At 44.6% G+C, this 144,179-nt stretch overlaps 2 protein-coding genes across 2 annotated transcripts; both read left to right on the forward strand.

Annotated features, from left to right (window-relative positions):
- The first annotated feature begins 25,466 nt into the window (after positions 1-25,466).
- LOC141134388 (uncharacterized) lies at positions 25,467-78,369 on the forward strand. The gene is made up of 5 exons (XM_073623953.1): positions 25,467-27,154; positions 49,225-49,279; positions 58,016-58,218; positions 69,470-70,252; positions 71,497-78,369. Exons 1-5 carry the CDS (start codon positions 25,563-25,565, stop codon positions 72,356-72,358), a joined length of 3,495 nt encoding a protein of 1,164 aa, XP_073480054.1. The 5' UTR covers positions 25,467-25,562; the 3' UTR covers positions 72,359-78,369.
- Positions 78,370-136,507: 58,138 nt separating this feature from the next.
- Positions 136,508-142,872, forward strand: LOC141133789 (E3 ubiquitin/ISG15 ligase TRIM25-like). The gene is made up of 2 exons (XM_073623345.1): positions 136,508-137,282; positions 138,597-142,872. Exons 1-2 carry the CDS (start codon positions 136,585-136,587, stop codon positions 139,465-139,467), a joined length of 1,569 nt encoding a protein of 522 aa, XP_073479446.1. The 5' UTR covers positions 136,508-136,584; the 3' UTR covers positions 139,468-142,872.
- Positions 142,873-144,179: the final 1,307 nt, after the last annotated feature.

Below are 144,179 nucleotides of genomic sequence, written 5' to 3' on the forward strand. Positions count from 1 at the left end.
CGGCCTTGCGGCCGCCTAATTTGCCTGTTCTCAATCACTGAAGCAGATGTCGGCGGCTCTGCCTACCCCCACTGGGACTCTGTGGCTTAGGAGCTGACGGACAAATCAGATACTGCCCGCAGCCTGAGGAATAGCGGCCTCATCACGGAGTGTCCCAGTCCGTGGGGCCTCATGTGTAAGTTTTGCCTAAGGCCTCACAAAGCCTAGAGCCGCCTAGGGGTCTTATACAAACAAGTCAGAGTAGAGTAACTAGAGAGGTACATCATAAAAAAACATCATGGCAGTGACTAAAGAGATTAATGAAGTATCTGGATGGATCTTTTTTGTACAAAAAGAAAACAGTGCCTAGGATTAAAAGATGTAACACAGAGAGTAACAGGGAGAGGGGGTGGGGGTGAAGTGGAAGAAGCAAGTTCTTGTTTCATAGGTAAAGGGAGGGGGTGCCATAGTGTTTGTAGTTGTGGTTGTTTTTTTTTTTTTCACGGTGTTGGTTGAGAAGGTTGAAGATGATGGGTGGAGGCCTTGAGAGTATATTCTTGGGACATGGTCAGTCCAGGTGTCAACTAAAGTTCGCCAGTGGGGGGTTGTTCGTCAGGAGAGACTGTCACCCCTGGGCTTGAGGGGTGAGGACCATAGTATGTGAACGAGTATTGGCCAAAATTGGCTAGGTCTTCTGGCAAAAGTGCTGAGAGCATAAAGGGTTGCCATTTGGAGTAGAATCGGGCTTTAGATCTTTCATGTTTGAAGTCTGTGTTGAAACGGTCTTTGAATAGTAAGAGTAGGAGCTCTCATTTAATTTGGGTAGTTTTAGGGCTGAGAGATGAAGTCCAATTTTTCAAAATGATTCTTTGTGCAACTAGGAGGCAAATCAAAGACCAGTCTTTGTGTGAGGAGTGCTTATTTGAGTTTCCAGAGGTAGTTGGGATTGTGTTTAGGGACCATGGCAGAAGTTGTGGGTCCCAGTAACCGAAGATGAGAAGCAGGGGGTCCCTTGGTAGCTTCAGCAGGGTTACGTCAAAAATGTATGATAAGACCTGATCCCAGAAGGTAGAGATGAATGAGCACACCCAAAAATGGTGAGTTAGGGATGGTCTCGGTTGGTGGCATAGAGGGCATCTGGCATTGTTCTGTTCTTTTTTGGAAAAGAGGAAGGTAATATGGGCTCGATGCACAATCTTCAGTTGAGTTTCTCTCCATATCTCATTTGGGGTTAAGCGTTGTACTTTGTTGAAACCCTGAATTATTTTGTTTATCAGGTCTATATCCAGGAAGTCTTTTCCCCAGTTGGCTACAGATGAGGATGCCAGAGGGGGGGTTGTCTTGCGAAAAAGAGGTTTGTAGATATCCGAGATTTTGTATGATCCTTCTAGAAGTAGCTTGTCTGTGAAGTTAGGTGTGAACCGTTTATAAGCCTCTGTGCATGCGTCTTTTAGGAAGCTGATGCATTGCAGGTAGTGGAAAGTATGAGCTTGGGGGAGTGAGAAGGTTTCAGCAATGGTTGGGAAGGGTAAAGGTCGTCCTGTTTCCATGTCGCATAAAGAGGAGAATTTTGTGAGGCCTTTTTCTTGCCATATAGTGAATGGTTTATGTTCCAGACGAGGGGGGAAACTAGGGTTCCCTTGTATTGGCAGGTGCCTTGATACGAATGGGGAGAGTTTAAGGCTTTTCCTGGTTTCTCTCCAAGCGATAGCAGTGTCTCTCAGTAGGAGGTTGTGTTGGTGAAAAGGTGGGATTGATTTCCACTTGCAGTATAGGAGGGCTACTAAGGAGAACGGGTGGGCCATTGCAGACTCCATGGAGTTGTTGGAATACCGTGAGGATTGTGCTATCCAATCCAGACTAGTTCTCAATAGACACGACAAGTTATATTAACATTTGGGAGACTGATACCCCCTTCGCGTCTGGGAAGATATAGTTTCTTTAAGGCTAAACGTGGTCTTTTGTTTTGCCATAAAAAATTTGAAATTACTGAATTAAGGAGTTTAACATCTTTATGGTGAAGGAGTAGAGGAATAGTTTGCATTGCATATAATAGTCTGGCAAAACTGACCATTTTCACCAAGTGGCATCTTCCCAGGAGCGAGAGAGGTAGATCCATCCAGTTACTTAGTTCCTGTGAGATTTTTGTAATCATAGGAGGGTAATTAAGGTAGTTTCCCAATTTTGATTCCAAGAAAAGTGATGTGGGAGCTAGCGACTGTAAAGATGTGTTGTGCTCGGGGGGGGGGTTGGAAGAGGTTCCTATGGGGAGAATTTCACTTTTGCCGTAGTTAATGCGGAGACCTGAGCAGGTTCTAAAATCGTCAAAAACCTTTTTGATAGTGGACATGTCCAGGAGGGGTTCGCCAAGAATAGAAGGACATCACCCGCAAACAGGGATGTACGCAGGTCATGTTTGCTGATTTTAATTCCATGTAAGGGGGATGATTGAGCGAGGTGTCTGGATAGGGGTTCTAGTGCAATGTTGAATAGGAGCGGGGATAAGGGGCATCCTTGTCGCGTACCCTTGTGGAGGCAGAATTTGTCTGAGAGTAGGCCTCCTGCCACCAGCCTAGCTGCAGGAGCTGTGTACATGGTGCTAATGAGATGGCAGAAAGGACCTGTGAAGCCCATTTTCATCATTGCCATGGAGAGCCATTTGAAACTGACATTATCAAAGGCTTTCTCCGCATCTAACGTAATGATGGCGAAATCTCCGTCTGGATTATTTTTGGTGTGTTCCAAGGCTAGCATAACCTTGCGAATGATTAGTGTGGCTGTCTGCCTTTTACAAAGCCAGATTGGGCTGGATGGATCAGGGAAGGGATGATGGCAGCGAGCCTAGTGGCGATAATTTTGTATAGGATCTTGAGATCCAGGTTTAATAAAGAGATGGATCTGTAGGAGCCTGGGTCTTGGGGGTCTAAAATGGGCTTTGACATGCTCGTCCTGCAACAATAAACTATTTAACCACCATACCCCTAAACCAAACTTAATACTATCCCCCAAAATCAAATCAACATACTGTATACTGCCACATGATCTGAAAAAATTACCTGTACTTAACATCAGCACATTTGAGCGCATCAGAAAACAAACATAAATCGATTCTGGATTTGGTACGCCCACTCTCCGAAAAGAAAAGCGAATTAAGGATCCACCAAACCCAGAACAGCATCATTGAGATGTAAGTCCTGAATTACCCCATTCAGCATGGTACTATTTGCATCCACCTTATGCCCCGTACACACGGTCAGATTTTCCAATGGAAAATGTTCGATGGGAGCTTGTGTGTAGGCTCCATCGGACATTTTCCATCAGAATTTCCGTCACACAAAATTTGAGAACTGGATCTCAAATTTTCAGACAACAAAATCCGTTGTCATAAATTCCGATCGTGTGTACACAATTCCGACGTACAAAGTTCCACACATGCTCGGAATCAAGCAGAAGAGCCGCACTGGCTATTGAACTTCATTTTTCCCGGCTCATCGTACGTGATGTACGTCAACGCGTTCTTGATGTTCGGAGTTTCCCACAAGATTTGTGTGACCGCGTGTATGCAAGACAAGTTTGAGCCAACATCCGTTGGAAAAAATCCATGGATTTTGTTGTCAGAATGTCCGTTCAATGCCAGATCGTGTGTACAGGGCATAAGTCTCAGCTACTCCTTCCCGATGTTTCACAAATCGGATTGTATTAAAATCACCCATGATCTCACTAGGTCTCCTTCCCACCACATGTAACGTCAAAACTTTAAATAACTCAAGACATTCCCGTGTATTCACAGGAGCATATGAATTAAAAACCCTAAGCTTCTGGTTAAAGAAAACTAAATCTGCCATAATTAATCTTCCTGACACTAACACAACATGTGACATAATGCAAATATTCCTATTTGCAATGATAATGCCTACCCCAGCATTCCTATTGTCCCCAATTGCCGACCATATGTAATCCACCACCCCCTCCGGAGGCTTGGGCGGTCGATTAAAAATAGTATTCCTGTAGAAAGAAAATCTCTCCTACATTAATCCTCATTGTCTAGCAGGAGACCTAAAACCCCTCACATTGAAGGACACCAGCTTGATGCTCATTCACATGAAGATGTGCATCATTCACCCCTAGTCCTATCACTTAAGCCAGAAAACTGACATACATTTCTCAGGGCCACAACGCTTTCATCATCTGGAAAATCCTGACTAGGAGACATTATGGCCCACTGAAAATTTTCTGGAGTCTCCGGACTTAGCACTGGTAATTCTACCCCCGCTCCCATCTGTCCCAGGACCTCAAAGGGGTTACTTGTTTAGCTGCCTCTACCTTCAATTTCTTAGCCCTTCTCTTCTTAGGGCTCTCCAAAGTGTCCACCTTTGTCTTGGCACCGACAGTCTCCATTTTTTCCACCTCCTCTTCTTGGGTTTCCGGCACCTCTGTTTCCCACTGCAAGGCTGCTGCAAACTCCCCCATAGCCTCCTCCACTGCCCTCTCAACCTCTGCTCCACTCTCTGCTGTTAATGGCTCTGCACTGGTGGGTGGCAATTCCACTCTCTCCTCCACACCCTGGTGTCCACTTTCTTCCTCTTCCACCTTCACCTCCTCCTCCTCTTCCTTTCTTTCAGGAGAGTCAGACAGCACATGTGTGAACACTGCTCGCACACTCTCAGAGGTGCACCTGACAGCTTTGGCATAAGAGACATAGGCCCTTCTTACTTTTGGACAATTCTTCACTGTATGATCACACTGTTCACATATATCACAGGCCCGCTTAACCAAACAAGCCCCAGCCTCATGTCCTTCCTCCCCACAGTTCTGGCAGTGCATTTCCACATCACATTCATCTCTGGTATGCCAAACATATGACATCTCCTGCATTATGTCGGTTGACCAGGGTAGTAGAGAAACCCTCTATTCCTTGCTTGTGAAAAATTAGCTGGTGGGTGGTGCACTCCATCAATCCCTTCAGAATCTACCTTTAGTTTGACAAAAAACTTCAATTCTCCATTAAAGATCCCCAGACGATTAGTCAGTCTGAAGCCTCCCTTCACTGAAGAGCAGTATCTCTTCAAAAAGGCCACTACCAAAGCAATGTCCATGAAGGGGTTGAACAGGTGAACATCCAATGGTTTTCTGAATCCCTTTTCTCTCCATTGAGCTCAGCAAACAAGATTTTGGCTCTTCTCGGGCCAAACACCCACCAAAACTGCAGGCTTTTATATAACCTAACTAGGATTGCTAGCACAGCTAGACCCATACAGTAAAGGACACACCCAGCAGTGTAATTGATTCTGTCTCTTCATGTAGGCCTCAAGTGCTCACTCCTGTTCATCAGGAACACACACTTTTTACAAATGAAAGAATGCATCAGCATATATATCTGTGCAGGGTAAACCTAGAAATGTCAAATGTCCAAGGCTCTGGCCATGATCAGAACAATTAGACCCAGAGAATTAAAAAATCTCCAAATCAATTTTCATTAGGATCCCAAAAGGGGAAACTAAACTATAACTTTATCTCACAAACAGAATTCTTTGATGTGCTCCAAGGCTTCAAGTTAAATGATCACTTCCAGTCTCAGAGGAAATAGATGAGAAATTATGACCCCTGAATCAGAAAAATAATGTAAATATTCCAGTCACTAATTAGGTATTCTAAAGCTTCAGAACAGTTAAAAAGGGTAATTCTGTGAGGATAAGTAAAGTTACCTTAAACCAGAAGTTCCACAACAAATCTCTCCCCTTCCTGTGCCGGACCACAAATGAAGACCAAAACCAGAATGTTTACATACCCCCCTCCACCCTCCTGTTTGCGAGCCAATTTGGCACCAAAACAAGAGGGTGAAGAAGCTTTGACGGGGCTATAGGGCTCTGGCCTCAAATTCAAAATCCTCTTTGCGGCTGCAATTTCTTCTCAATCTCAAGTATTGACTATATGGAATGCTCTGAACTAAGGGCTTAGGATGGGAACTTGTTGCATGTAATATTCTGTTACCGGTAGATGGTTTTCTAAATAATGAAGAGCCCAAAAGATTGTTTTTTATATAGAATAAGGGATCATGTCTCCCTTGTCCAAAAGAAAATAATTGAAACCCCCATTAGCCGACACATGGGACTTTATCATTCATTCCATGTGTCCAAAATTATATTTTTCGCACTTGAACATGTAATCCACCAAAAAGGATTACACGCATTTCTCACATGCACATCAGTCTTATGCCAGAATTGACCACCTTCTGGTCTCAAATACCCTAATTCCCTCGATCAGTAAAGCTGAAATCATAGACACGGTCTGGTCAGATCACTCCATGATGAGCATTGCAATAAACAACCGAACCCCTCAAGCCAAATCTTCTGGTGATAAAAGGAAACGATCCTCCCGGACCCAATTAGAAAAATAGAAATTGAAAAGGCCATTTCTGAATATTTTTTACTGAACGATACCGCTGACGTCTTGTCAGAGACTCTATGGGAAGCACATAAAGCTGCCATTAGAGGCAAAATCATTCAAATAGCATCCCAAATTAAAAAAGCTAAAAAGGTTGACATTGAGAACCTGGAAAAGAACTTCCAGACACTTCGTCTGGAACACAAGAGAGACCCACGCCGCGTTCCCCTGTCCCGCCTTGATTCAGCCCACCTTGAACTTAACCTAGCACTAACAGCTAATGCAGAAAAAAGTATCAGGTGGCAAGGGGCAAAATACTACCATCAGAAGGACAAGCCCGGGTCTCTCTTGGCCTCCAAACTTACACCGCATGCCCCCACATACACCTTCCCCAAAATAAACATAGCTGGCCAACCACCCACGGAAAACCCCCTCAGCATAATGGAAGCTTTACACAAATTCCACGCTGACTTGTATAGAGAACAAAGGGCGAAAAGGATCCCTAAACTACCTAAATTCCTATAAAATCTACCTATACCCACCCTATCGGAGGAACATAGAGACAGACTCCAAGCTCCAGTCACAACAGAGGAAGTTTTAGAGGTGATTAAAAACCTAAAGAAAAACTCGCCCCCGGGTTCAGACGAGTTCTCTATTCCCTACTATAAAGCCTTTGCACATACAATAGCACCATATTTGGCAAAATTTATCAATTCCAAATCCAAAGGAGAACCCCTGGATACACAGCTGAATGCCGCATTCATAACCGTCATCCCAAAACCAGACAAGGACCCTGGTGAAGTAAGTAACTATAGACCCATATCCTTGATCAATAATGATCTAAAAATAATGACTAAAGTCATGGCCGATCCCCTAGCATCCTTTATTGGAACATACATACACAAAGACCAAGTAGGGTTCATCCCCGGAAGACAAGGCCCTGACCAAATCAGAAGAGCAGTGGATGTAGTTTATATCTTACAATCTGGGTGGGATGGCGGCCTTGATCAAGCCAGGATGCTGCTGTCGTTAGACCTGCAAAAGGTGTTCGACTCTGTCTCTTGGTCATACCTGTTTGCCATTCTGGAAATTCGGGGCTTTGGCCCTTGATTTACATGGCTCCTTAAATCTCCTTAAATCTCTTAAATCTCTATACTCCCGAGGCCAAGATCAAATTACAAGGGCTATATTCTGATCCCATCCCATTTTCGTGGTGTAAATCTTCCATACATTATTTCGGAATAAATCTTACCCCCAAATTTGAACAACTATACCAAGCTAATTATCCCCCCATCTACAAAAAAATAGAACCAGATCTCAAACAGTGAACTCCACATCAACTCTCCTGGTTGGGCAGGATTAATTCTATCAAAATGACCCTACTCCCTAGACTCCTATATCTTTTTCGCTCACTTCCAATATGCATTAGAAAGGATCATCTTTCATCATTCCAAAGTAAAGTGGTTAAATTTATCTGGGGTAAATCTGGCCATCACCTTGCGTGGCAAACCCTATATAGACTGAGGAATAAGGGGGATTGGGCCTCCCTAATCTTTTCTGGTACTACCAAGCAGTTGAGCCTCCCTAATATTTTCTGGTACTACCAAGCAGCTAGAATAGCTCAGCTATCCAGGGTTTATTCTAGACTGGCTAGACCAGACTGGGTAGACATGGAGAGGCAGGCTGTCCCATTCTTCACTCTGGACTTTCTCCAATGGTGTTCTCCCAAAGCCAGGCCTCCTATCCTATCACCTTCCCTGTCACATACTTTAGCGATATGGGATAAACTCAGGAATATCCCATCCTTAATATCACCATGCAAACCTTTAGCATACATTTTCCATAACCCGGAATTTCACCCAGGCATGGACATCAGAGCGTTTCGGTGGTGGCTGGATAAGGGGATGTACCGGATCAAGCACTATTTCACTCCCGCAGGACCCATCTCCCTCCCCGATTGCATTAAGACTCTGGACCTTCCCGATTCAGAGAGGTTCAGATTTCAGCAACTGTCACATTACCTACACTCAATCTGGTCTATAATACCTGAGCCTCCCCAATTTACACCCTACGAACAATGGTGCGGACAACTTCTGGAGCAGAGGGGAGGGATTTCCATAATCTATTCGTCACTTGCTCTAAATAACCGGAAATCCCCATATATGCTGGAGTGGGAGGCAGGCACGCAGGAATCTTGGGATCTGGACTCCTGGCACAAAGCCTTTTTCAGATCATTCAAGGGTATCCTCAATATATCACTAGCAGAAGCCAGCCTGAAGGTTATCACCAGATGGTATATGACCCCCCTTAGGCTCTCCACCATGTTTCCTTCAGTTTCCCCCTTATGCTTCCGAGGGTGCCAAATGAGGTGAACCATAATGCACATAAGGTGGGAATGCCCCAAAATCAAAAGCTTCTGGAACAAGATTTTCCAAATAATATCCAAAGTCACAGGACTGGCGATTCCCAAGACTCCCTCAACAGCTCTTCTCAACCGGTTAATTCTCAAGATTCAAAATTCTCTCAAAAACTCATATTCTTTATATTACTAGGCGCCAAACTCACTATAGCTAAAGCTTAGAAGCTTCCTAAAATCTCAATCGTAGCAGCTAAACGCAAAATATCATAGATTATGTCCCAAGAGAAGATGGTGAGCTTCATATTGGAAACCTCAGCCCAGTTCAGGAAGACTTGGCAATCTTGGGCTGACTATATGGGAGTGGGCAACTCCTCGAGCATGTTTCAACCGTAATGATTATCTGTAAGGTCTGAATGACAGATAGCGCACCCCTTTTCTCTTTATCTCTAACTATCTTTTTTCTACCCTACCCTCCTTTCCTTCCCCACACCCACTTTTCATGTTTGGGCTTTGCCCCTATGTAATGGTGTCCTGCAAGTGGACACTCATCTTGTTCTAGTCAATAGAGGGGCATAACCCCATTCATACCATGCAATGACATTAGTGGTACGACACTATTAGGACAACTATGGATGTATATAGATTTTGCAGATTGCACCAAAGTCTGGGGGATCTTCGCTGAAAAATGAGCCGGTGGGTGGGGGTCCGCCCATGCCTTCCCTGCACAGTTAGATCCCTTTTGGGGTGTAGGGAGAGGAGGAAGCAGATCTGTAACCCTAGACCCACTAGGTCCCCGGCTCACGAGTTGCTATTCTACATCAACCCCAGGACATAGCAAAACTAACGTTGGTTAACATGTCTGATCTATAGATCTTCTTCATATGTCATTGTACTGCTGTATACTTCTTTTCTTGCATTGGTATGTCTCGTTTATTCCTTGAAAAACAATAAAAACATTTTAAATAAAAAAAAAAAATCCCAAAATATACTTTGAACTGTATATCTATCAAAAATGTAATCAATGATGAAAAAAAAAACCTTTAAAACCACAACAGAGGAAGGACAAACAAACCTCTAGCCTGGTAGTAGCATATTTGGGATTCAAACAATCGACCACAGTGCTGCTAAGCAGAAGTGCTAACCAGTTAGCCACTGTGCTGCCGCATGGATAGAGGGTGCATCTCTGTGGTGTCAAACAGTCCTAAGTTCCAGGGGTGTATTAGGTTAATCAATACAGATGTCCGGTGGAAGGCCAGAGAACCATTGAATAACCTATTTCTAACCTATTTCTGGCATATTCCATCTGTTTTGAAGGCTGGGTATGGCTGATTACACTCACATTCATGCTGATCCATCTCGAATTGTGTTGATTTTTTCTTGTGAAGCGCACTACCCTCGTAGGAGCTGCTGGGTAGTTTGTTCCTTTTCGCCAGTGTGTTTTATTACCCCCCACTTCCCTGCATTGATGACACCGCAGACAGTCTTGAACAAATAACATGAACTTTATTCTTTCCATTAGTATATGGCAGATAGAATATGAACAAATCCTCCAGAAATATGAGCTGCCTTCTTAACTTGGTTCCTGTAATGGTCTGCAAATCTTCTCCCGCTTGTTTACTACTACTTCCCAACCGCACAACATCTCCAATTTAAGTCCTAGGAACAATACTCTGAATAGAGTTCTTAGACTGTTAGGATTTCTCCCAGGTGATCCTCAGCACCCTCAGTCTTTGGAAATACTATTCTCCTGGGTTTGCACTCACGTGTACATTTGAGCGACCGTCCATCTTTGCCATAAGAGGGTCCTCTCCCAGTTCTTCTTCTGTTGGTAATAGGAGCCTCTCCTTTTAGATGTTGCAGGTTCCCACAGTTATCTCCTCCATCTCTGCTCCTGTTAAGGCAGGTTCCCCTCCCCGGAGGGGAGAGTTCTTAACCACTTGAGCCCCGGACCATTATGCTGCCTAAGGACCAGAGGTCTTTTTCCAATTTGGCACTGCGTCGCTTTAACTGCTAATTGCGCGGTTATGCAATGCTGTACCCAAACGAAATTTGCGTCCTTTTCTTCCCACAAATAGAGCTTTCTTTTGATGGTATTTGATCACTTCTGCAGTTTTTATTTTTTGCGCTATAAACGGAAAAAGACCGAAAATTTTGAAAAAAAATGATATTTTCTACTTTTTGTTATAAAAAAAATCCAATAAACTCAATTTTAGTCATACATTTAGGCCAAAATGTATTCGGCCACATGTCTTTGGTAAAAAAAATGTCAATAAGCGTATATTTATTGGTTTGCGCAAAAGTTATAGCGTCTACAAACTAGGGTACATTTTCTGGAATTTACACAGCTTTTAGTTTATGACTGCCTATGTCATTTCTTGAGGTGCTAAAATGGCAGGGCAGTACAAAACCCCCCCAAATGACCCCATTTTGGAAAGTAGACACCCCAAGGAAATTGCTGATAGGCATGTTGAACCCATTGAATATTTATTTTTTTTGTCCCAAGTGATTGAATAATGACAAAAAAAAAAAAAAAAAAAAATATTTACAAAAAGTTGTCACTAAATGATATATTGCTCACACAGGCCATGGGCCTATGTGGAATTGCACCCCAAAATATATTCAGCTACTTCTCCTGAGTACGGGGATACCACATGTGTGGGACTTTTTGGGAGCCTAGCCGCGAATGGGACAACGAAAACCAATCACCGCCTTCAGGATTTCTAAGGGTGTAACTTTTTGATTTCACTCTTCACTGCCTATCACAGTTTCGGAGGCCATGGAATGCCCAGGTGGCACAACCCCCCCCCAAATGACCCCATTTTGGAAAGTAGACACCCCAAGCTATTTGCTGAGAGGCATATTGAGTCCATGGAATATTTTATATTTTGACACAAGTTGCGGGAAAGTGACACTTTTTTTTTTTTTTTTTTTTTTTTGCACAAAGTTGTCACTAAATGATATATTGCTCACACAGGCCATGGGCCTATGTGGAATTGCACCCCAAAATACATTTAGCTGCTTCTCCTGAGTATGGGGATACCACATGTGTGGGACTTTTTGGGAGCCTAGCCGCGTACGGGGCCCCGAAAACCAATCACCGCCTTCAGCGTTTTTAAGGGCGTGAATTTTTGATTTTACTCTTCACTGCCTAACACCGTTTCGGAGGCCATGGAATGCCCAGGTGGCACAAACCCCCCCCAAATGACCCCATTTTGGAAAGTAGACACCCCAAGCTATTTGCTGAGAGGCATGGTGAGTATTTTGCAGCTCTCATTTGTTTTTGAAAATGAAGAAAGACAAGAAAAAACTTTTTTTTTTTTTCTTTTTTCAAATTTCAAAACTTTGTGACAAAAAGTGAGGTCTGCAAAATACTCACTATACCTCTCAGCAAATAGCTTGGGGTGTCTACTTTCCAAAATGGGGTCATTTGGGGGGGTTTTGTGCCACCTGGGCATTCCATGGCCTCCGAAACTGTGATAGGCAGTGAAGAGTGAAATCAAAAATTCACGCCCCTTAGAAAGCCTGAAGGCGGTGCTTGGTTTTCGGGGTCCCGTACACGGCTAGGCTCCCAAAAAGTCTCACACATATGGTATCCCCGTACTCAGGAGAAGCAGCAGAATGTATTTTGGGGTGTAATTTCACATATTCCCATGGCATGTTTGAGCAATATATCATTTAGTGACAACTTTGTGCAAAAAAAAAAAAAAAAAAAAAAAATTTGTCTCTTTCCCGCAACTTGTGTCGCAATATAAAATATTCCATGGACTCGACATGCCTCTCAGCAAATAGCTTGGGGTGTCTACTTTCCAAAATGGGGTCATTTGGGGGGGTTTTGAACTGTCCTGGCATTTTATGCACAACATTTAGAAGCTTATGTCACACATCACCCACTCTTCTAACCACTTGAAGACAAAGCCCTTTCTGACACTTATTTTTTACATGAAAAAGTTTTTTTTTTTTTGCAAGAAAATTACTTTGAACCCCCAAACATTATATATTTTTTTAAAGCAAATGCCCTACAGATTAAAATGGTGGGTGTTTCATTTTTTTTTTTCACACAGTATTTGCGCAGCGATTTTTCAAACGCATTTTTTGGGGAAAAAACACACTTTTTTAAATTTTAATGCACTAAAACACACTATATTGCCCAAATGTTTGATGAAATAAAAAAGATGATCTTAGACCGAGTACATGGATACCAAACATGACATGCTTTACAATTGCGCACAAACGTGCAGTGGCAACAAAATAAATACATTTTTAAAAGCCTTTAAAAGCCTTTACAGGTTACCACTTTAGATCTACAGAGGAGGTCTACTGCAAAAATTACTGCCCTCGATCTGACCTTCGCGGCGATACCTCACATGCATGGTGCAATTGCTGTTTACGTTTGACGACAGACCGCCGCTTGCGTTCGCCTTAGCGCAAGAGCAGGGGGCGACAGGGGTGCTTTTTTTTTTTTTTTTTTTTTTCTTTATTATTTTTTTGCTTTTTTATCTTATTTTTAAACTGTTCCTTTCATTTTTTTTTTTTTTAAATCATTTTTATTGTTATCTCGGGGAATGTAAATATCCCCTATGATAGCAATAGGTAGTGACAGGTACTCTTTTTTGAAAAAATTGGGGTCTATTAGACCCTAGATCTCTCCTCTGCCCTCAAAGCATCTGACCACACCAAGATCGGTGTGATAAAATGCTTCCCCAATTTCCCAATGGCGCTATTTACATCCGGCGAAATCTAAGTCATAAAATGCTCGTAGCTTCCGGTTTCTTAGGCCATAGAGATGTTTGGAGCCACTCTTGTCTCTGATCAGCTCTATGGTCAGCTGGCTGAATCACCGGCTGCATTCTCAGGTTCCCTGTTGAGACAGGAGAGCCAGAGAAAAACACGGAAGACGGTGGGGGGGGGGGGGGGCATTCCCTCCCACGGGTTGTAAAGGCAGTCTAGAGGCTAATTAGCCGCTAGGATTGCTTTTACATGAAAGCCGACCGCTGGCTGAAAAGAATGATACCAAGATGATACCTAAACCTGCAGGCATCATTCTGGTATAACCACTCAAAGTTGTGAATGGCGTACCTGAAGACAAAAAAATGGTTAACAATAAAGCACAGTAAACAATAAAGTATAAATAATTACATACCTGAAAAACAAACATGATAAAACATAATAACAATAACAATAACAATAACAATAAAACACTGCAGAATAGAATACAGTAAAAAAAGAGCAGAACAATAGAGAGAGAGAATAGAGAGAGAGAACAATAAAACGACAACTATTTTTTTTTATTTTATATATATTTTTTTTTTTTTTACACTTTTTTTGTAACTAACTTTTATAACTGTAACCGGTTCCAGGTTCGGGTCTCTCAAAATGCGATGGCATCTTGGGAGACCCTGTGAAAGTGTGCCTAGTCTGTGCAATGCTGTACCCTACGCTAATACTCAACTAGTGTATGGTAGCGTTCAAAACATTCACCAATGCAAAGACCAGGATTGTCAGGACAGAAGGGACAATAATAGCGGGTGTCACGCCTATATCCGCGTTTGCTGCAGACACAACATCTTTTTGGGGGGGGTTCGTTGGGTAGGGGTACTCGGGAGCACATAAAAATGCCTCTCATGCAGCCGACTGCATTTGGTTGGGGATGTGAATGGGGGAAGTACGGGCGCTGCAGAAGTGGTGGGTTCCCAATTAGGATTGGCGAATGCAGCAGGAAGGGCACTATGGGCACGACGGGCCTGTGTTTGTCTTTTTGGTGGCAGCGGGACACTACTTGTGCTTGTCACCTCACCAGCTTGAACTGCACTTATGGGACTCGCCACGTCACCAAGTGTTACTGCAGTGCTGGTTTGACTACGACCGGGGTGTACTAGGCCGCTGGTGCTTGCCAGTTCAATAAAAAGCTTCCAAAAAAACTGTTAGCGATCGCAGGGATCAGGCCTGACTCTGCAAACGCTGCAGTTATGCGTTTAGTGTTTTGTAAGTGACAGTGATCGATCGATACTGCACTTGGGTGGGCTGGACTGGGCCGGGCGGAGGGGCAAAACGCAGGTGCTAGCAGGTATCTGGGTTGATCCCGCTAACACTGCGTTTTTGGGAACCCTAAACTGCTGGGGACGCTAGTATAGATCTGATCTGATCGGATCAGATATTGATCCGTTCAGATACTATACCACTAAAGGAGGCGTATGCTGCGTGCGTGGGTGTTAGTGGTACTGGCGCTAACCTGACGCTGCCTGGGGCCGGTGCTTGCTAGTTCACCAAAATGCTACCAAAAAAACTGTTAGCGATCGCAGGGATCAGGCCTGACTCTGCGAACGCTGCAGTTATGCGTTTAGTGCCTTGTAAGTGTCAGTGATCGATCGATACTGCACTTGGGTGGGATGGGCTGGGCCGGGCGGAGGGGCACAACGCAGGTGCTAGCAGGTATCTGGGCTGATCCCGCTAACACTGCGTTTTTGGGAACCCTAAACTGCTGGGGACGCTAGTATAGATCTGATCGGATCAGATATTGATCCGATCAGATACTATACCACTAAGGGAGGTGTACGGTGCGTGCGTGGGTGTTAGCGGTACTGGCGCTAACCTGACGCTGCCTGGTGCTTGCTTGCCAGTTCACCAAAATGCTACCAAAAAAACTGTTAGCGATCGCAGGGATCAGGCCTGACTCTGTGAACGCTGCAGTTATGCGTTTAGTGTTTTGTAAGTGACAGTGATCGATCGATACTGCACTTGGGTGGGCTGGGCGGAGGGGCAAAACGCAGGTGCTAGCGGGTATCTGGGCTGATCCCGCTAACACTGTGTTTTTGGGAACCCTAAACTGCTGGGGACGCTAGTATAGATCTGATCAGATCAGATATTGATCCGATCAGATACTATACCACTAAGGGAGGCGCATGCTGCGTGCGTGGGTGTTAGCGGTACTGGCGCTAATCTGACGCTGCCTGGGGCGACGCATATCACCGCCGGGCGATCAGGGGGCTAAACCTTTATTAGGTAATAAACGGCGGGTGCCCTGACACTATAAAAAATAAACGAACTAACCTGCGTCACCCGTAACGGTTATACGGTGATCAGTGGTGAAAGGGTTAACTAGGGGGCAATCAAGGGGTTAAAACATTTATTAGGTAGTATATGGGGGTCCCTGTCACTATAAAACGCTGACGGCGAACCTAAATATTTACCTCACTAACTAGCGTCACCAGCGACACTAATACAGCGATCAGAAAAATGATCGCTTAGCAACACTGGTGACAGGGGGTGATCAAGGGGTTAAAACTTTATTAGGGGGGGTTAGGGGGGTACCCTAGACCTAAAGGGGGGTGATACTCACTGTCCCAACACTGTAACTGTCACAAACTGACACTATGCAGTAATCAGAAAAAAAAAAAAAAAAAAAAAACCTGCTGGTGTCAGTTTGTGACAGGGGGGGGGGGGTGATTGGGGGGGGATCGGGGGGCGATCGGGGGGGGGATCGGGGTGTTTTGTATGCCTGGCATGTTCTACTGTGTGTGTGTGTGTTGTGCACTCACATTGATGTCTTCTCCCCTCGGCGCTGGAACGGAAAATACCGAGCCGAGGGGAGATGACATCATTTCCTTTGCTGCTGTTTAGCATACAGCAGCAAAGGAGTGTTCCCATTGGCCGGCGGCGATCGCGAGGGGGGGGCCACGAACGGATGGCCTCCCCCTCATCTCGGATCGCCGGGGAACAGAACGGGACCGCTTCGGGCACCGGGGGGGGGTCCGATCGGACCCCCCACCCGCGAGAGGCAAATCACGTACATGTACGTGATTTTGCCTGCCCGTGCCGCCTTGCCGACGTAAATCGGCGTTAGGCGGTCCTTAAGTGGTTAAGCTGCACCAGCTTCTACATACTGTCTTCCTTTGCTGTTCTCTTCCCATCAGCAAGCCACCTGGGGCATGTGACCCACAGTTTATATAGGCCTGTAAGCCCCTGCCGTACAAATTAATGATAGGCTCAGGGTGACCCATGCAACTAACTACATCCTGTTACAAATCAACCTGTCAGCACCTCTCACTGGTCAAACAAGGTATCACTTTTGACAGAATGCAGGTGGTCACACTCCCAATTCTACTCTGTCATTCCTCCACACCAAATCAAACCCAGCCAGGCTTAAACCAAACAGGGTAATGCCTGGAATTTTCACCTAACTCTAACCCTCACTAACTATCTAGCACACCTAGTAGGTGGGTGCTACACTTGGTATGTGCAAAGCTGGTAGAGACATCCCCAAAAAGACTTGCAGTTGTAAGTGCAGTGAAAGGTGGTTCTACAAAGTATTAACTAATTTTCCTTCCACTTCACAATTATGTGCCACTTTGTGTTGGTCTATCACATAAAATCCCAATAAAATACATTTACGTTTTTGGTTGTAACATGACAAAATGTGGAAAATTTCAAGGGGTATTAATACTTTTTCAAGGCACTGTATGGCTCCTATTGATTTCAGTGGGGTCATGTTTTCTAAGTAGTGATGAGGCAAGCTGACCTGGGTTGCTTTGGCCGGGTTTTGTGAAGTTCAAAGAAGTTTGGAAGCTGAAGCTGAACCTGAACCCCTTGAAATCAATGGGAGATATATCTACCAATTTACAAATGTCAATTTTCTGGGCTAATAGACAAGGGGGTGTCAAAAAATAGCATGGAAGGTGGGCACTGCCTGGAAGAACATTTACCAATGCTAAAAAAAAAACAAATAAAATTCCATTCAGCCAGGGTTAGTGATTTTTCATGAAACATTTAAAATGTCCTATTCCGTTAAATAACCTGCCTGAGGAGGTGGTGGGGGTCCTAATCCTGCCTGTAAAGGGACATCTCCGTGATGTACAGAAATTGCTGCAGCAGCGCTGACATTTACAGATGAAATGCATTTTTAAAATTGCTGTAAAATGACATTTCAATGCCGGCTGTTTTTTCCCCACCAAGGGTCTGCTATTATTTTTGGGGGACCTATAGATAGATATGTGTGTTTTTTTTTTTTAATTAGCTGGTAATGAAATGTCATTTGCTGGCAATTTAAACTATATCTGGTTTCCTTTGTAAATGGAATGTTTGCTGTATCACATCCTACAGGGAGAATGAAAACAAATTATACATACTGTACATACATACATAGCAGACCCTTTGAGTCTGGTATGGATTTTAAGGAGGACTTAATGCAAAAAAAAAAAAATACATGAGGTCCCCCTACAAATTCATACCAGACCCTTAATCCGAGTATGGAGCCTCACTTGGATTAAGGAAAGGGGAGACGAGCGTGCGCCCCTCAACCCTCCTGAACCATACCAGAACACATGCTCTCAACATGGCCTGGGTGCCTTGCCAAGAGGGACCCCTATTTTGGTGAAGCCAAAAGACTTCTACCCCACAACCCTTGTACGGTAGATGTGGGGGTCTGCAGGCTGGGACAGATCTGAATCTGGAAGCCCTCTTAAATAATAGTGGGAATCCCCCCCCCCCCGCCATAAGAATGAGTATGGGGTAAATAATAACATAAAAGTGCTTTGTTAAAAAAATAAAAATCCACAAAAAAGTCCCTAACTGTAAATCCATTGTCAATTACGAGGGCTGTCCAAAAAAAAAAAAAAATGACCCACCCAGCTGACCCTGACCATGGTTCCAATCAAATGGCAGTTCCAAAATCAGCTACATAAGGAAAGTGGTGATATCACTGACCAGTGGCTATATTTGGGCAGTGATGTCACTACTATCCCCATCGCTTTTGCTAAAATTTAACATGACATCAGTAGTTCCTTAAAAACCAATCACAGCAGGAAGCTGTCATATATAGAAGCAGTAGAAATATCACTTTTATATACAGGCATAATCCACTTTTAAGCACACAATAGGACCAGAGCATGTATGTAAAATTAAAATGTGCTTAACTGCTTGCCATCCGCCCACCGTCAAATGACAGCGTGCCAGAACGGCTGCTCTAGCGCACCTGCAGGGGCTCACAGCGCGGCGATTGCGGCCACGCCGTGTTGCTAGGACACAGCGCAACCCCGATCTCTGTAAAGACCCGCGTCCGCAGCTCTTTAACCATGTGATCGGCTGTGTCCAATCACAGCCGGTCACATGTAAACACGGAGATGCCAGTAATCGGCTCTCCTCGCCTCACACTGACAGCGTGTGTGGTGAAGAGAGCTGATCAGTGGCATCTCCACGCAGGGGGACATCTAGGAATGTAATCGGGGCAGTGATCATCAGTGCCCTGATTACAATATAGCAATATAATGTCAGCAATCAGTGCCCACCAGTGGCAGAAATCAGTGCCAACCACTGCCCACAAGTGCAACCAATCAGTACCCATTAGCGATGCCAGTCAGTGCTGGCCATCAGTGTCACCCATCAGTGCCACCCATCAGTGCCCACCAGTGCTGCCTATCAGTGCCCACTAGTGCCGCCTATTAGTGCCCACCAGTGCCACCTAACAGTGCACATCAGTGCCACCTATCAGTGCTCATCAGTGCCACATATCAGTGCCACCTATCAGTGCTCATAAGTGCGGCATATTAGTGCCACCTCATCAATGCCCACCAGTTCAGACTATCAGTGCCCATCACTGCCGCCTCATCAGCGCACATCAGTGAAGGCGAAAAATTACTTAGTTACACAATTTACTTTTTTTCAAAATTTTTGGTCTTTTTTTTTAATAAAAAATAAAAAACCCAGCAGTGATTAAATACCACCAAAAGAAAGCTCTATTTGTGCGAAGAAAATGATAAAAAATTTGTTTGGGTACAGTATAGCACGACCGCGCAATTGTCATTCAAAGTGCGACAGCACTGAAAGCTGAAAAATGGCCTGGGCAGGAAGGGGGTGTAAGTGCCCGGTAGGCAAGTGGTTAAAGTGAAGCAAAACCTTTTTTCACTTCTGAATGCATGTACTGCAATAGTCATTTACAGGCATAACTGATTACCTAGGCAAGCTGGCCGACCACAAAATCAGATACGTTGTAGTCCTGGGTGCCCTCTCGGTGCTCCCCAAGTTTGGTGTCCCTGTCACTTACGGTTCTGGAGCAGGGCCATGTCAAGCTGACCAAGATTTCCCATAGATGCCAATATGTCCGTACTGCGCCAAGCGCACGTAAAGTGAGGGTATGTAAAGTAGGGGAATGCCTGTATGATGTACGGCTTCTGATAAACATGGGGTCAAATGTCCAAACACGCCAAAGTTCTGTCTGAACCTAGGTTTGGACCAAGCAGTTGGCTCCTTAGTGCCAGGCAAGGCCAGGGGCGGATCCAGGGGGGGGGCAACGGGGCAATTGCCCCCTCCGAGAAATGTGGGTGACTGTGAGAGCAGGGTGTGACTGAGAGAGAGAGCCCGCCGGCGGGCGGCTCCGTTAGTGAGAGAGCCGCCGGGCGGCTCCGTGAGAGAAGGAGGAGCCGGGCGGCTCCGTGAGTGAAGAAGGAGCCGGGCGGCTCCGTGAGTGAAGGAGGAGCCGGGCGGCTCCGTGACTGAGAGAGCCGCTGAGCGGCTCCGTGAGTGAAGGAGGAGCCGGGCGGCTCCGTGAGTGAAGGAGGAGCCGGGCGGCTCCGTGACTGAGAGAGCCGCTGAGCGGCTCCGTGAGTGAAGGAGGAGCCGGGCGGCTCTGTGTGTGAAGGAGGAGCCGGGCGGCTCCGTGACTGAGAGAGCCGCTGGGCAGCTCCGTGAGTGAGGGAGCCGCCGGGCGGCTCCATAGGTGAGAAAGAGCCGCCGCTGACTGACATGTGCCGCTCAATGTGTTTGTGGGCGGGCCGCTGCGTGCTGGCCAATCAGGGAGCCGGCGGGCGGGGGAGCAGAGAGATGACATCATCTCTCACCGCCCGGCGCCCGCCCTGCATCCCTGCAGTTCCACTTCCCCTCCTCTATGCAGGCAGCTGCGGCAGCAGAGAGATTACATCATCTCTCTGCTGCCTGTCTCTGGGACACAAGAGACCACCTTAGCAGGTGGCAAGTGACAGGCGACGTGGCAAGTGACAATCCGCAACATGTGGCAGGCGACGTGGCAAGTGACAATCTTCATCTGGTGACAGGCGACGTGGCAAATGACAATCTGCATCTGGTGACAGGTGACGTGGCAAGTGACAATCCGCAACATGTGGCAGGCGACGTGGCAAGTGACAATCCGCAACGTGGCAGGCGACGTGGCAAGTGACAATCTGCATCTGGTGACAGGCGACGTGGCAAGTGACAATCCGCAACATGTGGCAGGCGACGTGGCAAGTGACATGGCAAGTGACAATCCGCAACGTGGCAGGCGACGTGGCAAGTGACATGGCAAGTGACAATCCGCAACGTGGCAGGCGACGACGAAAGTGACATGGCAAGTGACAATCCGCAACGTGGCAGGCGATGTGGCAAGTGACAATCTGCATCTGGTGACAGGCGACGTGGCAAGTGACAATCCGCAACATGTGGCAGGCGACGTGGCAAGTGACAATCTGCATCTAGTGACAGGTAACGTGGCAAGTGACACACTCGGGGCTCCCACTGATTCTGCATTATGGTGAGTTAAACTATTTAATTTTTTATAACAATGTAATTATAGTAATAATGCGCTTCAATCATCCTGACACCATAACAACCATGGTGCCGTGATGATTGAAGCGCCAACACCAGCCATTTCCCCGATAGATGTACCCCAAAAAATATATTTTCTGGCAGTGCCCCTCCCGAGACTAGACTCTGGATCCGCCCCTGGGCAAGGCACATGTGTGAACTCTCCCTGCCATGGCAAACCACAGGTTGGAGTCATTGTCACACACAATCTTTCCTGGCACAAGATGGCGTTAATCACCTCTGGGCCTGCCCCTGAGGAGCCAACGTAAAATCAGGCCCTGTGTGGCTCCTGTCCCCTAGGCATATCAGCTGAAATTATAAAAGACATTATTTTTTTGATTGAATCATTGCCAAGCCTTCTAAATTGCTTTTCAGAGGACACCCACCCAAGGAAGGTATTGAGGAGGAGGAGGAGGAGATGGATGCAAATGCACTGTTACCATCATCAGCTGTAAGGAAGCTGGGTGGCACAGCTATCTCCAATGGTGTTCCCCATCTTACATTTTCCTGGCTGCAAGCATAGTTACCCAGTGAACTGCAAAAAATATAGAGTTCCTGTCCATACTTTCTGGATTACATGTCTGGCCAGGACCTTCCTGCTGACCATGTCGGTCAGTAACATGAAAAAATACCTTTTGTATGATGGTGGATGGCAGAGATGGCCTTATGTGTTTAAAATGTGCCACAGCAGCAAAGCACATGCCACAACTTCAGACTTTGCAAAGAATGCAACAAGAAATGTAAGGGTGCAATTAGGGCGGCTAAGATAGAACACAAAAGACACATAGCGGAGGAGAGCAAAAAAAATCCCAAGAAATTATTTAAGTATATAAACAGTAAAAGAGGTAGGGCAGACCTTATTGGCCCCATAAAGAATGATGACAGGAATCTGGTTACTAAGGATGGAGAGATGGTGAAGGTATTGAATTTATTCTTCTCCTTAGTCTTTACGAGTGAATCGGGGGGCTTCAGTAAGCAAAACTGTTTGTTTATCCTCATGACACATCTCAGGAAGCACCCTCATGGCTAACAGAGGACAGAATTAAAAAATAAACTTAGAAAACTTAACATTAATAAGCCACCGGGACCAGATGGCTTGCACCCGAGGGTCCTTAGGGAACTCAGTCAAGTAATTGCCAGACCATTGTTCCTAATTTTTACTGACAGTCTACTGACTGGAATGGTACCAGCTCATTGGAGAAAAGCCGATGTAGCACCAATATTTAAAAAAGGGTCAAAATACATCCCTGAGAATTACAGACCAATTAGCCTAACATCAATAGTATGCAAGCTCTTGGAGGGGATGATAAGGGACTATATACAAGATTTTAGTCATGAAAACGGTATCATTGGCAGTAATCAGCATGGATTTATGAAGAATCGTTCTTGCCAAACCAACCTATTAACCTTCTATGAGGAGGTGAGTTGCCATCTAGATAAAGGAAGGCCCGTAGACGTGGTGTATCTGGATTTTGCAAAAGCATTTGACACAGTTTTTCATAAACGTTTACTGAAATAAAGTGGGGTGCATTGGCATGGACCATAGGGTGAGGGCATGGATTAAAAACTGGCTACAAGGGTGAGTTCAGACGGTGGTGATAAATGGGGAATACTCTGAATTGTCAGGGTGGGTAATGGGGTCCCCAGAGTTCTGTGCTGGGACCAATCCTATTTAATTTGTTCATAAACGACCTGGAGGATGGGATAAACTGTTCAATCTCTGTATTTGCAGACGATACTAAGCTAAGCAGGACAATAACTTCTCCGCAGGATGTGGAAACCTTGCAAGAAGATCTGAACAAATTAATGGGGTGGGTAACTACATGGCAAATGAGGTTCAATATGGAAAAATGTAAAATAATGCACTTCGGTGGAAAAAATATAAATGCAATCCACTCACTAGGGGGAGAACCTCTGAGGGAATCTAGGATGGAAAAGGACCTGAGGGTCCTAGTAGGTGATAGGCTCAGCAACGGGATGCAATGCCAAGCTGCTGCTAACAAAGCAAACAGAATATTGGCATGAATTAAAAAGGGGATCAACTCCAGAGATAAAACGATAATTCTCCCGCTCTACAAGACTCTGGTCCGGCTGCACCTGGAGTATGCTGTCCAGTTCTTGGATGTACTGGAAATGGAGCGAGTACAGAGAAGAGCAACAAAGCTAAAAAAGGGACTGGAGGATATTAGTATGATGAAAGGTTGCGAGCACTGAACTTATTCTCTCTGGAAAAGAGACGCTTGAGAGGGGATATGATTTCAATCTACAAATATCGTACTGGTGACCCCACAATAGGGATAAAACTTTTTCCCGGAAGGGAGTTTAACAAGACTCGTGGCCACTCATTAAAATGAGAAGAAAAGAGATTTAACCTTCAACCACGTAGAGGGTTCTTTACTGTAAGAGCAGCAAGGATGTGGAATTCCCTTCCACGGGCGGTGGTCTCAGCGGGGAGCATCTATAGTTTGAAGAAACTATTAGATAAGCACCTGAACGACAGCAACATACAGGGATATACAATGTAATACTGACATATAATCACACACATAGGTTGGACGTGATGGACTTGTGTCTTTTTTCAATCTCACCTACTATGTAACTATGTATATAACAAAAGTGGGCCAAATCTAACAACTAGAAAGGTAGAAGCTGTAAAGCCAGCAATTTTGCCAAGCTGCCATTGAGCCTCTGTGCATAGGGATGGCTGGTTTTGTGCTTTTTCTTCTGTTCCATCAGCTGGGGCAAAGAAACTTGCCTACTGAGGCTGAGTGCTAAAGCTTGAGATGGCAGAGAGGGGTTGGCAGCATCAGAACAAAGTTTAAGCCTACACATGCTCCTACTCATTGGAAGAGCCATAAGGCAAACATCTGACAATCCTTGAGGGACTCATCCTTATCGCTGGAGACTGCGGATGGGAAACCTTGTATAGTGGGATAGGAGGTGGAAAGGTATGAGCAAGAAGCAGAAGGAGTGTGGTTTTTCCTGCCAATGGCTGAAATATAGGAGCTGCTTCCAATGACCTGCATGATGAAAAGCAATGTGTCTCTTCATACATGTGGTACCCAAATGACCGACGGTATTCACAAGCTTGATAATCTTTAGGCAGAGGCTGAAAAGTTACTACAGTGCGGTCTACAGCACATGTGTAAAAAAAGTTCCACACCTGGCACCCATGGAACTCTTCTATCTGGTGGAATATGATGGTTGCTCCCTTGACTTTTATGAGACCTGCACTGGATGACATCCTGACACACTGATGTTGTGCCTCTACCTCACTCTCCTCCTCTGCTATATGCAGCACCCAAGGGCAGCCAGAGACAGTGGCGGCCCGTCCATTAGGGGCGCACAGGCGCCGCCCCCATCCATGCGTCCGGCCCCCTGATCTACATGCAGGACGCATGGATTCCAACAGTGGGGGTATTGAAGCAAATGTTTAGAGCCAGAGGCTCTAATAGACTTCAAATGAGGGTGGACGCAGAGCACTGACCCTCTCCCCTATTGTTTGTGGATTGTTTGCCGCCCCCCCAAAAACAAAACCACCAGCCGCCACTGGTCAGGGACCTTATTATCACTTCCCTGCTACTCAATACTGGAGCCAACGTGGCAGTAGGTCTCAGCTGTAGGTCTCAGCTGTAGGTCTCAGCTACGGGAACATGTGTGCCAATTGGTTCTCCCTTCCTTTTGTCACCCCTCTCTATGCTCCCCTTGCTCTCTCTCTCAACCTCAGATACAATTAATTGCCGTGCATCCTCTTGCAGAAAGTGAATGATACAGTGCTTCATTAACTCAACTGATTCCTCTGTGCCAATTGGCAGTCAATGACCCCTGTATCTGTGGATGAGGAGGAAGAACAGGGAGCTTTAGCAGCTACTGATAACTTCAAGCTATTCTATTCCTGGGAGACAGAGAAGGAGGATGATTATGAGTTGGTTAGCCATTCCACCACCTTATCTTTATCTCTCGATAAATAATGGGCTTGTGCCAGGGAAGAAAAGCACATGTACCCTGCCTCTAGATACTGCAGCCCTAATGTGGCCTGTGGATACAAATGCTGGAAGAAAGGCATTACATGCCGGTCCTCAAGTGGTTAAGTAGATTTTTATAACTGTACATGTACACAATCATGGGGCGTGTTTTAATCTGATATCAAATGGTTTATCATTAACAAACTGAGCTCTGAGCTCAGCCTCGCCCGGTGCAGAAAAGATGTGACCGGTTCAACTGCATTTCTAGTTCCAGAGACTTTTATTTCATTTCTCTTCTGCTGTCAGCGATGGCGTCTGGTGATCTGAGAGCTGAGCTGGAATGTTCTGTCTGTCTGAACATTTATACCGATCCTGTAACCCTGAAATGTGGTCACAACTTCTGCCGGGTCTGTATTGATCGTGTGCTGGATACACAGGGGGAGTCTGGAGGATATTCCTGTCCTGAATGTAGAGAGAAGTTTCCAGATCGTCCTGCACTGCACAGGAACATAACACTACGTAACATAGTGGAGACTTTCCTGTCTGCTCAGCCAGATCGGGAGGAGTCCGGGGTCTTCTGTACTTACTGTGTGGACTCTCCTGTACCTGCTGTTAGATCCTGTCTACACTGTGAGGTTTCTCTGTGTGAAAAACACCTGAGAGTCCACAAAAAGTCCCCAGAACACATCTTATGTGACCCCACCTTGTCCATGGAGAGCAGGAAATGCTCTGTCCATAAGGAAGTTTTGAAGTATTACTGCACTGAGGATGAGACCTGTATCTGTGTGACTTGTTCTATGATCGGAGGACATAAAGGACATGAGATGGAGTCACTAGATGAGGCTTCTGAGAAGAAGAAGGAGACACTGAGGAATGTTCTGCAGAAACTTCTGACAAAGAGAGAGGAGACAGAGGAAAGAGTCCAGAGTCTGCGGGAACACAGGAGGAAAGTAGAAGAAGAAGCAGCTGGTGACACCGAGAGAGTCACTGCCCTGTTTAGAGATCTCAGGAGACGTCTGCAAGACCTGGAGAGGAGAGCCCTGAGGGACATCTCCAGGCAGAAAGAGCGGGTCTTCCTCCTGATCCGGGATCTGGAAATAAAGAAGGAGGAACTGTCCAGGAAGATACGTCACATTGAGGAGCTGTGTAACATGACGGATCCACTGACTGTCTTACAGGAATCAGACACAGGTGACTTGTGTGATACTGAGGATGGAGATAATGAGGACAGAGAGAGACATGAGAAACTCCTCCATAATGGAGGGGGTCTGGATGTGGCGGGGGTCCTACACACAGGTTTATCTGATATAATAACAGAGGTAAATGTATACTTCTCTAGACCGGAGTCTGAAGACATATTACTGGATAGAAACACAGCTGGTCATTTTATAAAGATATTAGATGACAGGAAAACTGTATCCGGGTCATATACTAGCCTGGATCACCCAGAGACACCAGGGAGATTTCAGCGTTCCCCTCAGGTGTTGAGCAGTCAGATTTTCTCCTCAGGGAGACATTACTGGGAAGTGGATGTTGGGGGATCAAAGTCCTGGAGAGTCGGGGTATGTTACCCCAGTATAGAGAGGAGAGGATGGGGGGCATGCATAGGAGATAATAACAAGTCATGGGGATTGGACAGAACATACGATAAGTATTCTGTCAGACATGACAACAATGGGATCCCTTTATCTAGAAATCTCTCCAGTAACAAAGTCATGATATATCTGGATTATGAGGCCGGGCGGATCTCCTTTTATGATCTGTGTGACCCGATCCAACACCTCCACACCTTCACCACCACCTTCACTGAGCCCCTCCATGTTGTGTTACGGTTACGGAGAGGTTATATAAAGTTATGCGGGGGGGGATTAGGAGATGTGAGAACTCCACCCACAGTCTAGTGACATCACAGGGATGGGTGATGGGGATTGGTTCATTGATCAGCCAATGCTTGGAGGAAGTGGTGCCTCCTGGGAGAAGTATGAGGGCTGCCATTGTATAGAGGAGCCACCCTAAGATAGGAAGTGTGTCAGAAAATTCACCAAATTCCTTATCTTTATACTTGTTCCGGGTCAGAGACTGAGAGAGTATTGAAGGCAAAGCATCAACATGACAGCCAGGGAACTAGCATTCTCACAAGGAGAGTTTAGCAATGGCAGCCCCCATGATTCTCTCATGACAGGTGCCCTTTAAATGTAATTCATTATCTGAGACAATAATAACTGGCAGGTGTGTCTGGATTCCAGGGACAGTCCCAGGATTTGGAGGTTGGCCCCTGGAAATGTTGTCGATTTTAATATTATCTTGTACAGATCCTGGGATTTAGATTGTTAGATATTTTCTCTCTGAAAATTTTGCTGATTTTAATCATATTTTTATATATTTTTTATTGTGATTTGTATTACAGAGTCAGTTCACCTTCATGGTAATAATAATCGGTGACGGGTATTTTATTCCTCATTTTCCTGTTTCTATCAATGTCAGCAGTTTTCAGTCCTGGTAATACATGTCTCCTTCATACAGGACAGAATTATGGTAAATCTCTGGAAGATGTATGAGGAATAATAACATTGTCTCAATTCCTGTTAAAGCAGAACTCCGAGCTAAATACAAAATTAGATATAAATAGGAACTGTATTACCTGCCAAAGATTTGCATTTCTGTCCATCCAGTCCTGAGATTTACACAGCACAGTCCTGTCCGCCAGCGGTGAGTTCAGTAATACCTACAGGCCTTGTCCATCCCACAGCCTGTGATTGAACAGTGAAAAGAGAAGCAGCAGATTGATGAGCTCATCTCTTCATCACTCTGCTCTCTCCTCCTATCACTGTGTTACTTACACTAAAGCACATCTGATTGTTTCCTTGTTCTTCTTCTCCCTCCCCCAGTCTGAACTCTGCTGTACAGGGACTATGAGAGGCTGATACCAGGTCACATTCAGGTCCTTACACTGCTTGTATTTAGAGAAGACATTTAATGATGTATTCATGTATACAGAGCTGCCTTCATTTCTCTCTTCTATCTGCCCGGAGTTCAGCTTTACATGAGAGAAGTAAACCCCGACATTCTTAGAGAAGACACCCCGACATTCTCCTCCTCATTGCTTTCCTAATCCACTATATTACCAAAAGTATTGGGACGCCTGCCTTTACACGCGCATAAACTTGAATGGCATCGCTATTTTAACCCGTAGGGTTCAATATTGAGTTGGCCCACCCTTTGCAGCTATAACAGCTTCAGCTCTTTTGGGAAGGCCGTCCACAAGGTTTAGGAGTGTGTCTATGGGACTGTTAGACCATTCTTCCAGTGCATTTGTGAGGTCAGGCACTGATCTTGGATGAGAAGGCCTGGCTCGCAGTCTCCGCTCTAATTCATACCAAAGCTGTTCTATCAGGGTTGAGATCAGGACTCTGTGCAGGCCAGTCAAGTTCATCCGCCCCCAAACTCGCTCATCTATGCCTTTATGGGCCTTGCTTTGTGCACTGGTGCGCAGTCATGTGTTAACAGAAAGGGGCCATCCCCAAACTGTCCCCACAAAGTTGGGAGCATGAAATTGTCCAAAATGTCTTGGTATGCTGACGCCTTAAGAGTTCCCTTCACTGGAACTAAGGGGCCAAGCCCAATCCCTGAAAAACAACCCCCCACCATAATCCCCCCCCTCCACCAAAAGATTTGGACCAGTGCACAAAGCAAGGTCCATAAAGACATGGATGAACAAGTTTGGGGTGGAGGAACTTGTCCTGACCTCAACCCGATAGAACACCTTTGGGATGAATTCGAGTGGAGACTGTGAGCCAGGCCTTCTCAACCAACATCAGTGCCTGACCTCACAAATGATCTCCTGGAAGAATGATCAAACATTCCCATAGACACACTCCTAAACCTTGTGGACGGCCTTCTCAGAAGAGTTGAAGCTATCCTAGCAGCAAAGGGCGGAGCCAACTCAATATTGAACCCTACGACTAAGACTGGGATGCCATTAAGTACATGTGTGTGTAAAGGCAGGTGTCACAATACTTTTAGTAATATTGTGTATTTTGTTAGATTTTTTTCTCTGAATGTTTTTTCCTAAAGTCCCCATTTATATATAGAAATGTTCTTTTATCATATAGTGATAGGAAGTGATGAGGATTTAGTGTTATAGGGGAACAGCTGGACTGAGGATCAGTTAGAACTAGTATTGTCCATGTCTAAAGGGGTCCTGGGGAATCTTTATTTCATAGAAAATAATCCAGAGATAGATCTGCAGATCAGGGTCTGGATTGTGCTTGGCAGAAGAGCTGACAATCCACATCAGATCTCCCCCATGATAACCCCAGAGACATCAATCATCTGTTATAGTCATTCTGCTGTCCACCAGAGGACCTGATTAGGAATGTTCATGTTTCTATTGTTCGTGTTCTATTTCTATCACTGGAGTCATGTGATCAGTTCTGGTAATCATTTTTCGGATCTTTTATGACCCAATCATGTCTAGTAATTACAAGTGATTGTAAGGAATCGTATTGTATTGGAAGTGATTTCTTTTTAATAAATAGAGATGAAGCATTTCCTCAGATTGGGTTGTGTTGTGCTCACTATGATATGAGAAGTAGGGATGAGCTGAACACCCCCCTGTTCGGTCCGCAGCAGAACATGCGAACAGGCAAAAAATTTGTTCGAACACGCGAACACCGTTAAAGTCTATGGAACACGAACATGAATAATCAAAAGTGCTAATTTTAAAGGCGTATATGGAAGTTATTGTCATAAAAAGTGTTTGGGGACCCGGGTCCTGCCCCAGGGGACATGTATCAATGCAGAAAAAAGTTTTAAAAACGGACATTTTTTAGGAGCAGTGATTTTAATAATGCTTAAAGTGAAACAATAAAAGTGTAATATTCCTTTAAATTTCGTACCTGGGGGGTGTCTATAGTATGCCTGTAAAGGGGCGCATGTTTCCCATGTTTAGAACAGTCTGACAGCAAAATTACATTTCTAAAGGGAAAAATATTATTTAGAAGTACTCACGGTTATAATGAATTGTCAGTCCCGGCAATACACATAAAAGTTCATTGATAAAAACACATGGGATTCCCCCACAGTCCATTACCAGGCCCTTTGGGTCTGGTATAAATATTAAGGGGAACCCCGAACCAAAATTTAAAAAAAATTGCGCGGGGGTCCCCCCAAATTCCATACCAGGCCCTTCAAGTCTGGTATGGATATTAAGGGGAACTCCGCACCAATTTTTTTTTTAAAAATGGCGTGGGGTCCCTCTCAAATTCCATACCAGACCCTTCAGGTCTGGTATGGATTTTAAGGGGAACCCGACGCCAAAATTTTTTAAAACCTGGCAGGCCACAGGAAAAGAGGGGGGACGAGAGAGCACCCCCCTCCTGAACCATACCAGGCCACATGCCCTCAACATGGGGAGGGTGCTTTGGGGTAGCCCCCCAAAGCACCTTGTCCCCATGTTGATGGGGACAAGGGCCTCATCCCCACAACCCTTGCCTGGTAGTTGTGGGGGTCTGCGGGCAAAGGGCTTATCGGAATATGGAAGCCCCCTTTAACAAGGGGACCCCCAGATTCCGGCCTTCCCCTGTGTGAAATGGTAACGGGATACAAATGTACTCCTACCATTTCACAAAAAAGTGTGAAAATGGTAAAAATGACAAGACACGACTTGGGGACAAGTCCTTTATTAAAAAATAAAAAAATTAAAATGTCCCACGTTGTCTTCTTCTTCTTCTCTTGTCCCCCCAACGGACCGAAAAAGAAAAAAAAAACCCTGCACGCCGACAGCAATCCCCCTCCGTGGGAGGCACCCGCCATAATGACCATCCTCTCAGGTGGCAGTTCTTTTATAACTGAGGGCGGGCCCACACGGTGACCCCGCCCCCCTCTGACACATGAGGACATCCCTATGGCTTCCCCGTAGCGTCAGAGGTGGGAGAACCGGGTGGCCCCGCCCCCTTTGACACTACGGGGAAGCCATAGGGATGTCCCTGTGTGTCAGAGGGGGTGGGATTACCTGGGGAAATCACCGTATGGCCCTGCCCTCAGTTATAAAAGAACTGTCACCTGCGAGGATGCATCATACGGCGGGTGCCTCCCATGGAGGCGGGTCGGTGCAGCCTTTTTTTTTTTTTTTTTAGGTCCATCGCTGAGCAAGAGAAGAAGAAGAAGACTTTGTGGGACAGTTTTATTTTTTAATTTTTTAATAAAGGACTTGTCCCCAAGCCGTGTCATTTTTACCATTTTGACACTTATTTTGTGAAATGGTAGGGGTACATTTGTACCCCCAGCAACAAACAGTAAACCTAGTGCGCAAAAACCACACTCTCTATTGACACGGGAAGCTGCCAACATAGAGGAGTATACTCACAAAACTCAAGGCAAATCTAAAATAATTGAATATGTGGCGCTACCTCATCTAGAATATGATAACAAATAAAAAGGTGTATAAAAAATATTCCAAAATAGAATAAACTAGACAATCTTCAAAATAGCATAAAAACAAGATAAATAACAATGGCAAAAATAAATGTGCAAAACAGATGATGATATATGACGTGACCTCACTAATAAAGGTGCATAAGTGCATAGGATGAACAATATTAAAAATAAAATAAATGACGCTGCCTTATCTAAATAAATAGTGACAGATGATAAAAGGAACAATATTCAATTCATGTGAATATAAGCAACAGTCCTCACTGTGACGTGCAATAATAAAGTGAATAGCAATATCTCACCAATGAAAGTGCAATGTGCATAAATAGCAATGTAGGACAATAAACCAATTATGGCTCCTCCCTGACGCGTTGCATCACACCACACGTGACTTTATCAAAGGGTATAGGAGTCAGGTGTCGAATAGCCAGTATACATAGTGACGAGCGCTGCCAACGCAGCAGCAGATCATTAAGACAATTACATATATATTGCAGACAACCTGAAACATCTCCGAGGAACATACAAATTGTACAAAAATATTAAGGATATTATATACATAATCAGTACCAATTCTAATGTGGATCCATCTCAGAAATACACATGGGAAAAATATTAAAAGAAAAAAAGTTAAAAAAGTTACAATATAAAACTCAGTGACATGCTCCATCTAGTGGTGGATGAATAAAAATACCATCTAATGAAGATTAAAGGGGAGTCAAGGACGCCATCTAATGGTAAAAAAGGAGAAGGTCATCCCAATCTTCATATGATATAGATCAACAAAAACTACTAACTAAACAAAGGGGAAGAACCACAGACGCTATCCAATGATAAGTAAAAGGAAGGTGAGCCTTATCTTAATGCAATTTGAAATATGAATCAACAAAGACTACTAACCAGTAGACTGCATAGACAAATATGCCACTCACATATAACACATATGATATTCACAGCTATAATGATGACCAATAAAAGATATCTAGGTTGATAACACACAAAAAAACAATGTTGAAGATAAAACACTGTTTAAAATTAATAAAAAAGATGGCAGAGATAATGTCCTACTAAATGAGTCTCCTATCCTATCTAAAACAAGACGTGCCTAATGACAAACTAGTGTATGAGGCGTCCTTTACCAAAGAAGTAAGGTAACCACAACCCTACATCTACAATACCATCATAGCTTAAAAATTAGAAATAAAACAATTAAGGTTGAATTCTATTTTGTGTCCTAGTCATAGATCCACCTCGACTCAGTTCGACTAATCTTAATAATTTTGTTATCTCCCCTCCAATGTGGTTTGTATTTTTCTATGCCACATATTTATAATGATGAGGGATCACTGTTATGGTATTTTGCAAAATGTCTGGATAGGCTATGCTTGTCAAAACTTTTTTTGATGTTTTGCACATGTTCCCTCAACCTCTTCCATAGTGCTCTCTTGGTCCTGCCAATACATTGAATTCGGCAGGGACATTCCAATAAATAGACAAGTCCTTCACTACGGCATGATATAAAATCTTCTATTGGATAGCTCTGTAGTGTCACAGTTGAAGTAAAATTCAATTTCTTCTTTTTATTTTCTTTCGTATGTCGACATGCATAGCAATTTTTGCATGGATAGTATCCCTTTCCCTCAAAGAAAGAAAACTTATATCCAAAATATTCTTAGCCATCCGGTCCCTTAAAGTCGGAGCTCTTCTGTACACAAATTTAGGTCTTTCTGGGAGGACATTACTCAAATGTCGATCTGTCCTAATGATGTCCCAATGCTTTTTAAAAATTCTCTCAATTTGTTTATACTGGGCATTAAAATCCATGATGATTAGGGTGCACACGTGTCCCGGATTGCCCGGGACATTCCCGCAATTGGCAGGTCTGTCCCGGGTCCCGGGCACCTTCATTCCGGGACAATACAGTGTCCCGGAATGGAATTGACAGAGCGAGCAAACCCCGCTATAGCGCTGGTGCTCTCTGCCTCCAGCTCCACCTAATACTCTGCTCACTGGTTGCTATAGCCGCCTGAGGTCTGTTCTAAGCTTATATTATGTGTGTATGTAGATAGACAGAAGAGGGACAGGGACAGTTATCAGGAAAAGGGTAAAAAGTGCCCCCCCAGCACGTTTCTGACACCTTTCTAGCACAAGTGTAAGAGGGGGTCTGTACTGTGGGGGGTTCTCTACTTAGTGGGGGGTCTGTACTGTACTACTGTGGGGGGGTCTGTACTTAGTGGGGGGTTCTGTACTTAGGGGGGTCTATACTGATGGAGAAGGGGTCTGTATTTAGTGGGGGGGTCTATACTGAGGGGGAAGTCTGTACTGAGGTGGGGAATCTATACTTGATGGAGGGGGTCTTTACTGAGGGAGGGGGTCTATAGTTAGTGGGGGGGTCCATACTGAGGGAGGGGGCCTATAGTTAGTGGAGGAGGGTCCGTACTGAGGGAGGGGGCCTATACTTAGTGGAGAGGGGGGTCCGTACTAAGGGAGGGGGCCTATAATTAGTGGAGGGGGGTCCGTACTGAGGGAGGGGGTCTATAGTTAGTGGAGGGGGGTCCATACTGAGGGATAGGGTCTATAGTTAGTGGGGGGGTCTGTACTGGGGGAGGGGGGTCTATACTTAGTGGAGAGTGGGGTCCGTACTGAGGGAGGGGGTCTATAGTTAGTGGGGGGTCCGTACAGAGGGAGGGGGCCTATACTTAGTGGAGAGGGGAGTCCGTACTGAGGGAGGGGGTCCGTACTGAGGGAGGGGGCCTATAGTTAGTGGGGGGTCCATACTGAGGGAGGGGGCTTATACTTAGTGGAGAGGGGGCCAGACTGAGGGAGGGGGTCTACAGTTAGTAGAGGGGGGTTTTTACTGAGGGAGGGGGGTCTATACTGAAGGAAGGGGGTATATACTTAGTGGAGAGGGGGGTTCGTACTGAGGGAGGGGGTCTATAGTTAGTGGGGGGTCCATACTGAGGGGGGGTCTATAGTTAGTGGGGGGTCCGTACTAAGGGAGGTGGCCTATACTTAGTGGAGAGGGGGGTCCGTACTGAGGGAGGGGGCGTATAATTAGTGGAGGGGGGTCCGTACTGAGGGAGGGGGTCTATAGTTAGTGGAGGGTCGGTCCGTACTGTGGAAGGGGGTCTATAGTTAGTGGAGGGGTCTGTACTGAGGGAGGGGGCCTATACTTAGTGGAGAGGGGGGTCCGTACTGAGGGAGGGGGTCCGTACTGAGGGAGGGGGCCTATAGTTAGTGGGAGGGTTCCGTACTGAGGGAGGGGGGCTATACTTAGTTGAGAGGGGGCCGGACTGAGGGAGGGGGTCTACAGTTAGTAGAGCGGGGTCCGTACTGAGGGAAGGGGGTCTGTACTAAGGGAGGGGAGTGTATTATTACAATGTAATAATAGAAATACATTTCAAGCAGGGTATTCAAGTGCTAAAACCAGCCATTCACCCGACAAATCACTCGCCGCCGAAATCCCGCCAACCCCGAAACTACATTCAACACAACCCCCCCCCCCCCCCCGTTCCTTGGCAAAATTGTCCCTGAATGACAGTTTGGAAATGTGGTCACCCTAATGATGATAGGTATACTATCTTGATGAACTATATTTTTATTGCTGTCCTGTATTAATACATCTCTATCCAGTGATGCGACATCACATATTTTCTCTTTAATAAACTCTGCCTGGTACCCCTTTTTAACAAATCTCTCTCCAATCATTTTTGCTTGTTCGAGGAACGCTTCTTTTGTAGTGCAATTCCGCCTTAATCTAATCAGTTGACCCTTGGGTATGTTGTCTAACCATAGGGAGTGATGACAGCTGTCAAGGGGTAGGTAACTGTTCCTGTCAACGGTTTTGAAATAAGTCTGAGTCATCACTTTATTTCCTTCTTTTCTTATTTCTAAGTCTAGAAAATTGATTTTCTCATCACTTATTTGCCAAGTGAGTTTTATGTTTTTATTATTGGTATTAAGATTGAAGCAGAAATCCAACAGGCTTTCTCTATTCCCACTCCAAATTACTACAATGTCGTCTATATACCGTTTGAATAGTATCAGCTGATATGGTGTATTATTATAAAGTGCTTCCTCTTCCCATTCTGACATATACAAATTGGCAACACTGGGTGCATTAGGAGTCCTCATAATTGGTTTATTGTCCTACATTGCTATTTATGCACATTGCACTTTCATTGGTGAGATATTGCTATTCACTTTATTATTGCACGTCACAGTGAGGACTGTTGCTTATATTCACATGAATTGAATATTGTTCCTTTTATCATCTGTCACTATTTATTTAGATAAGGCAGCGCCATTTATTTTATTTTTAATATTGTTCATCCTATGCACTTATGCACCTTTATTAGTGAGGTCACGTCATATATCATCATCTGTTTTGCACATTTATTTTTTGCCATTGTTATTTATCTTGTTTTTATGCTATTTTGAAGATTTTCTAGTTCATTTTATTTTGGAATATTTTTTATACACCTTTTTATTTGTTATCATATTCTAGATGAGGTAGCGCCACATATTCATTCATTTTACATTTGTACCCCGTTACCATTTCACACAGGGGGAAGGCCGGGATCTGGGGGTCCCCTTGTTAAAATTCCGATAAGCCCCCTGCCCGCAGACCCCCACAACCACCGGGCAAGAGTTGTGGGGATGAGGCCCTTGTCCCCATCAACATGGGGACATACTCCCCATGTTGAGGGCATGTGGCCCGGTACAGTTCAGGAGGGGGGCCGCACTCTCGTCCCCCTCTTTTCCTGCGGCCTGCCAGGTTGCGTGCTCAGATAAGGGTCTGGTATGGATTTTTGAGGGGACCCCAACGCCATTTTTTTAAAATTTTGGCGTGGGGTTCACCTTAAAATCCATACTAGACCATAAGTGTCTGGTATGGATTTTGAGGGGGACCCCCCACACCATTTTTTTTTAGTTTGGCGCAGGGTTTCCCTTAATATTCATACCAGACCTGAAGGGCCTGGTAATGGACTGTGGGGGAATCCCATGCCATTTTTTTCAATGACTTTTATCTGTATTGCCGAGACCCGACAATTCATTATAGCCGCAAGTAGTTTTAAATTACTTTTTTCCTTTAGAAATGTCATTTTGTGCAGGGACTGTTCTAAGCACGGGAAACATGCGCTACTTTACAGGCATACTATAGACACCCCCCAGGTACGATATTTAAAGGAAAATTACACATTTATTGTTTCACTGTAAGCATTATTAAAATCACTGCTCCCGAAAAAAAACGAACATTTTTAAAACTTTTTTTGCATTGATACACCCGGGTCCCCAAACACTTTTTACGACAATAACTTGCATATTAACCTTTAAAATTAGCACTTTTGATTTCTCCCATAGACATTTAAAGGGTGTTCTGCGGCTTTCGAATTTGCCGCAAACACCCCAAATTGTTCGCTATTCGGCGAACGGGCGAACAGCCAATGTTCGGGTCGAACATGAACATAAAGCTCAACCGTAGTACCATGTGATCACTGAGACCAACAGGGCTGTCTTTATCGTGAGGCAAATGGGGAAGCTGCCCCGGCCCAGTCACTGTTTTCGGGCCCAAAACAGCTGCCCCTGGAGCCCACGCTGCCTGAATATTGGGGGCTGCCCCATGCCCCACGATGCCACTGTCTTCGAGGCAGCAGTAGTCCACAGAGAGCAGGGGAGGGGGTGGGACCGGAGCACTACTGACTTTCAGACCCCGCCCCGATGCAGTCTGTGTGGTCAGGAGAAGGCTGAGGCTGCAGGTGCTGCTAAGAAACGGGTCAAGTTTGGAGTAGGAGCCGCAGCACTGAGATCCCCGCTCTGGGCACTGATGGACACTGATAGGCTGCACTGATGGACACTGATAGGCTGCACTTATGAGGTGGCACTGATGGACACTGATTGTGGACTGATAGGTTGCACTGGTGGGCACTGATTGGCACTGATAGGCTGCACTGATGGGCACTGATGAGGTGGAACTGATGGATACTGATGGGCTGCACTTGTGGGCACTGATAAACACTGATTGGCACTAATAGGCTGCACTTGTGGGAACTGATGAGGCTGCACTGATGGACACTGATAGGCTGCACTGGTGAGCACTGATGAGGTGGCACTGATGGATACTGATGGGCACTGATAGGCTGAATTGATGGACACTGATGGGCTGCACTGATGGGCACTGATGGGGTGGCACATATGGACACTGATGGGCTGCACTGGTGGGCACTGATGGGTACTGATGAGGCTGATCTGATGGACACTGATAGGCTGCACTGGTGGGCACTTATTTACACTGATTGGTACTAATGGGCTGCACTAATGGGACTACACTGATGGGCACTGATGAGCCTGGACTAATGGGCACTGATAGGCTGCACTGATGATGCTGCACTAATGGGCTGCACTGATGAGGCTGCACTAATGGGACTGCACTGATGAGGCTGCACTAATGGGACTGCACTGATGGGCACTGATGAGGCTGGACTAATGGGCACTGATAGGCTGCACTGATGACGCTGCACTAATGGGCACTGATTAGACTGCACTGATGGGCCCTGATGAGGCTGCACTGATGGGCACTGATATGCTGCACAGATAAGCACTGATGAGGCTGCACTGATGGACATTGATAAGACTTCACTGATGAAACTGCACTGATGGGCACTGATGAGGCTGCATTGATGAAATTGCACTGATGAGGCTGCACTGATGAGGCAACACAGATAAGCTACACTGATGGGTCGCACTGATGAGGCTGCACTGATGGGCACTGACATTGATGGGCACTGATATTCTGCACTGATGTACACAGAAATGCTGATGAGGCTGCACTGATCAGTGTAAATGTCCGTCACAGAAAAGCTACTTTTTGGCTTCCCTTTTCTCAAACAGTGACAGCGCTGAGGAAAGGAAATGCCGATAACCAACATATATTTGTTATCAGATGTGATTGGACACAGCTGATCACATAGTAAAGAACCTTCATCATTGGCTCTTTACTGTGATCTGTAATGCCCTGTCTCCAAGGGACACAACTCACCACCGATTGCCGTGCTGCACATCAAGAATGGGAGGATGTCATATGATGTCCTCCAAGAACAAGAGCCATCCCTCCCGCCTGTCATTGTACCGTAGGCTGGGTGGGAACCAATTAAATGTTGCTGATGTACAATAGATCTAAATGTGGGAGCATCCAAATTGCAGGCAAAATATTTCACTGAGAGAAGTGTTCCTCTCTATTGTCATCTCTTAGATGTGGATGTCCAAGTCTTATTTTATCCTAAGGCTTAAAGTGGCTGTAAAGGGTGACAATGTTTTACCTTCATGCATTCAATGTGCACAAGAGCCTCTGTTCTCCCAGGTCTCTCCCTTTGCCATTGGCTGCCACTGCTGTCAATCACAGCCAGTGAGGAGGGAGTGGGGACGGGACTGAGCCATACTCTGTAGGTCCCCTTGGCGGGGGGGCCCGAGAAAATGTTTGCCCAGGGTCCAGTCAATATTAAAGATGGCCCTGGTGACCAATCACAACGATAACACTTGTAAACAAAGGCTGCATGTTATAGCCCAGCCTTTGCTCTGTTTCCTCTCACAACGATTGGCACTCGGCACTATAGGAAACCCTCATTGTGTACAAAAAAATCATCACCAGATTACCAGTTCGGTGTCACTATGGTGACATTGTACTGCTGTGGCTAGAGATATCAGACTGGTTGCTTTGATATCATTGTATGCCAGTACAGTCAGCCAGTGTCTCTGATCACCACACTGTCAGCACACCACACCAGTGCAGCCATCAACGGTATTCCTGATCACCAACACACCAGTCCCAGTGTCACCACACAGTGTAGCCATCAACAGTGTTCCCGATCACCATAACACCAGTCCCAGTGTCATCAGACCAGTGTAGCCATCAACAGTGTTACCATATACCACCACACCAGTACCAGTGTCACCAGACCAGTATAGCCGTCAACAGTGTTACCGTATACCACCACACCAGTACCAGTGTCACCAGACCAGTGCAGCCAGTCACAGTGTCCTTGATCACAGTACACCAGTCCCAGTGTCATCAGACCAGTGCAGCCAGTCACAGTGTCCCTGATCACAGTACACCAGTCCCAGTGTCATCAGACCAGTGTGACCATCAACAGTGTTCCCGATCACCAACACACCAGTCCATAGGTGTGCGCAGCCTATCGCATTAGGGTGTGTACCCCAAAGCGCAAACACATATCTGTGCATGTGTGTATATACAGTATTGTGCATATATTGTGTACAGTTGCAATAAAAAAGTATGTGAACAAGATATAAATAATAGATTATGCGGCGCTTACTAAATAAACCATGAAACAAATAAAAAATATAAAAAATTGTAAGAGACAAAATCAAATGGAGATTCAAGTGGGAGAATCCATAAGGATGATGCGTCCTAACATTTATCTTCCATCAAAAATGTGTAACCAAAGATTATAAAACCAATGTTACATCAATAAATGGAACAAGAATAACCCACTCGGGAACTAACAAATAAAGTCCTTATAAGAGGGTCAATACTGTCTATGAGATAAATAAATCCTTACATCTGATAAGTGAAAGGAATAATATAAATAATCTTCCTAAGGCAGACTGGAAGACTATACCATAATAAGGGCAAAAATAGAAAAGTGCATAATACATGTGCATAATAGAAATGTGTGGAAAAAATTATTAAACACAATGAATAGAAATGGTGAATCGCACTAAAAACGCATGTCACAATAATAAGTGCAAATAAAGTGCTGATGTGCAATCAGTGCAAAAGCAAACTACAGTTGCAGGATAAACAGTAAAAAAAGGTGTACTCCACGTGAACAAATAAGCAAAGATGTGGATTAAGAAATGAAAAAGTAATAAATAACGAATAACATAAATAATGGAATCCGCTGATTTTCAGGACAAAGTGCTTGATGCTAAAAAGTGTAACAAAGAGATAAATAAAAAAATCCCACAAAAAATGAATAAATATAAAAAGTGAAAAAATATTGGTAAAAAGTCCCATAGACGGTGCAATTAAATCGTGACAACCTCAATTCAATATGTGAGAAAACAGTTCATCAACAATTTCCAGTGCCACCTTCAACCAATCTCCAATTGTGGAAAACTGTGGTCCCCCCAGCCTCTCACCTCAAGGCAGAACGAAATAAGCCCTGCTGACAGGTAGAGTGAATCCAATCCGTTCGGCAGCCCCCTCAATTGTACCTCTCCTATGGATCTCCTGCCTTTCCACCAAATTTTTTTCTCTCAGGGCGCCCCAGGTTCTCAGCCAAACAATTGATGAATCATATAAAAAAGGGGAGGAAGGACTCCATGGTGCAGTATTTCAAAGCTAATATGTTTTATAAAAGTAATGCACTTACATTAAAATCATACAAAACGAGCACATCACTGCTAGTGCTTCCCGATCCCGGCCGTGATCGGAAAGCCAAACGTCACCTGCCTCTCTTCTCTGACGCGTTGCGTCACTGATCACGTGACTTTCTCAAAGGGTATAGAGACGGGTGCACGATGGTGACTCATATAGCAGGGCGGTTTCCATAGTAACCCTGCTCCTCATGTATAAAGCAAAAAAATCAAAATAACAACATTCCTTTTCATATAATAAAAGCAAAATCTGTCCTAATAGTATAATAGAATGTTAAAAATAATAAATAAAATCGCATCAGAATGGTATATAATAATGAAATGTAATAGCACCATCTAGTGGGCAATCTAATAAATCCATCTAAACTCAAAAACAATCACATGGAATAACATATGCTCATAACATAAACCTGCCATCTAGTGGACAATTATTTTATTGCTTCAAAACAGTGTAATAAACTAGAATAGAAGGTTCATTTATAAAAAAATACCTGGCTCTAAAAAAAAAAAAAAAAAATCAGACTAAAGCAGCCATATATTACTCTTCAAAAAGAAATGGCTAGCTCAAATTAATTAATAAATAGATACTAAAACTCATCATGATAACAAAATCAAATGTTTAAACTAGAACCAAAACAATTGATTTCATGATGAAAGCACATCATAAAATAAAACCAGCCATCAAATGGATACTTGGAAATTAATGTTTTGCCAGAAGGGTGATGACTAAATCATCTCATTCGTTAACATAGGGGAAGGTGCAAGACAAAGAATACAATCATTAGGAGTAGGGATGAGCTTCGAGCTTCGTGTTCGAGTCAAACCCATTTTCGACTCGAACATCATGTGTTCGGTCGTTTGCCGAATTACGAACGATATGGGCCGTTCGCGCTAAATTCGAGTGGCTCATCACGGCCCATAATTCACTGCGGCATTGCAGTGCATTCCTGGCTGATGATTGGCCAAGCATGCACTATGACCTGCATGCTTGGCCAATCGCAGCGCCATCTGAACAGAGAGCCGTAATTGGCCAAAGCCAAGGAGGCTTTGGCCAATTATGGCTCAGGGGATTTAGTACACGCCCCACACTATATAAGGCCGCCTGCACGGCGGCCCTGTGTAGTGTGTTTTGGCGTTCAGACAGAGATAGAGATAGAAGGAGACAGACAGTGTCATTTGATTTAAGTTAGATAGAGTAGGCAGGCGAGTCAGTTAGCTGCAGTTACAGTGTATATATATGCATCCCAGGTGTTGTATGTATATATATATATATATATATATACCGTATTTACCGGCGTATAACACGCACCCCAAGTTTAGGAGGGAATTTTAAGGAAAAAAACTCTCCAGTGCAGAATTGTCATTGCAGCCTTGCCCCAGTGTCCATTGCAGCCTTGTCAGTGCAGCTTTGCAGCCTTGTTATTGCAGCCATGTCAGTGCAGCCATGTCAGTGCAGCCTTGCCCCAGTGCAGCTTTGCCCCAGTGCAGCTTTGCCCCAGTGCAGCTTTGCCCCAGTGCAGCCTTGCCCCAGTGCAGCCTTATGTGATCGTCGCGATCCCTGCTGACATACAGAGCTGTGTGTAAATTCAAATATGGCGCCGAGACTGCAGGGACTCGGCGGAGCCGAGATACACATACCCGAGAGTCCTCGGCTTTTCTCAGCACCGAGAAAAGCCGAGGACTCTCGGGTATGTGTATCTCGGCTCCGCCGAGTCTCTGCAGTCTCGGCGCCATATTTGAACTTACACACGGCTGTGTATGTTGGCGGCGATCGCGGCAATCGCCGCTATCGCTCCGATCGCTCCGATCACTCAAAATTGGCGGGGATTGGCCTATAACACGCACCCATGATTTTCCCCTGATTTTCAGGGGAAAAAAGTGCGTGTTATATGCCGATAAATATGGTATATATATATACACTGTATTCAGTTTAGCTAGATCCTGTTCTTCTCTTCCTAATATATTGACAGACAGGCAGGTGTTTTTACAGTATTTCTAGTTACTGTACTGTGTACCCTGCACAGTCTCACCTACAGTATAGCTACCTGCAGCCAGGTGCTTGTGTAGGCTCTTTGAAGTATTTCCAGTTACTGTACTGTGTACCCTGCACAGTCTCACCTACAGTATAGCTACCTGCAGCCAGGTGCTTGTGTAGGCTCATTGAAGAATTTCCAGTTACTGTACTGTGTACCCTGCACAGTCTCACCTACAGTATAGCTACCTGCAGCCAGGTGCTTGTGTAGGCTCTTTGAAGTATTTCCAGTTACTGTACTGTGTACCCTGCACAGTCTCACCTACAGTATAGCTACCTGCAGCTAGGTGCTTGTGTAGGCTCATTGAAGAATTTCCAGTTACTGTACTGTGTACCCTGCACAGCCTCACCTACAGTATAGCTACCTGCAGCCAGGTGCTTGTGTAGGCTCTTTGAAGTATTTCTAGTTACTCTACTGTGTACCCTGCACCGTCTCACCTACAGTATAGCTACCTGAAGGCAGGTGCTTGTGTAGGCTCATTGAAGTATTTCCAGTTACTGTACTGTGTACCCTACACAGCCTCATCTACAGTATAGCTACCTGCAGCCAGGTGCTTGTGTAGGCTCTTTGAAGTATTTCTAGTTACTGTACTGTGTACCCTGCACAGTCTCACCTGCAGTATAGCTACCTGCAGCCAGGTGCTTGTGTAGACTCTTTGAAGTATTTCCAGTTACTGTACTGTGTACCCTACACAGCCTCATCTACAGTATAGCTACCTGCAGCCAGGTGCTTGTGTAGGCTCTTTGAAGTATTTCTAGTTACTGTACTGTGTACCCTGCACAGTTTCACCTACAGTATAGCTACCTGAAGACAAGTGCAGGTCTTATCATACTAATAATACTACAGGCAGGCAGTTGATTCTGCTAGCTGCAGTATACTTGGTATATATATACATCCCAGTTTTGTGCAGCTACATCTCACTGCAGGCCAATAGTATGTCTGGAATAGGGATGAGCTTCGAGTTCGAGTCAAACTCATGTTCGACTCGAACATCGGCTGTTCGCCATTTCGCCGAACAGCGAACAATTTGGGGTGTTCGTGGCAAATTCGAATGCCGCAGAACACCCTTTAAAAGTCTATGGGAGAAATCAAAAGTGCTAATTTTAAAGGCTTATATGCATGGTATTGTCATAAAAAGTGTTTGGGGACCTGGGTCCTGCCCCAGGGGACATGTATCAATGCAAAAAAAGTTTTAAAAACGTCCGTTTTTTCGGGAGCATGGATTTTAATAATGCTTAAAGTCAAACAATAAAAGTGTAATATTCCTTTAAATTTCGTGCCTGGGGGGTGTCTATAGTATGCCTGTAAAGGGGCGCATGTTTCCCGTGTTTAGAACAGTCTGACAGCAAAATTACATTTCAAAGGAAAAAAGTCATTTTATAACTACTCGCGGCTATACTGAATTGCCGGCCCGACAATACACATAAAAGTTCAATGATAAAAACGGCATGGGAATTCCCCACAGGGAAACCCCAAACCAAAATTTAAAAAAAAAAAGACGTGGGGGTCCCCCAAAATTCCATACCAGGCCCTTCAGGTCTGGTATGGATATTTTTAAATTTAAGATTTTTATTGTATTTTATGAAGAGAAAAAGAATACAGAAACATCGCCAATTGGGCATACCCTGGCGTCTTAACATATATATAAACGGCAATGAGGGAAAAGCTTATTTAAGTGTAACCTTTATCGATCTATTTCAAGAACAATCGATAAGTATTAAGTAAACGATCATACTACAGAAAACTATGGTAGCATACAGTAATCCTGTAACAATAAGCTAAGTACTGAGGGGGTGGACACTTGTGTGCAACCTAAGTAATGGTATAACAATGTGAACTGTAAAAAGTTTCATAACAAGATGTCCGTGAGACTACAGTAAGGAAAGGAAGCTGGTGTAGAATCCAGCCAAGCTAAGGGTAGAACTGTTACGACAGTGGTGTACTTCTAGAGTCCAAAATCCAAGGATGCCAGTTTCTATTAAAGCGCTTAGTGGACATGTTGGCCTTGGCAAAAGAGAATTCCATCTGGAAGTGCTGGTTAAGTAGGTGGATGGCATCTCTTAGTACAGGTGGGTCGGTTGATTTCCACTTCTTTGCGATTGTCAGTCTTGCAGCAATGAGAATGTGTGCGACCAGTGTTTGCAGATGGGTAGGCATTGTCCTAAGAGTAGGTCAAGCGGGGACAGAGATTGGGATATACCACACAGAGACTCAATTAGGTTATGCACCTTTCTCCAAAAATTTTTGACAAGGTGGCACTCCCACCATATGTGTGAAAGAGATCCAGTATCAGCACATCCCCTCCAGAAATTTGGGGAGGTGTTCGGGTAGATTTTCGCTAGCCTTTCTGGGGTAAAATACCATTTGTGAAAAAGCTTTTGTGTTGCTTTCTAGTGGTTAATGCAATGCGACAGGCGTAAAGGTAATGTGAGGTCCTTCGGCCAGTGTAGTTCTGAAGGCGGTTGGTCTAACAGTGAGGACCAGTACCGTGAGGAAGAAGACAGATGGTTAGTAGTGGGCTTAGTGAGCAGTTTGTACATAAAATAGATTCCTTTGACCTTGGGTGTAGCTATATTGTAGAACTTGAGTATAGGGAGTAAAACACAATCCGAGGTTGACCAGGATATTTTTGATAGGCTAGATCTAATCCTTAGGTAAAGAAAAAACGTGTGTTTGGTTAGTCCATGCTTTTGCATTAACTGCTCAAATGAAAGCAAACCTGATGGTGAGAAGAGTATACCTAGGTAGCGGATGCCGGCTTTTGTCCATTCTGAGAGAGGTAAGTCTGGGGAGATAAGGTGTAGCGCCTCAGTGGGTATTGCTGTCAGAGTGTCCTTTGATATCCCTCCCTTGAGTTGCAGTATTGAGGTCCAAACTCTTGTGGAGGATGTGATGGTATCAAGAGGGTACCTTTTGGGGTGAGGGTTGAGCCACAGTGCGGCTAGAAAATGTTTAGGGTCCGTGGGTAGTAGGTTGGCTTCAATTTGTTTCCAGGTTGTGTGGTGTTTGTCTGACCACCATGTTTTCAGTTGGTCCAGAATAGTTGCTCGTGATATGCTTGGAAATCTGGGGCACCCAGGCCTCCATGTTGAACTGGGGTTGTAAGTATGACTTTTTTTATTCTAGGTCTTTTTTGTTGCCAAATAAAGCCGTTGATGATCCCTTGTATTTTTTTTATCTGATTTTGCGCTAGAGGTAGAGGTAATGTACGAAAAAAATATAGGACATGGGGGAGTAAATACATTTTTGTCTGAGCTATCCTACCAGCCCAGGAGGCTGGAACCTTACCTAGATCTTTTGCTAGTTGTGTAAGCTTGCCCACGAGGTCTTCCAAATTGGTTCTCAATAGCATCCGACTTGGGAAAGTTAGTTGAATACCCAAGTATGGGAGAAAGGAGTTAGGGGCCCAAGCAAAGGGGGAGCTAGCGGTAATGGTATTTAAAGTTTGAGAGTCTAGGCCAAGGTTAAGCATTAGGGATTTACTGTGATTCAGTTTATACATTGATACATGTCAAGGACTCGTTGGACTGCTGGAAGAGACAATAGCGGATTGGTTAGGTCAATGATCACGTCATTCGCGTATAAACCGATTTTGTGATCGGTTTGTCCAATTTTTATACCCGTGATCGAGGGGTCAGATCTAATGATTTGTGCTAAGGGCTCCATTATCATGGCAAAAATTAGAGGGGACAACGGGCACCCCTGTCTCGTGCCATTAGTAATTTGGAATGGGTTGAAAACAACCCCCGACGTCCAAATGCGTGCAGATGGGTGAGTGTATAGGCCTAATATGGCAGAGAGAAAGGTACCCGAAAGTCCAAATTTTTGGCGAATAATCCCTATCGAACGCCCTCTCTGCATCCAAAGATAGGAAGAGAGAAGGCGTTCGAGTGTGCTCTGTCCATTGGATAAGGTCAATAAAACGTCTAGTTCCATCTGAGGCTTGCCTGCCGGACACAAATCCCACTTAATGGTCAGGATGAATAATCTGGGGGATGATGGTGGAGAGGCGTTGTGCCAAGAGTTTGGCATAAATTTTGGTGTCTGTGTTAAGGAGTGATATCGGCCTGTAGTTGGCTGGGTTGTTTGGGGGCTTACCCGGTTTAGGAATGGTAACCACTAAGGCATCGAGGGATTCCTTAGGGATTATGCCTGTGGTAGCAAATTGATTATACATGGCACATAGGTGGGGGACTAAGGGTTGGGCAAATCGTTTATAATATTCATTGGATAGTCCGTCAGGTCCTGGCGCTTTATGTAGAGGTAAGTTGTTTATCACTTTTTGGATTTCGGTCTGTGAAAAAGGAGTCGTTAGGGAGTCAAGTTGTTCAGATAGAGGATAAAAACATTTTTATGTCATGTTGGGTGGGTGCGAGATGGGGATCTGTTTTCGTAAGGTTGTAAAGCTTTGTGTAAAAATTACCAAATTCGTTGGCAATATCTAACGGATTGGTCAAGTGTTTGCCCTGGGGATTTGTGATAAATGCAATTTTTTTATTGGAAAGTTGTTTTTTAAATTGTTTGGCCATAAATGCTCCTGATTTATTGGCCGATGAGTATATCTGAAGTCGTAGTCGCTTGATAAAGTAATCAAAATTTTTGTGGAGATGACCACTGAGTTGGGATCTAAGCTTTTTAAGTTCTGAAGAAATAATATTAGAGGGGGATCTCTTGTTTGTTATTTCAAGAGATCGAATTTGTTTTCATTCCAAACAATAGCACAGTCAGTTACAGAATTTACATTTTGCTGGAAATAATTATCAATCTCAGATTGTATCTGAGACTCAAAGGTGTGGTTGTTATGAAGGGAGGTGTTTAATCTCCAGACCGTATGTCTAGTAGCTTGGGAAGGAGATGCTAGTTTGATCGTGACTGGAGCGTGGTCAGACCACGATATAGTGCCTATGGTGGAGGCAGTTATAGATTGTAGTAGGTGTTTATCTGTTATGAATAGGTCAATTCGGGAAAAAGATTGGTGCGGGGGGCAAAAGTAGGTGTAGTCTCTCTCCTCATCGTGCATGCACCTCCATGAGTCATATAGATCTTCTTTTTTGAGAATATTTGATATTGCTGAGGGCCTACTTCTCGCAGCGTTGGAAGTATCAAGTGTAGGGTCAATTACTTCATTAAAATCAAATCTCCACAAATTATCAAGGGGGAGGATCTGTAAGGAGCTAGTTTGGCAAAGAGATTGGCATAGAATCTTTTTTGGGCTGTATTGGGGGCATAAATGTTAACTATAGTGAGAGGGCGGTTGTCAAACGTGGCTGATAGGATTAAGAATCTGCCATCTTCGTCACTTTCACAATGGTGGAGCTTAAAATCTATTGTTGCGTTTATGGCAATCATTACTCCTCTCTTTTTTTTAGGGGTGCTTGCAAAGAAGCAGTGGGGATATTTTTTGTGATTGCTTTGGGGTTGTTTAAGCTTAGAAAAGTGTGTTTCCTGGGTGCAGAGTACATCTGCACGTTGTTGTAGTGATTCTTTCCATAAGAGGTTGCGCTTAAATGGTGAGTTTAGGCCTTTAACATTGAGGGAGGTAATTGAGAGTGTCATGGTGGTAGAGGACCTGGGCAGAGGGAGAGAGACTTCACCTATTGTTGATGGATGTGAAATACACAAGCAGATGAATAAATGCCGTATATGGTACAGGTATATGACAAAAGCCAGTGAGTTGCTAAATACAAACAAACTAAGATTCTAGGAGAAAAATATAATCAATGCAGATTAATCTGTGCTGTAATCAAGAAAAAAAGAACAAAAAATCAGAAAAAATGTGTGCTTAGCACAACTTTAAACCTGAGGGGTGGTGAGGAGAAGGTACAGATGTGTCGCCCAGGCTGGATATGAGTAGATCTGGGGACCTGGGCTTATACCAAGGTTAGGTCTTTTTGGGAGCTTTATTCGCCATATTTCTGTAGTCAGATGGCTTGTGGGAGGGAGTAGCTTGTTCCGCTTCTCTGGGAGCAATGGGGAATAAACCCCAATTAGTGAGCTTCTTGTAGCTATCTTTCAGAGAGAGAATAGGTACGATCTTTTGTTGGTAAGTAACCAGCAGCTTCATAGGGAAGCCCCATTTGTACGTTATGTTTTTCTGTTGGAGTATGGAAGTCACAGGGGCGAAAGCTCTGCTCATCTCCATTGTGGCCCGGGGACAGGTCAGTGAACAGCTTGATATTAGTGTAAGGGGCTGGCAGGGGTTTCATGGATCTGGCGGCAGAGAGAACTTGTTCCTTAACATGGAAGAAATGTATACGCGCCAAGATATCTCTAGGAATATCATTGGAGAGGTGTGGCGGTTTAGCAATTCTGTGGGCCCGGTCGATTAGGGTGTCGCGGGCGTTAAGGCGTGGGAGTAAGGCAGAGATAAGTTGTTGCAAGTAAGGAGTTATTTCGTTCGGTTTGACCGATTCAGGGATGCCTCAGAATTTGATGTTGTTCTGCCTAAAGCGGTCTTCCAAATCCGCCAATTTCATTTTGATATGGTGAATTTCTTCCGAGTGATGCTCATGAGCATCTAACATTTCGTTGTGCGCCTTAGAATAATCTTGCAGATTTTCTTCCAGAGCGTCTGTACGCTCTTCTAGGCAGTCTATTTTGTCATGCATCTGGGATAATGACATTTGGAGCTCTCTGTGCAAATCCTGCTGCAGTGTAAGAAGCATAGATTTCAGCATAGCTTCAGATACTGTGTTGTCAGTGACAGGTATAGCAGCCAGGGAGGGAATATTTTGGGCTCCGTGTGTCCCTGCAACAACATGGGACCATAGCTGCTTCTTTGCATGTGGCTCTTTATTTGGGGAATGTGCAGGGGAGGTAGCCAGCCTCTTACCTCTGTCTTGCTGAAGTCCTCCTGGGGATTCCTCTGGAGAGGGATGTGTTTCCATACTGTCCCTGTTAGTTGATGTGGCCGTAATTCATTGGAGAGGGAGTGCTGGAGAAGTAGCAGGCAGGCCATCTGGGTTGTTGTTGAAGCGATCGCCGTCGCTTTCATCAGCGCCATCTTGGGCCTTCTGCATGGCGGCGGCCATTGGATAATAGCCGGTGAGACGGCGGGGATTCGGCGGTTTGTAACACTGCATCGATATGCCCTGGAGTCTCCCCAGTCCTTCCCTGCTTCTGTGGTGTGAGCAGCGGGGAGGAAAGTAGCTAAGGGTTGCCGGTATCCAGACCGTGGAGCGGAGCTCTTACTTCAGGCAGCCATCCTGGTCCGCAGCAGGCCACGCCCAGGTCTGGTATGGATATTAAGGGGAACCCCGGCCGAAATTAAAAAAAAAAAATTGGCGTGGGGTCCCCCTCAAAATCTATACCGGACCCTTCAGGTCTGGTATGGATTTTATGGGTAACCCCGCACCAAAATTTAAAAAAAAATGGCGTGGGGTACCCCCACAAAATCCATACCAGACCCTTACCCGAGCACGCAACCTGGCAGGCCGCAGGAAAAGAGGGGGGACGAGAGAGCACCCCCCTCATGAACCGTACCAGGCCACATGCCCTCAACATTGGGAGGGTGCTTTGGGGGTAGCCCCCCAAAACACCTTGTCCCCATGTCGATGGGGACAAGGGCCTGATCCCCACAACGCTTGCCCGGTGGTTGTGGGGGTCTGCGGGCAGGGGGCTTATCGGAATCTGGAAGCCCCCTTTAACAAGGGGACCCCCAGATCCCGGCCCTCCCCCCTGTGTGAAATGGTAAGGGGGTACAAAAGTATCCCTACAATTTCACACAAAAAAAGTCAAAAATGTTAAAAATGACAAGAGACAGTTTTTGACAATTCCTTTATTTAAATGCTTCTTCTTTCTTCTATTTTCTATCTTCTTTCTTCTATCTTCCTTCGGTTTCTTCCTCCATCTTCTTCTTCTTCTGGTTCTTGTAAAAAGGTAAAAAGGGTATTTTTATTTCTAAAACACCAAAAGTATAAAAACGTGATCACAATAAAATCAAGGGCAACATAGAGAAAGGTGTGACGTTTCGACCTAATAGTTTTCTACTGGGGCATAAACAACCCACTCCACACTGCCGATATTTATAACTAAAATAACAAATACAAGACCAATCAAAAGGGAAGAAAAAAACTGACCGAAAGGTTCAGTCTCTGTGGCTGCCGGCCCGCGTGTCAAACAAAGGGATATGACGTTGCGCCAAAAAGACCGCCAAACGTCAGTCCCAAGTCACGTGACAAGTGAGGGAGGCGCCACGTAACCATAGGACGGAGAGATCTCGTGATTAAGGCAAGAACAATCACCGTGATCACGTGGCACGTCCCAGCGCAAGTCCGCACTTCACCCCATGACGTAAATCATGAGTCACTAAAGAAATTAAATGTAACTAACGAAGGGGGACATTGTAATATCTGTGACATTCAAAGCTATACCCCAAATGTAGATATTGAAGCGAAAATACAATAAATAAAAAATACAATAAATAAAAAATTAAAACACCAAAATAAAGGAGAAAAAAACGATTCCATGATCTAGTGATTCACAAAGAGTGGGGGAATAATGAAAACTCACCCAAACTAAGGAGACCCCGAGCATGGAACTGGAAAATTAGCACTCATAAATAATAAAAAACAGTCGGGGGTCAAGCAAGGAAATAAGAGGTGCCTAAAAATGTATAGGCACCATATCCAAATTGTAACCCGGTATAGCTGAAAAATGAAACTAATAAAAGAAACTAATAAAAAGGAAAAATCTCTAAGATTGATTAATAAATGAGTTGAGGTCCCACTCAACGTTCAACCCAAACGGAAAGTAGGACCTCAACTCATATATCCAATACGTTTCGAGGCGAGAAACGCCGCAAAGACGCGACTCGCCCCTCCAATGAGGGACAAATCTATAAATGACCTGAAATAGTGTACCTGAAGGATCTTTATTGTGGTACTGCAAGTAGTGACGTGGTACTGTGTGTTTACTTTTCCCACCTTAAATCCCCGCCACATGTCCGTTGACTCGGATAGAAAAAGTCCTAACCGTACGACCAACATACTGTTTGTGGCAGGGACAGGCGAGCAAATACACAATATATTGGGAGGAGCAGGTGGTAAATTGTTTTATATGATAGTGTATATACGGGAAGTAACCGTAGATTTGAATGTAGTGTTTTTTTGTCTCCCTCCGACATTGTGGAGACACACATTACACTTGCGACATGGGTAATAACCCTTACAGTCCTGAAAAAAAGAAACCTTTTTAGGGGGTCAATAACATTCGGGGCAACTTGCCCCTGAATGGACCGTGCACCCCTGAAGATAACAGCGGCTTGTTCCGGGAGAGAAGGGCCATGCAGTCTGTCATTTAAAAGAACCTTCCAATGTCTTCTAAAGATTTCTCTAATCTGTTTAGATTGGGTAGAATAAGTGGTAATAAAGGACCATCTAAATCTGGAGTCTGAAGTTGCTTTAGGACGCTCTATCAGAGTGGAACTTCTTTCAGTTAGCAAGACCTTATTAATTTTGGTGTCTAGGAGATCTGAGTTATAACCCTTTTCGAGGAATATATTCTTAAGCACCTGGGCCTGGGATAAATAGTCAGAGGTTCTTGTACAATTACGACACAGCCTGTAAAACTGGCTACGGGGAATTGCTTTCAGCCATTGATCTTGGTGGCAACTATCAACCGGAATATATCCATTCCGGTCGGTGGGTTTAAAGTATGTTCTAAACTCCAAATGTTGATCCACCACCAAGATCTTCAGGTCTAAGAAGTGAACCGTAGTGTTACTAGCTTCATAGCTTAAAGAGATCCCTCTGTCATTAAGGTTATGCTGGAGGCAGCATTAAGAAGATCAGATAGACCTATGTAAACGAAATGGGGGAAACTGCTAATAGGCAAATAAACAGCAGCATTAAATGTACGACACCCAGCAGGAGTACACATTTACTAATCTGGGAGATGCAAAAAAATGATGCAAAAAATGATGCAACCAAAACCTATATAATAGCTGATCACATTTGGGCGATTGGCTCCAACTGGGACAAGCATGTGGGGGGGGGTTCCCAATAAAACTGCGCATCATAACTTCATAAAAAATTGCGCATAGGAATAACAAAACAGGGGATAATGCTGAAGGAGGTAAACATATGCTGCACTATGCGTCGTCTGGTTTTCCGCCGCTGACGTCATTCATGAGTGACGTACGTCGCAGAGGAGGTCTTGCCGAGCCCGCCCCTTCCCGTGTTTGGGGCGCAGATACGCCTGGCATGCGCTCCATGCTTTTACATCACTTTGACAATTCGTTTGCGTTATGGAGAACGGTGCACATGCAGCGGCGTGGCTCCCTGTAATTGACAGAGGTTATCAGCAGCCATTGTTGAGAGCAGCATTCATCCCGAATTAATGGAGATCACCTTCACTTACTATATGTACGGTATGCACTGTAGCTGGCAAAGGTCTGGCTATGCCCCTCTAGTGGGCGTTTTTATTATTACCATTATCTATTACTATTAATATTATCACTATTATTTTGGTTATTTTTCAGAGGTAATATTATTATTAACACTACTATGTAGCGCATATTACTTATCTGTTTATTTGTCTATTTACTTATTTGCTGGTCCCCCCACCTGGGTAGGGGCGTAGAAAGGAGGGGCTCTCATGATTGAGCCTGATTGACTGAAGGTGCATGTGGGTTCATTTATAATAAAAGAGGGGAATGCTGAAGAAGGACTCACTGCCATGCTCTGAGGAACAGGGGATGTTCCCTTCGAAACGCGTCAGACAGCAGTGACTCTTGTAAGCTCCTCCGGCACCTCCGGTGTGCTCTGCTGCTCCTTCACTACATGCTGTGATTGAAGATTGTTTTATACTTTTGGGATCTTTTACTACTGGTTGTAAGTAGTTCCTTTTTATCATTATTATAATAAATTTTACCTTAAGGATAATGCACATGGCTGGTGCACCCTTTCTTTCTTTTATCTCATTGTCTGCTAGGATTCCCCATCCTTGAGGGCAGCAAGGCCTGTATTCCAATACCGCTTGTTCAGCTACCCACTTGTGCGAAGGAGCTTTTTTCTTCTTTATTGTCTTTTGGGACCTGATCTTTATCATCCCTAGATCCCATCCTGGACATACTTCAAGTTTCAGGCATCAACTTTGTCATGTCTTCCCCAACACCTTTTTTAGGGATATCCAACATTTGTATTTTATTTATACTCTCAACGCTTTCCTGGAGTAGGTCCTCACCCCCTGCATTTTCTTTTCCTCCTTCTTCCCTCTTTTACTTGACATCTTTCCAGTTAGTGCTTTCTCCTCTCTCCTTTTTTCTCCACCTTTCCTCCTTCTCCCCGTCCCCTTCCTCCTTTTTCCTTCCCCTCAACCGTCCCAAACCTCTTTCTTATTTTAATTTATTTAATAATCAGTACTCAACGCTGTATAGCACTCGTTAGACCTTATTCAGTATACTTATAGTAGGTGAGGTTGAAAAAAGACACAAGTCCATCAAGTCCAACCTATGTGTGTGATTATGTGTCAGTATTACATTACATATCCCTGTATGTTGTGGTCATTCAGGTGATTATCTAATAGTTTCTTGAAGCTATCAATGCTCCCCGCTGAGACCACCGCCTGTGGAAGGGAATTCCACATCCTTGCCGCTCTTACAGTAAAGAACCCTCTACGTAGTTTAAGGTTAAACCTCTTTTCTTCTAATTGTAATGAGTGGCCACGAGTCTTATTAAAGACTCTGCGAAAAAGTTTTATCCCTATTGTGGGGTCACCAGTACAGTATTTGTAAATTGAAATCATATCCCCTCTCAAGCGTCTCTTCTCCAGAGAGAATAAGTTCAGTGCTCGCAACCTTTCCTCATAACTAAGATCCTCCAGACCCTTTATTAGCTTTGTTGCCCTTCTTTGTACTCGCTCCATTTCCAGTATGTCCCTCCTGAGGACTGGTGCCCAGAACTGGACAGCATACTCCAGGTGCGGCCGGACCAGAGTCTTGTAGAGCGGGAGAATTATCATTTTATCTCTGGAGTTGATCCCCATTTTAATGCCAATATTCTGTTTGCTTTATTAGCAGCAGCTTGGCATTGCATGCCATTGCTGAGCCTATCATCTACTAGGACCCCCAGGTCCTTTTCCATCCTAGATTCCCCTAGAGGTTCTCTGTATGCAGCACATTTAGTGTCAGTTCCATTTCAGTATTAGATATTCAGCAAAGTGTTCAGTACATACAGTAAGATATCCCAGCTGCTCCAGCCATTTATATAGACCACACTTCTTATTCTTAGCCTTTGTGTATAAGAACAGCAGGGTTTATTTCTTGATCAATGTCAGACCTAAGAATTTTTATGCAACGTTTTGGCCTGCATCCACTCAGACCAGTTTCTTAGCCAGAGCTCGGGCCCTGGAATCAGCCACACAGCTGCACGGTCCTGTACGCCACCAGGAAGTTATAATAACAGATCTCTGAAAGCAGAATTCATATATTTCACATGGCTCCTTAATTTACTGATATTGTTGTTCTCTAATATAGTGTAACAGAGCTATACTTCTGAGGTCCTGAGTAGTGTTGGTTTGTGATATTGTCAAAGTTGTTGGTGTGCAATATAATATGCCGTATACCTTATAATACTATTGTACTGATTTCCTGAGTAACTTCATGAATAACATGAAAAAGCACTGAATTGTGGTATACTCGGAATACCATAATACAGTTTGTGACAGACTCACCCGGGACAGAGGCTATTGGAGGGGACTGAACGCAAGCCTCTTGCCCACCGATTATGGGCCCTGGCATTTGGGGGAACGGTGCTCTTTGTGAGCTGTATGCCTGGGGATCCTTGAGGTGTTACTTTGGATCCCGGTCCATGTCCCCCAAGACACACAGACTCTGGGAACCCTTTTTATATGCCATATTAGAATAGTGACTGATTCATACCGTTGGGACTCCTACTGTTAAATGCTAATGTCATCAATTCCAGCTACCTGTCTGTTGTCTGCTATAATGTGTATATTGTAAATAAGTCTAGTGTGGCTCTAAGAGTCTTTTCACCCATTGTTGTTTGTGTTAATTAACTCTGTTACTGTGTGAAGCTCGGTGACCACAAGTCTGGACAAAAGGTCATGTCTCAGTCACCTAGGCTGTATAAAGGATTTGATAATTAGCTCATGTTAATTAGGTTAGCTTTTAGTCATCCTGCGGCATAAATTTGTGTGAGATCTCAAATAAAATAGTCCATGTTAGCAACTAAGCAAGTCTCGCCTTGTTTTATGCTTGGGTGCGGTTGGAATATCTGATATCTGTATGCAGACTACAAGGAAGTGGTATACTGACGGAAGTACTCAAGCGTAGTGAGGGACGTTCCATGACACAGTTTATGTAATATCATATATAATAGATATATAATAGAAAACACAGTCTATGGCACAGGTGTCAAACACAAGGCCCGCAGGGAGAATCTGGCCCTCCAGGCCATTTCATGTGGCCCTCACACCTCTCCTGCAGCTGCACGAGAGCTCCAGCCCTCCTCTGGTCCTCCTCCAGACCCCTATTTTCTGCTTTCAAGCAATGCATCCAGCTTCTTCCCAGCAGTAGCATAAGGAAAGGGGGTGCACTGTGATGTTAGGGAGAGTAGGGGACTGCTGCGTGACGTTGATGGTTGCCCCCAGTGCACGGCCGCTATTTAAACCTCACATATCTTCATGCTCACACTATTAATGGCTTCTCTCACTAAGCATTTATTGCTGCACGGTTTTCGGATTTTAAACTATCTACACCTATTTATGCAGGTATCTATGCTACACTACACTCTAGAAACATACCCTAATCACATCTTTATTTTATTTCTACACTTTCCTATTTCTACTCTTTCTACACTTTTTCATTTTTATTTATCTTGTTATCTTTTCACACACTTCAATCTTGGGGAGTTTTTTCTCCAATTTTTCTAGCTGTGGAACTGATTTACCCTATTACCTTACCATTTTTTACGTATTGATTCCTACAGATACCCCTGGCAGTTAGCTACAAGACGATTCATACTAAACACTATATATACCACAGTTAAAAAATTGGCTCATCCTGTCATACAATCACTACTGGTCACTGTTTCTTTGCCGTGCCTTGAGGTTCTCCATCTCAGCTTCCGGGGTTGACGTGCCCTATAATGTCTCTTACCTGGGATACCATTTACATGTATATTTATATATATTTTATACTATAACAAGGTGAGAATGTTTGGGACCCTTTTTTTGTTTCCCTTTCTTATACATTTTTTACAATTGTATATTTTATATTATACTCATTCTGGTAATTGTATTTCATTATAGATACCCCCTAATTCTGCATCTGCTCCTGACGAGTGGTATAACCACGAAACGCGTAGAGCTTTCCTATGATGCGTTGTCACAGTATCTATGTCTAATATTTGTATTATACTTTATTTACTTTTATTAATCAATCTACCCTCGCTTTTATACCCTAATATTGCTTTTGTTACCATTGGGGTTTACATACCCAAGTTAAAACTATGTACACTATTATATCAGCTTTGCATTGATGTGGAATGTCCTGATCTTGTCAATCATTGTTCATTAACATATTATACTGCTATATATTGTTTTCTTGTTAATGAACTTATCGTGTATTACATTGTATTGTCTAGATCCGCTCATTTAGACCCTTAGTGCATTGCTATATGAATTTATTATTTATTACTCCTTGGGTTATGTACAAACCTTGCAATTAATAAACATTGGTATACTGATTGGTTTATACAACGTAGTGGTTGCTTCATTTAAAGTCCCACCATTTAGTTTTCCCTTTTGTTCTGAGTAGGGGACTCAACCTCTGATGGTGGGGTGGCTCTTGACATCTAATGTAAGGGGAGGGGATGTGCTGGTCTATGGTGTATGTGAAATATGATCCTCCAGACCCTGCTTTTTTATCATAGACAAACACTCATGCTGGAACCCTGTGGCAGATCCAGCTGACCAAGCAGTCAGATAGTCGGCTTCTCTTCTCACATTACCCCCTCCTCCTGACCTCAATCCAACTTCACATTCCTCAGCATATAGTTCAGATGAAATCCAATGTTTTTGGAAATGTGAAGGAAGGCACAGAAAAGCACAGAGAGGAAGAGAAGCAGGGATGCAGGTAACAAGCACGCCACACAGGATTTTTTTCGGAGCTCACAGTCACTGTTAATATCCACTCTGCTCGGTTACATATACCTTCCACTGCACTGCTATTCTGGCCATGTTCCTGGACTTATTCCTTGCCGGTCCACAATGTTGCCCTTCCTCTCTAGCCTCTAGATGGTTCCAAGATTTCAGCAGAGGTTTCAGCAGGCAGTGATCCACAGTTGGTCCCCCCTGCACTAGCGTCTGTGCAGGCTGTGCAGTCTATACAATCTGTGTGATCAGCCGTTTCAGTTGTTTCAGGTCAGATCCACTCCAATCCAGGGAGGTTGAAGTAGACTCAGAGAAGCATGATTCAGGTTAGGAAGGCAGGAATAGTACACCAGTGGCGTTTTTCCTCTCAGACTGGGAATGGTGGCACATCACAGCATGCTCTGTTGGAAATGCCCTCTCACATTGCTTCTGTCTCAGGCCACTTCCCCAATTGATGTTTTTTTTAAGTATTTTTCAGAATTTTTCAGTTTGTTTGCGCCCCCCCCAAAAAAATGTTTGAGCACCAGTCGTCATTGCTGATGACACCGAGAGAGTCACTGTCCTGATTAGAGATCTCAGGAGACATCTGGAAGACCCGGAGAAGAGAGTCCTGAGGGAGATCTCCGGGAAGGCAGAGCTGATCTCCTTCTCCATCCGGGATCTGGAAATAAAGAAGGAGGAGCTGTCCAAGAAGATGTGTCACATTGAGGAGCTGTGTAACATGACGGATCCACTGACTGTCTTACAGGAATCAGACACAGGTGACTTGTGTGATACTGAGGATGGAGATAATGAGGACAGAGAGAGACATGAGGAACTCCTCCATGATGGAGGGTGTCTGGATGTGGCGGGGGTCTTACACACAGGTTTATCTGATATAATAACAGATGTAAATGTATACTTCTATATACAGGGAGCTGCAGACATATTACTGGATGGAAACGCAGCTCATAATAAGCTACATACATCAGATGACAAGAAAACTGTATCCAGGTCCGATAGAAACCAGAATTACCCAGAAACACCAGAGAGGTTTCAGCGTTCTCAGGTTGTGAGCAGTCAGAGTTCCTCTTCAGGGAGACATTACTGGGAAGTGGATGTGGGGGGTCAGATAGTCGGGATGTGTTACCCCATATAGGTAGGAGAAGGGGCAGTCAGTGATTGGATGGAATAAAAAGTCCTGGGGATTGGTCAGGACTAGGGATGAGCCGAACACCCCCCTGTTCAGTTCGCACCAGATCATGCGAACCGGCAAAAAATTTGTTCGAACACGCGAACACCGTTAAAGTCTATGGGACACAAATATGAATAATCAAAAGTGCTAATTTTAAAGGCTTATATGCAAGTTATTGTCATAAAAAGTGTTTGGGGACCTGGGTCCTGCCCCAGGGGACATGGATCAATGTAAAAAAAAGTTTTAAAAACGGCCGTTTTTTGGGAGCAGTGATTTTAATAATGCTTAAAGTGAAACTATAAAAGTGTAATATCCCTTTAAATTTTGTACCTGGGGGGGTCTATAGAATGCCTGTAAAGGGGCGCATGTTTCCCATGTTTAGAACAGTCTGACAGCAAAATGACATTTCAAAGGAAAAAAAGTCATTTAAAACTACTCGCGGCTATTAATGCATTGCCGGTCCGACAATACACATAGAAGTTCATTGATAAAAACGGCATGGGAATTCCCCACAGAGGAACCCCAAACCAAAATTTAAATAAAAAATGACGTGGGGGGTCCCCCTAAATTCCATACCAGGCCCTTCAGGTCTGGTATAGATTTTAAGGGGAACCCCACGCCAAAATAAAAAAAAAACGGTGTGGGGTCCCCCCACAAATCTATACCAGACCCTTATCCGAGCACGCAACCTGGCAGGCCGCAGGAAAAGAGGGGGGAACGAGAGAGCGCCCCCCCTCCTGAACCGTACCAGGCCACTTGCCCTCAACATTGGGAGGGGACAAAACATCTTGTCCCCATGTTGATGAGGACAAGGGCCTCATCCCCATAACCCTGGCCGGTAGTTGTGGGAGTCTGCGGGCGGGGGGCTTATCGGAATCTGGAAGCCCCCTTTAACAAGGTAACCCCCAGATCCCGGTCCCCCCTGTGTGAAATGGTAAGGGGGTACAAAAGTACCCCTACCATTTCACTAAAAAACTGTCAAAAATGTTAAAAATGACAAGAGAGTTTTTGACAATTCCTTTATTTAAATGCTTCTTCTTTCTTCTATCTTCCTTCATCTTCTTCTTCTTCTGGTTCTTCTGGTACTTCTGGTTCTTCCTCCGGTGTTCTCATCCAGCATCTCCTCCGCTGCGTCTTCTTCCCTTCTTCTCTTCGGGCCTCTCCACATCCATGGCATGGAGGGAGGCTCCCGCTCTTCTCTTCATCTTCCTCTCTTCATCTTCTTGTCTTCATCTTCTTCTCTTCATCTTCTTTTCGGGCCGCTCCGCATCCATGCTGGCATGGAGGGAGGCTCCCGCTGTGTGACGCTTCTCCTCTTCTGACGGTTCTTAAATAACGGGGGGTGGGGCCACCCGGTGACCCCGCCCCCCTCTGACGCACGGTGACTTGACGGGACTTCCCTGTGGCATCACGGGGTAAGCCAGAGGGAAGTTCCATCATGTCCACGTGCATCAGAGGGGGGCAGGGTCACCGGGTGGCCCTGCCCCCCGTTATTTAAGAACCATCTGAAGAGGAGAAGCATCACACAGCGGGAGTCTGCCTCTATACCAGCGGCCTGAAAAGAAGATGAAGACAAGAAGATGAAGAGAAGAAGATGAAGAGAAGAGCTGGAGCCTCCCTCCATGCCATGGATGTGGAGAGGCCCGAAGAGAAGAAGGGAAGAAGACGCCGCGGAGGAGATGCTGGATGAGAACACCGGAGGAAGAACCAGAAGTACCAGAAGAACCAGAAGAAGAAGAAGGAAGATAGAAGAAAGAAGAAGCATTTAAATAAAGGAATTGTCAAAAACTGTCTCTTGTCATTTTTAACATTTTTGACAGTTTTTTAGTGAAATGGTAGGGGTACAAGTACCCCCTTACCATTTCACACAGGGGGGGCCGGGATCTGGGGGTTATAGTTATATCCCATGACGGCAGGTCGGTGCGGCTTTTTTTTTTTTGGTCCGTTGGCAGAGCAAGAGAAGAAGAAGAATGGACTACGTGGGACATTTTTATTTTTTATATTTTAATTAATTTTATATTTTAAATATTAAATTTTTTCTCCACAGAGGCCATTATCATTGGGGAAAGCAGAGCTGCCACAGCCTGAGCAATAAGGGCTGTGTTGTGGTCCCCTGTGAGCTGTGTTGCAGTGTCAGCTTGTGGGAGGGAGGGGGCCGAGCCGCTGCTTACCTCCATTGCAGGCGCCGTCTCCACAGTAGAAGCCGTGTAGGCCGGAGAGGGGGACTCGATTTGCGGCTGAGCCGTGTGGGCCGTCGCGGCCGCATACGATGGAGAGCCGGTTTTCTCCATGAATCTGTCCATAGTGTGGCTGGGTGCTATGTGGAGGTGCCGCCGGTGAATGTGGCGGGTTTTGCTGGCTTTATAAGCTGATTTATGGGTCTAGCTGCGGGAGCTGACGTGGAGGGCAGCTAGTCCATGCGGCGCCGGAACAGGAAATATTATTTATTATTCATTTGTTCCATTCCATTTGTCATTCGTTATTTTGGATAATTCGTATCTTCAGATAAATTTGTATTCGTTACGTTCACAAACAGCCAAATTTGAAAGAAAATTCCAATATCTATAATTTAATAGTTAGTTGTTATTTTAAATTTCACTGAATTTCTTTTCTTTTTTTCAGATTTTCGAATTTTCGGATTTTTGAATTCTTAATTTTCCGAATTTTCGAATTCCGAGAATTATAAATTCGAAAATTCAGAAATTTGAAAATATGGAAATTCGAAATTTGGAAATTCGGAAATTTGGAAATTCAGAAATTTGAAAATTCTGAAATTCGAAAATCCAAAAATTCGAAATTCAGAAATCTGAAAATTCGAAATTCTGAAATTTGAAAATTCTGAAATTCTGAAATTTGGAAATTAAAAAATTCTGAAATTCTGAAATTTTTGAAAATCCGAATTTTCTGATTTCTGAATTTCGATTTTCAAAATTTAAAAATTTTCAAATTTCCGAAAAAAGCAAAAAAAACAAATGAAATGAAAACAAACACATTTTTTGTCAGTGCACATGTGTACTGGAAATGTTTCTGATTTTAATCATATTTTTATATATTTTTTCTATTGTGATTTGTATTACAGAGTCAGTTCACCTTCATGGTAATAATGATCGGTGACGGGTATTTTATTCCTCATTTTCCTGTTTCTATCAATGTCGGCAGTTTTCAGTCCTGGAAATACACGTCTTCTTCATACAGGACAGAATTCTGGGAAATCTCTGGAAGATATATGAGGAATAATGAGGTTGTCTCACTTCCTGGTAAAGCAGAACTCCGTACTGTATTCATGTATAGAAACCCATCTTCATTCCTCTCTTCTCTCTGCCCGGAGTTCAGCTTTACATTAGAGAAGACACCCCGACATTCTCCTCCTCATTGCTTTCCTAAGATTTTGTTAGATTTTTTCTATGAATGTTTTTTCCTAAAGTCTCCATTTTTTATAGAGAAATGTTTTTTTATCATATAGTGACCTCTCAGCAATGGAATTCTTTGTACTGGAACATGTTCTCGCCTCTGATTGAGGGGGGAACATTGACCCCCAACTTCGCAGATTAAAGACCAAATGTATAGTGACCCTACAAGCCACCGGGTCACCAGGCCTTAATGAATGTGTTAGCTATAAGCCTTTTCTTCATTAACCTGGATGTCATTACAGAGAAAATCATACTTATATGTGACATGTTATGTTAGGTATCCATGTATACATTTCTTACTCTTCCTGCTCCCCCTATTTCATATAGGTATTTACTAGATCTACCGACATATTTTGGAATATATTGTAAAAATTAGAATACAATTGTATGTTTTATATGTACTGTGCATGTACTATTATGTCATTTTGATTATCACCAGGCCATGGGTCTGTGGGATGCTCAGTGCCGGATGTGGTCCATCCTTGAGGAGTGACAGGTTAGCGCGCGAGTGGTCGCTGATGAGATTTTTTTTTTCAGCCTAGGGTTAGTGGACTACAACCACTTATCATGGATGAAATTTGAGTAAGGTAGTAGGTTCGTTTTTCAGAGAGTGTTGGCTTGTCCATGTCTCTCTTTTCATATCTCCCCCCCCTTTTTGCCTTGTTTCTGTTTCTTCCCCCTTTCTTTTTTACCGTTCCTTTGTGTCCTACCACATATAGAGTGACTTTGTCTCCCCCTCACCAGACCCATATCAATCTGGTAAAGATGTGATTTCATCATATAACACCTGATTGTATGCTGTAGCCCTTGGCGGGGCATAGCTATGAATGCCCCCAACATCCCACCACACACTTATGTGGCAGGGTTGTCTGCACAATTATGTACCCCACGTCTGGGATCAGCGGATCCAGACCGACAGTGAGAGGAGGGACAATGTTCTCAGAGCACACCCCGCCATTTTGGACATGCGCGGCTTCTCTTCTTTTCCGCACATGCCCAGAGACGTGGCTGGTGTAGGGAGGAGTCTTGTCTGTGGCAGCCATTTCCTCTGTCCCATATATATGGGGGAAGCAGACGGGACGATCCAAGTGGATATCACAGCTTGTATTTGGATAGAGGGATCTAACTGCAGCCAGGGTCGGCATGGGCACCTGTGGTATTTACACAACTAAGGTGAGACACTATGTTCTCTACACCAGCCTCCCTGGGATCAGACATTAGAGGATCTGTTGGACTTTAGTTCCCTAAACATTTTCCCTCTTATGTCTCTCCCACTTTCCTGTCTCCACCACACTTTTACAATGTGGTGAAGTTATTAACATATATGCCATATACTTATACCCACAGTGGATCTATGGTATACGAGGGTGAGATCATTATATTTAAATACAGTGGGGACGGAAAGTATTCAGACCCCCTTAAATTTTTCACTCTTTGTTATATTGCAGCCATTTGCTAAAATCATTTAAGTTCATTTTTTTCCTCATTAATGTACACACAGCACCCCATATTGACAGAAAAACACAGAATTGTTGACATTTTTGCAGATTTATTAAAATCATCCTTGAGATGGTTCTACACCTTCATTTGAGTCCAGCTGTGTTTGATTATACTGATTGGACTTGATTAGGAAAGCCACACACCTGTCTATATAAGACCTTACAGCTCACAGTGCATGTCAGAGCAAATGAGAATCATGAGGTCAATGGAACTGCCCTGAAGAGCTCAGAGACAGAATTGTGGCAAGGCACAGATCTGGCCAAGGTTACAAAAAAAAATTCTGCTGCACTTAACGTTCCTAAGAGCACAGTGGCCTCCATAATCCTTAGATGGAAGACGTTTGGGACGACCAAAACCCTTCCTAGAGCTGGCCGTCCGGCCAAACTGAGCTATCGGGGGAGAAGAGCCTTGGTGAGAGAGGTAAAGAAGAACCCAAAGATCACTGTGGCTGAGCTCCAGAGATGCAGTCGGGAGATGGGAGAAAGTTGTAGAAATTCAACCATCACTGCAGCCCTCCACCAGTCGGGGCTTTATGGCAGAGTGGCCCAACGGAAGCCTCTGCTCAGTGCAAGACACATGAAAGCCCACATGGAGTTTGCTAAAAAAAACACCTGAAGGATTCCAAGATGGTGAGAAATAAGATTCTCTGGTCTGATGAGACAAAATAGAACTTTTTGGCCTTAATTCTAAGCAGTATGTGTGTAGAAAACCAGGCACTGCTCATCACCTGTCTAATACAGTCCCAACAGTGAAGCATGGTGGTGGCAGCATCATGCTGTGGGGGTGTTTTTCAGCTGCAGGGACAGGACGACTGGTTGCAATTGAGGGCAAGATGAAGGCGGCCAAGTACAGGGATATCCTGGACGAAAACCTTCTCCAGAGTGCTCAGGACCTCAGACTGGGCCAAAGGTTTACCTTCCAACAAGACAATGACCCTAAGCACACAGCTAAAAGAGGAGTGGCTTCACAACACCTCCGTGACTGTTCTTGAATGGCCCAGCCAGAGCCCTGACTTAAACCCAATTGAGTATCTCTGGAGAAACCTAAAAATGGCCGTCCACCAACGTTTACCATCCAACCTGACAGAACTGGAGAGGATCTGCAAGGAGGAATGGCAGAGGATCCCCAAATCCAGGTGTGAAAAACTCGTTGCCTCTTTCCCAAAAAGACTCATGGCTGTATTCTACTAAATACTGAGCAAAGGGTCTGAATACTTAGGACCATGTGATATTTCAGTTTTTCTTTTTTAATAAATCTGCAAAAATGTCAACAATTCTGTGTTTTTCTGTCAATATGGGGTGCTGTGTGTACATTAATGAGGAAAAAAATGATCTTAAATGATTTTAGCAAATGGCTGCAGCAATATAACAAAGAGTGAACCATTTAAGGGGGTCTGAATACTTTCCGTCCCTACTGTGTGTGTGTGTGTATATATATATATATATATATATATATATATATATATATATATATATATACACACAATTTTCTTTGTTTTTGATGTTGATGTACAAACAGTGTTTGAGATCCAAATATGTATGTACATATTTTAATTTATGTCATATTCCTCAGTACCAATAGAAACCCCTAAGGAAGCTATAAGTGAAATGCATAGTGATCCCTTAGTACTTCCACTTTTTGTGGGGCCCTGATATGGAAGACTGGCACTAACCCAAGCTACAAGTTCACCATATCTATGGGCACACCTACAGGTTGCCTGATACATATATAGGATCAACCAACATGGGACAATATCCTATGTATACAATATGTACTTACCTATTTTTGAATCCACTCCATGATTTCAAGTGGTTTTTCTAATGTTGTTATAATAAATTATTCAATTGAGTGCTCTCTCTTTTCCAGTATCATTCCATATTTTCTCTTTAAATTAGAGAAGACACCCCAACATTCTCCTCGTTGCTTTCCTAAGATTTTGTTAGATATTTTCTCTGAATGTTTTCTTCCTAAAGTCTCCATTTATATAGAGAAATGTTCTTTTATCATATAGTGATAGGAAGTGATGAGGGTTTAGTGTTATAGGGGAATGGCTGGACTGAGGAGCTGCTAGAACTAGCATTGTCCATGTCTAAAGGGGTCGCGGAGAATCTTTATTTCATAGAAAAGAATCCAGAAATAGATCTGCAGATCAGGGTCTGGATTGTGCTTGGCAGAAGAGCTGACAATCCACATCAGATTCCTCTATGATAACCCCAGAGACATCTATCATCTGTTATAGTCATCCTGCTATCTGCCGTCCACCAGAGGACCTGACTAGGAATGTTCATATTTCTATTGGTCATGTTCTATTTCTATCACTGCAGTCATGTGAAGTTGATAATAGTTGCTTGTTAAGGAGTGGGGTGGCGTTGCGGCCGCCATGTCCTTAGCAACCATGAATCACCTGCTGTCAGTGGAATTCCCCGCTGACAGCAGAGCATAAACAAATAATTGCTGACATTAAAAAATGTATTTAAAAAAAAAGTGTGGGGGTCCCCCAATCTATACCAGATCCTTATCCGAGCACACAGTATGGCTGGTCAGGAAAGGGGGGGTGAGTGAGTGCCCACAACCTCCTGAACCATACCAGGCTACATTCCCTCAACAAGGGGGGGTGCTTTAGGGCTGGTGGGTTACCTCTAAAGCTTTTTGTCCCCATGCTGATGGGGACAAGGGTCTCTTCCCTACATCCCTGGGCGTTGGTTGTGGGGTTCTGCAGGGGGTGACTTATCAAAATCTGGAAGTCTCCTTTAAAAAGAGGGCCCTCAGATCCCGTTCCCCCATGTGAATGAATATGGAGTACACTGTACCCTTACTCATTCACAAAGATAAATAAAAACAAAGACAGTTTTTGTCTGCTGCTCACTCGTCCCCCCCTTCCTGGCCTGCCAGGCAGCATGCACGGATAAGGATCTGGTATGGGATTTAAGGGGACCCCGCACCGTTTTTTTCAAATTTTGGCATGGGGTTCCCCTCAAAATCCATACCAGACCCAAGGGGCCTGGTATAAATTGGGGGACCCCCACACTGTTTTAAATTTAGTGATGGCATTTGTTTTGTTTACATTCTGCTGTCAGTGGGGAATCCTGCTGACAGCAGGTGAGTCATGGTTGTTAAGGACGCCGTAGCCGGCCGGTCCTTAACAACCAGCTTTGTGAATATCCAAAATGAATGCCGAAGACAAGAAACAAATTCCAAATTTCGTTTTGTATCTTCGGCATTCTTTTTTTTATTCTTTAGCCCTGGTTCACATTGAAAGTAGCAAGGTCAGCGTGATTTCAGGTGCTACTTGGTAGACATCTGTGTGGCTTCATGCACAGATGTCTATTGAAGTTGCACCTGAAATCAGCAAAAGTAGTGCAGGAACTACTTTTTTCAAATCGGTGCGGTGCCGCAAAATTGGTGTTGCACCGTATGGAACAGTGCCATTGCCTCCAATAGGCTGCCACTTGTCATGCGATTTGATCTCTCAAATCGCATGACAAATCGCTCCAATGTGAACCTAGGCTTAATTCTATTCTAAATCAAATCCACAAGTATAAAAAACGAATGCCGAAAATATAAAACGAATTTTGGAATTTGTTTTCTGTCTTCGGCATTTATTTTGTATGTTTGGATTGGCATTAAAATTTTAAATAAAAAAACAAAACAGCGTGGGGTGGGGTGGGGGAATCCATACCAGGCTTTTTGGGTCTGGTGTGGATTTTGAGTGGAACCTTACGCAAATTAAAAAAAAAAATGGCATGGAGTTCCCCCAAAATCCATATCAGACTTATCTGAGCATGCAGCCAGGAAAGGGGTGAGACGAGTGAGCACTCCCCCTCCTGAACCATACCAGGCCACATGACCTCAACATGGGGGATGCTTTCGGGCAGTGGGGGGCTCCCCCATAAAGTACCATGTCCACATGTTGATGGGGACAAGGGCCTCTTCCCCACAACCCTGGCCCAGTGGTTGTAGGGGTCTGCAGGGGTGACTTGGAATCTGGAAGCTCCCTTGATGTACATGAATATGGGGAATTGCATTTTTTTTCCTTTTTTTAATAATGGAGTTGTCAAAAACTGTCTCTTTGTTTTTATTTATTTTTGACACTTTTTTGGTGAATGAGAAGGGGTACAGTATACCCCATATTCATTCACATGGGGGGGCTATATCTGGGGGAATCACAATAGCTGGTTGTTAAGGACAGGCCAGCCGTGGTGTCCCTAACAACCATGACTTACCTCCTGTCAGTCTGAGGGGAACCTCAAACCAAAATATAAAAAAAATACAGAATGGGTCCCCCCAAAATCTGTATCAGACCCTTATCCGAGCATGCAGCCCAGCAGGCAGGGAAAGGTCGGGGATGAGCGAGCGCTCCCCCTCTTAAACCATACCAGGCCAACATGGGGGGGTGCTAGGAACCTGCTGACTTACAGCTCCAATACCCAGATACCCACAAAGGATTAGGGTCACCTGTCATCATTTATTTATCATTGGTGAAAACCCGACATGTCAGAAACCGGGAGGCAAGCGATGTGTGCAGACCTGTTTTGTTTTTTTTGGTCTGCAGCATTCATTGTGATAGACTGGATTTACATTCGGGGGACATTTTTGTTTTTAAATAAAGGTTTTTTTTAAATAAAGGATTTTAAAGAGTCCCTAATCAACATTGGTGCCAATTGGTTGATCCCGCCTTATTTCACCTCCCTCTATGCTCCCATTACTCTTCTCCCCAACCTTGCGGTTCATTAATTGCTGTGCATCCTCATGCAGCAAGTGACTGACACTGTGCTGAAATATCTCAGCTGACTTCTCCATGCCAATTGGTGGGGCAATGACAGGAGTATCTGTGGATGAGGAGGAAGAACAGGGAGCTTTAACAGCCACTGATGACTTCAAGCTATTCTGTTCCTGGAAGACAGAGGAGGATGAAGACTTGATTAGACTCCACGGTCTTCTTTTCAGCTCTGAGTGTATAACAGGCTTGCTGCCAGAAAAATGTGCCCTACCCCTAGGTGCTGCACCCTGATGTGGCCTGTGGATACAAATGCTGGAAGATAAGTATGTCATGCTGGTCCTCAAGTGGTTAAATAGATTTTTTGATGTGTAAATGTACACAGTCATGGGGCGTGTCCTAATCTGACATAGAAAGGTTTCTAAGTCAACAGAAAGCTGAGCTCAGCCTCGCCCTGTGCAGACGAGTTGCAACCAAGTCCAGAGACTTTCAGTTTCATTTCTCTTCTGCTGTCAGCGATGGCGTCTGGTGATCTGAGAGCTGAGCTGGAATGTTCCATCTGTCTGAACATTTATACCGATCCTGTAACCCTGAAATGTGGTCACAACTTCTGCCGGGTCTGTATTGATCGTGTGCTGGATACACAGGAGGGGTCTGGAGGATATTCCTGTCCTGAATGCAGAGAGAAGTTTCCGGATCGCCTTGCACTGCAGAAGAACATGAAACTACGTAACATAGCAGAGACTTTCCTGTCTGCTCAGCCAGATCGGGAGGAGTCCGGGGTCTTCTGTACTCACTGTGTGGACTCTCCTGTACCTGCTGTTAGATCCTGTCTGCTCTGTGAGGTTTATCTGTGTGATAAACACCTGAAAGTCCACAAAAAGTCCCCAGAACACATCTTATGTGACCCCACCTTGTCCATGGAGAGCAGGAAATGCTCCGTCCATAAGAAAATCCTGGAGTATTACTGCACTGAGGATGATACCTGTATCTGTAAGTTTTGTGTGACTGGAGAACATCGGGGACACCAGATGGATATGATGGATGAGGCTTCTGAGAAGAAGAAGGAGACACTGAGGAATGTTCTGGAGGAACTTCTGACAAAGAGAGAGGAGATGGAGGAAAGAGTCCAGAGTCTGCAGGAACACAGGAGGAAAGTAGAAGAAGAAGCAGCTGGTGACACTGAGAGAGTCACTGCCCTGTTTAGAGATCTCAGGTAGACATGTGCACTGACAAAAAATGTGTTTGTTTTTGTTTTCTTTTCATTCTTTTTTTGCTTTTTTCGAAAATTCAGAATTCGCAAATCTGAAAATTAGAATTTTCAAATTTCCAAATTTCGAATTTTCAAATTTCTGAATTTCGAATTTTCAAATTTCCGAATTTTTGAATTTCCGAATTTTCAAATTTCCGAATTTACGGAATTCGAAAATTCGGAAATTCAAAAATTTGAAAACCCGAAAATTCAAAAATCTGAAATAAAAGAAAATCAGTAAAATTTGAAATAATAACTAACTATTAAATTATAGGTATTGGAATTTCCTTTCTAATTTGGCTGTTTGTGAACGAAACAAATAAAAATGTATCTGAAGTTACAAATTATCTGAAATAACGAATGCCGTATCTAAACAAATGGAATGGAACAAATTAATAATAAATAATAATAATAAAAAGGTTTTATTACTATGATTGTTATTTATTATTGTTAGATCATTACATTCCATTCGTTAAGATACAGCATTCGTTATTTCAGATAATTTGTAACTTTGGATAAATTTGTACTCATTACATTCAATAACAGCCATATTTGAAAGGAAATTCCAATACCTATAATATAATATTTATTATTAGTTATTATTTCTGATTTTTGGGTCTTCGAATTTTCAGATTTTCATTCTTTTGAATTTTCAGTTTTTCATTCTTATTTTTGGATTTTCAAATTTCCAAATTTTTTAATTTTCAAATTTATGAATTTTCGAATTTCTGAAATTCTGAATTTCTGAAATTTTGAATTTCCGAACTTTCGTTTTTCCGAAATTTTGAATTTCCGAATTCAAATTTTCGAATTTCCAAATTTGAATTTTCGAATTTCCAAATTTGAATTTTCGAATTTCCGAAATTTAGAATTTCTGAAATTTAGAATTTTTGAATTTCCGAAATATGGAATTTCCGAATTTCTGAATTCCAAATTTTCAAAATTCGGAATTTCCAAAATTTCGAATTTACGAACCTCCGAATTTCCAAAATTTTTAATTTCCGAATTTGAATTTTCGAATTTTGAATTTTCAAATTTCAGAATTTCCAAAATTTCGAAATCCGAATTTCCAAAATTTTGAATCCAAATTTCCGAATTCCGAATTTCGGAAATTTAGAATTTACGAATTTTTGGAAATTCAAAATCCGGTAATTTCGGAATTAATGAATTTGTCAGGAACTAAACGAATTGCACATGTCTAATCTCAGGAGACATCTGGAAGACCTGGAGAAGAGAGTCCTGAGGGACATCTTGAGGAAGGCAGAGCGGATCTCCATCTCCATCCGGGATCTGGAAATAAAGAAGGAGGAGCTGTCCAGGAAGATGCGTCACATTGAGGAGCTGTGTAACATGACGGATCCACTGACTGTCTTACAGGAATCAGACACAGGTGACTTGTGTGATACTGAGGATGGAGATAATGAGGACAGAGAGAGACATGAGGAACTCCTCCATGATGGAGGGGGTCTGGATGTGGCGGGGGTCTTACACACAGGTTTATCTGATATAATAACAGAGGTAAATGTATACCCCTATATACAGGGAGCTGCAGAAATATTACTGGATGGAAACACAGCTCATAATAATCTACAGATATCAGATGACATGAAAACTGTATCCAAGTCAGATATAGAGCAGAATTACCCCAAAACACCAGAGAGATTTCAGTTATATCCTCAGGTGATGAGCAGTTGGAGTTTCTCCTCAGGGAGACATTACTGGGAAGTGGATGTCGGGGGATCAGATGTATGGATAGTCGGGATGTGTTACCCCAGTATAGAGAGGAGAGGGGGGGAGTCATTGATTGGAAGGAATAAGAAGTCCTGGGGATTGGGCAGATATTATAATCAGTATAGGGTGAGACATGACAGTAAAGAGATCCTCTTACCCACCAATCTCTCCAGTAACAGAGTCAGGATATATCTGGATTATGAGGCCGGGCGGATCTCCTTTTATGATCTATGTGACCCGATCCGACATCTCCACACCTTCACCACCACCTTCACTGAGCCCCTCCATGCTGGGATAGGTGTATATAAAGGTTGTATAAAGATATGTAGGGGGAGGTGAGAGATGTGAGAACATTTTTATTATTAATTTTATTTTTTATTAGTAATGGCGGCGATGTGCGATTTTTATCGGGACTGCGGCATTGCGGTGTACAGATCGGACACTTTCGACACTATTTTGGGACCATTGGCATTTATACAGCGATCGGTGCTATAAAAATGCACGCCCGCCCGCTAGCCTCCGATGACGCAGCAACGTACGGGTACATAGTTTTGCGCACCCGTGCCACTTTACCGACGTATATCGGCGTGAGCCGGTCGGCAAGTGGTAAAATTGTGTGTGCCCCTGAAATTACAACAAACTTTGGTGTGCCATATTTTCATAGACAACACTTTACAAGCCCCCTACAGGTCATCAGTTTAGAGATAACTGTGAGTAACGGGCTGAGAATTTCTTCTCTCACTCCAGTGTGTGTGATGATATGTAATGTGTAGTGCAAGCAATGGCCTTGTGTGTAGGTGTCCCTGAAACATGCATTTACATTCATATATGTATTGGGGGGGCACTCAAAATTTTTGGGGTAGGGGTGACTTTAGGTGCAATTTAGGTGTAATATCTTCACTCCCAACTGTCCCTGATTTGGAGCAAATTCCCTCTGTCCCTCATTACTCCTCATTTGTCCCTCATTTTGGTCTATATAGATGTATAAAATACACTTTTTATCTTTCAAAATTGTTTCCCACTTTCATCCAATTTCTAAATTGCTACATTTGTAAATGTTAAAAGCCAATATAAAGGAATAGTAGTGGTAAAAAAATGCTTTGTGGATTTAATTAACTTTTTTTTTGGTTATTTCTCCTTTAACGGGGTGTGGCAGGGGGCGTGTCCTATGCCTACATACATATGCTAGTAGGTGTCCCTCATTCCCATCTCAAAATGTTGGGCGGTATAGTAATATTTTTACATTTCTGTTTTACTAAACTTTTTTTCATCACGTGATGCTTTTTTAGGTAACTGGTTGTCTTTAACCACTTGTCGACCACCCACTGTCATTATACGTTGCAATGCGATTATGCGTGAATTACCGTAGCTGTACGGCAGGCATTTTAGGGGTACAGGGAGCGCACGCCCGCCGCATCACTAAGGAGCCGATGCGCATGCCCGGCAGCCGCGATGTCCACCGGGCACCCACAATCGCACCTGACAAAGCCAGAACGGGGAATTGTGTGTGTAAACACACAGATCCATGTCCTGTCAGGGGTGAGGAGACAGATCTTGTGTTCCTAATGCTTAGAAACACCAATCTCTCTTCTCCCCCAGTCAGTCCCATCCCCCCACAGTAAGAAACACCTCCCAGGTAACACATTTAACCCCTTGATCGCCCCCTAGTGTTAACCCCTTCCCTGCCAGTGACATTTATACAGTAATCAGTGCATTTTTATAGCTCTGATCATTGTATAAATATCAATTGTCTCAAAATAGTATCAAAAGTGTCCGAACTGTCCGCCGCAATGTCGCAGTCCCGCTAAAAATCGCAGATCACCGCCATTACTAGTAAAAAAATAAATAAAAATGCCATAAACCTATCCCTTATTTTGTAGATGTGATAACTTTTGCGCAAACTAATCAATATATGCTTGTTGAGATTTTTTATTATTTTTTTACCAAAAATATGTAGAAGATATATATCGGCCTAAACTGATGGAGAAATATTTAAAAAAAAAATGGAATAGCAAAAAGTTAAAAAAATGTTTTTTCTTCAAAATTGTCGTTCTTCTTTTGTTTATAGCGCAAAAAATAAAAAATGCAGAGGTTGCTACAGATGGTCTTGGCTCTATACTCTTCCCCGAGGGCCAGGATCAGGGTTAACGGGGAGTTGTCGGACGCCTTCTCTGTATCCAATGGTACCAGACAGGGCTGCCCCCTATCACCACTAATATTCATATTAACCATGGAACCAATGCTCCGCAGACTGAGGGACAACCCTGCCATTAAAGGGGTGGACGTTCTACATAATCAGTATAAGCTAGCAGCTTATGCTGATGACATTTTGCTTTTCCTGACAGACCCCATTACGACCATACCAAACTTATTAACGGACTTTACACTCTTCAAAAACCTATCCAACCTTCAAATCAACTTTGAAAAATCGAAGGCCCTTAATATCACCCTACCAATCACTACAGTGGCCATATGCAAACATAACTTCCCATTTAGTTGGCAAAATTCCGACATTTCCTACCTCGGTATCAAACTTACCACAAACCTATCTGACCTATATGCAAAAAACTTTCTACCTTTGATCATGTCCATCCAAGCGGATCTCCAGAAGTGGCACCTGGGCTCCTTTTCTTGGTTAGGCAGGATCGCTATACTAAAAATGAACATCCTGCCCAGAATACTCTACCTCCTCCAAGCTATACCAATTAAACTCCCAACGTCCTTTTTCCTTTCCTACAAACGTATTTGTAGGAACTTCATCTGGGCAACTAAAGCCCCACGACCTAGCTGGGTCAGACTAACTCTCCCCAAACAACATGGAGGATTGGGCCTTCCAGATGTTCAAAAGTATCATTGGGCCTGCCATTTAACCAGAGTGGTTGATTGGCACATCCACCACACCTCTAAAGACTGGATTGCGCTGGAAGACTCCCTGACCAGCGTCCCAATTGCTAATTCTCCCTGGATTACTCACAGACTCATCCCTTGCGACTTCTCATCACACCCCCTCATTGGTGCCACACTATCCATTTTCAAAATGGCATGCAAATTGCTCAATACCTCGCCCTCCCCTGGCCCTATGACACCACTCGACAACAACCCTAGCTTCCCCCCTGGCTTGATATTGAAAGACAAGACGCTTGCTGCACATACCACGCAGGCTAGGGCACATCAATTCTTTAGGAACGGATCGCTCCTTTCCCAACCACTACTAGCTGTAAACCTACCCAATCATGAGATACCATTCTACAAATACCTACAACTCAGACATTTTCTACAAGACGCACAACACATGTCCCATTGGCATAGAGATCACACACCGTTTGAACTCCTCTGTCTCAGCACTGAACCCCAGAACCACTTAATCTTCACGCTTTACTCCCTACTTTTCTCGGGCCATCAGATTAAACAGGACAAACTGGTACTTCAGTGGGAAAATGAACTATCTATAGATCTCTCACCCATTGAATGGGATCAAATTTTCACCCTCATGCACAAAGGTTCCATTAATGTATCCACACAGGAAAATAGATACAAACTATTCTCCAGATGGTACAGGACGCCTGAGAAGGTTCACCACTTCCACCCCACCATTCCCCCAACCTGCTGGAGATGTGGTGCGGCCAGAGGCACTCTACTGCACATATGGTGGGAATGCAGCCTGATCCAACCATTTTGGCAAGAAATAAATCAGCTGATTACACAAATTACTACGTTCCAAATGACACCCTCCCCAGCACTCTACTTACTTCACCATACCCATGCCCCCCTGCATTCCTACAAAAAATCCCTCACTTTACATCTCATCAACGCAGCCAACCTATGCATCCCTGCCCTTTGGAGGAGCACCACCCCCCCTACAGTCCAAGACTGGATCCGTAGGGTAGACCGAATAGCTGACATGGAAAATCTCATTTCACAATCCTCAGATCACCCTACCAAATTTTATGTCACCTGGGCAAGTTGGCTACAATATAGACAAACCCAAACACGGACACCACCACCTCAAATTCTTCCGGGATCCTCTTGAAGTTCATCAGCTCCCCTCCATTTATGTCACATACATTATACCGCCGCCACTCCTCACCCACCTTTCCCACTCGAGCTTCTATAGGCAGTGCTATCCCCACACTGTTTTCCGTCTAGATGAGCTTTATACTACCAATAATAAATTGTCCCTTTTCTTCTTTACCATAGAGGTAAAGGTACATACCTGTACTGTTATGTACTCTCCAGATCACATTACAATTCCATCCTCCAGAATCCCTACCGGGACCTTACACAACCCCCAACCACACCACTGACTTTAGCTTCACCTACTTGCTTCTTGAACCTCCCGGTCCATTCACAGCGTAGTTCCCTTTGGGGGTGAATGATGCCGGGAGTATCACCTGGTGGGGTGTACACGACACTTCCCATAGATATATCCCGGTCTATGCATTACTTACTGCATATCTCAGCAGAAAATGATGAATATATTGTATATCTGTTGACATTACAGTTAGGCCTCTTTCCACTTTCCATAGGCTATCTAATAGCCACTGGTCATCGCGCCTACATTGCAAATGCCACAGGTCTAGTGCATGTTCCATGTTTCAACATTCAAATGTTTTTTTAGGTTGCCCCGCCTGACTTAAGATGATCATTACATTCTCAATGGGCGGAAAACCTATACTGTTACATTATAATTGCATATTACCTATATGTAACCGTGTTACTGAAATGCATGTTGTACTCTTGCTGTTCAACCATAAAATTCAATAAAACCTTTTCTGAGAAAAAAAAATGCAGAGGTGATCATATACCACCAATAGAAAGCTGTATTTGTGGGGGAAAAAAAGCACATAAATTTTGTTTGGGTACAACGTCGCACGAACTCCTCAATTGTCAACTAAAACGACGCAGTGCCGTATTGCAAAAAAATGGCCTGGTCAGGAAGGGGGTAAATCCTTCCGGGGCTGAAGTGGTTAATGAGACATCAGGAGTGTAAAAGACCCCTGATGTCCCACCAGTTCCATATTGAAGCTAATGGAGCACAGATCACAGTCTCCGGCCATACCGGCTGGTGAAAGTGCAAGCAATACCCAGAAGTGACATTTCATACATCACTTCAGGGTCATTAGCCGGAAGCGGAGATCAGAGAATGGACATTTTCTGATCTCCATTCCCCCTACTTGATGGCCCCACCATGCCGGTCACAGGTCCACCAAGGAGCCCAGGAAATGGGCGGGAGCACACCCAGGGAGGACCGCACTTTGTGGATGTGTGGAAGTGATTGTTGTGCAGCCATCTGATTGCTTCCATATGACAGCTGTACTATGTATGGTGGTTGCAATAGTAAAATAATTACATATAATAAATGTCATTCATAAACTGCCAGGTGTGTCTGGATTCCAGGGAAAGTCCTGGGATTTGGAGGTTTGTCCCTGGAAATGTTGCAGATTTAATATATTTTTTATATCATTTCTCTATTATGATTTGTATTACAGAGTCAGTTCTCCTTCATGGTAATAATAATAGGTGACGGGTATTTTATTAAGCAAAATATATAGTGTAGTGCAGCCAAAAACTCATAAATCAAGTCCAAACATTGACAAAATTCCACCGTAGTACAACTTTCAGTGACAGTTCATTGATATCCGGTGACTTCAGACTAGAGCTGGAATGCCTGATATATTTTGTTTATTACCTACTGTATGATGTGGAAATATTGAGCTTCATATTTATATCAAGGGGCTTCAAGGGAACCATTGTGAGGACTTTCTAATTAAATGACCTTGCCCCATTTGATGTATATGTGTATATATATATATATATATATATATATATATATATATATATATAGAGGGTTGCTTACCCAACAACCATAAACATGGTAGACAGAGGCACCGAAGAGAGTCTAATGGTTATGTGAGAAGCATGATGGCCAACTAGGCTTCAGGTACAGCCTATCAGAATTTGATGCAACTCTGAACCAATGAAAGTAGTCCATTTGTGTAATTGGTGGGGATGGGTAGAGAGGGAACATAAAAATCAAAGCTCCCATTGATGCACCCTCTCTTATCCTCATGGTCTCGACAAGCATGGTCACGTAAGATCTGTCTGTGTAACGTATCCATGTTATCTTATTTCTCTTTTCTTTTTTCTAACTTTTTCTGTCCTAGCATTTGCCTTAATAAATTGATAGCATTTATATGTTCATTGTAACAATATATCCTTTTTGTATCAATTATCTTTGTCCACTGGCAACACTGTATTTGTAACATCACTACATTATATCCATTATATTTGGCAATATCTGATTATTCTAACGTTTCTTTTTTGTATAAATAAATTTGATTGTTATTCTTTTTGCACAGTTATCATTCATTATTAATTCTATCTGTAATAGCTGCAACCACATTGGTTGATTCTTATATAGACAAAAGGTTTTAATCACTTATTTTATGTATTATTAAGCGTATAAGTTATGTAGGTAGAAATCGTCATCACACCTATTGAGAGTCACGTGTGGATAAACTCTAAGTGGTGTGGGCAGCAATCACGTCAAGCCTATTAGTAGGCTAATTACATTGATTATTTTATTTTCACAATCACATTGTTTATTGCGCTGTTTATATATATATTTTCACAATTACAGTTATTTTATTCCATCTTTTTCTGTTTCTATCAATGCTGGCAGCTTTCAGTCCTGGAAATTAGTGGTGGCTGGGCTCAAAATTTTTTGGGGGGGCGCAAAAATTTTTTGAAAAAAAAAATCAAACGCTGCCAGTGTGCCCATTAAACACTGCCACTGTGCCCATCAAATGATGCCAGTGTGCCCATCAAACGCTGCCACTGTGCCCATCAAATGCTGCCAGTGTGCCCTTGAATGCCGCCAGTGTGACCCCCGCCCGCTCGCCGTCTGTCAAGCACTTACCCTGTCTTGGTGGGGTAGCGGGTGACTGTGACAAGCAGGGTCCTTCATGCGTCTCCTGCCGTCTTCATCTCCTATGCTCTCCTCCTGATAGGCGTGCAATAGCAGCACCTGTCATTTCAGCCAATCAGGTGACAGGTAACAGACCCAAGCACCTGATTGGCGCAGAGGCAGTTCAGTGTTAGGAAAGCGAATATTCATTCACGAGTGTAGATCAAAGAGTTTGCCAAACTCCAACACAGGATGGAGCTGTGGGAGTTTAAAGTAGCGCAGTGCCATGTCCTAAACGTCAATAGTTAAATAGAAAAATGGAAAAATTGACTCTCCAGGCACCAATTATAAAAAAATATATAAACTTTATTAAACACATAATACAAGAAAAACATTTAAAATATTGCAAATAGAATGCAAACAATAGCTAAACCTCTCCAATATGAATCATATGAATCAAAACCATATCAATACATATGTGTATCCCTGTATTGAATTATGACATGCAAGAAAGCTCTACATGTTTTGCGATAGATCACTTCTTCAGGAGCTTGTTAAATATTCTAAAGGAGAGAAAAAAGGCAATCAATAACATTGATAATCTTGGTATAAAGTCTCGAGAGTTTGCAGGGAATACCAAAAAGGCGATCAATGGAAGGCTGAAACCTGGGCATGCAAGAAGTGCAGCGGATTACATGTGGGGACGTGCCTAGTAGAATAGTCTAATGCCGCGTACAGATGATTGGAAGGAATCATATTGTATTGGAAGTGATTTCTTTATAATAAATGGAGATGAAGCATTTCCTCAGATTGTGTTGTGCTCACTATGATATGAGAAGTTCTAGAACCCCAAAGACCCGTGACACCAGGGTTACTGTGTATATTCAGGATGAGCCCCGCCACTGCACACTGCGTAATCTGAGCCAGAAGAAGCCCCGCCCACATCCACCAATGGGGATAAGTATAGAGGCTGATAGGGGGAGGGGCTGGAGGATGACACTTCTAAACAGGGATTTCTGTAGCTCAGAGATGGACATGACCTGAAATGATGGAGGTCTACTGATGTCTTTACTATTTCAGGAAAAAAAAGAAATCTAGATATTGGAATAGAGTCATTCTACTATGATGGGGCTGAAGTCATTTCCCAGGAGATAGATCAGGTACTCCACTCCAGCAGAAATGATTATACCATATTGGTCAGAACCTCACGGTCATTGTCCAACCAGCATTAGGACATTAAAGCTGGAATATGATTGGTTAGTAAGGGCTACAATCAATATCTATACAGGTATAGTGTCCACTGGGTGGTACCATGAGCAATCACAATCTTAACAAGTCCCACATCCCAAAATTGTGCATAATTGCCTGATGCAGCCCTTTGCTTGCCTTTATCTGGCCCTTGGGGCACTAATCCTCCCACTGATACGAGACACTATTCTGCCATCTAACACCAACAATGGAGTACAATTTCTCCAACTGACACTAAAAATAGGGCACTATTCCTCTTTATGATACCAACGATACACTACTCCTGTAACCTAATACCAAAAGTGGTGATGTTTACTTCTACTGATGCCAGAAAAATGTCCACTTCTGCTGGCCACGATCTGAAGGACAGCAAACCGGCCCATTGTTTGGAAAGTTTGGAGACTCCTGATTTAGAGAAATCAAGAGGATGGACTTTAAAGGCACATACACCAATCAGTTCCTTAAAAATTCCATATTTTATTAAAAGACTATGAATATAAAAACCATTAAAGCACTATTGAGCTAAGTTTGAACTAAGTCCCTAAGTTTAAATACCACCCCAGCCGGGGAGCAAATGCCACGCCTGGCATGTGACGTCACCTGGCCTGGTTGGATCCACCGTGCATGGGCCGCCATCTGGCATATGTGCCCAGAGTCGGTCTGACTTGGCTGCTTTGGCCTGAGTTTGCCGGGTCCTAGTGCCCTCCAGATGGAAACGCTGCGCAGTGGCTTAGGGGAAGCGTAGTCCCTGTATCCATGGACATCCTCCAGTTGAAAGCCAGTGATGACTCGCAGCATGCCCACACACTCGCCAGATTGGGAGCCACCAGCCCGGCCAGGGACACCCTCCCATTACTGAACCGGGGCATGTATACCAACAATCATGTATATATAACTATATTTAAAAGCTTTATTCATTTACATACCTAAACTTGACTAGCAATATATCCATAGAGAACTCAAAAAAATATACAAAAATTATACTAAGGAAAAAATATGAAAAGATAAGGCGTTCCACTGCATGTTACTTGTGCAGACATAATCCATATCCTACAAGGACCCCATTTACCTATTTCCCAATTTATATTACCTATTTAAAGACACATGATGGGTATTAAAAGGACCCCTCCAGTGGTAATCTTGCCAATCCCCATGGATCAAAGACATGTTAGCAAATAAGTTTATATATTATAGCTAAGTTTACACTATAAGACCCCTCTCACACTGGGGTGCTTTGCAGGCGCTACAGCACTAAAAATAGTGCCTGCAAAGCGCCCTGAAAGAGCCGCTGCTGTCTCTCCAATGTGAAAGCCCGAGGGCTTTCACACTGAAGCGGAGCACTAGCAGGATGCTAAAAAAGTCCTGCTAGCAGCATCTTTGCAGCGGTGAAGGAGCAGTGTGTATACCGCTGCTCCACCGCTCCTGCCCATTGAAATCAATGGACAGAGCAGCCATACCGCCGGCGTGTGATGTCACCTGGCCTGGTTGGATCCACCGCGCATGGGCCACCATCTGGCATATGTGCCCAGAGTCGGTCTGACTTGGCTGCTTCGGCCCGAGTTTGCCGGGTCCTAGTGCCCTCCAGATGGAAACGCTGAAATCAATGGACAGAGCAGCCATACCGCCGGCAAAGCGCTGCTGCAGCAGCACTTTGCGGATGGTTTTAACCCTTTCTCGGCCGCTAGCGGGGACATAAAAGCACCGGCCGAACAGTGCCGCTAAATTGACGGTAAAGCACCGCTAAAAATAGGTGGTGTTTTACAGCCGACGCACCCACCGCCCCAGTGTGAAAGGGGCCTAAGAACGGCTTGTATGATAGAACCTCATTGATTCCTGGAGATTATGTGGCTTTAAGCCATTAAATCCAAAGGGTTTCCTTTTGCAGGATCCTCCTATCCCAGTCACCGCCACGTGGGTCCTTTGGAATAACTTCCAACACAATCAACTTTAACAGGTAGTGTCAAATCTATGGTGGAGGCTCAAGTGGCAGCTGACTGGAGTGAGCATTTTTGAGCTTTGGGAATAATAACCATAGAGCTGGTCATACAATCTCTGTTTAAAGCGGGGTTCCACCCAAATTTTGAACAATATCTGTATGTATTCTCTTCCTTGCCTAGATGCTGACATGCCGTTTAAAAAAATTTAAATCGCCGTAATTACCTTTTATTTTTCTATTCTTCTTTGCACTTCCTGGTTCTTCTCCCGTGGGAGTAGGCGTGTTTCTAGCCTCTCCCAGACTCCTGGGAGCTAGTCTCAAGCTTCCCAGGATGCCACTGAGCATGTGCGGAAATGAGCAGTGAATGCTGGGAGCACAGCATTCACCACATCCAGGAAGTAAATGCTTGTGGGCTTCAAATGCCCACAATGAAGATGGAAACCGCCTGCAGTGAATAATATAAGTTATTCTTTCCGACGAAATCTGACACAGGCGGACATATTACACATAATATGTGAGTATGTAATGCTGAGAAGAAAAGTTTGTGAATGAACTCAAAAAAAAAAAAAACGATAGATAGGTGGACCCCCGCTTTAAGTTGCCTTATAGTTTTGCCAACATAGTAGGCACCACCTTTACACATCATTAAATAGACCATTCCCTGTATTCCACAGTCCGCATAGAAGCGTGCAGAGAAAATGCCCCCACTAAATTTAATAGGTGCGCCATCTGCATGTAAATATCCCTTTAGGGGAGGGGCTCTTCATTTCACTGGATGCATAACAGCCAGCTGCTGTGGTGGCTGGTGCTCACTTTTTTTTTACCCCCCCTTGACAGGAGACACAGGCGGTGGCGATCTCCCCCAGACTGTGGGAGACAGGTGGCGGTGGCAATCACCCTCCACCCTCCCGAGGGAGACAAACAGCGGAAGTCATCCCAGAGGCTGCCTTACCTTGTGGAGGCATCGATGAGCCATGGAGGCAGGGATAAGGAAGAGCCGGGGCCGCTCCGGCAAGCACACATACATTCTCCTTCCAGCCGATTGGAAACCAGAAGTGTGTCCTAAGACACGATTGGCCAGGGAGTCCTAAGACTCCCTGGCCAATAGGGACTATCTGATTGGCCGGGAGGGGAATGAGGAAGAATAGCGAATATTCATTCGCTTGTGTCACACAACTGGGTGGGATCAGGGTGCAGTTGAAGTAGAATAATAACGTATTGAACCAGGCAGGACTTCAGTGATGCAGGTTTTCTTTATTTGACTCGTACGAGGAGACAAGTTACAACAAAGGAACAGATATTTGCCTATTGGTTCTCACCGCTATAACCCCTGCAATAGGGCTGCATATATATAAGTGAGCCTGATAGATGCCTAGGTCTATTGTCTAACAATTGTAAAACTTGCATTTATATACCCTTTTACAAGCCTTATCTTAGCCATCTCTCCTAGATAAGATTGGTCGCTAAGATCTACGTCAATGTAATTGTCCATAAATCTGACACCTGTTCTACAACCAGACAAACTTATTCATTCCCAGAATTCCTATATGTCAGTGGTTCTCAACTCCAGTCCTCAGGACCCACCAACAGGCCAGATTTTAAGTATTACCTTGGGGAGTTGCAGACTAGAATACTGCAGTCACTGAGCATCAAGTGATATCACCTGTGATGTATTTCAGCTATCTTGCAAACCTGGCCTGTTGGTGGGTCCTGAGGACTGGAGTTGAGAACCACTGCTATATGTTCATTAAAGTAATTTATAATTTGTTTTGTCCAATTAAAAACACCTGTGTAGAGACAGTATGGCACCCAGCTGTGTTAAATCAAACCCTCCTTGTCCTAATAAGACTTTACCAACTCAAAGAGAACAGATTTATGACTTTGGGGAAATGAATTTTCAATAACCCCACCTTTATGTGTTATGTCTTATTGTTTCTCACTATACAATCCTATGTGCATGTATACATATATGGGTTTCACAAAAAAGCACTGTATCATCTATTTTAACCACTTAAGGACCGCCTCACGCCGATGTACGTCGGCAAGGCGGCACGGGCAGGCAAAATCACGTACATACACGTGATTTGCCTCCCGCGGGTGGGGGGTCCGATCGGACCCCCCCCCCGGTGCCCGAGGCGGTCCTGTTTTGTTCCCCGGCGATCAGAGGTGAGGGGGAGGCCATCCGTTCGTGGCCCCCCCCTCGCGATCGCCGCCGGCCAATGGGAACATTCCTTTGCTGCTGTATGCTAAACAGCAGCAAAGGAAATTATGTCATCTCTCCTCGGCTTGGTATTTTCCGTTCCGGCGCCGAGGAGAGAAGACTGTAATGTGAGTGCACAACACACACACACACAGTAGAACATGCCAGGCACAAAAAACACCCCGATCCCCCCCCGATCGCCCCCCGATCACCACGCAATCACCCCCCCTGTCACAAACTGACACCAAGCAGTTTTTTTTTTTCTGATTACTGCATGGTGTCAGTTTGTGACAGTTACAGTGTTAGGACAGTTAGGGTTAGCCCCCTTTAGGTCTAGGGTACCCCCCTAACCCCCCCTAATAAAGTTTTAACCCCTTGATCACCCCCCGTCACCAGTGCCACTAAGCGATCATTTTTCTGATCGCTGTATTAGTGTCGCTGGTGACGCTAGTTAGGGAAGTAAATATTTAGGTTCACCGTCAGCGTTTTATAGCGTCAGGGACCCCCATATACTACCTAATAAAGGTTTTAACCCCTTGATTGCCCCCTAGTTAACCCTTTCACCACTGATCACCGTATAACTGTTACGGGTGACGCTGGTTAGTTTGTTTATTTTTTATAGTGTCAGGGCACCCGCCGTTTATGACCGAATAAAGGTTTAGCCCCCTGATCGCCCGGCGGTGATATGCGTCGCCCCAGGCAGCGTCAGATTAGCGCCAGTACCGCTAACACCCACGCACGCAGCATACGCCTCCCTTAGTGGTATAGTATCTGAACAGATCAATATCTGATCCGATCAGATCTATACTAGCGTCCCCAGCAGTTTAGGGTTCCCAATAATGCAGTGTTAGCGGGATCAGCCCAGATACCTGCTAGCACCTGCATTTTGCCCCTCCGCCCAGCCCACCCAAGTACAGTATCGATCGATCACTGTCACTTACAAAACACTAAACGCATAACTGCAGCGTTCGCAGAGTCAGGCCTGATCCCTGCGATCGCTAACAGTTTTTTTGGTAGCATTTTGGTGAACTGGCAAGCACCAGCCCCAGGCAGCGTCAGGTTAGTGCCAGTACCACTAACACCCACGCACGCACCGTACACCTCCCTTAGTGGTATAGTATCTGAACGGATCAATATCTGATCCGATCAGATCTATACTAGCATCCCCAGCAGTTTAGGGTTCCCATAAACGCAGTGTTAGCGGGATCAGCCCAGATACCTGCTAGCACCTGCGTTTTGCCCCTCCGCCCGGCCCAGCCCAGCCCACCCAAGTGCAGTATCGATCGATCACTGTCACTTACAAAACACTAAATGCATAACTGCAGCGTTCGCAGAGTCAGGCCTGATCCCTGCGATCGCTAACAGTTTTTTTGGTAGCATTTTGGTGAACTGGCAAGCACCAGCCCCAAGCAGCGTCAGGTTAGCGCCAGTAGCGCTAACACCCACGCACGCAGCATACACCTCCCTTAGTGGTATAGTATTTGAACGGATCAATATCTGATCCGATCAGATCTATACTAGCGTCCCCAGCAGTTTAGGGTTCCCAAAAACGCAGTGTTAGTGGGATCAGCCCAGATACCTGCTAGCACTTGCGTTTTGCCCCTCCGCCTGGCCCAGCCCAGCCCACCCAAGTGCAGTATCGATCGATCACTGTCACTTACAAAACACTAAATGCATAACTGCAGCGTTTGCAGAGTCAGGCCTGATCCCTGCGATCACTAACAGTTTTTTTGGTAGCTTTTTATTGAACTGGCAAGCACCAGAGGCCTAGTACACCCCGGTCGTAGTCAAACCCGCGCTGCAGTAACACTTGGTGACGTGGCGAGTCCCATAAGTGCAGTTCAAGCTGGTGAGGTGGCAAGCACAAGTAGTGTCCCGCTGCCACCAAAAAGACAAACACAGGCCCGTCGTGCCCATAGTACCCTTCCTGCTGCATTCTCCAATCCTAATTGGGAACCCACCACTTCTGCAGCACCCGTACTTCCCCCATTCACATCCCCAACCAAATGCAGTCGGCTGCATGAGAGGCATTTTCTTTATGTCCTCCCGAGTACCCCTACCCAGCGAACCCCCCCCAAAAAAGATGTTGTGTCTGCAGCAAGCGCGGATATAAGCGTGACACCCGCTATTATTGTCCCTCCTGTCCTGACAATCCTGGTTTTTGCATTGGTGAATGTTTTGAATGCTACCATTCACTAGTTGAGTATTAGCGTAGGGTACAGCATTGCACAGACTAGGACACACTTTCACAGGGTCTCCCAAGATACCATCGTATTTTGAGAGACCCGAACCTGGAACTGGTTACAGTTATAAAAGTTAGTTACAAAAAAAGTGTAAAAAAAAAAAAAAAAAAATATAAAATAAAAAAAATAGTTGTCGTTTTATTGTTCTCTCTCTCTCTCTATTCTCTCTCTCTATTGTTCTGCTCTTTTTTACTGTATTCTATTCTGCAATGTTTTATTTGTATTATGTTTTATCATGTTTGCTTTTCAGGTATGCAATTTTTTATACTTTACCGTTTACTGTGCTTTATTGTTAACCATTTTTTGTCTTCAGGTACGCCATTCACGACTTTGAGTGGTTATACCAGAATGATGCCTGCAGGTTTAGGTATCATCTTGGTATCATTCTTTTCAGCCAGCGGTCGGCTTTCATGTAAAAGCAATCCTAGTGGCTAATTAGCCTCTAGGCTGCTTTTACAAGCCGTGGGAGGGAATGCCCCCCCCCCCACCGTCTTTCTTTTTTTTCCTCTGGCTCTCCTGTCTCAACAGGGAACCTGAGCAAAAAAATAATAAAGAAAAAAAAAAAAAAAGCACCCCTGTCGCCCCCTGCTCTCGCGCTAAGGCGAACGCAAGCGGCTGTCGTCAAACGTAAACAGCAATTGCACCATGCATGTGAGGTATCACCGCGAAGGTCAGATCGAGGGCAGTAATTTTTGCAGTAGACCTCCTCTGTAAATCTAAAGTGGTAACCTGTAAAGGCTTTTAAAGGCTTTTAAAAATGTATTTATTTTGTTGCCACTGCATGTTTGTGCGCAATTGTAAAGCATGTCATGTTTGGTATCCATGTACTCGGCCTAAGATCATCTTTTTTATTTCATCAAACATTTGGGCAATATAGTGTGTTTTAGTGCATTAAAATTTAAAAAAGTGTGTTTTTTCCCCAAAAAATGCGTTTGAAAAATCGCTGCGCAAATACTGTGTGAAAAAAAAAATGAAACACCCACCATTTTATTCTGTAGGGCATTTGCTTTAAAAAAATATATAATGTTTGGGCGTTCAAAGTAATTTTCTTGCAAAAAAAAAAAACTTTTTCATGTAAACAAAAAGTGTCAGAAAGGGCTTTGTCTTCAAGTGGTTAGAAGAGTGGGTGATGTGTGACTTAAGCTTCTAAATGTTGTGCATAAAATGCCAGGACAGTTAACCCCCCCCCCCCCAAATGACCCCATTTTGGAAAGTAGACACCCCAAGCTATTTGCTGAGAGGCATGTCAAGTCCATGGAATATTTTATATTGCGACACAAGTTGCGGGAAAGAGACAATTTTTTTTTTTTTTTTTTTGCACAAAGTTGTCACTAAATGATATATTGCTCAAACATGCCATGGGAATATGTGAAATTACACCCCAAAATACATTCTGCTGCTTCTCCTGAGTACGGGGATACCACATGTGTGAGACTTTTTGGGAGCCTAGCCGCGTATGGGACCCCGAAAACCAAGCACCGCCTTCAGGCTTTCTAAGGGCGTGAATTTTTGATTTCACTCTTCACTGTCTATCACAGTTTCGGAGGCCATGGAATGCCCAGGTGGCACAAAACCCCCCCAATTGACCCCATTTTGGAAAGTAGACACCCAAAGCTATTTGCTGAGAGGTATAGTGAGTATTTTGCAGACCTCACTTTTTGTCACAAAGTTTTGAAAATTGAAAAATTGAAAATAGAAAAAAAAAAAGTTTTTTCTTGTCTTTCTTCATTTTCAAAAACAAATGAGAGCTGCAAAATACTCACCATGCCTCTCAGCAAATAGCTTGGGGTGTCTACTTTCCAAAATGGGGTCATTTGGGGGGGGTTTGTGCCACCTGGGCATTCCATGGCCTCCGAAACTGTGATAGGCAGTGAAGAGTGAAATCAAAAATTTACACCCTTAGAAATCCTGAAGGCAGTGATTGGTTTTCGGGGCCCCGTACGCGGCTAGGCTCCCAAAAAGTCCCACACATGTGGTATCCCCATACTCAGGAGAAGCAGCTAAATTTATTTTGGGGTGCAATTCCACATATGCCCATGGCCTGTGTGAGCAATATATCATTTACTGACAACTTTGTGCAAAAAAAAAAAAAATGTGTCACTTTCCCGCAACTTGTGTCAAAATATAAAATATTCCATGGACTCAACATGCCTCTCTGCAAATAGCTTGGGGTGTCTACTTTCCAAAATGGGGTCATTTGGGGGGGTTTGTGCCACCTGGGCATTCCATGGCCTCCGAAACTGTGATAGGCAGTGAAGAGTGAAATCAAAAATTTACACCCTTAGAAATCCTGAAGGCGGTGATTGGATTTCGGGGCCTACGTACGCGGCTAGGCTCCCAAAAAGTCCCACACATGTGGTATCCCCATACTCAGGAGAAGCAGCTGAATGTATTTTGGGGTGCAATTCCACATAGGCCCATGGCCTGTGTGAGCAATATATCATTTAGTGACAACTTTTTGTAAATATTTTTTTTTTTTTTTGTCATTATTCAATCACTGAACAAAACACTGGGACAAAAAAAATAAATATTCAATGGGTTCAACATGCCTCTCAGCAATTTTCTTGGGGTGTCTACTTTCCAAAATGGGGTCATTTGGGGTTTTTTTGTACTGCCCTGCCATTTTAGCACCTTCGAGGCAGCAGTAGTCCACAGAGAGCAGGGGAGGGGGCAGGACAGGAGCACTACTGTCTCTCAGACCCCACCCTGATGCAGTCTGTGTGGTCGGGAGAAGGCTGAGGCTGTAGGTGCAGCTAAGAAACGGGTCGAGTTTGGAGTAGGAGCTGCAGTGCTGAGATCCACGCTCTGGGCACTGATGCATACTGATAGGCTGCACTGATGGACACTGATAGGCTGCACTTATGAGGTGGCACTGATGGACACCGATTGGGACTGATAGGTTGCACTGATGGGCACTGATTGGCACTGATAGGCTGCACTGATGGCCACTGATGAGGTGGAACTGATGGACACTGATGGGCTGCACTTGTGGGCACTGATGAACACTGATTGGCACTGATAGGCTGCACTGGTGGACACTGATGAGGTGGCACATGGTCACTGATGGGCTGCACTGGTGGGCACTGATGAGGTGGCACTGATGAACACTAATAGGCTGCACTGGTGGGCACTTATAGGCTGCAATAGTGGGCACTGATGAGTTGGCACTAAAGAACACTGATAGGCTGCACTGGGGGGCACTGATGGACACTGATGGGCACTTATAGGCTGCACTGGTGGGCACTGATGAGGCTGCACTGATAAGGTGGCATTGATGGGCACTGATATTATGCACTGATGTACACAGAAATGCTGATGAGGCTGCACTGATCAGTGTAAATGTACGTCACAGAAAAGACGCTTTTTGGCTTCCCTTTTCTCACACAGTGATAGGGTGGAGGAAAGGAAATGCTGATAACCGACATATGTTTACATGTGATCAGATGCGATTGGACACAGCTGATTACATAGTGAAAAACCTTCATCATTGGCTCTTTACCGTGATCTGTAATGCCCTGTCTCCAAGGGACAAAACTCACCACCGATTGCCGTGCCCGACGTCAATAATGGGAGGGCGTCATATGACGTCCTCCAAGAACAAAAGCCGCCCCTCCCGCCTGTCATTGTACCATAGGCTGGGTGGGAACCAATTAAATGTTGCTGATGCACAGTAGATCTAAATGTGGGAGCATCCAAATTGCAGGCAAAATATTTCACTGAGAGCCGTGTTCCTCTCTATTGTCATCTCTTAGATGTGGATGTCCAAGTCTTATTTTATCCTAAGGCTTAAAGTGGCTGTAAAGGGTGACAATGTTTTACCTTCATGCATTCAATGTGCACAAGAGCCTCTGTTCTCCCAGGTCTCTCCCTTTGCCATTGGCTGCCATTGCTGTCAATCACAGCCAGTGAGGAGGGATCAGGGGCGGGACTGAGCCATACTCTGTATGTCCACTTAGTGGGGGGGGGCAAGAAAATGCTTGCCCAGGGTCCAGTCAATATTAAATATGTCCCCGGTGACCAATCACAACGATAACACTTGTAAACAAAGGCTGCATATTATAGCCCAGCCTTTGCTCTGTTTCCTCTCACAACAATTGGCACTCGGCACTATAGGAAACCCTTGTGCACAAAAAATCATCACCAGATTACCAGTTCGGTGTCACTATGGTGACATTGTACTGCTGTAGGTAGAGATATCAGACTGGTTGCTTTGATATCATTGTATGCCAGTACAGCCAGCCAGTGTCTCTGATCACTCGCCACAGCAGTACAATGTCACCACACCAGTGCGACCATCAACAGTGTCCCCGATCACCAACACACCAGTCCCAGTGTCATCGGACCAGTGTAGCCGTCAACAGGGTTCCTGATCACCAACACATCAGTCCCAGTGTCACCAGACCAGTATAGACATCAACAGTGTTCCTAATCACCATACCACCTGTCCCAGTGTCACCAGACCAGTGCAGCCATCAACAGTGTCCCTGATCACCATAACACCAGTCCCAGTGTCACCAGACCAGTGTAGCCGTGAACAGGGTTCCTGATCACCAACACACCAGTCCCAGTGTCACCAGACCAACATAGCCATCAACAGTGTTCCTAATCACCATAACACCAGTCCCAGTGTCATCAGACCAGTGTAGCCGACAACAGGGTTCCTGATCACCAATACACCAGTCCCAGTGTAACCAGACCAGTATAGCCATCAACAGTGTTCCTAATCACCATAACACCAGTCCCAGTGTAACCATTAACAGTGTTCCTGATCACCATAACACCAGTTCCAGTGTCATCAGACCAGTGTAGCCATCAACAGTGTGACCATACAGCACCACACCAGTCTCAGTGTCATCAGACCAGTGTAGCCATCAACAGTGTTACCATATACCACCACACAAGTACCAGTGTCACCAGACCAGTATAGCCATCAATAGTGTTACCGTATAACACCACACCAGTCCCAGTGTCACCAGACCAGTGCAGCCAGTCACAGTGTCCCTGATCACAGTACACCAGTTCCAGTGTCATCAGACCAGTGTGACCATCAACAGTGTTCCCGATCACCAACACACCAGTCCATAGGTGTGCGCAGCCTATTGCATTAGGGTGTGTACCCAAAAGCTCAAACACATATCTGTGTGTGTGTGTATATATATATTGTGTATTGTGTATATATTATGTATATATACAGTATATATATAACTGATAGTGTCAGTAGAGCAGTGGACAATGTCAGTTGTCAGTAGGGCAGAGATTAGTGTAAGTGGTTTATTTTTATTATTTTTTTATTATTACTTTTTTACAATTTTTTTTTGAATTTTTACATTTTTTTGCAATAATGTATTATTTTTTTAACAATCTTTTATTAGCCCCATTGGGGGCTTTGGTGAAATATCAGGGGTCTAAACCAGCCCCCGATGTCTCACTTTTGAGACAGAGATTCCCCAGTCCCTTTCTTCAGCAGCCAAGCAGCAGGGGAAATCTGTGCAGCACAGGGTGATTAGGGTATGCTCAGGCACACCTGGCACACCCTGTGCGCACGCCTATGCACCAGTCCCAGTGTCACCAGACCAGTGAAAGTCAGTAACAGGATTCCTGATCACCACCACACCAGTACAGTGTAACAAAGTCTATCAATCATCTTCAGTACACTCATCCTGTCAGGTATTTCTGTACACTGTGACAATACATTAGCGCAGCGGAAAGGATTCCACCAATAACATGGACTGTGCTGTTGGGGAATTAAGTGAATTTCTTCTAACCTGTGGTTGAAGGAAAGAAAATTAGATCATCTGTGGCCTGCTTTAGAGGAGAGTACACTGCTGAATGTTCCATAGAAACTTAGAAAAGTACCTGCAGAAAAAAGAACGACTTGATGATGTAATTGTGAGCTATATTACATGAATGTTCACCCTCCGTGTCTCTCTGTGCCAGTGAGAACCCTTCAGGGGACAGAGAGCCGGTCATACAGGACAGACACACCCTGAAAGGAGATACTGAGAGGAATGCGACAAATCAATACAAAGTAAACAAGCAATACAGGGGGAAAATGAGGGGAGTTGGAGCTTCAGTGAGACTCCCTCCAGTGAAGAGTGAATGGTAACAAGCCTTGAGCAGAGCACCCCCAGCAGGAGACACAGGAGAAGTGTGGGCTCCTTACATTTGTCTCATTGCATGCTCTGGATCCATAGGTGTTACAAGAATGTAGAGGGGCATAAAAATGCATAGTTGCCAACAGTCCCGATTTTCCCAGGACAATTCCGATTTTGGGACCCTCGTCCCAATCGGAGGCTGTCCCGATTCAGGATTTTGCCTTTTGTCCATAGAAAAACGGGAATGTTTGGCTCTGCAGCAGTTCTGGCTCCTGGCTCCAACAAAATGACCATCGGCGCCACCGCGAGAGCTTTCCCCTTGTGTTCAGCTACACCTCCTCTCTTTCCTCATGTTCGGTGGAGAGGGGAGGGGATGATCCGTGCAGCCAATGAATTGGCTTTTCTCTTCCCAATTCTCCAGGCAGGGTTAGCTGGATGGATCGGCCCCTCCCATCTCCACTGAACACGAGGAACGAGAGGAGACGTAGCTAGACTGCAGCCAACACTCCATCTGCAGCCAACACTCCGCTGGGGCACTGATTTAAGAGGCTCTCAGGCGGGGGCATTGATTTAAGAGGCACTCCGCTGGGGGCACTGATTTAAGAGGCACTCCACCGGGGACACATGATGTAAGAGGAACTCCGCTGGGGACACTGACCGCTGGGGACACCTGATGTAAGAGACACGCCACTGGGGACACCTGATGTAAGAGGCACTCTGCTGGGGACACCTGATGTAAGGAGGCACTCCACTGGGGACACCTGATGTAAGAGGCACTCCACTGGGCATACCTGATGTAAGAGGTACTGTACTGGGGACACCTGAAGTAAGGAGGCACTCCACTTGGGACACCTGATGTAAGGAGAAACTCTGCTGGGAATGCCTGATGGAAGGAGGCACTCCGCTGGGGACACCTGATGTAAGAGGTACTGTACTGGGGATACCTGATGTAAGGAGGCACACTGCTGGGGACACCTGATGTAAGAGGTACTGTACTGGGGACACCTGATATAAGGAGTCACTCCGCTGGGGACACCTGATGTAAGAGGTACTGTACTGGGGACACCTGATGTAAGAGGCACCCAGCTGGGGATACATGATGTAAGTGGTACTGTACTGGGGATACCTGATGTAAGAGGCACTGAACTGGGGACACCTGATGTAAGGAGGCACTCCGCTGGGGACACCTGATGTAAGAGGTACTCTACTGGTGACACCTGATGTAAGAGTCACTCCGCTGGGGATACCTGATGTAAGTGGTACTTTACTGGGGACTAGGGATGAGCTTCGAGTTCGAGTCGAACTCATGTTCGACTCGAACATTGGCTGTTCGCAAGTTCACCGAACAGCGAACAATTTGGGGTGTTCGCGGCAAATTCGAATGCCGCGGAACACCCTTTAAAAGTCTATGGGAGAAATCAAAAGTGCTAATTTTAAAGGCTAATATGCAAGTTATTGTCATAAAAAGTGTTTGGGGACCTGGGTCCTGCCCCAGGGGACATGGATCAATGCAAAAAAAAGTTTTAAAAACGGCCGTTTTTTCAGGAGCAGTGATTTTAATAATACTTAAAGTCAATCAATAAAAGTGTAATATCCCTTTAAATTTCGTACCTGGGGGGTGTCTATAGTGTGCCTGTAAAGGGGCGCATGTTTCCTGTGTTTAGAACAGTCTGACAGCAAAATGACATTTTGAAGGAAAAAACTCATTTAAAACTACCCGCGGCTATTGCATTGCCGACAATACACATAGAAGTTCATTGATAAAAACGGCATGGGAATTCCCCAAAGGGGAACCCCGAACCAAAATTAAAAAAAAAAAATGACGTGGGGGTCCCCCTAAATTCCATACCAGGCCCTTCAGGTCTGGTTTGAATATTAAGGGGAACCCCGACCAAAATTAAAAAAAAAAAAATGACGTGGGGTTCCCCCTAAATTCCATACCAGACCCTTCAGGTCTGGTATGGATTTTAAGGGGAACCCCGCGCCAAAAAAAAAAAAAAAAAACGGCGTGGGGTCCCCCAAAAATCCATACCAGACCCTTATCCGAGCACGCAACCTGGCAGGCCGCAGGAAAAGAGGGGGGGACAAGAGTGCGGCCCCCCCTCCCTCCTGAACCGTACCAGGCCACATGCCCTCAACATTGGGAGGGTGCTTTGGGGTAGCCCCCCAAAACACCTTGTCCCCATGTTGATGAGGACAAGGGCCTCATCCCCACAACCCTGGCCGGTGGTTGTGGGGGTCTGCGGGCGGGGGGCTTATCGGAATCTGGAAGCCCCCTTTAACAAGGTGACCCCCAGATCCCGGCCCCCCCCCTGTGTGAAATGGTAAGGGGGTACATAAGTACCCCTACCATTTCACGAAAAAAGTGTCAAAAATGTTAAAAATGACAAGAGACAGTTTTTGACAATTCCTTTATTTAAATGCTTCTTCTTTCTTCTATCTTCCTTCATCTTCTGGTTCTTCTGGCTCTTCTGGTTCTTCTGGTTCTTCCTCCGGCGTTCTCGTCCAGCATCTCCTCCGCGGCGTCTTCTGTCTTCTTCTCCTCGGGCCGCTCCGCACCCATGGCATGGGGGGGAGGCTCCCGCTCTTCTCTTCTTCTCTTCTTCTTTTCTTCTTTTCTTCTTTTCTTCTCTTCTTCTTCATTTTCTTCTCCGGGCCGCTCCGCAATCCATGCTGGCATGGAGGGAGGCTCCCGCTGTGTGACGGCGCTCCTCGTCTGACAGTTCTTAAATAACGGGGGGGGCGGGGCCACCCGGTGACCCCGCCCCCCTCTGACGCACGGTGACTTGACGGGACTTCCCTGTGGCATTCCCCGTGACGTCAGACGACGTTATTTAAGAACTGTCAGACGAGGAGCGCCGTCACACAGCGGGAGCCTCCCTCCATGCCAGCATGGATTGCGGACCGGCCGGAGAAGAAAATGAAGAAGAAGAGAAGAAGAGAAGAAAAGAAGAAAAGAAGAAAAGAAGAAAAGAAGAAGAGAAGAAGAGAAGAGCGGGAGCCTCCCCCCCATGCCATGGGTGCGGAGCGGCCCGAGGAGAAGAAGACAGAAGACGCCGCGGAGGAGATGCTGGACGAGAACGCCGGAGGAAGAACCAGAAGAACCAGAAGAGCCAGAAGAACCAGAAGATGAAGGAAGATAGAAGAAAGAAGAAGCATTTAAATAAAGGAATTGTCAAAAACTGTCTCTTGTCATTTTTAACATTTTTGACACTTTTTTCGTGAAATGGTAGGGGTACTTATGTACCCCCTTACCATTTCACACAGGGGGGGGGCGGGATCTGGGGGTCACCTTGTTAAAGGGGGCTTCCAGATTCCGATAAGCCCCCCGCCCGCAGACCCCCACAACCACCGGCCAGGGTTGTGGGGATGAGGCCCTTGTCCTCATCAACATGGGGACAAGGTGTTTTGGGGGGCTACCCCAAAGCACCCTCCCAATGTTGAGGGCATGTGGCCTGGTACGGTTCAGGAGGGAGGGGGGGCCGCACTCTTGTCCCCCCCTCTTTTCCTGCGGCCTGCCAGGTTGCGTGCTCGGATAAGGGTCTGGTATGGATTTTTGGGGGGACCCCACGCCGTTTTTTTTTTTTTTTTTTGGCGCGGGGTTCCCCTTAAAATCCATACCAGACCTGAAGGGTCTGGTATGGAATTTAGGGGGAACCCCACGTCATTTTTTTTTTAAATTTTGGCCGGGGTTCCCCTTAATATCCATACCAGACCTGAAGGGCCTGGTATGGAATTTAGGGGGACCCCCACGTCATTTTTTTTTTTAAATTTTGGTTCGGGGTTCCCCTTTGGGGAATTCCCATGCCGTTTTTATCAATGAACTTCTATGTGTATTGTCGGCAATGCAATAGCCGCGGGTAGTTTTAAATGAGTTTTTTCCTTCAAAATGTCATTTTGCTGTCAGACTGTTCTAAACACAGGAAACATGCGCCCCTTTACAGGCACACTATAGACACCCCCCAGGTACGAAATTTAAAGGGATATTACACTTTTATTGTTTGACTTTAAGCATTATTAAAATCACTGCTCCTGAAAAAACGTCCGTTTTTAAAACTTTTTTTTGCATTGATCCATGTCCCCTGGGGCAGGACCCAGGTCCCCAAACACTTTTTATGACAATAACTTGCATATAAGCCTTGAAAATTAGCACTTTTGATTATTCATGTTCGTGTCCCATAGACTTTAACGGTGTTCGCATGTTCGAACGAACTTTTTTCCTGTTCGCATGTTCTGGTGCGAACCGAACAGGGGGGTGTTCGGCTCATCCCTACTGGGGACACCTGATGTAAGGAGGCACTCTGCTGGGGACACCTGATGTAAGAGGTACTGTACTGGGAACACCTGATGTAAGGAGGCACTCCGCTGGGGACACCTGATGCAAGAGGTACTGTACTGGGAACACCTGATGTAAGAGGCACCCAGCTGGGGATACCTGATGTAAGTGGTACTGTACTGGGGATACCTGATGTAAGAGGCACTCCACTGGGCATACCTGATGTAAGAGGCATTGAACTGGGGACACCTGATGTAAGGAGGCACTCCGCTGGGGACACCTGATGTAAGAGGTACTGTACTGGGTACACCTAATGTAAGAGTCACTCCGCTGGGGATACCTGATGTAAGTGGTACTGTATTTGGGACACCTGATGTAAGGAGTCACTCTGCTGGAGACACCTGATGTAAGAGGTACTGTACTGGGGATACCTGATGTAAGAAGGCACTCTGCTGGGGACACCTGATGTAAGAGGTACTGTACTGGGGACACCTGATGTAAGAGGCACTCCGCTGGGGATACCTGATGTAAATGGTACTGTACTGGGGATACCTGATGTAAGAGGCACTCCGCTGGGGATACCTGATGTAAGAGGCACTGAACTGGGGACACCTGATGTAAGGAGGCACTCTGCTGGGGACACCTGATGTAAGAGGTACTCTACTGGGGACACCTGATGTAAGAGGCACTCCACTGTGGATACCTGATGTAAGTGGTACTGTACTGGGGACACCTGATGTAAGAGGCACTCCGCTGGGGATACCTGATGTAAGAGGCACTCTGCTGGGGGCACCTGATGTAAGAGGCACTCCGCTGGGGACACCTGATGTAGGAGATACTGTACTGGGGACACCTGATGTAAGGAGGCAATCCCCTGGGGACACCTGATGTAAGAGGCACTCTGCTGGGGACACCTGATGTAAGAGGCACTCCGCTGGGGACACCTGATGTAAGAGGTACTGTACTGGGGACACCTGATATAAGAGGCACTCTGCTGGGGACACCTGATGTAAGAGGCACTGTACTGGGGACACCTGATATAAGAGCCACTCTGCTTGGGACACCTGAAGTAAGAGGTACTGTACTGGGGACACCTGATATAAGAGGCACTCTGATGGGGACAATTGATGTAAGAGGTACTGTACTGGGGACACCTGATGTAAGAGGTACTGTACTGGGGACACCTGATGGAAGGAAGCACTCCGCTGGGGACACCTGATGTAAGGAGGAACTCTGCTGGGAATGCCTGATGGAAGGAGGGACTCCACTGGGGACACCTGATGGCATCTAGCCGCAGGGGACACAATCAGGGCTCCCACTGAGTTCAACTCACCATAATGTAGAATATTTCATTCATATTACAATGTAATAATAATAATGTTTAATAATAACAACCATGGTGCTGGGATAATTGAAGCGCTAACACCAGGTGTTTGGAGTATCTTTATCTGCTGATTGTTAAACTTTATGGAATACACATATTTCTATTGTGGTGTAGGATCTTGGCCTGCTGTCCCTCCATCCCTCTTTCTTTCCTTCCTCCTCTCTCCTTCCCTCCCTCCCTATTTCTTTCTATCTCCCTCCATCCCTCATTCATCTCAGACTCAGACCACACCTCCTTGAGCCACACCCTTTTAAGCTGTGCCCACTATTCTGTTGAAACCACGCCGCATTTTTCTTCCCCCTCTACACCACAACTTAAAATGCATGCCCCACCCCCTAATTATAATAAGACTCCGCCCACGGAAAAAAGTGTCCCTATATTTTTTTTTACAGTGTTGGCAACTATGAAAATGTGACACAGCCACTAGTGGTTGTAGACAAACCAATGGTCTCTGATCACTTGCCACAGCAGTACAATGTCACCAGCCATCAACAGTGTTACTGATCACTAACACACCTGTCCTAATGTAACCAGACCAGTATAGTCATCGACAGTGTTCCTGATTACTGCCACATCAGTACCAGTGTCAACACACCAGTGCAGCCAGTCACAGCATACCTGATAACCATCCAACCAATCCCAGTGTCACCAGACCAGTGTAGCCATCAACAGTGTCCCCGATTACTGCTACACCAGTCCCAGTGTCACCAGACCAGTGTAGCCAGTCACAGCGTCCCTGATCACCATCCCACCAATCCCACTGTTACCTCACCAGTGAAAGTCAGTAAAAGTGTTCCTGATCACCACCACACCAGCCCCAATGTCACCAGACCAGTGTAGCCATCAACAGTGTTCCCGATCACCACCACACCAGTCCAGTGTCACCAGTCACAGTGTAGCAATCAACAGTGTTCTTGATTACTGCCACACGAGTTCCAGTGTCACCATGCCAGTGCAGCCAGTCACAGTGTCCCTTATCACCATCACAGTGTCACCATCACAGTGTAGCAATCAACAGTGTTCCTGATTACTGCCACACCAGTGTGGTGTTAATAGACCAGTGTACTCCTTCAACAGTGTTCTGATCACCGCCACACCCGTACAGTATAACAAAGTCTATCAATTGACTTCAGTACACTCATCCTATCCGGTATTTTTGTACACTATGATGATACATTAGTGCAGCAGAAAGGATTCCACCAATAACACAGACTATTCTGTTGGGGAATCTGGTGAATTTCTTCTAACCTGTGGTTGAAAGAAAACAAATTGTATAATCTGTGATCTGCCTTAGAGGAGAGCACACTGCTGCCTGTCCATAGAAACTTAGAAAAGTGCCTGCAGAAAAAAGAATGATTTGATGTTATTATGAGATATATTACAGGAATGTTCACGCTCCGTGTCTCTCGGTGTCAGTGGGAACCCTTCAGGTGATGGAGAACCGATTATACAGGACAGACACACCCTGAATGAGATACTGAGAGGAACATGACAAATCAATACACAGCAAACAAGCAATGCAGGGGGAGAATGAGGGGAGTTGGAGCTTCAGTGAGACTTCCTCTGGTGAAGAGTGAATGGTAACAAGCCCTGAGCAGAGTGCCCCCAGCAGGAGACACTGGAGAAGTGCGGGCTCCTTACATTTATCTCATTGTATGCTCTGGTTTCAGGGGTGTTACTAGGAATGTAAAAGACCTGGGGGGGTAAAAATGTGACACAGCCACTAGTGTTTGTAGACAAACCAATGGGAGAGGATACAGGGAACCCAAGTCTCCTGGTACTCAGAAGTTATACTTTAATTGCTGGGCCATCAGCAAGAGTCTGACAGACATGAATACTCCTCATCATTAATATTTTCTATCTAATATTCCCCTCTCAGCACAAATCTTCTTCCCAAACCAAATCCCTCCTTAAAACATCAATCCCCTCTTTCCCAAATCTCCCCTCCAATAACAAATGATTTCCTCTGACCAAATCCCACCTTCCAGCAGAAATCTTCTCCCCCAACCAAATCCCCCCTCCTAGCACAAATCATTTCCTCTGACCAAATCTCACCTTCCAGCAGAAATCCTCTCCAACACCCAAATCTCCCCCCAGAAAACATCCTCACCCTCTGTCCATATTCCTTCCCAGCAGTCAGCACAAATATTTATCCCCCACCCAAATCCCCCCTCCCAGCATCAATCCCCCAAATCCCTTCTTCAGCACAAATCCTCTCCTCCCTCCAAGCATTAATACTGCCCTCTAAAATTCCCCATCCCAACACAAATCTTTGTCCCACACCCAGATCTCTCATGCCAGCACAAATAATCTACCCCTCAAAGTCCCATCTCCCAGCACAAATCTTTTCCCCCCTTAAAATCCCTTCTCCCCATGGAAATCTTTATCCACTAACCAAATGATCCTTCCCAGTACAAATCCTTTCCTCAAATCCTCTTTCCAACACGAATCTTTGTCCTTTGCGCAAATCCCCCCTCCCAATACCACCTAAAGTCTCTCCTCTATACACAACCCCCCCCCTTGTGCCCCTTTCAGCACAAATCATATTTCCCCCAAATATCACCTCCCAACACAAATCCTCTATCCTTAAAATCACCCCTCCCAGCACAAATCTGCTTCCCCTATCTCCCATCCCATCACAAATAATCTTCCCACAAATCCCCCTCCCACACCCACCTAAATTTCTTCTGCAGTAAAAATCCTCATCTCAATGTCCATATCCCACCTCCCAGCTCTAATTCCCACTCCACATCCACCCTTCTAGCACAAATAGGGGATCCAGGGGACATGGATCAATGCAAAAAAAAGTTTTAAAAATGGCCATTTTTTCGGGAGCCGTGATTTTAATAATGCTTAAAGTGAAACAATAAAAGTGTAATATCCCTTTAAATTTCGTACCTGGGGGGTGTCTATAGTATGCCTGTAAAAGGGGTCCATGTTTCCCGTGTTTAGAACAGTCATTTAAAACTACTCGTGGCTATTAATGAATTACCGGTCCGACAATACACATAAAAGTTCATTGATAAAAAGGGCATGGGAATTCCCCACAGGGGAACCCCGAACCAAAATTTAAAAAAAAAATGACGTGGGGGGGGCCCCCTAAATTCCATACCAGGCCCTTCAGGTCTGGTATGGATATTAAGGGGAACCCCGGCCAAAATAAAAAAAAAAATGGCATGGGGTCCCCCTCAAAATCTATACCAGACCCTTCAGGTCTGGTATGGATTTTAAGGGGAACCCCGTGCCAAAATTTAAAAAAAAATGGCGTGGGGTCCCCCTAAAAATCCATACCAGACCCTTATCCGAGCAGGCAACCTGGCAGGCCGCAGGAAAAGAGGGAGGGATGAGAGAGCGTCCCCCCTCCTGAACCGTACCAGGCCACATACCCTCAACATTAGGAGGGTGCTTTGGGGTAGCCCCCCAAAACACCTTGTCCCCATGTTGATGAGGACAAGGGCCTCATCCCCACAACCCTGGCCGGTGGTTGTGGGGGTCTGCGGGTGGGGGCTTATCAGAATTTGGAAGCCCCCTTTAACAAGGGGACCCCAGATCCCGCCCCTCCCCCCTGTGTGAAATGGTAAGGGGGTACAAAAGTACCCCTACCATTTCACAAAAAAACTGTCAAAAATGTTAAAAATGTCAAGAGACAGTTTTTGATCATCCCCCTCTTTTCCTGCGGCATGCCAGGTTGCATGCTCAGATAAGGGTCTGGTATGGATTTTTGGGGGGACCCCACGCGGTTTTTTTTTTTTTTAATTTTGGCACGGGGTTCCCCTTAAAATCCATACCAAACCTGAAGGGTCTGGTATAGATTTTGAGGGGGACCCCACGCCATTTTTTTTATTTATTTTGGCCGGGGTTACCCTTAATATCCATACCAGACCTGAAGGGCCTGGTATGAAATTTAGGGGGACCCCCCATGTCATTTTTTTTTTAAATTTTGGTTCAGGGTTCCCCTGTGGGGAATTCCCATGCTGTTTTTATCAATGAACTTTTATGTGTATTGTCGGACCGGCAATTCATTAATAGCCGCGACTAGTTTAAATGACTTTTTTTTTCCTTTGAAATGTCATTTTGCTGTCAGACTGTTCTAAATACGGGGAACATGCGCCCCTTTACAGGCATACTATAGACACCCCCCAGGTACGAAATTTAAAGGGATATTACACTTTTATTGTTTCACTTTAAGCATTATTAAAATCACTGCTACCAAAAAAACTGCCGTTTTTAAAACTTTTTTTTGCATTGATCCATGTCCCCTGGGGCAGGACCCAGATCCCCAAACTTTTTATGACAATACCATGAATATAACCCTTTAAAATTAGCACTTTTGATTTCTCTCATAGACTTTTAAAGGGTGTTCCGCGGCATTCGAATTTGCCGCGAACACCCCAAATTGTTCGCTGTTCGGCGAACTTGCGAACAGCCGATGTTCGAGTCGAACATGAGTTTGACTCGAACTCGAAGCTCATCCCTACTCAGGAACAACTGTTACAGCCTTGGTTCCTTCCACATCCTTCCTTGGTAACATTTTCTGAAACTGTGGCCCAAGGGACCTACGGACCACCTATCCTTCTCCAGTGGCCGTGGAAGTACCACATTGCCAGTATCCTTTGACCGTTGAGGCTCCACTCTGACTGGTTCTTTTGGCTGTGGTGGCAAAGCTCTAAGTGGTTCCATCTCTCCGATTCTCTCCCTTATTCTTTTCAGAGGGCTTCCTCAGGCCAAAACCAGGTAGGCACCCTCACCATATTGTCCTCCTCAATCCTTCTTCTTCTCGACAGTGATGAAGGCACCATACTAGGAACTTGAGAACACACATACTCTTCCCCAAACTCATCATCCTCTTTATCCACCTACTTTGCAAATGGCCCATGTGGGCTGCCCTAACTGGCAGGGTTTTCCACTGGATACAAGTTAGACGAGAGCAACAGTAGCTCTCCATTTCTCCTCTTAAATTGGGTCAGTAGAACCTATCTCTGATCAATCGAAAAGTTCTGTCTGTCCCCAGGTGACCATGCTCATAATGTAAGGACACTAGAATTGTAGAACAGTGTTTTTGGGGAAGAAACAGCTGCCACCTTTCTTCCCTGTTTTCAGTTGGGCAACACCTGTACAGTACTCCATCCCTGGTTTCCAACCAATCCCATTCTCGATGCATGATCTTTGCTCCCTTTATTTGACTTTTCAGCTACAGACCAGGATCCTGCTTATTCAGGGCCTGTAATGCTAACTGACCCAGGGGGTCCTGCTCTTGGTCCCTCTTCAAATCCCTCTTGGACAATTGGGGTAAGCCCTCTCCTCTTACTTGGGTCATCCCACAGTAATGCCTTGGTATACTAAATGGATGAACTCCCAGATATTCAGAAGCCACTCCTCCCTTCATCTTCTGATCCAATCCCCGACACAAGGCCTGTACTCCTTCAGTCACACAGGCCCATTCTTCTGGTTCTTCTCGTCTATATGGCCTATGAGATAATGCATCTGCATCTCAGTTCCCAACTCCAAGCCGGTACTTCAGACTGAACCAAAATCCTGCCAACACTGCTATCCACCTGTGTCCTGTGGCATCCAGCTTTGCTGTGGTCAGAACATAACATAAAGGATTGTTGTCCATCTTGACAACAAACTCGGCCCATTACAAATAGTCTCTTAACTTATCCACCACAGTCCACTTGAGGGCCAGAAATTTCAGTTTGTGTACAGGATAGTTCTTCTCTGATGGGGTGAGGCTTCTACTCACATAGGCCACGGGTCTCAATCCCCCGTTCTGTTCCTGATACAACACTCCTCCAATGCCTTCTCTACTGGCATCCACATGTAACTCGTAAGGCAGGCTAGGATCAGCGTAGGCCAAAACTGGAGCCTCTGTGAGACTTTTCTTCAATTTCCAAAACGCCTTTTCACATAGAGGGGTCCATTGGCTCTGGACAGACTCTCCTTTCTTGCGAGCGCCACTCTTCTTAGGCTTCACCCCTTCTTCTTCCTCACCTGTACCTGCGTGCAATAACTCATTGAGTGGCCTGGCAATCTTGGCAAAGTTTTTCACAAATCTTCGGTAGTTGGAACAAAAACCCAAAAATGATCTCAACTCAGTTACCGTTCTTGGTCTGGGCCAGGTAGTGATAGCCTCCAGCTTCTGAGGGTCTGTGGCAACTCCTCATGCAGAAACCACATGACCCAAGTAGGTAACAGAAGTTCTGTAAAACTGTCATTTCTCTAGTGACAGCTTCGGTCCTTCTTCATGAAGGCGAGAGAATACCTTTTCCAATCGGGCCTCATGCTCCTCCAAGGTTTTCCCGAACACGATGATGTCATCCAGGTACACCAGGACTTTTACAAGATTCATATCTCCAACCATTCTTTCCATCAAATGTTGAAATGTGGTAGGAGCCCCCGACAAGTCCTGAGGCATCCGACTGAACTTGTAGAAGCCCAACAGGCATATGAAAGTCTTCTGGTGCATGGGAAACTGGTAGTATCCACTCTTCAATCCCAACACACTAAACCACTTAGCTCCAGTGAGACACTGCAAGGCATCTTCAATGCGAGGTGTGGTGTACAGGTCTGGGATGGTGCGCCGATTCAGGGTGCGATAATCAATACACATGCGCAAGGACCCATTCCATTCTTCTTTCTTACCACCAGGATGGGAGATGCATAAGGACTCAGAGATTCCTGCATAACTCCAGACCTTTTTAACTCGGCAAGCTGCTCTCTTAAGTCTTCCAGGTCACTGAGGGGTACCCTCTTGGCCCGTTCTCAAAAAGGTTTGTCTTCCTGAAGGCGGATTCTGTGTTTGGCACTTCTTGCATGTTCCACATCAAAATCATCTTTAGCGAACAGCTTCTCCCATCTCATCAGCTGAGCCTTCACCCTTTTCTACCAAGAAGGAGGCAAAACTTCTGAATATCGTTGGAAACTCCATCTGTAGCTGTCGGCCACTTTTCAAGTCCTTAGCTTCTTCCGGGATTACAGGGGTGGCGGCACTCACCTGCCCCACTAGCATACGGGCTCCCAACTTAATGGGCCGATCATTCACATTCTTCAACTGGATGGGCACTTCCCGTTCTGTACAGGTTTCGGGTGGGAACCAGCTCAGGAACCATCTCCAACCCAGCTGCTCTGGCTTGCTCATCCATCAACACCACAAATGGGTCTGGTTGATCCCAAGTCACATGAGCAACCTCCCCTGGCTGTAGTACCCTCTCCTGAGTCTCCAACTTCCACAGCTACCCCACTCCTCCTTTCGGGGCCTTCTTTTCTCTTGCTGCTCGCTGACAAGCTTGCCGTAACTATGGGTGAATCTTATTGGTGGTGAACCCATCTTCATTTCACATTGAGAACAACAGCCTTCTCACTAGGTCGGTGTTAGTCCCCACCAGAATAGAATTCCACCCAGCCCCAGGGGGTCTGGGGCACACGACAGCCAGAGTGTCAAAAGCTTCTTCTTTCCCGACAGCTGCTGGCCCAAAGGATATCTGGATAGGAATGTAACCATCGTATGGGCATCTGGTGGTTCCCCAGATCTCAAGTTCTTCCAGTTTGCAGATGGGGAGGTGACTCAGGTGTTTGTCGTAAAAGTCCTGGTATAACAGCATGACCTGCACCCCTGTATTCAGCAGGGCTTTGATAAAGACTCCCTCAATTTATACTGGTACAATCGGGGATGGCCCCACTAGTTTTTCCGGGAAGTTGGCAGAAGAACGCCGAGTGCGATTAGAGTAACCACTTCTTTTTCTTAGTATTCTGTGAAACTCTAACAGTAACCCTAGGCGGTGTTGCCAGACCTCTCTGAATTGGGCCAGTCTGACAAACTTTCTCAGGAGTGTTCTGATAGGACCTAACTATGGCCCTAGGGAACGGTAAAGCATTGACCCTCTGCGCCTGGTTCCCTGACCCTGGTGTCGGGTTACTTGACTGTTGGTATGGCCCAGGTGTCTGGTCCACTCTTCCCTTCTTTGGCCTCATTCCAGCCCCCTTCTTCTCTTGCTTCCTGGAGCTCTGCTTTCCAGCGGGGTTCTCACTGAGACCCCCGGGAGTTTTCCGCCGGTTGATCTTTCAATAATGTCTTCAGCACCTTCACCAACTCCTCCAGTAGTTCAACATTCACTTCCTTCCGTGGGCACTGTACCTTGAAGTGTCCGGGATCACCGCACTTATAGCACTTCCGAGTACCCGTCCGCTCAGTCTGATGCTGGGCTTGTGCCTCCATCACTTGTAACAAAACTTGCTGCATCTGCTCTTGAACTTGAGCTCCATTCTCTGGTGGCTTGGCCGGAGTAACCTTTGGGGTGGACTGCACAATAGAAATTTTAGGATGTTCCCCCCACTCAGATTCCTCATCACTCTTCCACGCTGTCTTCTAATGTACTGATTGTCTTCTTCTCATTCTGCTGAAAGGTCCTTGTGGCGAGTCGAGCCTCTTGATCCTTCTCATCTAGGATAGCCTCCTCTTCTCTCATCAACCCCATCAATTCTGGGTAAGAAGGGGCCTCTTTAGTGCCTTTCAGTAGTAATCGGAGGATGATAGGATGGTTTGGCCTAGCTCCGTGTAGAGTCTGGTCTAACCGGACTTTGTCCGCCTCTCTGGGCAACACCCTTTTTCAGAATGATCTGGTGTGGAACCTAGTCTATGCAGACAATCTATGCCGACAACTTCTCTCCTTTCATCTGGTGGGTATGCTCAAACTGGTACATCAGATCAGATAACTTCTCCTCCCTTCCATAAATGGCATAGATAGCTTTGATGTAATCCCTGGCTTCACAATCCGGCTTTCCCCTCCTAAAGCTCCTGATTACATCTGCTGCTGGGCTCAACAGGGCTCAACAGGCTCTCACTAATTTGCCGTCTTCCCACTGACCCCGGCACATTCCAGTCTTCTAGGGCTTGCATAGCCTTATCCATCCAACTCTCAAATTCTTCCTTCCCATCAGGCCTGGGGATACGACCTGAGAAGGTTGGCAGCTTCCGATATCTCTCATTGGTGGATGTCTGGTGACTTTGTCCAGATAGAATGATGCGGGTGGCATCCTGGTTCCAGGGCTTTCTACTGCAGCCATGGTGGTATTTGGATTGCCCCCTGTTGAGTTTCTTGCAATAGGGATCTCTAGTGGTGTCTCCGGTGATTTCTCTCCCTACTCCGCTGACAACTGTACTGGGATCACCTGGCCATCTAAGCCTTCTGCTAAACTCACCACTCCCTCTTTGAACTCTGCCGGAACGCACTCTTTCCATTCTAGAAGGGCATAAGTGAAGTCCTCCTGCATGTCATGTTTCAGGTCCAAGAGGTAGGCTCCCTGTTCTGGGACTGCCTTCATCAGCTGTCGTACCTCTCTATCAAACCATTAGTCTCCTGGTAACCTCAAAACTGTGGTTTTCTCCAACTGGCTCCCATACTCATAGCTCCATTGGGTAGCCGTTGCCGAGTCCACGACCTCTTCTATTCTGGACTCCTCTACTGATCTGCTCGGGCACTCCAGATGGGATATCTCATTGGGACCTCCAAATGTAGTGGTACTCCCATAGGGGCTGCTGATTGACTCTATACCTCATTGGCTACCCCGACTCTGCAGATCCTCTCTTACACCTGATACCTCGGGTTCCATATTGTAATGTTATGTTATCAATAAGAACCACACACAGAGTTACTGAACCACTTAAGTAATTTACTGTAATAGATGTTGAACATAAAAGAAAGTGCAATTCAGTGTAAACAATAAGTGACAATTGACAACATAAAATATAAACTTGAGAATTGTAGATCAAATAGTTACCGTAATAGATGTATTCAGACAGGTGCACAGTGGGATAAACGTCCAATATGCTCAAAAACCTATTTTAAGCGCCTTCCCACTGAAACCTCAAAGCACACACACCAAATTTGCAGTATACTATTATGAACATGCAACAGTACAATACAATATATATATATATATATCCTGTACTCAAGGGCTCCCCCTAGGTTGTAATGCAATGTTCCAAATGCAAAGTGAACTGTGATGCTTTGTAGAAGAGGTTAAAAGTCCCTTGTCTTCTTGGTCTTCAGCTAGCTTATGGTATTAGACTGCAGTATTTGTAAATCCAAACAGGGAAACAAGTAGAAAGCAAATTGTAGGATAAATGATGCGCTGGTAATTGTGTACTTGCACATATAAGGCACTTGTAATACTTTCTCCTTAGCAGTGGGTACAACTCAGCATTAACTTTATAGCACAGGGAAGACAGATCCTGAAGTTACACTGTATGCAGCCTATGGATAAGTGATCACTTCTGTGGGACTACAAGTCTCACCAGCAGTCTGCAGCTAACTCACACAGCAACAGTGCACTGTATTGATCTGGGCAAGTGCCCGCTCACCACAACAGGCCCAGATGCTTGTAAGGCTCCTTTCCTGATATCTCAGTCCGATCCAAGCTGGCGCCGTCACACTGCACCGCTCCTTCTGATGGCTGATGACAGTAATGCAGGAAACCTCCAGAAGTCTTGGGTCCTCTGGTCCATCCGCATGCTTGTCCAGCTGACTGTGCTCTGAAACACCTCAGAGGCTGATCGTTTCCACTCCGCACCTCACAGGCCGCAGTCTCCCGGTCACACACACAGACCTCACTGCTGGCAGGTATTGAATGGCATCCCAAGAGACCAAAATATGGCCGCACTGTTCCTTATATTACTGCTCCCAGCATGCAGTGGATCTTGTGACTTTGCATTTTGGGTTTAGTAGTTCTCAAAACAAAGGTAACACATGAGTCATTTCCTCATTAACCTACATCTCCCACAATGCTTTGTAACTCTACTCCACATAGAGGGAGCCAAACTCATTTGTAATAGTCACAACTGTAATGCCTATATTAGCAAAGCATGGCTACACATGCAATAAAATTCAAATTCATAAAAAAATGTATACAAAATTCATAGTAAATACCCCATAAATCAACATCAATCTTGATAGTAGTGCTCCAGTGTTATTATCATATCAACGTACTTCTCAATAATTCTTATTGCTTGTGCAAACCACCACCAGCTATTTAATCTGCTCACCTCAAGGATGAGTCAGGAAGACTCAAATGAACTCTTCAATTTCACTCCCCAAACATCTTTTCTTTCTCTCAGGACTCAGCTGTTCAATTTTTCCTTTTCACGATCTCCGCTCCACCCAATGTATCCCTCACAGATAGAGAGTTATTCTCCGAGATTATTCAGCTGTTCTTCCACTTCAAGGAACTCATGTATCATGTAATCAAAAACACAGCCGACATAGTGCTCTCTGCTATAAAACTTTTAATTAAAACCCCGCTAAGAGAGGACACTTACTAGATATAAACACAAAATTCACTTGTTACATGTATTGAGAGCATCTGCTCGCTCACCACCGTGCCTGCGCAACGTCAAAGGCTCGGATCCTCTCCTCTGCACTTTCACTGAGCCCCTCCATGCTGGGTTAGGTGTAAGGGGAGGTTGTATAAAGATATGTGGGGGGAGGCGGCAGATGTGAGAACTCCGCCCACAGTCTGATGACATCACAGGGATGGATAGTGAGATTGGTTCATTGATCAACACTTTTAGCATCTCTGCACACATGTTTAAAAATTATTTTAGTCTTGAAGATTAGATGAAACACCAAAATATTATATATTTTCTTAAAGCAGACACCCTAGAGAATAAAGTAGTGTTAGTTCCAATTTTGAATGTCACATGATATTAGCTAAACAGTTTAATAATCACAAAGTTTCAGTAAAAAAATACACTAAAATAAATTTAAGGGCACTCCAACACAAAAGATTACCCAAATTTTTAGCCCAACAGGGCAAACCTTAAAATTGTGTGCACTTGTGGAATGACAACAAACATTTGTGTCCTATATTTTCCATAGTAGACACTTTACAAGCCCCTGCAGATCATCAGTTTAGAGATAACCATAAGTAATGGGCTGAGAATTGTTGATTTCACTCCACTATCTGTGGTGATATGTAATGTGTATTACTGTTTTTGTAATGTGTAGTGCAACCAATGGCCCTGTATGTAGGTATCCCTGGCACCTGCATTTACATTCTTGCATGTATGGAGGAATGGGGCACCCAAAAATGTTGTGGGTTTCTTTAGGTGCTTGGGTATAAAATACCCCTGATGTCCCACTTATCTTCCATTAAAGCTTATGGAGCACAGATCGCAATCCGTTCTTCCCTGGCCATACCGGCTGGTGAAAGTGACAGCAAGTTCCAGAAGTGATATTTTATACATCACTTCTGGGTCATTAGCAGGAAGCGGAGATCAGAGAATGGACATGGAAAACACAATGATAACTGTCAGGTGTGTCTGGATTCCAGGGACACTTTAAAAATAAAATAACAATCAGCGCAAAAATTTAACAAATAAAAGGACTATGCAAGCTGAACACTAAAGGATTCACCAACCCAAAGTAATATAATATAAAAGACAAGTGCAGCGCAATAAAAATGTATACGTAAAATTATGATGGGATATCTATAATAAAATATGGATGGAGATAAAGTCCTTATTAACTCATAAATGAAAATAGAACTCCCACTCTCGATCGAAACAGGATCAATCAAATCTTATCAGATACTCTTGTAAATTCAATCTGTAGGAAATTGCGCTTACCAGAACTGTTAGACCTCTAAATTATAGGAGGTCATACGGGCTTGATAACCAGAAACATCAGCAAAATGGCTTGGATCACTTGGATACTTATCCTCATCCACAAATGGCTCTTACAGGCTGGAGACCGTGTGATTCTTAATACAGCGTTCAAATATTCCTTAATCAGATCCTCAGTAGGGTATGATAAGCAACATAGGTGGGATACCATACAATGTATGTATACATTGTTCTAATAGTGCATTTAGCTCTTCAAATGACCTGCTGATTATATAGGTGTCAGATGGGGAAGGATTCTAACATTCATAGAATGTATATGGAGTTTTTTTAGGACCACTTGTATGGTATCCCACCTATGTTGCTTACTTTATCTCCATCCATATTTTATTATAGATATCCCATCATAATTTGGATTCCAGGGACAGTCCGGGGATTTAGAGGTTTGTCCCTGGAAATGTTTCTGATTTGAATCATATTTTTATATATGTTTTCTATTGTGATTTGTATTACAGAGTCAGTTCACCTTCGTTGTAATAATAATCGGTGATTTTATTCCTCATTTTCCTGTTTCTATCAATGTCAGCAGTTTTAAGTCCTGGAAATACACGTCTCCTTCATACAGGACACAATTCTGGGAAATCTCTGGAAGATATATGAGGAATAATGAGGTTGTCTCACTTCCTGTTAAAGCAGAACTCTCTCCTCCTCATTGCTTTCCTAAGATTTTGTTAGATTTTTTTCTATGAATGCTTTTTTCCTAAAGTCTCCATTTTTTTTATAGAGAAATGTTCTTTTATCATATAGTGACCTCTCAGGAATAGAATTCTTTGTACTGGAACATGTTCCCGCATCTGATCGAGGGGGGAACATTGATCCCCAAATTCTCAGATTAGAGACCAAATGTACCGTATTTATCGGCGTATAACACGCACCGGCGTATAACACGCACCCCAATTTAGGAGGGAATTTTAAGGGAAAAAAACTTTTAGGAGGGAAGTTGAAGGGAAAAAAACTTACATTTAAATGCCCATCATTGCAGCCTTCTCAGTGCAGCCTTGCCCCAGTGCAGCCATGTCAGTGCAGCCATGTCAGTGCAGCCTTCCCCAGTGCAGCCTTGTCAGTGCAGCCATGTCAGTGCAGCCATGTCAGTGCAGCCTTCCCCAGTGCAGCCTTGTCAGTGCAGCCTTCCCCAGTGCAGTCTTCCCCAGTGCAGCCTTGCCCCAGTGCAGCCTTGTCAGTGCAGCCTTGTCAGTGCAGCCTTGTCAGTGCAGCCTTCCCCAGTGCAGCCTTCCCCAGTGCAGCCTTGCCCCAGTGCAGCCTTGTCAGTGCAGCCTTCCCCAGTGCAGCCTTCCCCAGTGCAGCCTTGTCAGTGCAGCCTTCCCCAGTGCAGCCTTGTCAGTGCAGCCTTCCCCAGTGCAGCCTTCCCCAGTGCAGCCTTGTCAGTGCAGCCTTCCCCAGTGCAGCCTTCCCCAGTGCAGCCTTGTCAGTGCAGCCTTCCCCAGTGCAGCCTTCCCCAGTGCAGCCTTGCCCCAGTGCAGCCTTGCCCCAGTGCAGCCTTCAAACCTCTATCCCAGCTAACCTGGGCTTCAAAATCGCCGACCGCGATTTGAAAATGGCGCCGAAATACACAGAGCCGGTCCTCGGCTCTTCCCGGCGGCTCTCGTTCACTTTCGGCTCCACTCGTAGTCCCGAGCGGAGCTATCCGAACCTAGCCGAGTAGGTTCGGATAGCTCCGCTCGGGACTACGAGTGGAGCCGAAAGTGAACGAGAGCCGCCGGAAAGAGCCGAGGACCGGCTCTGTGTATTTCGGCGCCGGCGGCGCCATTTTCAAATCGCGGTCGGCGATTTTGAAGAATTTACAGCTCGGGATCGCTGGGGATCGGCGTATAACACGCACCTGCGATTTTCCCCTGATTTTCAGGGGAAAAAAGTGCGTGTTATACGCCGATAAATACAGTATATATAGTAATGTCCTACAAGCCACCAGGTCCCCAGGCCTTAATGAATATGTTAGCTATAAGCTTTTTCTTCATTAACCTGGATGACATTACACAGAAAAATATTCATGTGTTTGCACCCACTTGCTCATATATGTGACATGTTATGTTAGGTATCAATGTATACATTTCTTACTCTTCCTCCTCCCCCTATTTCATATAGGTACCTACTAGATCTACCAAATACTTTGGAATGTATTGTAAAAATTAGAATACAATTGTATGTTTTATATGTACTGTACATGTACTATTATGTAATTTTGATTATCACCAAGCCATGGGGATGCTCAGTGCCGGATGTGGTCCACCCTTGAGGAGTGACAGGTTAGCACACGAGTAGTCTCTAATGAGATTTTTTTTTTCAGCCTAGGGTTAGTGGACTACAACCACTTATCATGGATCTGATTTGAGTAAGGTGGTAGGTTCGTTTTTCAGAGAGCGTTGGTTGGTCTATATCTCTCTTTCTGTATCTTCCCTTCCCCCCTCTTTTTCCCTTGTTTCTGTTTCTCCCCCCTTTCTCTTTTTTCTCCTTTTTTCTTTTTTACCGTTCCTTTGTGTCCTACCACATATAGAGAGACTTTGTCTCTCCCTCACCAGACTCATATCAATCTGGTAGAGATGTAATTTCATCATATAGCACCTGATTGTATGCTGTAGTTTTTGGCGGGCGTAGCTATGAATGTCCCCAACATCCCACCACACACTTATGTGGCAGGGTTGTCTGCATGATTATGTGCTCCACTTCTGGGATCAGCCGATCAGGACCGACAGTGAGAGGAGGGACAATGTTCTCAGAGCCCACCCCGCCATTTCTGGACATACGCGGCTTCTCTTCTTTGCCGCACATGCCCAGAGACCTACCTGCCCCCACCCTCCTTGTCAAGCACGCAGCGTGGCGGGTGCGGGGAGGAGTCTTCTCTACAGCAGCCATTTCCCCCGGTCCCATATATATGGGGGATATATCCATCCAAGTGGATATCCCAGCTTGTATTTGGATAGAGGGATCTAACTGTAGCCAGAATCGGCACGGGCACCTGTTCTATTTACACAACTAAGGTGAGACGCTATGTTCTCTACACCAGCAGACATTAGAGGATCTGTTGGAATTTAGTTCCCTAAACATTTTCCCTCTTATGTCTCTCCCACTTTCCTGTCTCCACCACACATTTATAATGTGGTGAAGTTATTAACATATATACCATATACTTATACCCACAGCGGATCTATGATATACAGGGGTGAGATATCTACTGAGGATGGCTTGGCATCATCATTATATATAAATATCTCACATCACTTCATGTCTTGGCCCCCCCAGAGAACTTTTTGTACATGGTATGTATACATGTATTGCCACTTACATGGGCGCACATATATAGACTTACATATACTTGCCAAGTGTCTGAGAAGCAATTGTGACTGTACCATCTATATCCGCTTACAAAACCCCCATTTAATTTATAGCATAGTATAGAGTGGACACTGATTTAAATATATCTTATCTATTTGCCAGGTATATGTTTATGCAAGCTCCCTTGTTTGGCTGAAATGTTCTGGATGCACTCTTAATCTGGGGCTATTCATGCACTGCCTTACCCTGCCCCCTTCTCTCCTCTTCACGTTATGCACTGGGCATTCCATATTTCCCATTAAAGCCTGGGTAGGTATTATTGAGCACTCAAATATATACTTTCTGTAGAAATGTTGTCTCTTCTTGTCCCATGAGGAACATACAGTATATTGTTCTTTGTTTTTGATGTTGATGTACAAACAGTTTTTGAGATCCATATATGTATGTGCATATTTTAATTTGTCATATTCCTCAGTAACAATAGAATCCCCTGAGGGAGCTATAAGCGAAACGCGTAGTGATCCCTTGGTAGTTCCACTTTTTGTGGGGCCCTGATATGGAAGACTAGCACTAACCCAAGCTACAATGTTCACCATATCTACGGGCACACCTACAGGTTACATAGGATCAACCCACATGGGACAATATTCTATGTATACAATATGTACTTACCTATTTTTGAATCCACTTCATGATTTCAAGTGGTTTTTCTAATGTTGTAATAATAAATGTTGGATTTTTGTTCAATTAAGCACTCTCTCTTTTTCATTTGGGTCTATGAGTGGCTACCAATTTAAAGTCCAGTATCATTCCATATTTTCTCTTTAAATTAGAGAAGACATTCTCCTCATTGCTTTTCTTAAGATTTTGTTAGATTTTTTCTCTGAATGTTTTTTTGCTAAAGTCTCCATTTATATAGAGAAATTTTCTTTTATCATATAGTGATAGGAAGTGATGAGGATTTAGTGTTATAGGGCAATGCTGGAATGAGGAGCTGCTAGAACTAGTATTGTCCATGTCTAAAGGGGTCCCGGGGAATCTTTATTTCATAGAAAAAAATCCAGAAATAGATCTGCAGATCAGGGTCTCAATTGTGCTTGGCAGAAGAGCTGACAATACACATAAGATTCCTCTATGATAACCCCAGAGACATCCATCATCTGTTATAGTCATCCTGCTATCTGCCGTCCACCAGAGGAACTGACTAGGAATGTTCATGTTTCTATTGGTCATGTTCTATTTCTATCACTGGAGGCATGTGGAGTCGATAATAGTGTGCTTGTAAGGAGCGGAGTGGCCTTGCGGCCACCTTGTCCTTAGCAGCCATGACTCACCTGCTGTCAGTGGAATTCCCTGCTGACAGCAGAGCATAAACAAACAATTACTGACATAAAAAATTAATAAAAAAAAAATGTGGGGTCCCCCATTCTATACCAGACCCTTATCTGAGCATGCAGGATGTAGGTCAGGAAAGGGGGGGCGAGCGAGTGCCCCCAACCTCCTGAACCATACCAGGCTACATGCCCTCAACATGGGAGGTGCTTTAGGGCTGGTGGGTTACCTCTAAAGCATCTTGTCCCCATGCTGATGGGGACAAGGGTCTCTTTCCTACAACCCTGGGCTGTGGGTGTGGGGTTCTGGAGTGGGTGACAGGTGAGTCATGGTTGTTAAGGACGCCGTGGCTGGCCGATCCTTAACAACCAGCTATTATGATTTGTGAATATCCAAAATAAAGGCGGCAGACATGAAACATATTCCAATATTTGTTATGTATCTTCGGCATTCTTTTTTTTATTCTTTAGCCCTGGATCACATTGATGCTACTTTGAAATCACGCTACTTCACTTGAAGTTGCGCGATTTTAAAGTAGCAAGGTCAGCGTGATTTCAAGTGCTACTTGGTAGACATCTGTGCATAAAGCCACACAGATATCTACCAATGGTAAACAAGACAATAGCCGATTTTTGACAATTCCTTCATTAATGTCTTCTTCTTTCCCGGCTTCTTCTTCCATCTTCTTCTGGTCTTCCTTCAGTTTTCTTCTTCCTCTATCTTGTTTTTCCTCTGCTTCTTCCTCCGATCCTCTGCTTCTTCCTCCGGACTTCTCCTCCGGCATCTTCCTCCAGCTTCTCCTTCCCCGCTTGGTCTTCCAGAAGATCCGCCTCAATCGGAGTCTCACGCTGTGTGACGCTTCTGTTCTTGTGACAGCTCTTATATAACTAAGGGCGGGGCCACCCGGTGACCCCGTCACGTCTGATGCACGGGGACATGCCTGTGGCTTCCCCCGTGGTGTCAGAGGGGGCGGGGTCATCCGTTTACGTAAATGGGTGCCGGGATCTGGGGGTCTCCTTGTTAAAGGGGGCTTCCATATTCCGATAAGCCCTCCGACCGCATACCCCCACAACCACTGGGCAAGGGTTGTGGGGATGAGGCCCTTGTCCCCATCAAAATGGGGACATCCTCCCCATGTTGAGGGCATGTGGCCTTGTACGGTTTAGGAGGGAGGCGCTCTCTGGTCCCCCCCTCTTTTCCTGCGGCCTGCCAGGTTGCATGCTCAGATAAGGGTCTGGTATTGATTTTTGGGGGACCCCCATGCCATTTTTTTTAGATTTTGGCGCGGGGTTCCCCTTAAAATCCATACCAGACCTGAAGGGTCTGGTATGGATTTTGAGGGGGACCCCTACTCCATTTAAAAAAAAATGGTGCAGGGACCGACAACTCATTATAGCCGCAAGTACTTTTAAATTGCTCTTTTTTCTTTAGAAATGTCATTTTGCTCTCGGACTGTTCTAAACACGGGAAACATGCGCCACTTTACAGGCATACTATAGACACCCCCCAGGTATGAAATTTAAAGGAATATTACACTTTTTTCTCATAAAGATTTTTCTTTATTCAAGATAATGCAAGACATTACAGAAGTAATAATACACAAGAATATGGCTCCAACTGGAGTGCCAACAGAAATTACACATTAACATAAGTAATCAGAAACTCCATTTCTAAAGGGTCATTGACATTCTCATCCAGGTCAGACCTATAGATCACATTGAAGTATTCTCAGAATGTAAGGTTTGTGTATAGTAAGGTTTCTGCCTGTCTGCCTGTCTAAATCTCACACAGATTGGGTCTCTGGTCTGATGCAAAATCCGCTTTCTGTAAGTCCATTTTCTAGAGAGGAGTGGACTGGAGGGCCAGCTGTTAAGTCGCCCCCTCACTCCAAACCCCCTGCCTGTTAGGGCTCGTTTAAAAGGGAAAAAAGAAGGGGAGAAGAAAAGGGGAAAGAAATAGGGAGAGAAGAGGAGAGGGGGAGAGGGGGAGAGAGGGAAAGACATAGGAGGGAAGTGTATGATCCGAGTAGAAGGGGTTAGGAGAGGGGGTGGGATGACCACCAACTACCCTCTCCATCTACTCCTCCCAGCCCACTGTTTAGAACATTAACACTTCTTGTGTCGCCAGAACATAACTATGGATGTTCTTAGTCACAGTAAGATTACTAATCGTTATCTCGCAACAGATTTTGGTATTCTTGGGAATTACGGTATTTAAACCAGGTTTCCCATATTGTTGTAAAGCTGGAGATCCTATCTTGGGTGGTATAGATCAGCTCCTCTATCCCTGCAATGTGGTAAATGCGTGATGCCCATTCTTTCATTGAAGTGGACTTCCAATGTACCGGTAAGCATAGCCTAGCAGCGTTTATCATATGCATAGCCACCGATTTATAGTATATCTTCTTGGATATTTTGGAAAGATGAAGAAGGTACTGTGTCGGGGCAAATTCCAGGGGGAGCGAAGAGACCACCGTCGTTGCATCGTGCACCTTCCGCCAATATGGCTGAATCATTGGGCATTCCCACCATATGTGAAGGAAGGTACCCAGGCCTTGGCCACACCTCCAGCAGCGATTGGAGACCATGGGTATGAACTTGTGAAGTAATTCCTGTGTTTTAATCTTATACCCATTCTGAGTGTGGGTATTCAGTGACCCTTTATGGATGTATAAATGAATGCGGTCCCAGCTAGATTCCGGTATTACAATATTTAATTGGGTCTTCCAGAAATCACGTTCTGTTTGTAGGGTACTGCCTGATTCCTGGAACATGGAGGCATAAAGTATGGAAATCACATGCCGCTGAGGGGGGGACCCGAGCACAGTGACTCGAAAATGGTGGGGGTTTTTGTGAAGTTTTCCCTAACCATTGGGTTGTCTAAGAAGTGTCTTGCCCCGTACACACGGTCGGATTTTCCGATGGACAATGTCCGATCGGAGCATGTTGTCGGAAATTCCGACCGTGTGTGGGCGCCATCGGACATTTTCCATCGGATTTTCCGACACACAAAGTTGGACAGCAGGAGATAAAATTTTCCGACAACAAAATCCGATCGCGTCAATTCCGACCGTGTGTGGCCTGTTCCGACGCACAAAGTGCCACGCATGCTCAGAAGAAATTCCGACACGGGACAGCTCGTTCTGGTAAACTTTGCGTTCGTAATGGATAAAGCACTTTCGTCACGCTGCAATGTTCAAAATGGTTTAATACAGCGCACTCTCTTCTTCTTTATAATGTGACAAGAATTAAGTCGTTTTGATGCTCATATTCACACACACTTCTCACAAACTTTTTTCGTTACTATTTATCGGGATTCCCTCAATATATTTTGATTTCTCACATCTGACAACATATTTTTTTTACTTTACTGTAGAATCTTTTTTTGTGTTTCTCTTTTTATTTTTTTTTTTTTTGGTGATTTTGATTTGTACTCCCGAAAATGTTTGTGTGTTTTTTGTGACAAGTTCCCACAACACCATTGATATGTTGTTCTATTTAATCTGTAGGAGATTATTTGGTGTTGTTGTCCCTTGTTAATTTCACATTGTACTTTAGAAATCTACCTGAATACTCACCAACAAACTGTCCTTTTTGGATGAAAACACACACAGGAGAGTAGAATTTACCTAAAAATATTTTATTAAGGGGTCACAACTATAAACAAAGAGGGAGGCAACGCTGGAGAAACTGCAGAAGTGGGCGAAGCCTTGGACTCCCAGGGCAGACATCAATTATTTAAAAGCAAAATTTGTGGCCTGAGGAGTCCATATCTAAGGGAGGGCAGTCTGGTCCAGAAGTCCCAGAGATCCGGAAAGCAGCAGATAACATCTGTGTCCCCAGGCTGTGGTCATACGAGAGACTGCATCTTCTGTCAGACCAGACTGAACCCAGGGCAATCACTCTTTGGTCTTCCTTCCACGCTTCCTTCCAGCCTTTGGCTGTGGTGGTGGAGTTGTGGCAGCAGGAGGAGGAGGAGGAGGAGGAGGAGGATGGTCCATCTCAATGACATCCGTCTTGGGTGTCAGTTCCCCACTCAACCCCTTACGAAGGACTTTATAAATCAGGTCCTCAGAAATCTTGCGTTGGCCCTCCTGCATGCCCTGCAATTTGGTGGCAGCCATGCAGGCAAAGGCCTCTTCAGGACTGGGGAAGGCTCTGAGGGACGCCGAAGCCTCCTGGATCAGCCTGTACACTGAATCCTGCACAGGACTGGGAGTGGCCTTCCTGGCCCTTTTATATGGCAGGCGGAGGGGAGGGACCTGAGACTCAGTCAGGCTGCGACTTGTCCCTGGCTTCTCTTGGCTGACACTTAGCCCCGCCTCCTCCTGGCTGCCACTAATCCCCGCCTCCTCCTGACTGCCACATTCCACAACCTCCTCCTGGCTGAGGTCTTCCTGTGTATGAAAAAGGGACATAGTTTTAGTATTGTTTTCATCAATCACACATAATTTTCACCTCCTGACTGCTGCAAATTCAATGTTAACAAATATAACAGACTATCCTTCTGAGCCCAGCATTTTGCATTCTTGTCCCAATTTTGGGTGCCCACTACTGTGTATTGATATGTAAAACACTTTCAAGCAGCAATTAGTGATCAATAATAACATCTAGTAAACATCATTTATTTCTTGCCCAGAAATCTGTAGAAGAATGCTATACCTGACTCCAGCTGGGCTCCTCCACTTCTTACTGGCTGGAAGGCCCAGGTTGGACATCAGAAGCCTCAGCTGGTGTGGAAGGAAGCGTGGAAGGAAGAGTAGAGAGGGATTCCCTGACTTCAGTGTGGTCTGACAGAAATCGCAGTCTCTCATAGTACCACAGCCTGGGGACATAAATGTCATCTGCTGCAGCTCCGGACCTCTGGGAATCTGTGACCTTCTTGCGCTCCCTAAGATAAGTGCTCCTCAGGCCACCAATTTTAGCTTTTAAATAAGGGATGGTTGCTGTGGGGACCACCGGCTTCACCAACTCCAGCAGTTTCTCCAGCGCTGCCTGCCTCTTCTGTTTGTGGTTATAGTGGGGGTGTCTCACTTGCCACAGACAGGGCAGCTCTCTGTACTTGTCAATAAACAGGGGCAGGAAATTGTGGTCGTTGAACCCATCCATTTTCTCTGCAAGACACAACACAAGACAAACCCTAATGTCAGGCCAAACTCCCCTAATCTTGTTACAATATAGGCTTCAATTTCGAAGCAGTATAGGCCCAAGTTTAGATCCTACCTTCGTTAGCACGATCGGCGTCTCCGATGCTCCTTCCTCCGCTCACAGATCGTACATAAGACGCGCGCGTTACGATTTATACACACTGCGCATGCGTATAACTCCGCCGGCCCCTGACGTTCTTTCTATTCTATTCCCCGCCCCTTTTTGTTCGGCGCAGTGGAGGAAGAGCACATGGCGGATAGACAGCAGGATCGTGCTAATTACAGCAACGAGGAGGAGGAGGAAAGGCCGGAGCCTGAAACGTCCCGATCCAGAAGGAAATTAAAGGACTCAAATATGTCCTTTGGGGAGATGTTGGAGATGGTGGACATCCTGAAGAAGGCCGACTATGATGGAAAGTATGGGCCTTACCCCAACCACAATGTCCGAAAGGCCAAGATCATGGCGAAAGTGGTCAGGAGTCTGCACCGGAAATTCGGGGTACGACGATCGAAAGATCAGCTCAGGAAGCGGTGGTCGGACCTGAAATTATGAGAACATGAGCAGTACAGAAAGATCCGGAGAGTGCTGCAAAAAAGTAAGTAGTTGTGCTGTGTTCCTATTGTTCTTGTGTTTATTACGTTCGTGCTGCTCCATGTGCTTTTAGGAAGTGTTGTACAGTTTAAAATGGCAACTTTCATGTTCATGGGCACATTATTCGTTCGGATCACACATTTTTTTTTCGGACTATAAAATACCATTGTTTAGCCCATATGCATTTGGCCACCATTTTGAGGCCCTATACTTGTCTTCAAAGAATTGGGTTGTGTAGATGGGTTTGTTACTAGAATGAAATGCAAACTAGATTGTGTGTAAGGAGAGGACACTGAGCAGCTGTTTTCACATCTGGACACTGGAGCACTAGTGTGGGACCCCAGAACACCATTTTTATTAGGGGGCCCCACACAGGTGCTCCAGTGTATACTATAGGGGGGTCTCCATCTGTGAAGCTTGTACAAAACAGGTAAAGTATTGCAGGTTGACAAAGGACACTAAAAAAGCTACATCTTGGAACTCTGCTAAAATAGACAATTGTACCCCACTTCCAAGCAATGTTTCATCTTTATAGTTCTGCCATCAAATATCTGTGTGCTAATTATACCATTTTTGTTTTACATAGGGGAGAAAAGACTCGGAGGACACCCCTCATCCGAGGAGACCAGAGCCCCCCCCCCTCTGGAAGAAGGGGAAATTCACCCAACACAAGCTGAGCAGGAGGAAGAAGACGTGGTGGAACTAGTCACCACAACAGGTGAGTGTCTGCAACCACAGGCTCAGATAAGAGATGGATGGCGGCATTTTTTTTAGACCTAATTTATTTTGGGGTTCCTCTCTTTTTAGGTGATCGTGAGGTTGTGGATGAAGATCCTTTCACATCCGAAAGTGCCCAGATCCTGATCGGGGAGATCATGGGGTGTAATTTACAATTGGAAAACATCAAGCAAAACATCAATGATGTTATTCCAAAATATAAAAACATCATTGATGTTTTGGGGCGAGTTTAAAGCCCCTCAAAATCACTTTCTTCTTTTGTCTGCTACAATGTGCGAAATGTTTTTGTGATTTTTCCCAAAGCCAAATTTGGAGGATGCACACAGTGTGTCAACATGTGCTATCTGCCATCACGGGAGATCAATGGACGCGTTTTGGGGGTGCAACCCCTTCCTCAATAATAAAGTAGCGGTGAGGAAGGGCTTTCTCCCCCAAAACACGTCCCTTGATCCCCCACGATGGCAGATAGCACATGTTGACATTGGGAAATTTGTGTGCATCTTCCAAATTTGGCTTTTCCATGGGTGATTTCCCCCCATCTGAACGCAATATCAAACACAGTTCCTAAATACTCATGTCTGATATTGCCTTCCAGTTCTACCAAATGTGAACTTTGTAAGATCAAGATTTGTGTCTTTCTTGTGGGTTTTACACATGCCTGTTTTATATAAAATGCACATTTTGATTTTGGATAATGACACCACAAAAATTTTTATACAACAAACATGTTGGTTTGTCAGAAAAACCTTTGGTAAATGCACATGTGATTGTGCAGGTATTAAAAAGATTGTTCATCAAGAATGTGTGGATTATTGTCTCAACACTACAACACTTTTGGGGTGATGTAATTGTTGTTTTATGAGAAAATGGGGGTAATTTCCTAAGGGCAAATCCACTTTGCACTACAAGTGCAGTTTCAGTGCAGTTGCAAGTGCACTTGTAGTGAAAAGTGTCTTTGCATTTAGTAAATAACAGCCAACAGTGCTTTGTATAAGGTTACACAATCACGACATTTTCTGGACTCCACACATTTCTGTCAGGGTCAGCTAAAACAAACACAAGCAGTAAATGTCCACAAAGAAGAGCCTGGGGGGAGATGCCTGTCGAGAACTTGAGGTCCTGCAGGCTTCTCCCTGTGGCCAAATACCGCAAGGTAGCGACCAACCTCTGCTCCGGAGTGATGGCTTGCCTCATGCAGGTATCCTGCCTGCTAATATAAGGAGTCGGCAAAGCCAACAAACGGTGAAATACGGGGTCCGTCATCCTGAGAAAATTCCTGAAATCACCAGGATTATTCTCACAGATCTCACGGAGCAAAGGCATATGAGAGAACTGGTCACGCTGAAGCAACCAATTCTTGGTCCATGAACTCCTCCCCATCCTGTTCATGGACTGGACTTGTGTCAAGGTCAGGACCCCAACACCAAGCCCCCGCACAGCACGAACTGTACGAGGAGTACGCATACGAAACATGGCTAGAAAACGGTCGGCTGCTCAGAACGAAGTAACAGAACGCACTGAAGAACAGCAAGGCCTGTGAAGAGCGACCTGAAAAACAGCAACGAGCGGACAAGATCGCACAGAAAACTCCGATACGAACTGACTGCATGCACTGAAGAGCAAATACAAACCCACAAGCACAAACTGAACGGCAGAAAACGATCTGAAAGCCACGAGTCTGAAAAAGCGCGAATCGTCTCTCACCAAACTTTTACTAACACGAGATTAGCAAAAGGAGCCCAAAGGGTGCCGCGCTTGGTTCTGAACCGGCCTTTTCTAGTCTCATCATACGTGGTGTACGTGACCGCGTGGTTGTCGATCGGAAATTCCGACAACTTTGTGCGACCGTGTTTAGGCAAAACAAGTTTGAGCCAACATCCGTCGGAAAAAATCCTAGGATTTTGTTGTCGGAATGTCCGAACAAAGTCCGACCGTGTGTACAGGGCATCTAAGTTGTAGGTAGGTATGTCCAGAAGGGGAAGGATTTGGTCAGTGATAGGGCTGCCAGCTCTTTCTGACGAAGGAACCTGCCCCTAGAAAAGAAATGTTTGGCTTGCATCTCTGCATAGAGCCATTCCGCGGACAAGTATGTCTTGGCTAACCCTGGAACAAAGTCCGGGTTTCCCTTAATAGGTGTCATGGCATATTCTTTAGCAGAGATCGCATGGGCCTTACAGGCCCTATCAAAGGCCTGCAGGGTTCCACCAATGAGAGTGTGAAAATGGATGTCAGATGGTATATGTTTTTTGGAGAACCACGGAAATGAACGGAGTTCGACTCCTGCAATTAAATGTTCCAGGAGTACCCATCCCTTACATCGGGTATGGATCTTCCAATCCACTATCCAAGCTAACTGGGTGGCCCAGTAGTATCTCTGTAAGTTAGGGAGGCCAATACCACCTCCAGATTTTGGCAACATCAGTTTCACCCACTTAATTTGCGCCCCCTTGGATCCCCATAGGAAGGTCCTACACATTTTTTATAAGCCGCAAAAAAGGAGGGTGGCAGACAGATTGGAATAGACTGCATTTTATACAAAATGCAGGGGAGTACTGTCATTTTTAGGATGGATGCTCATCCAAACCAGGAAAGGGTGGGCGCATTCCACCTATGAAGGCCTTGTAAATTTTTCAGTTCTGACATAAAGTTTTTGTCATATAAGTCCATTAGCCTGTTGGGTAATTGAATACCCAAGTAGGTAATGGCGTCTTTCTTCCAAGTAAAAGCAAAGTTCACCTGGCATTGTTGCACTAGTTTAGGGGGTAGAGTGATATTCAACCAAATGATTTTGAAAAATTAATTTTCAAATTTGAGATAAGATGGAATTGAGATAAGATAAGATGGAATTGTTCTAGGACCTGCATCAGGTTTGGTAAGGACGTCAGCGGGGATGAGAGAAAAAGCAGAACTTTGTCCCCGAAAGCTGCAATTTTATATTCGGGCCCATGGACTTCGATACCTTTTATATTCGGGTTCTCACGTATACAATGTAAAAGGGGTTCCAAAGGGAGAATGTATTGTAAGGGAAAAAGGGGGCAGCCCTGTCTGGTTCCATTATGGATGGAGAAGGCCTCCGATAAGTGCCCATTGACTCTAGCACTTGGGTTAGCGTATAATGCTCTAATAAGTCCCCGAATACAGCTCCCCAGTCCTAGTGCTTGAAGGACTGCATCCATATAGTCCCAGGCCACACAGTCGAAGGCCCTCTCAGCATCCATGGATAGAAAGAACCCTTTGCCAATGGTGTAAGTTTAGAGTTCTGATGGTATTGTCCCTGGCTTCTCTGCCAGGGACAAAACCAACTTGGTCGAGACCCACCCAGGCAGGTACATGATAAGACAGCCGGGTTGCTAAAATTTTGGAAAAGAGTTTCACATCTACATTTAGTTGCGAGATCGGTCAGTAATTCGCCACATTGGCTGGGTCTTTATTCTTTTTTGGTATCACCGAGATGTATGACTCTAACAAGCTACTGGGAGAGCCCTGAGTACCTGATAGAGAATTGAATGCCTTAAGGAAGCCCGGACCTAGGATGTCTGCAAAGCTCTTGTAATATTGTGCTGTGAAGCTGTCAGGCCCTGGACTTTTACCCGGTTTCGTGGCCTTTAAGGCTTCTTCCCATTCTTCTGATGAGAGGGGGGCTTCAAGAGCCTGCCAATCATCGGCCGTTAGTAGACTAGGGCTGTACTTGTGAAGGAAGTCTCTTATTAAGTTAGGTCTTGTATTAGCTGAGGCTGGATTATATTCATTCAACTGAACATCATATAGTTGGCTGTAATAAGCGTGGAACTGGCGTGCTATCTTTTCTTCTTAGAGTGTCACCCCTGAATTGACAATATGGGCGAGGGTGCAATTTTGCGTAAATCTAGCTAGGAGTCTCCCGGGTTTATTGCTATGTTCATAAAAAAATTTCTGCGATAGCAGCTGTTTCTTTCATGCCCTTTTGAACAATTCCTCTAGCGAGAGAGCCCATGCTTTCCCCAGTTTGGTTGCAACTTTGACAGCCAGTGAACATTTATGTTGCGCTTCCAGTTTAGAAATTTTAGTTGTCATTTCCCGGATCAGGGTCTGATGTTGCTTCTTTTTCTTAGCTGCTATGGCTATCAAATGTCCTCTCACCATACATTTATGAGCTTCCCACGGAGTCATGGGGTACATCTGGTGTGCCATTGTGGTGGAAATAATCACTAATAGCCTGTTTAATGGTAGTTAAATCACCAAGATCTGTAAGAAGGGATGGGTCCAGCATCCAGATCTTGATGAACGTCTCTCTCTGGGGGAATCGTAGGGTCATGGTGATTGGGTGGTGGTCAGAGAGCACCATGTTTTTTATTGTCGCCTCGTGAAGGTAGGCCAGGTCTTTTTGAAGAATGAACATGTATTTTAGGCTTGGATAGTGGCTATGTGGGGACGAGTAAAATGTGAAGTCCTTCCCTCGAGGATTCAAGGTACGCCAGGTATCATGGAGTGTGAGCGAAGCTAATTGGAGCTTTGCTTGTCTCAGAAAAGAGAATGAGATTGATGAAGTGCCCGTGGATGTATCTAGGAGCGGGTTGAGGGCCATGTTGAGGTCCCCTCCCAGAATAAGGAGGCCCATCTTAAAGGAAATTAGTTTCAATAGAGTCTCTCTCAAGAAAGCTACTTGTTTCGAGTTCGGGCAGTAAATATTCACCAGGGTCACCGGCTTGTCTTTCCAGTAACCCTTCAGGAAAATAAACCTGCCCTCTGGGTCAACCAGCTGGTTGGTTAAGCAAAATGCGAACAACTTTGCAGTCAGTATCGCTACCCCCTTTGTCTTGGATTCAGCACAGGTTGTGTGGTATACCACTGGGAAGAGATAGTTGGATAAACGGGGTATGGAGCTTGTTTTAAAGTGAGTTTCTTGTACAAATATAATTTGGGCTTTCTGCCTGTGTGCTTTAGCTGGCAGGCTGCTATGCTTTTCCGGGATATTGAGTCCCTTTGCATTCAAGGAGTATACTTTGAGGCATAGAGGAGCTGAAACCTGCATCTATGGAGGCATATTCAGTGGCTGGGGTGGCGTGTCCCAGTGCGCCCCTGATTTGTAGATGGGTAAGGTCTGTGGGGAAGGAGGGGGAGACAAGGGGGAGAACCAGAGGAGGGAGGGGTTGAAAGAGAAGAGAAAGAAGAGTGGGGGGAGACGGGAAGGAAAGGGATAGGTAAGAGTGGAAGGAAGATTGGGACAGGAGCAATAGAGATGTCCCAATCTAGGGGGATAATTCTCAAGCCTATTGATTTGAGTATGGGTTGTTCCTCTTTAAATGTGAGTACACCCACTATGGGGTTTATGAAAAAAGATACCGGAGGTAGTCATAGACCTGCTATACTACCTAGACAGGAATGATTCGTGAAAATTAGATATTAGCAGTTCTATACCGGGGTTTTCAAAGAGGAAACCTACCTCCTTGGAGTGAGTGTGAAGTCCAAAACTGTCATACACACTCTACCATCCAGTATTTCCAGACATTAGATAAAAACATTTAAGGGATAATCCTCAGCGCATGAAAGGGGGGAGGGGTGTACAAATCTGACCCACCCATACTCTAGGTATATGGGTCCCATCGGCACACCCCCCACCAACAGATTCATATCTATCCATATAAACAAGAAAAATCTCATACCCTTAACTGAATGCAGGGTCACCCAGAATAGTGGGCATGACCCCTTCTGTGCATATTACACCTGTTAACCTGGCTCCCCGTTTCTCGGCTCCCCACACTAGAGTGAGGATTCGAGAGACAGGGGCCCCCTGCTCTTCTTCTCACACCCGAGTTCAGGTTTCTAATCTACACCCAAATATGGAAAGTGGCAACAGAGGATAACTACTAAATATTGAAATAGACAAACATATAGAACTTTTTTTAACCTGAATGTAAATATAACATGAACATATCCAAGTTCTTCGCTCTTTTACCTCAGCGTCTTGCTTCTCATCTAACCTGGAAGCCACTGCACGAGTAAAGCTATCACACCTGTTGACACATATATGCAACTTGGATTCTATTACCAACAAGAGAAGTTTAACATATATACCTCCTGGGTTCCCCTGACCCCTCCTAGCAATATCCAAGAGGTCGCCACATGGGGGTCCAAGAGGTATGGCGCCAGGGTCTTTACAAGATCTATAATTGTAATGTTTGTCAGCACGCTAAGCCCCTTTTGATTATAACTTCTGTAAGTACAAGAGTGAGCCACCATTGCTGTGATGCAGTGTCCATATGACCATGAAAATAAAAGTAGTACTCGACTTTTTAAGGTTCGCCGAGGGGCTTGTTCTGTCCTGGTACAACAGAGCAGCTGGAGAGAAAAAAAAAGGGGGGGAGACCCCCTACGTGTTAGGAATCTATTACTAAAATGACTGTTAGCTCCTAAGGGGCTCATGGTTTGCCTTGAGGTTCAGTGGTGTTAGTACTGTACATGGTGGCTAGGGTGGGGAGCAGAACTATAGTCCCATGTAGACTCCGCTTCTGTCCTGTGTTGAGCAGATACCTTTGATAGAATTTTTGGGAGGATAGCTCTCTCCCTGTTATTTATGGATTTGTGGCTCTTCATAGGTCAGTTTCCAGAAGACGTAGCTAATATGCCAGTCATGCAGCCTGTGAAACGTGAGGGCTTGAGAAGTATAAGCTTACTTTGCTTTCTTATTGATACAGGGTCATGTGGTATAGGTACCTACTGCCAATACTGATAGCTAGAGTCTCTGATCTGTTAGTGTGCTCCCTAGCCCTGTGATGTTATACTTCGGTTTCAGCAAAATGGCCCCTGGAATCACGGGGTAGGGCAGAGTTAGTCTCAGGTATGTCCGCCCGGTATCAGTAAATTCAGCGAGGGGTTTTACTCGTGTACCAGTGTTAAAAGGAACTCAAGTGGCCAATGGTACCAAACAGTGTCTATAAAGAAATGGTGGTCAATGCATAAAAGTCAAGGGACCAGCTTACCACACCAAGCTCTGTGTTAAGGCTGTTCGGTCCTGTGACGAACAGAAGATGGCAAGAAACGTGGGCTCTCGTCTGTTTCCATGTCTCCACGCTTTCTCAGCAGGGTGGCAGCAACATTTCTGCGACGTCTTTGTCTGCTTCTTTGTGCCCTGGGGGTGTCATCTTGCTGGGTAGGAATCCAGGGATCAGGCTGTAGGAATGTGCCATACCAGTCAGGAACACTTATTGATGGAATGTTGAGGGTGCCACAAAATTGCTGGAGGTCTGCTGGTGTTCTCAGCGATGCCATGCGGTTTCCAGAGGTAGCTTGGAGGCTAAAGGGAAACTTCCAATGGTATGGGATGCAGCTTTCACGTAGGACCTGAAGGAGAGGGCGCAAGTCTCTCCTGTGTTGAAGGGTGATGGAGGAAAGGTCTTGAAAGATCTGGATGCGCACTCCTTCATGTTCCATATTAGCATGATTGCGGGCTAGTCTCAGTATTTCCTCCTTCTGGATGAAATTAACTAAGCAACATACACCTTGGTGGATCCATGTCTCCACCTCTAGGTCTAAGCGCCCTGTGACACCTCTCCATCTCAACTGGGGCATCAGGCGGTCTGCCTAGAAGTGTGTTAAAGATTGCCCAGACTGCAGCTTGCCACTGGGGGCCTTCCACTGTCTCTGGCATCCCTCTGATATGCAGGTAGCATCTGCAACCCCTGTTATCTAAGTCCTCCATATGTCTATGCATGTCTATAAGGTGCTGGGCTTGTACTGTGGAGGCACGTTGCACTTGTTGGATGGCCACCCCATGTGTCATGGCGGCCATTTCCACATGCTCCAACCTGACTGCTACTGCCCGTATGTCAGATTTTAAGTCCGAGATCACTGCAAATAGGGTGTATTTAATGTCTGAGGCCACCTGCTGGAGATCGGCCAAACACAGGAGGGGTGAGGTGTATGAAGTGCCCATACCTGGAGAAAGGGGTTCTGAGCGGTCTGTGGCAGCAGCATAGGTGTGTGCAGCCTATTGCATTAGGGTGTGCACCCCAAAGCTTAAACACACATGCCTTTCTCTGCAGCCTCACCTGCACAGGACAGTGAATGAATGGGAAGTGCTCTGTGCTGAGCGGCTTCCTCTTCATTCACAAACTGAAGACACAAACTGAACTGAAGTGTACTATGCTTCAGTTATGAATGAACGCAGTTAATGAGTGTGTTCACTGTGTTCATTTAAAAAAGGAAGGGGCCAGTAAATGACATATTTACTAGCCCCTTTCCCCACTCTCCATCCTGAAACATCCCCTGCAGTAGCTGGGGAGGAGAGAAGGGAAGCCACCAACACTGCGGGGCAGGGAGCCACCATAGGGAGAAGCCCCGGCAGTAGGGGAGATCAGTAATGTATGTCGTGAATAGGGTGTGCCCAGGCACACCTAGCACACCCCCTGCACATGCCTATGGGCAGCAGCGTGACTCATACTCGGGCCCGCGGCTTGAGATGCGGCCTGTGAGTTAGCATGCTGTGTGCGGAACATCGCCAGAATATTCTTACTGAGCTGGGTGGACGGCTCCAGCTGGGACCGGGTGGCAGATTAGCTTCTGCCAGCCATCTTCCTTGTGTTTTGCTGAGGTTCTCCCGCTGGTTAAAGGGTTATCTGGAACTCTGGATGGCGGAGTTCTTCCTCTATGATGCCATCCTGCTCCGGTGTCAGGCCACGCCCCCTCGGAATATAACACTTTTATTGATTCATTTTAAGCATTATTAAAAACACTGGTCCCAAAAAAATGGCCGTTTTTAAAACTTTTTTTGCATTGATACATGTCCCCTGAGGCAGGACCCGAGTCCCCAAACACTTTTTATGACAATAACTTGTATATAAGCCTTTAAAATTAGCACCTTCAGGTCTGGTATGGATTTTAAGGGGAACCCCGCACCAAATTTTTTTAAAAAATGGCGTGGGGTCCCCCCAAAAATCCATACCAGACCCTTATCCGAGCACGCAACCTGGCAGGCCGCAGGAAAAGAGGGGGACGAGAGAGCACCCCCCTCCTGAACCGTACCAGTCCACATGCCCTCAACATTGGGAGGGTGCTTTGAGGTAGCCCCCCAAAGCACCTTGTCCCCATGTTGATGAGGACAAGGGCCTCATCCCCACAACCCTTGGCTGGTGGTTGTGGGGGTCTGCGGTAGGTCAGAGGGCTTATCAGAATCTGGAAGCCACCCTTAACAAGGGGACCCCCAGATCCCGCCCCCCCGTATGAAATGGTAATGGCGTACAAAAGTACCCCTACCATTTCACAAAAAAAGTGTCAAAAATGTTAAAAATGACAAGAGACAGTTTTTGACAATTCTTTTATTTAAAGTCTTCTTCTTTCCATTTTCTTCAGGTCTTCTTTCTTCTTCCTTCCTTCTTCCTTTGGTTTCTTCCTCCATCTTCTTCTTCCTCTGCTTCCTCCTCCTATCCTCTGCTTCTTGCTCTGGTGTTCTCATCCGGCATCTTCCTGTGCGGCGTCTTCTTCCCCGTTTCGTTCTTGGGCCGCTCCGCATTCATGGGAGGCTCCCACTGTGTGAAGCTTCTCTTCTTCTGACACTTTTTATATAATGGAGGGCGGGGCAACCCGGTGACCCCACCCCCTCTTACGGGGACTTCCCTATGGCTTTCTCCATGACGTCAGAGGGGGCAGGGTCACCCGTTTACGTAACGGCCCAAAAACGAAGCGGGGAAAAAGAGGCCGCGGAGGAAGATGCCGGAGCAAAAAAGCAGAGTATCGGAGGAAGAACCAGAGGAAGAATAAGATGGAGGAAGAAACTGAAGGGAGAAGGAAGGAAGAAGGAAGAAGACCTGAAGAAGATGGAAAGAAGAAGACTTTAAATAAAGGAATTGTCAAAAACTGTCTCTTGTCATTTTTAACATTTTTTACACTTTTTTTGTGAAATGGTAGGGGTACTTTTGTTCCCCATTACCATTTCACATGGGGGGCGGAATCTGGGGGTCCCCTTGTTAAAGGGGCTTCCAGATTCTGATAAGCCCCCCGCCTGCAGACCCCCACAACCACCGGGCAAGGGTTGTGGAGATGCGGCCCTTGTCCCCATCACCATGGGACAAGGTGCTTTGGGGGGCTAGTTCAAAGCACCCTCCCAAAGTTGAGGGCATGTGGCCTGGTATGGTTTAGGAGGGGGGGGGCGCTCTCTCATCCTCCCTCTTTTCCTGCGTGCTCGGATAAGGGCCTGGTATGGATTTTTAGGGGGACCCCACGCCAGTTTTTTTTATTTTGCCACGGGGTTCACCTTAAAATCCATACCAGACCTGAAGGGTCTGGTATGGATTTTGAGGGGGACCCCCACGCCATTTTTTTTATATTTAGGCGCGGGTTCCCCTTAATATCCATACCAGACCTGAAGGGCCTGGTATGGAATTTCGGGGGACCCCCACGCATTTTTTTTTCTTAATTGTGGTTCAAGGTTCCCCTGTGGGGGAATCCTATGCTGTTTTTATCAATTAACTTTTATGTGTATTGCCAGACTGACAATTCATTATAGCCGCGAGTAGTTTTAAATAACTTTTATTCCTTTAGAAATGTAATTTTGCTGTCAGACTGTTCTAAACACAGGATTCATGCGTCCCTTTACAGGCATACTATAGATACCCCCATGTACGAAATTTAAAGGAATATTACACTTTTATTGTTTCACTTTAAGCATTATTAAAGTCACTGCTCCCAAAAAAACTGACATTTTTAAAACTTTTTTTTGCATTGATACATGTCCCCCAGGGCAGGACCCGGGTCCCCAAACACTTTTTATGACAATAACTTGCATATAAGCCTTTAAAATTAGCACTTTTGATTATTCATGTTCGAGTCCCATAGGCTTTAACGGTGTTCGCACAATTTTTTTGCCTGTTCGCATGTTCTGGTGCAAACCGAACAGGGGCGTGTTCGGCTCATCCCTAGTCATCATTTATTTATCATTGGTGAAAACCCGACATGTCAGACACCGGGAGGCAACTGACATGTGCGGACCTGTTTGTTTTTTTTGGACGGCAGCATTCATTGTGATTGACTCTGGATTTACAGTATCTCACAAAAGTGAGTACACTCCTCACATTTTTGTAAATATTCTATTATATCTTTTCATATGACAACACTGAAGAAATGACACTTTGCTACGATGTAAAGTAGTGAGTGTACAGCTTGTATAACAGTGTAAATTTGCTCTCCCTTCAAAATAACTTAACACACAGCCATTCATGTCTAAACCGCTGGCAACAAAAGTGAGTACACTCCTAAGTGAAAATGTCCAAATTGGGCCCATTAGCCATTTTCCCTTCCCGGTGTGAGGTGACATGTTAGTGTTACAAGGTCTCAGGTGTGAATGGGGAGCAGGTGTGTTAAATTTGGTGTTATTGCTCTCACTCTCTCATACTGGTCACTGGAAGTTCAACATGGAACCTCATGGCAAAAAATTCTCTGAGGATCTGAAAAAAAGAATTGTTGCTCTACATAAACATGGCCTAGGCTATAAGAAGATTGCTAAGACCCTGAGTTGCAGCACGGTTGCCAAGACCATACAGCGGTTTAACAGGACAGGTTCCACTCAGAAAAGGCCTCGCCATGGTCAATCAAAGAAGTTGAGTGCACATGCTCAGCATCATATCCAGAGGTTGTCTTTGGGAAATAGACGTATGAGTGCTGCCAGCATTTCTGCAGAGGTTGAAGGGGTGGGGGGTCAGCCTGTCAGTGCTCAGACCATACGCCACACACTGCATCAAATTGGTCTGCATGGCTGTCGTCCCAGAAGGAAGCCTTTTCTAAAGATGATGCACAAAAAAGCCCACAAATAGTTTGCTGAAGACAAGCAGACTAAGGACATGGTTTACTGGAACCATGTCCTGTGGTCTAATGAGACCAAGATAAACTTATTTGGTTCAGATGGTGTCAAGCGTGTGTGGCGGAAACCAGGTGAGGAGAACAAAGACAAGTGTGTCTTGCCTACAGTCAAGCATGGTGGTGGGAGTGTAATGGTCTGGGGCTGCATGAGTGCTGCCGGCACTGGGGAGCTACAGTTCATTGAGGTAACCATGAATGCCAACATGTACTGTGATATACTGAAGCAGAGCATAATCCCCTCCCTTCGGAGACTGGGCCGCAGGGCAGTATTCCAAAATGATGATGACCCCAAACACACCTCCAAGACGACCACTGCCTTGCTAAAGAAGCTGAGGGTAAAGGTGATGGACTGGCCAAGCATGTCTACAGACCTAAAACATATTGAGCATCTGTGGGGCATCCTCAAATGGAAGGTGGAGGAGCGCAAGGTCTTTAACATCTACCAGCTCCGTGATGTCGTCATGAGTGGAAGAGTACTCCAGTGGCAACCTGTGAAGCTCTGGTGAACTCCATGCCCAAGAGGGTTAAGGCAGTGCTAGAAAAGAATGGTGGCCACACAAAATATTGACAATTTGGGCCCAATTTGGACATTTTTACTTAGGGGTGTACTCACTTTTGTTGCCAGCGGTGTAGACATTAATGGATGTGTGTAGAGTTATTTTGAGGGGACAGTAAATTTACACTGTTATACAAGCTGTACACTCACTCACTACTTTACATTGTAGCAAAGTGTCATTTCTTCAGTGTTGTCACATGAAAAGTGTCACGGAACGTCCCACACTTCGCTTGAGTGTTTCCGTCAGTATACCACTTCCTCCCAGTCTGGATACAGATATCACATATTCCAACCGCTCATAAGCACAAAACAAGACGTGACTTGTTTCACTGCTAACATGGACTGTTTTATTAGAACCAAAATTACAAGTCTTTATATACCATTAGAGGAGGTTCCCCCCTCCTGCTCATATTACCTTTTGGACACAGACTTGTGGTCACCGAGCTTCACACAGTAGTATAAACACAATAGCACGAGCTAATTACAATTAACAATACAAACAACAATGAGTTGAATACGCTTAGAACCTGTGGTAAGCCAAACTAGACTTATTTACAATAAACACATTATAGCAGACAACAAGACATGTGGTTGGAGTTGATGATATTAGCATCTCCTCACAGTATGTGTCCCAACAGTATGAATCAGTCACTATTGCTAATATGGCAAATACAGGGTCCCCAGAGCCTGTGTGTCCTGGGGGACAAGGACCTGAAGCCAAAGTAACAACACCTCAAGGGTACCCCAAATGCCAAGGCCCATAATCTGTAGGCAAGAGGCTGACATTCAGTCCCCTCCAAAAGCCTCTGTCCTGGGTGAGTCTGTCACAAAAAGATTGAATAATATATTTACAAAAATGTGAGGGGTCTATTCACTTTTGTGAGATACTGTACATTCCGGGGACATTGTTTTTTTTTTTTTTTTAAATAAAGGACTTTAAAAAGACTGTTGTCCCTAATCTACATCAAAGCATAAATGTTGAAGACATGTGGCCAGGTATAGTTCGGGGGGGTGCTCGCTTGTCCCTCCCCCCTTTCCTGACCTTCCAGGCTGCATGCTCAGATAAGGTTCATGTTTTGATTTTGGGGGAACCCCACGCTGTTTTTTTTTAAATTTTAGTGTTGAGTTACCCTCAAGATCCATACCAAACCCAAAGGTTTTTTTTACAGATTTTTTTTTAATGCCGGCAATTGTTTGCTTATATTCTGCAGTCAGTGTCCAGCTGGCAGCAGATGAGTTATGGTTGTAAAGGACGCCGTGGCCAGCTTGCCGGCCCGCTACTTAACAAACATCTATGCTTTACACAGAATTTAGATCGGTCGATAAATTTTCAACCAATTTTAATTTTAATCCTTCCAAAAATTTGGAATTCGTTTGAAGATTAATATAATTAAACAAAACTAAACAAATTCCAAAAACGAATAACAAAACAAAACTAGTAACTTAACATTTTTCTGCGTTGCACTTGCTTAGACCTTATTATCACTTCCCCGTTACTCAGAACTGGAGCCAACGTGGCAGTAGGTCTCAGCTTCAGGAACATTGGTGCCACTTGGTTGATCCTGCCTTATTTCACCTCCCTCCATGCTCCCACTGCTCTCCTCCCCAACCTTGTCGTTCATTAATTGCTCTGCATCCTCATACAGAAAGTGACAGACACTGTGGTGAAATAGCTCAGCTGACTTCTCCATGCCAATTGGTGGGGCAATGACTGGAGTATCTGTGGATGAGGAGGAAGAACAGGGAGCTTTAGCAGCTTACTGGTGACTTCAAGCTATTCTGTTCCTGGAAGACAGAGGAGGATGATGAAGACTTGATTAGACTCCACAGTCTTCTCTTCAGCTCTGGGTGTATAACAAAAATGTGCCCTACCCCTAGGTGCTGCACCCTGACGTGACCTGTGGATACAAATGCTAGAAGAAAAGTATGTCATGCTGGCCCTCAAGTGGTTAAATAGATTTTTATAAGTGTAAATGTACACAATCATGGGGCATGTCCTAATCTGACGTAGAAAGGTTTCTAAGTCAACAGAGAGCCGAGCTCAGCCTCGCCCTGTGCAGATGAGTTGTAACTGAGTTCAGAGACTTTCAGTTTACTTTCTCTTCTGCTGTCAGCGATGGCCTCTGGTGATCTGAGAGCTGAGCTGGAATGTTCCGTCTGTCTGAACATTTATACCGATCCTGTAACCCTGAAATGTGGTCACAAATTCTGCCGGGTCTGTATTGATCGTGTGCTGGATACCCAGGAGGGGTCTGGAGGATATTCCTGTCCTGAATGTAGAGAGAAGTTTCTGGATCGTCTTGCACTGCAGAAGAACATGAAACTACGTAACATAGCAGAGACTTTCCTGTCTGCTCAGCCAGATCAGGATGAGTCCAGGGTCTTCTGTACTCACTGTGTGGACTCTCCTGTACCTGCTGTTAGATCCTGTCTACACTGTGAGGTTTCTCTGTGTGATAAACACCTGAGAGTACACAAAAAGTCCCCAGAACACATCTTATGTGACCCTACCTTGTCCATGGAGAGCAGGAAATGTTCCATCCATAAGAAGATCCTGGAGTATTACTGCACTGAGGATGAGACCTGTGTCTGTAAGTTTTGTGTGATTGGAGAACATACAGGACATAAGATGAAGTCACTGGATGAGGCTTCTGAGAAGAAGAAGGAAACTCTGAGGAATGTTCTGCAGAAACTTCTGACAAAGAGAGAGGAGACAGAGGAAAGAGTCCAGAGTCTGCAGGAACACAGGAGGAAAGTAGAAGAAGAAGCAGCTGGTGACACCGAGAGAGTCACTGCCCTGTTTACAGATCTCAGGTAAACATGTGCACTGACAAAAAATGTGTTTGTTTGATTTTCTTTTCATGAGTTTTTTTTGCTTTTTTCGTAAATTCGTAAATTCGAAAATTCAGAATTCGGAAATCCAAAAATTCGGATTTTCAAGTTTTCAGATTTTACAATTTTCAGATGTTCTCATTTTCAAATTTCCGAATTTTGAATTTTTTAATTTAGAATTTTCGAATTTCCAATTTTTCAAATTTCCGAATTGCCCGAATTTTTGAATACTGAAAATTCTTAATTTCCAAAAATCTGAAAATTAAAAAATTTGAAAAAAAGAAAGAAAATCAGTAAAATTCAAAATACCCTGTTTCCCCTAAAATAAGACCTAGCATGATTGTCGGTGGTGGCTGCAATATAAGCCCTACCCCCCAAATAAGCCCTATCATGGACAATCACGCTAGGTCTTATTTTCGGAGAAACAGGGTAATAAAATATATAACCTTTTTATTATTATTATTTATTATTAATTTGTTCCATTTGTTTAGATGCGGCATTCATTATTTCAGATAATTCGTAACTTTGGATAAATTCATACTCGTTACATTCACTAACAACCAAATGTGAAAGGAAATTCCAATACCTATAATTTAATATTTATTATTAGTTATTATTTCAGATTTTCAGGTTTTCAAATTTTCAGATTTTCATTCTTTTTTTGGATTTTCAAATTTCCAAATTTTTTAATTTTCGAAATTTCAAATTTCTGGAATTTCGAATTTCCAAAATTTCATATTTCCGAACTTCCGATTTTCCAAAATTTCAAATTTCTGATATTTCAAATTTCTGAAATTTAAAAGTTCTGAAATTTTTAATTTCCGAATTTGAATTTTTGAATTTCCGAAATCTCGAATTTCTGAAATGTCGAATTTCCGAAATTTAGAATTTCTGAAATTTTGAATTTCTGAAATTTAGAATTTTTGAAATTTCGAAATTTTGAATTTCTGAAATTTCAAATTTCAAATTTTCGAACTTCCGAATGTTCGAACCTTCGAATTTCGAATTTTCGAAGTTCTGAATTTCGAATTTTCGAACTTCTGAATTTCGAATTTTCGAACTTCCGAATTTCTAAAATTTCGAATTTCTGAATTCAAATTTTGGAATTTCCACAATTTCGAATTTCTGAAATTTGGAATTTTCCAATTTCTGAAATTTTGAATTTCCAAATTCCGAATTTCCTAATTTTTTGAAATTCGAAATTCGTAAATTTGTAAATTTCGAAATTAATGAATTTGTCAAAATTCGTTAAAAAACAAATTCGGAACTAAACAAATTGCACATGTCTAATCTCAGGAGACGTCTGGAAGACCTGGAGAAAAGAGTCCTGAGGGACATCTCCGGGAGGGCAGAGCGGATCTCCATCTCTATCCGGGATCTGGAAATAAAGAAGGAGGAGCTGTCCAGGAAGATGCGTCACATCGAGGAGCTGTGTAACATGACGGATCCACTGACTGTCTTACAGGAATCAGACACAGGTGACTTGTGTGATACTGAGGATGGAGATAATGAGGACAGAGAAAGACATGAGGAACTCCTCCATGATGGAGGGGGTCTGGATGTGGCGGGGGTCTTACACAAAGGTTTATCTGATATAATAACAGAGGTAAATGTATACTTCTATATACAGGGAGCTGCAGACATATTACTGGATGGAAACACAGCTCATAATTATCTACAGATATCAGAAGACAGGAAAACTGTATCTGGGTCATATATAGAACAGAATCACCCAAAAACACCAGAGAGATTTCAGTTATATCCTCAGGTGATGAGCAGTCAGAGTTTCTCCTCAGGGAGACATTACTGGGAAGTAGATGTCGGGGGGTCAGATGGATGGATAGTCGGTATGTGTTACCCCAGTATAGAGAGGACAGTGGGGGAGTCATTGATTGGAAGGAATAAGAAGTCCTGGGGATTGGGCAGGTATTATAATCAGTATCGGGTGAGACATGACAGTAATGAGATCCTCTTACCCACCAATCTCTTCAGTAACAGAGTCAGGATATATCTGGATTATGAGGTCGGACGGATCTCCTTTTATGATCTGTGTGACCCGATCCGACATCTCCACACCTTCACCACCACCTTCACTGAGCCCCTCCATGCTGGGTTAGGTGTATATAAAGGTTGTATAAAGATATGTGGGGGGAGGTGGGAGATGTGAGAACATTTTTATTATAAATCTTATTTTTTTATTAGTAATGTTGGTGATCTGCGATTTTTATCAGGACTGCGGCACTGCGGCAGACAGATCGGACACTTTTGACGCTATTTTGGGACCATTGACATTTATACAGCGATCGGTGCTATAAAAATGCACACGCGCCCGCTAGCCGCAGCAACATATGGGTACATAGTTTTGTGCACCCGTGCCACTTTACCGACGTATATCGGTGTGAGCTGGTCGGCAAATGGTAAAATTGTGTGTGCCCCTGAAATTACAACAAACTTTGGTGCACTATATTTTCATAGACGACATTTTACAAGTCTCTACAGGTCATCAGTTTAGAGATAACTGAGTAATGAGCGGAGAATTTCTTATCTCACTCCGGTGTGTGTGGTGATATGTAATGTGTAGTGCAAGCAATGGCCTTGTGTGTAGGTGTCCCTGAAACATGTATTTACATTCATACATGTATTGGGGGGGCACTCAAAAATGTTGGGGTAGGGGTGACTTTAGGTGCAATTAAGGTGTAATATCATCGATCCCAACTGTCCCTGATTTGGAGTCCCTCTGTCCCTCATTACTCCTAATTTGGCCCTCATTTTGGTCTGATCTATATAGATGTATATAAAATGTACTATTTATCTATCAAAAAGTGTTTCCCAGTGCTAAACCTTTCATTCAATTTCAAAATTGCTACATTTGTAAATGTTAAAAGCCAATATAAAGGAAGAATAGTGGTTAAAAAAAATCCCTTGAGGATTTCATTAACTTTTTTTGGTTATTTCTCCTTTAATGGGGTGTGGCAGGGGGCGTGTCCTATGCCTACATACATATGCTAGTAGGTGTCCCTCATTCCCATCTCAAAATGTTGGGCGTTATAGTAATATTTTTACATTTCTGTTTTACTAAACTTTTTTTTCATCACATGGAGACAATGTGATGCTTTTTTGGGTAACTGGTTCTCCTTAACCACTTGCCGCCCGCCCGCCGTCATACTTTGCAATGCGATTATGAGGGAATTACCGATGCTGTACGGTGGGTGATTTAAGGGGTACAGGGAGCGCATGCCCGCTGCATCACTAAGGAGACAATGCACGTGCCCGGCGGCCGCGATGTCCGCCGGGCACCCACAATCGCACCTGACAAAGCCAGAACGGGGAATTGTGTGTGTAAACACACAGATCCATGTCCTGTCAGGGGTGAGGAGACAGATCTTGAGTTCCTAATGCTTAGGAACAGCGATCTCTCTCCTCCCCCAGTCAGTCCCATCCCCCCACAGTAAGAAACACCTCCCAGGTAACACATTTAACCCCTTGATCGCCCCCTAGTGTTAACCCCTTCCCTGCCAGTGACATTTATACAGTAATCAGTGCATTTTTATAGCTCCCCATCCTTGTATAAATGTCAATGGTCCCAAAATAGTGTCAAAAGTGTCCGATCTGTCTGCAACAATGTCACAGTCCCGCTAAAAATCGCAGATCACCGCCATTACTAGTAAAAAGATAAATATTTGCCATAAACCTATCCCCTATTTTGTAGATGTGATAACTTTTGCGCAAACCAATCAATATACGCTTGTTAAGATTTTTTATTATTTTTTTACCAAAAATATGTAGAAGATATATATCGGCCTAAACTGATGGAGAAATATAAAAAAAAAATGGAATAGCAAAAAGTAAAAAAAATATTGTTTTTTTTTCAAAATTGTCATTCTTCTTTTGTTTATAGCGCAAAAAATAAAAAAATGCAGAGGTGAATACCACCAATAGAAAGCTCTATTTGTGGGGAAAAAAAGAACATCAATTTTGTTTGGGTACAACGTCACACGAACGCCTCAATTGTCAACTAAAGGGACGCAGTGCCGTATCGCAAAAAAATGGCCTGGTCAGGAAGGGGGTAAATCCTTCCAGGGCTGAAGTGGTTAATAAGACATCAGGGGTATAAAAGACCCCTGATGTCCCACCTGTTCCATATTGAAGCTAATGGAGCACAGAACGCAGTCCCCAGCCATACTGGCTGGTGAAAGTGCCAGCAATACCCAGAAGTGACATTTTATACATCACTTCAGGGTCATTAGCCGGAAGTGGAGATCAGAGAATGGACATTTGCTGATCTCCATTCCCCCTACTTGATGGCCCCACCATGCCGGTCACAGGTCCACCGATGAGCCCAGGACATGGGCGGGAGCACACCCAGATGGACCGCACTTTATGGGTGTGTGGAAGTGATTGTTGTGCAGCCATCTGATTGCTTCCATATGACAGCTGTACTATGTATGGTGGTGGAAATGGTAAACTAATTAAATATAATAAATGTCATTCATAAACTGCCAGGTGTGTCTGGATTCCAGGGACAGTCCCGGGATTTGGAGGTTTGTCCCTGGAAATGTTGCAGATTTGAATATATTTTTTATATAATTTCTCTATTATGATTTGTATTACAGAGTCAGTTCTCCTTCATGGTAATAATAATCGGTGACGGGTATTTTATTAAACAAAATATATAGTGTAGTGCAACCAAAAACTCATAAATCAAGTCCAAATATTGTCAAAATTCCACCGTAGTACAACTTTCAGTTCATTGATATCCGGTGACTTCAGACTCTCGCTGGAATGCCTGATATATTTTGTTTACTACCTATGATGTGGAAATATTGAGCTTCATATTTATATCAAGGGGCTTCAAGGGAACCATTGTGAGGACTTTCTAATTAAATGACCTTGCCCCATTTGATGTATATGTATATATATATATATATATATATATATATATATATATATATATATATATATATATATGTGTGTGTGTGTGTGTGTGTTTTTACAGGAAGATGATGTGATAACTAAGTTACCCGATTGTTTATAGCGATAGCCATATCAGAGGAACTGGTTATGCTCGGATCAAAGAGGGTTGCTTACCCAACAACCAGAAACATTGTAGACAGAGAGGCACCGAAGAGAGTCTAATGCTTATGTGAGAAGCTTGATGGCCAACTAGGCTTCAGGTACAGCCAATCAGAATTTGATGCAACTCTGAACCAATGAAAGTAGTCCATTTGTGTAATTGGTGGGGATGGGTAGAGAGGGAACATAAAAATCAAAGCTCCCATTGATGCACCCTCTCTTATCCTCATGGTCTCCACAAGCATGGTCACGTAAGATCTGTCTGTGTAACGTATCCGTATTATCTTATTTCTCTTTTCTTTTTTCTAACTTTTTCTGTCCTAGGATTTGCCTTAATACACTGATAGCATTTATATGTTCATTGTAACAATATATCCTTTTTGTATTAATTATCTTTGTCCACTGGCAACACTGTATTTGTAATATCCATTATATTTGGTAATATCTGATTATTCTAACGTTTCTTTTTTGTATAAATAAATTTGATTGTTATTCTTTTTGCACAGTTATCATTCATTATTAATTCTATCCGTAATAGCTACAACCACATTGGTTGATTCTTATATAGACAAAAGGTTTTAATCACTTATTTTATGTATCATTAAGTGTATAAGTGATGTAGGTAGAAAAGGCTATCACACCAATTGAGAGTCACATGTGGATACACTCTAATGCCCCGTACACACGATCAGACTTTGTTTGGACATTCCGACAACAAAATCCTACGATTTTTTCCGACGGATGTTGGCTCAAACTTGTCTTGCATACACACGGCCACACAAAGTTGTCGGAAAATCCGATCGTTCTAAACGCGGTGACGTAAAACACGTACGTCGGGACTATAAACAGGGCAGTGGCCAACAGCTTTCATCTCTTTATTTATTCTGAGCATGCGTGGCACTTTGTCCGTCGGATTTGTATACACACGATTGAAATTTCCGACAACGGATTTTGTTGTCAGAAAATTTTATAGCCTGCTCTCAAACTTTGTGTGTCGGAAAATCCGATGGAAAATGTGTGATGGAGCCCACACATGGTCGGAATTTCCGATAACAAGGTCCTCTCACACATTTTCCATCGGAAAATCCGATCGTGTGTACGGGGCATTAGTGGTGTGGGCAGCAATCACATCAAGCCTATTAGTAGGCTAATTACATTGATTATTTTATTTTCACAATCACATTGTTTATTGCGCTGATTATATATATATTTTCACAATTACAGTTATTTTATTCCTCCTTTTTCTGTTTCTATCAATGTTGACAGCTTTCAGTCCTGGAAATCAGTGGTGGCTGGGCTCAAAATTTTTTGGGGGGGCGCAAAAATGTTTTGAAAAAAAAAATCAAACGCTGCCAATGTGCCCATTAAACGCTGCCACTGTGCCCATCAAATGCTGCCAGTGTGCCCATCAAACGCTGCCACTGTGCCCATCAAATGCTGCCAGTGTGCCCATCAAATGCTGCCAGTGTGCCCTTGAATGCCGCCAGTGTGACCCCCGCCCGCTCGCCGTCTGTCACGCACTTACCCTGTCTTGGTGGGGCAGCGGGTGACGGCGACAAGCGGGGTCCTTCATGCGTCTCCTACCATCCTCATCTCCCATGCTCTCCTCCTGATAGGCGTCCAATAGCAGCTCCTGTTGTTTCAGCCAATCAGGTGACAGGTAACAGACCCAAGCACCTGATTGGCGCAGAGGTGGTTCAGTATTAGGAAAGCGAATATTCATTCGCTTTCCTAACACAGCTGAGTGTAGATCAAAGAGTTTGCCAAACTCCAACACAGGATGGAGCTGTGGGAGTTTAAAGTAGC

This window comes from Aquarana catesbeiana, linkage group LG03 (assembly GCF_042186555.1).
Source record: "Aquarana catesbeiana isolate 2022-GZ linkage group LG03, ASM4218655v1, whole genome shotgun sequence".
Classification (NCBI taxonomy): domain Eukaryota; kingdom Metazoa; phylum Chordata; class Amphibia; order Anura; family Ranidae; genus Aquarana; species Aquarana catesbeiana.

Excerpts from the sequence above, each read along its gene's own strand:
- LOC141134388 (XM_073623953.1), top strand. The coding sequence starts at position 25,563 with ATGGCGTCTGGTGATCTGAGAGCTGAGCTGGAATGTTCTGTCTGTCTG. Across the intron at positions 49,280-58,015 it reads CCATTGTGGCCCGGGGACAG|ACAAACACTCATGCTGGAAC; the intron begins GTCAGTGAACAG and ends TTTTTATCATAG. Across the intron at positions 70,253-71,496 it reads GCCCTGTTTAGAGATCTCAG|GAGACATCTGGAAGACCTGG; the intron begins GTAGACATGTGC and ends GTCTAATCTCAG.
- LOC141133789 (XM_073623345.1), top strand. The coding sequence starts at position 136,585 with ATGGCCTCTGGTGATCTGAGAGCTGAGCTGGAATGTTCCGTCTGTCTG. Across the intron at positions 137,283-138,596 it reads GCCCTGTTTACAGATCTCAG|GAGACGTCTGGAAGACCTGG; the intron begins GTAAACATGTGC and ends GTCTAATCTCAG.